Raw genomic sequence first — 132,290 nt, 5'->3', positions numbered from 1 at the left:
CATCCTAGCCCTGAGATTTTTAAAAAGTGCCATATTCAAGGCTCTTTCAAGGTTAGGAGAATGAGACCCATCATTGTTACTGGTATTGGCATATTGGGTACACCACGGGGAGTTTGCCAGACTCTGCCATATGGGCAGGTTACATTCGGTAGCCTGCCAGGTTGTCCAAAGCAAGAATGAGATAATAAGATGCTTCCGGGAGCTGGGTTTTATAGTCTCTGGCTCTTGGCCATTGATGGGATTACACGGCGCTGGGGGTCAGATGGTGGGTGTGACCCCTGGAAGATGGAGGAACTGGGTGGAGGATGCTCAGCCCCGATCCGAGCAGGCTTGGAGATCTCAACCCCAGAACCCGCATGCCTTTGTTCCTCTGCCGATACCTTCATGCGTGTGGAGAGTGGTCTCAGCATGGTGGTGGCTGGTTCTGGAGGTCTTCGGCTGCCGGAGCCCTGGTCGGGGCGGGGAGGGAAACTCAACCCACCCCCCTCCAAGGGGCCCCAGCGAGGACTGCCAGGCATGGGGGCAGGAGACTGCGCTGTTTTCTTCCAGGAGCTGGGTTTTATAGTCCCTGGGTCTTGGCTGTTGATAGAATTACACGGCACTGGTGGTCAGTTGGTGGGTGTAACCCCTTCCTACTGGAAGATGGAGGATCTGAGTGGAAGATGCTCAGCCCCGATCTGAGCAGGCTTGGAGGTCTCAGCCTCGGGACCCGCATGCCTTTGTTCCTCTGCCGGTACTTTCATGTGTGTGGAGAGTGGTCTCAGCATGGTGGTGGCTGGTTCTGGAGGTCTTCGCCTGCTGGAGCCCTAGTCAGGGCGGGGAGGGAAACTCAACCCGCCCCCCTCCAAGGGGCCCTGGCTAGGACAGCCAGGCACGGGGTCAGGAGACTCTGCATTTAAAATCACTCACACAAATTCACAGACACACATGCATACACTCATGAGCATTTTCTCACTGTCAAACTCATGTACACTCACACCTGCAGACATTCACATTGACTCTCACACGTACAGTCGCATGCACACACACAAAGATGCACGAGTTGCACTGTCACTCACAGGCAACTGTACCCTGTGGAGTCTGCTGCCCCCGTGTGGCCCAAGGCGGCATCGTAGGCGCAGCTGCAGGAGCCGCTTCCCCTGCTCAGGGGGTCCCAAGAGCTCCCTGGACTCAGAGTGGGCTGCAGAGCTGCTCTTGCCCAGCACCCGCGGGTGCCCATGCCAGCCTGAAACCCCTTGCAGTGCCCCAAGCACATCTCCAAAGAGTGCCGCCGAGCCTGTCAGGGAGGAAAATCTCCCCAGCACCAGTTGTCTGGAGACCCCCAGGGCCGGCATGTAACCCTGCCAGGCTCTGCTGGGCTGGTGGCCGCGGTCCACTGCTGCCCTCATGGCCGGGCCCAGGGAGGCATCCCCAGAGAATTTTGTGACTGAAATCTCCAGGCTTTCTCAGAGTCGGGATGAGCTACCTTCCCGCACCTCCGTGTACTTCTGGAAACCCCTCCAGTCATATCCACACCCCAAAGCGGTCACCCATTAAAAAACCTACTGCAAGGGCCAGAGCAATAGTACAGTGGATAGGGAGTTCGCCTTGCACACAGCCGACCTGAGTTCAATCCCCAGGATGGTCCCCTGAGCACTACAAGCAGTGATTCCTGAGTGCACACTCAGGAGTAACCCTGAGCATTGCCAGTGTGACACAACCAAAACCCAAAACCAAAGAAAAAAGCTACTCCAGCTGTACCTTCCCGATAAAAATACTAAACTCCCTGAATAAATGATGATGATATCGTGGTACCTGTATTGCAACCCATAATGCACAAAGGGAGAGAGAAAGAGAGAGAAGAAGAAGAAGAAGAAGAAGAAGAAGAAGAAGAAGAAGAAGAAGAAGAAGAAGAAGAAGGAGGAGGAGGAGGAGGAGGAGGAGGAGGAGGAGGAGGAGGAGGAGAAGGAGGAGGAAGAGGAGGAGGAGGAGGAGAAGAAGAAGAAGAAGAAGAAGAAGAAGAAGAAGAAGAAGAAGAAGAAGAAGAAGAAGAAGAAGGATAAGAAGAAGAAGAAGGAGGAGGAGGAGGAGGAGGAGGAGAAGAAGAAGAAGAAGAAGAAGAAGAAGAAGAAGAAGAAGAAGAAGAAGAAGAAGAAGAAGAAGAAGAAGAAGAAAAGTGCCTGCCATTGATGCACGCCGAGGGATAGGGGGGTTGAGGGAAGGTGGGAGGGAAACTGGGGGCGTTGGTAGTGGGAAATGGACACTGGTGGAGGGGTGGGTGTTGGATCGTTGTATGACTGAAACCTAATCATAAACAGCTTTGTAATGGTCTATCGCACGGTTATTCAATAAAAAATATTTAAAGAATTTTTTTAAATTGTACACACACACAAATGCATGTTCACGCACTATCACACACACACACACACACACACACACACACACACACACATATTCCATGGTCTCTGCTGCCCCTGTGTGGCCCAAGGCAGCATCACAGTTCCTGGGCTGCAGGCGCCTCTTGCCAGCCTGGGGTTGGGCTAAGAGGGTGCGGGAAGAAAGGGGGCGCAGGTGGGCAGCGGGCAGGTGGGTGATGCAGAGGGGAGAGGGGCTGGTGTGAGGGCGAATAGTGAGGGAAAAGCATGAGGCAGGCAAGGTTGCTCCTGTTTAATTCCGGCCTGTGCTGATGGCCCGAGACGACAGTCTGGGTGGTGACCGGGTGACTCATTCTGGGCCAGTTCCACATCCCAGACTCTGAGCAAGAACCTCAGCATTCACACTCACTATGACACACACGTACAGTCACACACATACACATTCTCTCTCTCTCTCTCTCTCTCTCTCTCTCTCTCTCTCTCTCTCTCTCTCTCTCTCTCTCTCTCTCTCTCTCTTACTGTGGGCTTGCTGCCCCCGTGTGGCCCAAGCCGGAATTACAGGCCCCTGAGCAAGAGCCTCTTCCCAGCCCTGGAGTCCTGCTTGGGTAGGGCAGGGCGGGGCAGGCCAGGGTGGACCAGGGGGACAGGCCAGGCCAGGCTCCTGCGATGGGCTTCACCTGTCTCAGGATGGACACCCACACGCAGGTCTGCTCTCACGCCCCACCCGGACGCAGGGGATCAGCCCCAGACTCCTCAGGAACGGGGCCCCCGGAGTGGCGGCACAGTGGGTCTCACCTGCGATCTGCAGGGCCTCCTCTCAGGACAGTCATCTGCCTGGGCAAGACCCCTTAGGCCACTGAGTAGGGTTCACCCTGACAGCCTGGAGTGGGCGTTCACTCGGCCACTCACCTGGGGATATTGTGTTACCCTCCACATGCCTCCAGGGGACAGTCCAGGAGTCCCGGTGGCCGGGAAGGAGGATGAGGCCTGGGTGCACCCCTGCAACAGGGGACCCCCACATTTCTGTCACCTTGGTGGCTGACCCGCTGCAGGCTGAGAGGACATGGCAGGCACCTCCCACCAGCCTCCATGCAGCTCTGGCCACACAGAGGCAAGAGATGGGGTTCTCCCCCTCGGCCCCCGCAGAGACACATCCGGGTCACGGGCACAGCCTGGGGCCACTGCCCGGGCCCCCACCTGCAGCCACACACAATTACACTGGGGCGGGATGTCCCTGATACCGAGCAGGCCCGGGCCTCCCTCCACCCCACTGGGGGCCGAAGACTTCCTGAGGGTCACCCCAGCCGCTCTCACGAGGAAGCAGCCTCTCGCCGCCTGCCTCACACGGGGAAAGACCTGGGGCACAGGGGTGCGCCCAACAAGGCCCTGCGGGTGAACCCACCCAGGCCCCACAGCGAAGCTCCAGACAGCAGTTCTCAGATGCCGCACAATGCAGGCAGGGGGCCCCGGGCTGAGACAGGCCAGGACCCCTGGTGAGTGGCCAGAGTCGACAGCCTGGTGACCCCGACGCGCCTGCATTCTAGTCCAGCTCCAAAACGCAGCCTCCCTGAGGAGAAAACTCAGCATTCACACACGCAAACACACACTCACACATATACTCATATACAGAGTCACACACTCACACACATACACTCTCACACTCACACACATACAGACACATGCACATACAGATTCACACATCTCACACACACAGACTCATATCCTCACCTGATACATCCTCACACAATCACACTCACACATACAAACACACATATTCACACTCTCACACCCACACACATAACATACAGATTCACACTCTCACAACACATACAGACTCATTCAGTCTCACATTCACACACATACTGAGTAACACACTCTCGTTCTCACAGACACAGGGACACATTCTCACACTCACGCGCAGACTCAAACAACACTCATTTATAATCACTCACACAAACTCACAGACACACATGCACATACTCATAAGCATCTGCTCACTGTAAAACTCACGTACACTCACACACATGCATTCACACTGACTTACACACGTACAGTCGCATGCACTCACAGAGAAAAAGGTGCAAGAGTAACATTGTCACGCACGGGCAACCTCACCCTGTGGAGTCTGCTGCCCCCGTGTGGCCCAAGGCGGCATCGCAGGTGCGACTGCACGAGCCGCTTCTCCTGTTCAGGAGGTCCCAAGGGCTCCTTGGGCTCAGAGTGGGCTGCAGAGCTGCTCTTGCCCTAGCACCCGGGGGCGCCCGCGCCAGCCCGAAACCCTTTGCAGTGCCCCAAGCACATCTCCAAAGAGTGCCGCCGAGCCTGTCAGGGAGGAAAATCTCCCTGGCACCAGCTGTCTGTAGATCCCCCAGGGCCAGCGTGTAGCCCCACCAGGCTCTGTTGGGCTGATGGCTGCAGCCCGCTGCTACCCTCACGATTGGGGCCAGGGGGCGTCCCCAGCGGTCAACCTGGTCCCAACGTGCAGGAGCGCCAGCTTCCTGACGGTGCCCTCAGATTTCCAGGCACCCCGAGGTATAGCTGTGCCTCTGGCCCAACTCCAATAACTTGGAACCAAGTTTTCCAAGAAATTAGCACTGTAGCGCTCTCCTCCCATTGTTCATTGATTTGCTCGAGCGGGCACCAGTAACTTCTCCATTGAGAGACTTGTTACTGTTTTTGGCATATTGAAAACGCCACAGGGAGCTTGCCAGACAAGATACTCTCTGTAGCTTGCTGGCTCTCTCAGAGGAGCGGAGGAATCGAACCCGGGTCGGCCGTGTACAAGGCAAAAACCCTACCCGCTGTGCTATCGCTCCAGCCCTTCCGAAAAATTAAACCACCAAATTTAGGTAAGCAGGAGCCACGCCCTCAAGCCACCTCTGGTTCTGCCATATAAGCTGCAGAGACTCAGAAATAAATCTTGTAAGAAATCAAAAAGATGCAGCACATCTCGGACCTGCACATGGCTGAATAATCTGGGCACAGCAGACAGGGTTAGCCCAGCGCCTGCCCAAACAGAGACCCAGCCACCGCTGGCTCCCACAACCCAAACTCATCATGTCCTGGCCAGACCCCACACTCCAGGTGGATCTCACGAAGGCTCAGGTAGGAGTCAGGATGGGCTACCTCCCTCTCTCCCCACTTCCCTATACTCCCAGAATCCCTGGCAATCACTACCACAAACCAACTCTGGCACCACCATTTAAGCTCTCCCACCAGCCTTTCTTCAGAGAACCATAAATAAATATTGAAAGAGATCAAGTAAAGTAAAAGTAAGTAAAGGCCCTCCCATTGATCATCGATTTGCTCGAGCGGGCCCAGTAACGTCTCCATTGGAGACTTTGTTGTTACTGTGTCTGGCATATCGAATACTCTCGGTAGCTTGCCGGGCTCTCCAAGAGGGGCGGAGGAATCGAACTCGGGTCGGCCATGTTGGCCGCTTGTAAGGCGAACGCTCTACCCGCTGTGCTATCGCTCCAGCCCATAGAAAGAGATCAAAAGCCACAGTAAATCTCAGACCCGCACATGGCTGAATAATTTGAGGCACATGGGAGGGGAACAGGTTAGTCCAGTGTCTGCCCAAACAGAGCCCTCAATAGCCACAGGCTCCCACAATCCAAAATCACCGCCATGTCCCCACCTGGACTCCACTATCTCAAGATGAACCACCAAGAAATTAACCTGCAGAAAACTCAGGTATACAGATTTTGTGGCTGAAATCTCCACTTTCTCAGAGTTGGGATGAGCTACCTTCCCCACCTTCGTGTACTTCTGGAAACCCCTCCAGTCATATCCACACCCCAAAGCGGCCACCCATTAAAAAACCTACTGCAGGGGCCAGAGCAATAGTACAGTGGATAGGGAATTAGCCTTGCACACAGCCGACCTGAGTTCAATCCCCAGGATGGTCCCCTGAGCACTGCAAGCAGTGATTCCTGAGTGCACACCCAGGAGTAACCCTGAGCATTGCCAGTGTGACCCAACCAAAACCCAAAACAAAGAAAAAAGCTACTCCAGCTGTACCTTCCCGATAAAAGTACTAAACTCCCTGAACAAACATGATGATATCGTGGTACCTGTATTGCAAAGCATAACGCACAAAAGGAGAGAGAGAGAGAGAGAGAGAGAGAGAGAGAGAGAGAGAGAAGAAAAGTGCCTGCCATAGATGCAGGCCGAGGGACGGGAGGTTGAGGGAAGGTGGGAGGGAAACTGGGGGCGTTGGTGGTGGGAAATGCACACTGGTGGAGGGGTGGGTGTTGTATTGTTGTATGACTGAAACCTAATCGTGAACAGCTTTGTAATGGTCTATCACACGGGTATTCAATTAAAAAAAAATTAAGAATTTTTTTACATTGTACACACAGGGCTGGAGCAATAGCACAGCAGGTAGGGCATTTGCCTTCACGTGGCTGAACTGGGTTCGATTCCCAGCATCCCATATGGTCCCCTGAGCTCCACCAGGAGTAACTCCTGAGTGCAGAGCCAGGAGTAACCCCTGAGCATTGCTAGGTGTGACCCCAAAATCAAAAAAAAGAAAAAAAATATACACACAAATGCATGTTCACGTTCTCTCTCTCTCTCTCTCTCTCTCTCTCTCTCTCTCTCTCTCTCTCTCTCTCACACACACACACACACACACACACAGATAAATTCCATGGTCCAGGCTGGAGCAATAGCACAGCAGGTAGGGCGTTTGCCTTGCACACGGCCGACCCGGGTTCGATTCCCAGCATCCCATAGGGTCCCCGGAGAACGGCCAGGAGTAATTCCCCAGTACAGAGCCAGGAGTAACTCCTGTGCCTCGCCACAGTGTGACCCAAAAAAAGGAAAAAAAAAACAACCATAAATTCCATGGTCTCTGCTGTCCCCGTGTGACCCAAGGTGGCATTGCAGTTCCTGGGCTGCAGGAGCCTCTTGCCAGGCGAGGGGTTGGGCTAAGAGGGGGCGGGATGCAGGGAGAAGGGGCGCAGCTGGGCAGCGGGCAGGCGCGTGGCACTCGGTGGGCTCTGCTACCCCCGTGTGGCCCGAGCCGTTATTACAGGCCCCTGAGGCTCCTTCCTTGAGCCCCGGGGACACCAGGGGCTTCGTCGGCTCAGTCACTCTCCCTGTGACCGCAGAGAAGAGACAGGGCAGCCCCTCAGCGTTGCCCACAGGGGAGCACCCAAAAGAGTCACCCCAGACCTGCAGGGACAGCGCCTAAGGAAGACACCCAGAGCCCAGCAAGCTCGGCAGTGAGAATGACCGCGCAAGGCTCTGCCCGTGCAGCAGCTCCACGTGTGCCGAGGGACTCCAGGGATACCACAGGGGAAGCTCAGGGGCGCCAGGCAGTGGCGGAGGACTCAGGGAGCAGGAGAAGGTGTGAGAGCAGCGGGGATGGGACAGAGGGCAGCCTCAGCCAAGCCCCCCAGCACCACCAGCAGTGATTCCTGGGTGCAGAGCCGCGGGGGAACCCTGAGCATCGCCCGGTGTGGCCCAAAAGCAAAGAGACAAGGAAGGACGGCAGGCAGGCAGGCAGGCAGGCGGCAGGCAGGCAGGAAGGAAGGAAGGAAGGAAGGAAGGAAGGAAGAAGGGAGGGAGGGAGAGAGAGAGGGAGGGAGAGAGGGAGGGAGGGAGGGAGAGAGGGAGGGAAGGGAGGGAGATAGGGAAGGAGGGAGGGAGGGAAGGAGGGAGAAGGAGGGAAGGAGGGAAGGAAGGGGAAAGGAGAGAGGGAAGGTGTGAGGGAAGGAGAAAAAGGAGGGAAAGAAGGAAGGAAGGAAGGAAGGAAGGAAGGAAGGAAGGAAGGAAGGAAGGAAGGAAGGGAGGGAGGGAGGAGAGGGAGGGAGGGAGAGGAGGGAGGGAGAGGAAGGGAGGGAGGGAGGGAGGGAGAGGAGGGGAGGGAGGGAGGGAAGGAAGGAAGAAAGGGAGAGGGAGGGAGGGAAGGAGTGAGGGAAGGAGAAAAGGAGGGAGAGAAAGAAGGAGGGAGGGAGGGAAGGAAGGAAGGAAGGGAGGAAGGGAGGGAAGCAGGGAGGGAAGGAGGAAGGGAAGGAGGGAAGAAAGAAAGGAAGAAAAGAAAAAAGAAAGATGAGAGAAGAAATGAGAAAAGTATATTCAGGAATTTTAGAAATGAAGAAAATGTTTTGTGATATAAAAACACAATAGAGGGGATTAGAGAGATAGTACAATGGGTAGGGCGTGTGCCTTGCACATGGCTGACCCAGGTTCAATTCCTGGTGCCCCATATGGTTCCCAGAGCACCACCAGAGGCGATTCCTGAGTGAAGAGCCAGGAGTGACCCCTGGGTGTGGCCTATAACAAAGAAACAAAAAGAAGGAACTTATATACAAAGAGAAACCCATCAGAGTCATAATTAGGGGCCCGAGCAACAGTACAGCGGGAAGAGCACTTGCTTTGCATGTGGCTGAACCAGGTTTGATTCCAGCAGCCCATATGATCCCCTGTGCCCACCAGGACTAATCCCTGAGCGCAGAGCCAGGAGTAACCCCTGAGCACTGCCAGGTGTGCCCCCCCCCAAAAAAGATTCATAATAAATCTAACAAATGAGACTCTAAGAACCAGAAAAAGATGGTGGAATACAGAAGGGAAAAAAAAAACTAAATAAGCACCTTCCCAAGAACACTCCGCCCCATCCAGCTGGATCATCGTTCAGATCCGGAAGAGAGGCCTGAGCTTCAGGGCCAGGAGACGCAGAGGAAATTTGTGGCCTCGCATAGTTTTGTGAGAAGCAGCTTTAAAGCAGCTCCCTGACAGGCAGGACAAGTTCTCAGCATCTGCCGGGTACTGAGCTCGGCACTCACTCCACGCACTGCGGCTGCCCTCGCAGGGACGAAGGGTCTGTATATCCCAGCTTGCTGGAAGTGTGTACTTTCTCAATACCCAGGTTCCAGACTGCACCCTTCCAGGAGTAAGCCCGGAGCCCCCCCAGTTATACTCCCCAAAAAATATTCCTCTTATACGTGAGCTCTAAACGAAACTAGGGGCTGGAGCGATAGCAAAGTGGGTAGGGCATTTACTTTGTACGCGGCCAATCCGGGTTCGATCCCTGCCATCCCGTATGGTCCCCTGAGCACCGCCAGGGGTAATTCCTGAGTGCAGAACCAGGAGTAACCCCTGTGCATCGTCAGGTGTGACCCCCTCCCAAAAAAAAAAAAAAAAAAGCTTAAACGAACCTAGTAGAGAACGAGCGGCCAAAGTCATGGGTACTGGAGGTCTGCCTGGGAACAGAGCCTCTGTGGCAGGGGCCCTTGGGCACGTTTGGAGGGGAGCGGGCCCCATGGTGTGGGTGTGGGAATGCATGACGCTTGAGAAGGTCATCGACAGAACCGGACGTCCCAGGGCTGCGATGACAAGACGAGAAACCTCTCCAAGTCCCTAGTACTGGGTCTTTTCGCCTTTGCTGCATTACTGCCAGGGGAGGGGTTGCAGCCAGCAGTGCTCGGGCCTCCTGGCGCTGCCAGTTGGCCCCAGGTGGGCAGCAGGCTGGCACGCACCTGAACCCCCTGGGCCCGTGGCGGGCCCTGGCCTGGCTCCTTTACCACGTGCTCTAGCACATGAATGGACCCGCTCTCAGGCTCAGGGCCCTGGGCAGCGGCCACCAGACAAGGTTTCTTTGCACCACTCAGGGAGGTCAGTGCTCTGCCGTTGGAGCATCCTGCTGGGAACTGGCGCGTCCCTGGCTCGAGCCCCCAACGGCCACCCCCTTGCCTCCCGAGAAGCCCGAACCCGCGCCAGATTCCCGCTTGCTCCTGTGTTCTCCCCCCTCCCTCCACCCCGCAGAAATGTCCGTCTCGCACCTGTCCATGGCCCCCTCCTCAGCCACCCTCTCCCTCACGGTCCCCGTCATCTGGACACGAGATGGCCAGGCAGGGGTTCCTGTCTGCGCCCACACGTCCACCCCCACTTCCCATCCGCCCAGGTCAAAGCCCAGAGCAGCCCGGCCCCCACCCCCTCGCACCACTGGAGGACGAAGACGAGCTTGACTGGGCGAGATGCGGTCCTGCCACTGCAGACGGCACAGCCGGGGCGCCTGCCTGCGGTCAGCTAGCTCGTTGCACGCCAGCTCCTAGGTGTCCCCCAAGCTCCTCTAGAGTCACCCCTGAGTGCAGAGCCAGGAGCCCCCGCCAGGTATGGCAAATGAAAAACCTTTATAAAACGGTCAGGGGGTGCCATGGCAGCGTGACCAGAAAGAGGTCACTTGAGAGAGCCGGGGGCAGTCGGGAGCAGAGTCTCAAGGAAACGTCCAGAATGAGTAGCCCAAGCGGGGGCAGGGACAAAGTCCACCACAGCGATCCCGCAGGTGAGGCCCAAAGCAAACTCGTCGAGAAAACAATGAGGGGCACGATTCAGGGATTGGGGGTTTGGGGGAGTTTGTCTGAGCTCCCCAAGAAACGGGAGGTCCCAGACAGTCCCCCAGGCCCTCCAGGACAGCCCGAGTGCAGATCTGCCAGGGTCTGTGCTGAGAACTGCTAGTTCGGTTCCAGAACAAACCAAAACACTGGGAGGCAGCCAGGAAATCTGGTGGGGAAAACACCTTTTCGTGTTGCTGTGTTTGGGGGGGGCCATAGGGGGCTTGGGGGACCATGGGGGGTTTCCAGGATCCAACCCCAGTGGTCTCACACAAGGCAAGGACCACACCGCGGTGTTCTCTCTCCAGCTCAGCCCACAGGCCCTGGGGACAGCTTTACCCATGCACGTGGCTCGCCAACGCGGCTGCCACAGCCGCAGCTCACGGGGAATGCGCTCTCGGCGGTCCAATGACGCGCCCGGCGAGCTCTGAGCTCATTCAGGCCGTCCTGGACGTGCTGCCAGGCAGAGCCCTTGCAGTCCGTCCCCTCGGCCGCTACCCAAGCCCTGTGCGCCTCCCAGCCCAGACCCGCACTCCTGCCGGGAAAGGGGGGTTGGGGAGGGTCACGTCCCGCCAAGCGCACGCACCTGGCTACTGGCAGAGGCCTGGACGGGAGGGACCATGGGGAGAAGCAAGACGCACCACTGTGCCCACCAGTCCTGCTGAGGCTGTAGCACAGTGCTGGCCTCTTCCTCTCAAAAGGCCCAGCTCTCTGCCCCATGAGCGCCCTCCGTTTGGGGGAAATCTTCAATTTTAACTGCACAGACACCTTCCACACCAGCAGGAGATGAGCAAGCCGCCCGTACAGCCCTTGATTTAAGACTCAGTTGACCAAGCCCACGGGGGTGTGTTCTGCCCGGGGAAGGGGCTCCCTGCCCTGCAGCTCTACCGTCTTGGCCCTCCCCAACATCCCCCCTCTCCACAGTGGCCGGGCTTACCGACATCTTCCATGCCCGCCATTAGTTATTCCTGCTCTCTGAGAGGCTCCAGCCGATGAGGTTTTTCCAATAGAAAGATGACCTAATGGGGCCCGGAGCAATAGCACAGCGGGGAGGGCGTTTGCCTTGCACACAGCTGACCCAGATTCGATCCCCGGCATCCCATAGGGTCCCCTGAGCACCGCTATGAGTAATTCCTGAGTGCAGAGCCAGGAGAAATCCCTGTGCATAGCCAGGTGTGACCCAAAAAGCAAAAAAAAAAAAAAAATTACCTAACTGGACCCAAGGAGAGTAGAAACAAGGGCCGGGAGGACTGGTCCACTGTTGGAAGCTGCCACAGAGGGGTGAGGGGGCGCAGTTGGGGCAGAGAAGGGACCACAGTGCCACTACGCCAACGGGAGTTGGAAATGATCACTCTGGACAAGAACTGAGTGCTGAGAAGAGGTAAGGACATACATGCCAATCTGTCAGCACCTGCACTGCAAACCATGATGCCCAGAGGGAAAGAGAGAGACAGACAGAGAGAAAGTGCCTGCCGCAGAGGCAGGCTGGCAGGGGCGCGTCGGGAGGGAAACTGGGGCATTGGCAGTGGGAAGTGTACAGAAGGGACATGTTGGAACATTGTATCGCTGGAACCCAAACCCAATCATTACATTGCAACTGTGTATCTCAGTGACTCCATTAAAATAAGGGCTGGAGAGATAGCACAGCGGGTAGGGCATTTGCCTTGCATGCGGCTGACCCGGTTCGATTCCCAGCATCCCATAGGGTTCTCTGAGTAACTCCTGAGTGCAGAGCCAGGAGGAACCCCTGTGCATCACAAGGTGTGACCCAAAAAAGCAAAATAAATAAATAAAATAATAAAATAAAATAAATAAAAGATCACCTAATTGCACTGTGTGTATAAATGAGATTGGGCTGGATGGCCAAGCCGATTGCGTGAGCCCTTATAAGGAGAGCTAGCACAGCGGGCACCTGGGCAACCTCGCCATCCACATGGCCCCGAGCACCTGAGTGCAGAGCCAGGAGTACCCCTGAGCACCGCCGGGTGTGCACCCCCCACAAGAACAATATGGGTTGCAGAGATAGTCCAGCCAGCAGGACACTTGCCTTGCTTGAACCCGGGTTCAATCCCTGGCACCACGAGGGCCTCCTGAGCCCTCTCAGGAGTGATTCCCAACCACAGAACCGGGAGCAAGCCCTGAGCACTGCATGTGTAGCCCCAAAGATGAAAGCTTTAAGAAAACAAGGACCTTTTCTACCCGTAGGACACAAAATTACTTATTCAGAAAAACATATGCAAGTATTATTATTTGCTGCAGCTCTTAGAACAATAGCTGGGATACGAAATCAACCTCAGTGTCCAACAAAAGAAAGTGGATCATGAAAATGTGGTCTATACGCACAATGGAATACTATGCAGCTATAAGGAAAGATAAAATCATGCAGTTTGCTGCAGCATGGATGGAGCTGGAAGACACCAGCTTAAGTGAGCTGAGCCAGAAGGACAAACACAGGCGACCTCACAGGATGGTCTCACTTACCTGCGGCATATAGGATAACTGGGCGGGGGGATGCAATGTCGGAAAGGGGGGTGCCTAGGTCACCATTGGCCCCAGAGTATAGGGCGGGCAGAGAAGGAAAGAAACTGGGGTGGGAAAGATTGACCGGAAGCAGCAGGAAGTAGGAGTGAGGGGTCGGAGTCCTGGGTGGAATAAAGGAGCCGGGTGGCCAAACATCCAGACAGCAGCCAATAGCACTGAGAACAAGAGATCCAAATTTCGTTTTGTTGTTCTTGTTTGTATTATGTTTGGGGGCCGCACCCAGCAATGCTCAGGAATCACTCCTGGCAGTGCTCAGGGGACCATAATGGGATGCTGGGGCTCAAACCCGGGTCAGTCGTATGCAAGGCAAATGCCCTACCCGCTGTATTACGGCCCTGGCACCGAGATCCAAATTTCAACAACCAAACTTAAGAGTGTGGCTCTCTGTCGGGTGGGAGGCTGAGGCTGGGGGCTGGGTGGCGGGAAGGATGCGATTGTGGGATTGGCTCCGGGAAGTTGCCCAAAACCCAACATGAATGACTTTGTGAATCACGGGATTCTGATACCAAGTAAAGAACAACCACAGAGAGGACTGCTACGCTGAGCATCGTTCCGAGGATGGCCTGAGCTTGCAGCCGCTTTTCTTTCTCTTTTGTCTTTTCTTTGGGGGCCACACCCAGCGGTGCTCAGGGATGCCGGGGATGGGACCGAGGTCAGACACCCACTCACTGTTCTATCTCTCCAGCCCCCAGCTGCTTTTCTGGGCCCCACACTCGGCCCCAACTCCTCTACTCTTGTCCCCTCTGAACTCACGTCCAGGAGGACACCCTCACTCTGTTCACAAGCCCCTACTGAGCCTCCGACCCTTGGCTCCTATTTGCCTGCCTTGCACTCACTTGAAGAATCCTCAAACCGCAAGGCACGAAAGCACAACGCAGAGAAGCCACCTGCACCCCTATGCTCGCTGCAGCACTACTCACAGCAGCTGGAATCTGGGAAAACCCAATCGCCCAAGGATGGATGCACGAAAAAAGAAGCTCTGTTCAAAACACAGTAGAATACTACTCCGCCATGAGGAGAGGAAGCCTGCTACCTGAATGGATCTAGAGTATGATGGTGAGTGAAGTGAGTCAGAGGGAGAGAGTCAGACAGACACAGAGTGAGCTCTCTCCTCTGTGGGGTATAAAACTTCCTAGGGCTGGAGATGGAGAGACAGCACAGTGGGAAGGGCGTTTGCATTGCACGCGGCTGGCCCAGGCAGCCCGAGTTTGATTCCCATATGGTCCCCTGAGCACTGCCAGGAGTAATTCCTGAGTGCAGAGCCAGGAGTGACCCCTGTGCATCACTGGGTGTGACCCAAAAAGAAAAAAAAGTTCCTAGGGGGATATCAAATTTCTGAAGGCAACAGAAACAGTTTTCCCTAAGAGCAGGGAGAACTGGTCTTTAGCAGGAGGCTGGCGCTGAGGGGAGCACAGGGCTCGCGTTAGGGAAGGGAACGTAGGAAATGTGCCCCAGAGGCGAGAGGGGGAGGGGGGAACCAGGGGCATCAGTAGGAAGGGTGGGCGCTTGGTGGAGGGGCTGCTGATAGAGCCTTGTATGCCCAAAACTTCAATGTGAGCAGCTTTGTGACTTATTCACAGTGATCGAATAAAGAAAATGATCCTGGACTATACTCAACTCATCTCTGACAAAGAGAACCTTTGAAGTCTCCCAAACATCCTTAGACCTGGGCACTGGGTCTTACTGAAAGGGAAGAACAGCAGGGAGGGTTTCTGCCTTGTATGCAGCCAGTGGGGTTTGAACCCTGCCAAGAGTGATCCCTGAGCACAGAGCCAGGAGTGATCCCTGAGCACTGCCGGGTATGGAAAGAGAAAGAGAGAAGAGACAGGCTGGAGGTATAGACAGGAGTTCAGAAGCTTTCCTTGCATCTTGCCGATTCCGGTTTGATCCCTGGCATGGCAAAGGGCCCCCCAGGCACCAACTGGAGTCATCCCTGAGCACAGAGCCAGCAGTAAGCTCTGAGCACTGCTGGGAGTAGTTCAAAAACAAACAAGAAAGAAAAGGAAATTAAAAAATTTTTTAAATATTTTTAGGGCTGGAGCAATAGCACAGCGGGTAGGGTGTTTGCCTTGCACGCGGCCAACACAGGTTCTATTCCCAGCATCCCATATGGTCCCCTGAGCACTACCAGGGGTAATTCCTGAGTACAGAGCCAGGAGTAACCCCTGTGCATAGCCAGATGTGGCCCAAAAAGCAAAAAAAAAAAAAAATTTAAATAAAATAAAGGGACTGGAGATATAGCACAGCGAGTAGGGCGTTTGCCTTGCACGCAGCCGACCCGGGTTCGGTTCCCAGCATCCCATATGGTCCCCCGAGCACCGCCAGCCATAATTCCTGAGTGCAAAGCCAGGAGTAACCCCTGTGCATCGCCAGGTATGACCCAAAAAGCAAAAATAAATAAATAATTTAAAATTTTTTTAAAAAAAGAAAAGGCAAGAGAAGCTCCTCGAGAGACAGCCCTGGAGTAAGACGCTGCCCCCACAGCACAGGCTGCATGGTCCACGCCTGGCTATCCTCACCTCTGTTCCTAGAAGCTTGGCCCCCCCAGGTCCCCCAGGCCAAGCTGGTCCATGCCCACGGCAAGTGGCCTGGCATGCAGCCGTCTTACCCCACCCCGAGCCTGAACAGACCCTGGAGGCTGTGGACACCTGCTCGCTCTAGGCGAGAGTCCGGCTCTCTCACCGTCAGTCCCCTGCCCAGGGCCGTGGCCCCGCACCTTGTCGAGTCAATCTGTTTTTCCTACTCAGGTCGCTCCTCTTTCCCCGGACCTAGCCCCTTCCACTCGCTCATCACAGGCCCTTTACCCCGTCCCCAAGCATCCGCAGCTCTGTCCCTGGGTTTGCTAAACCCGACGCAAATGGACCTGACACGGGTTTTCAGCAAGTCCCCGGGGGGTGGGGGGGGGCCGTCTCCCAAAGCTCGTTCGAACCGGAAGTGGCACGGCTGTCACGGCCACACTCTCACAGCACAGACGGCCAAGACTTGCTGGGGGCTTGTGCCAACCAGGAGATCAGTGCTGCTGCTTGGTTTTGTTTGGGGGGCTGTACCCGGCTGCGCTCAGGGATTAGTCTCCTGGTGGGCTCAGGGGACCATACGGGATGCAGGGGCTCGTGCTGATCCAGGTCAGCCACATGCAGGGCAAACACTCGACCCACTATACTTTTGTTCTGGCCCAGAACCTTTTTTTTTTTGCTTTGCTTTTTGGGTGACACTCAGCATTGCACAGGGGTTACTCCTGGCTCATGCACTCAGGATTTGCTCCTGATGGTGCTCGGGGGACCACATGGGATGCTGGGAATCGAACCCAGGTCAGCCGTGTGCAAGGCCCTCCCTGCTGTGCTATTGCTCCAGCCCCAGAACCCTCTTTTTTAATGTTGTTAAGTTGGGATCCCCCAGTCCTCAATCCGCTAGAGCAAATTCAAACTAGGATTGCCACTTCATGCCTCACGGCCACACTGGGCCATGCCGGAAGCCCAACAGGAAGCTACCGCCTGGTTCCGGGGCTGAGCTGCTATTTCCTGTGGGCAGTGCGCCCCGGCCTGCTGAAATGCCGTTTCCTTCATCTGCACAAGCCCCCACAGGTACACGGAGCAGCCCAGCAGCAGACGATGCTGAGGAGCCGTCCTGGACAGTCCCCTGGCTCTCCCTAACGCAGGGACAACTCCTTGGCTCTGACACCCATCAAGGTAGATAGAGGAATAGACCACCAGTCCCATTCGTGAGATTTGCAAAAATGAGCAGGATGGAATAAGGGGCACCGCCCAGGGCGATGCTTAGTGAGTGGACCCACCCCAGCGCTGTTCCAGGGCTTAGATCCATCCGGGATGGGACTTCGTGAGTCAATGCAGTAAGATTCTCTTCCAAGGACAAGGAACAAAGGGCTGAAAATCTATCATCAGGCCCCACTGCAGGCATCACACACAGGTGTCCGCAGCTCCCAGAGGCCTTGGAACCCAGCACCTTGCTCCTGCCGGCACAGCCTTGGCAGAAAAAAGGAAGTTTTTTTTTTTTCATGGGGGGGGGGGGGAGGTTGGGGTTGAGCCTTCCCTGCGGGTGTGCAGGACCCTGCCTGGCTCTGCGCTCAAAAGCGCCCCCTAGCGACCTCCAAGGGCCATCTAGGGTCAAGGGAATCTGAACCCTAGGATGCAGGACAGGCGCCCCAACCCCCCTACTTCTCCAGAGCAGAAACTGAGGGTGTTCCAACGTTCCTCAGTGTTTCTCTCAGTTCTGCATGTGCCAGTCTCCCACCTCACACGCGGGGCGGAGGTGGATCTCAAGGCCCTCGTGTTATTCTCCGCTCCTTGCCCTGCCTCCTCCCTCCTGTGCAGTAGGACAGCGTGGCTCTCTGGAGACCCCTCACACCCCTCCCGAACCTGCAGGAAGCTCCGCACCCTGCCCCAGCCTCGAGGACAGAGGTACCACACACATATCCCCTCCAGGGCTCTGGCGCAGGTGGTTGGGAGCCGGCAGAGAGGAGCTGGCAGGAGTGGCACGCGGCACCCCGTGTTCTAGCCTCCCAGCTCCCCTGGGACACGGGTGCGGCAGCTGCCTCCGGGGACTGATGGCAGAAGCACGAGTCCAGCCCAGAGGAACCAGAGGGGTGGGGCAGGTGGCACCCCACCATGGGGTCTGTCTGACCAGGGCCCAGCCCTGAGACCCAGAGGGGGGTGAGACAGGGCACAGGGGGTGGGACCCAAGAGCCCTAGGGGTCTCAGGGGTCTCAAGACCTGAGATCAAGTCCCCAGGGCTCTCAAAATGGGGGGCAGCCCTGGAAGAGGGACCCTGAGATGGGCGAGGGTAGCCCTGAGACCCAGGGTGTCCCGAGACCCCGGAGTGGATTGTTTTCTTCTCTGGCTAGGGGACATTTGTGCCTTCACCTGGCCTTCAGCTTGATCCGAGGGCTGCAGGTTTCAGGGTCCCCAAGGCAGGGCTCCCAGCCAAGCGTCTCAGCAAGCACCAGGACTCTGACGGCTGGGGCACCTGTCCCCGTCTGGGAGCTGTCTCCCCCACACTCATGGGGACCCTGTGACCCAGACGCGCTGCCCAGAAGGGTCCCCGTCTGCATACCGGTCAGGCCACTCCCCACTGGGGGTGCCCCTGAGCCTGCAGGGGCGAGGGAGGCTGGGTCCTGTCCTGCAGAGGGAGGCCCAGCACCCAGAGCTGGTGGCTGCAGGCACGAAGTCCTGTGCTGGTCGCAGTGACACTGGCTAACAGTCCCTGCGGTGGAAGTGGGAACCCCACTCCGGGGACGCCCCACATGCGGCCTGTCCCTACGGGGCCACCTCTCCTCCCAAAGGGACACAGCTTCAGGTCACTGCCTCAGCCCAGCCCTGAGCCCAACAGCTGCATTGCTGAGCACCAGGCGGCCCTACCCAGGGTCCCTAGAGTGGCCCCACGGCCTGCCCTGCTCCTGGTGTCTTCAATGACCCCGGTGTCCCCGGTGACCGAGCATGCCCCCTTCAGTGCTAGGCAGAGCACCACGGGACATGGCTTGGGGCCTCGCGCCCTTGGAGCCCCAACCTGGCCTGGTCCCCCAACTTCCCTGGCGTGCCCTGGCACACTCATGATGCCAGCTCCAAGCCCCCTGTGACCCCCACCTGGCCTCTTGCACACCCACAGCTGGGAGCCCGGGAGGACACACTGGGTACGGCCGCACACCTGAGGCCCTGATTCCAGCCCGGTCAGGGGTGGTGAATGTGGGGGTTGCCTCACGCTCCAGGGTCATAGGGACCAGTCCCCAATGGGTGCGGGGGTCAGATGGGGAGGGGTGCGGCAGGGAGCGCAGTCCGGACACGCCCTCTCTGCACCATGCACTGGAGGGCCCCTCACTGAACACGCACTGCCCAGTGCCACTGGCTACACAGGCGGCCGGGCAAGGTGGGCACAGGCGGGGCACCGAGCAGGGTGCAGCCACGGGGGCCAAGTCCTGGGGGGTGCAGGCGTGCTGGGGACGCCCAGGCGGAAGTGGAGAGGCCACTCCAGCCCCGGGGCGAGGAACCACCCACTCCGCATCCGGGCGTGGGGGGCTGGGCCGCAGGGCCGCGAGGGGGGATGGAAACACGGGTGGCGCCCACGGCCTCCCGGCACCTGGGGAGGCGGACAGAGCGGGACCACGTCGGATACAAAACTGTAAACACGAGTCTTTAAAACGCCAGAGGCCCCCACCAGGGGCCCCGGGCCCGGGCCTCCGCCCCCCATCCCCCCCTCCCAGGCCGCCCGCGGGGCCAAGGCTCTGCGGTCCGAGGGATTCCTGAGATGAAGAGGCGGCCGCGGGGGCCGGCGCCCCCGGCCGCGCCCTCGGGGCCGGCCCGTCACGTGTCCAGCGCGTCGCGCGAGGGCGAGGGCCCGCGGGGCCGGCCCGGGGGGCCGTGCAGGGGCGCGGGCGGCGGGCCCGGGTTGCGCTGCGGCGCGGGCGGCTGCAGCTCCAGGGCGAGCGCGGGCGGCGGGAAGTCGCGCACCTGGCGCCGGTACTCGAGGAAGGTGCAGGCCTTGGTGGCCAGCGCCACCACGTTCTTGCCCACGAAGATGGCCGAGACGCGGCTGTCGCGGAACAGGGCCATGTTGGCGGCGCGCGCCAGCACGGCCACCACGTTGACGGTGGCGAGGCTGAGCACGGGGTAGAGCATCATCTTCTGCGGCGCGATGTGCTCGCCCTGCATGCTGACCTCGCTGAGCGCCACGCACGGCAGCACGAGCAGCAGCATGTAGCAGTAGAAGAAGGTCAGGCCCTCGGCCCACAGCGGCAGCCCGGTGCGCGGCGGCTCCCACAGGTTGGCCTGCATGTCCAGCAGGTCCAGCAGGTCCAGCGCCACCCAGAAGAGGCGGCCGCGCAGGTCCTCGCGCTTGCGGAAGGTGCGCACGTACTCCATGCGGTCGAGCGCCACGAGCAGCAGGAAGAGGCCCGGCACGCACACCGACAGCAGCAGCGTCAGCGCCTTGCGCGCCACCGGGTCGGCGGCGCCGCGCCGGCTGGCCTTGTAGTTCTGGAAGATGAAGTAGAGCTTGATCTCCAGCACGAAGATGTACAGGAACCAGAGGATCATGGCGTAGCCGCGCTTGGCCGTGCGCACCTCGGCGCCCACCCACACGGCCACGTAGCGCAGCACCAGCAGGAAGCACACGTCGCCCACCAGCACGATGATGCACACGCCGATCTTGCGCGGGCCCTGGTTCTGCTCCACCAGGTACGCGTCCATCACGGCCATGCTGCCCATGATCACCAGCGTGGTCAGGCACACGTGGCGCCGGTCCGGGGGCGGCAGCACCATGGTCGGCCGCCGGGGCCCGGCCCGGGCGCGCGCGGCCCCCACGCCAGGCGGGACGCGGCCCTGCGGCGGCGGCGGCGGCGCTCAGCCCGCGGGCATGGCGCGGCGAGCCGGGAACCTGCGGACACCAGGGCACACGGTCAGGCGGGGCCTCCAGGCGGCGCTGCGGCCTCCCGCCGCCCAGCCACGGCGCGCGCGGCTCCTCCCCGCGCGCGTCCCCGCCGGGCCCGGCCGCTGCGGGCCGCTCCCCGCGCCCGCGCCCGCAGCCCCGCGGGCCCGGCACCTCCTGCCCGCGCCGCGCCCGCCCCCCAGAAGCTGGAGCACTGCGGCCCGCCCGGGCGCGCCTGGACCGGGACCGAGAATCCAATGTCGCCGTGATGGGGCCGGCCTGCCCGCACACACCCCCGCAGCCCAGGGGCCCCCGGCACACGCACGGAGCCCCGCTGCTGACGCGCCCGCAAAGGAGGGTGGGGGTCGCTCCCGGTCCTGCTCTCGCGCACCCTCTCTTCAGCCCGCGCGCACCTCGGCCAGGACGCCCGCCCCCCTCCTCGGGCTGCAGGGCTGCGGCGGGGCGGGGGGGCACCCTTCCTCGCAGCCTCCTCGCCCCGTCGCTCCGGCCACTCGTCACGGAGCAGTCCCGGCCCGAGCTCCAAGGGGGCCCCGCACCCGTCCCCGGCTCCGGACCGGCCTTCCCGGGATCCCGTCCCCACCCAGCGCCTCCCACCCGGGCCTCGGCATCCCGCTCCCCCCACTGCGCGCCCAGCCGCCCCCCGGCCACACCCCCGTGCCCACCGGAGCCCGGCGCCTAGGGCCGCCGCGCCCCCCGCTCGGCCTCCCCCTGCAGCCCGCCGCAGCCCGGGCCCGCGCCTACCCGCCGCCGCCGGCTGATGCTGCGCCGCGCCGGGCGGCCCCGCCGAGCACTGCGCTGGGCCGAGGCCGCGCTCCGCCGCGCGCGCGCCCGCCCCGCCCCGCGCCCCCCGCGCCGCGCCCGCCAGCCCGGAGGGGCCCGGCGCCCCGCCCCTCTGCAGCGCCGTTGCCTCGGCAACCGCTCCGCGCGGCGGCGGGTGTGGTCTCCCCGCACCCCCCGGGCCCCGGCGGCGCCCCCCAGGTGAGCCCGCAGCGCCCTGAGAGGCCGGTGCTATCCGAACCCGGAGGGCCGCGTGCGGCGGGCGGGGGGAGCGCGAGCCCGAGCCCACCCGAATCGGGGACGGGATGCAGGGGCTGTCTGAGGGGGGACTCCGGGCTGCGGGGGCGGGGAGCGGCGTGAAGCCGGGAGAGGAGGCGCTGGGAGATACCGAGGGGCGTCCTCGGGGTGGGTGGATGGGGCCTCCCCCACCCTTGCCTTCCCCTGAAAATCTGTAACTACTCTACCGTCCAGAACAGAGACGGGTCACCTCCCCCAGGGAGGCCTCCACACCTCTCCCAGGAACCCCGGAGCACGCCTCAGTCTGCAGGGCACGGCGCCCAGCTCCAGCTCGCCCAGATTCGCTTCTCTCCTGGTCGTGGGGGTCCCCCGCTTTCTGCTAATTGTACTGCACTGGCTTTTGTTGCTCTGCCTGGGCTCGGGGGCCTTACCCTGCAGTATTCGGAGGCTATTCGTCATTCTGCTCAGGGCCACTGCTGGCAGTGCTGGGCTGACCCAACCCGGCTGGCCATCCGCGGCGTCTTGGATTTTGAGAGCTGCGGGGACTTCTCAGCCAGGCCTGTCTGGCTTCTTCTCACACACTAGGACTTCCTGTGGCCTCTGTCCACCGTCTGGCCTGGTGCCTGGTCCAGGGGCACACTGGGCCCCGGTGGAGGGCATGGCACATCAAACCCAGCCATTAAGAGCACTGCAAACCATGGTGCCAAAACTAAAGGTGAAAAAGTCCATTTCATTGTATTTTTCAGTACAATAAAGACCGACTAGTCTTGGTCTTTATTGTACTGAGCAAGCCTCGGCTGGAGAAACTTGTCCAGTGGGCAGGGCGCTTGTTGCATGCGGCGGACCCCATTCCATCCCAGCACCACAAAAAGTCCCTGAGCCCCACCAGGAGCAGTCCCTGGGTGCAGGGTGCAAGACAGCTCTGGAGTGCCTGACTTATTTGTTTGGGGGCCACACCTGGTGATGCTCAGGGCTTACTCCTGGCTCTGCACTCGGGAACCACTCCTGGCAGTGCTTGGGGAACCATATGGGATGCCGGGGATGGAACCCGAGTCAGTGCAGGGAAGGCCAAGCCTCTCTCCTCTGGCCCCTCAGGGTGCCGGGTGTCAGATGCTGAGGCCCCTCCCCAAGACACAGAATAAAGTGCACGTGTGAGGAGCAGAAAGAGCTCAACAGCCAGGAATAGGATTTGCATGGACCCCCGAGCACAGCGAGTGCAAAGCTGATCGCAGTGCCAGGAGTAGCCCCTGAGCAGTGCCAGGAGCCAGATCGGTCAGTCAGTCAGTCAGGTGCACACTTGGACACACACTCTTGGAGGGTGACACGGACATGCAGGGCGGGGGAGGCGCTCAGCAAGGGTTGGTTGTTGCCAGGTCCCCACATCAGTGGACAGTATGATTCTTCACGCAAACCTAGCAGGCAGGAGAACAGAACAAAGCCCCGCCAAGCTGACTTTGGGGCTCTTCCAGAACCCCAACCTGGACCAGTCCTGCCCACGAGTCAGAAACGAACCCAGCCTGAGGCTGAGCTCTAGTAAGGGAGCACTGGTGTCCACAAATGCAGGGAGCACCCAGGGTGTGGCATGGGTCCCTCTGCATTCAGCCCAGCCCCTCAGCAAAATCTACCCACGTGAAATCAAAACACACAAAAATAAGCAAATACCCGCTCCCAGGAGGCTCCCAGGAATGCAAGGCCAGTGCAATGTGTGCAAGCCATGCTGGCACTCCCTAGTGGCCGAAGCAGCAAGGTCCCAGATGCAGGGCGGCATCGTCCACAGGAAGCGGTTCAGCACACTAGCAGCGGAGTCCTGCCCTAGAGGCCAAGAAAACAAGGCGGCCCCCTACTCGGACACACACGCTTTGTCCTGAGTGTGTCGGCGGGCGGCCATTCTGCCCGCTGCGGGCAGGCCTCGCTGCTGCGCTGCAATAGGAAAAGGGCATATACGGAAACTAAAACTCTGCGTGGGAAACGGTCTGGAGAAAATCCCAAAGGTTCTACAAGAAACGCCTGGACTAGGAGCTAGAGGCGAGTACAAGGGGGTAGGGCACTGCTGTGCAAAGTGTCACCCTGGGTTGGATCCACAGCACTGCCAGGAGTGACCCCTGAGCACAGAGCCACGAGTGATCCCTGAGCACAGAGCCAGGAGTGATCCCTGAGCACAGAGCCACGAGTGATCCCTGAGCACAGAGCCAGGAGTGATCCTTGAGCACTGGCAAGTATGCTAAAAACAACAAAAAGAAAGAAAAAAGAGGGAGGAAAAAAAATCTAGTCTTTCTTCATTAAGGACTTAAGGTTGTGGAAATGCAGCGCAAAACCCGAATTCCATGCTGTCCTGCACACAGTAGGGCCAAGCACACTGTACTGCAGTGTCCCGGGGACTGGACACTTCACTGTTCCATGGGGGGTGCACTCAGCACTTGGAGGGCAGCATCTCGGATCTGATTCACGGCCTCACTCCTGCAAGACGGGGGCATTCCTGCTATTTCCAGGACCCAAGAAACACTGAACGGCTGGGGCTGGGGAGATGGCGAAGTGGGTAGGGCACTTGCTGTGCATGCAGCCAAACCAGATTGGGTCCCAGAACCCCGTAAGGTCCTCTGAGCCCACCAGAAGTGAATCTGGAGTGCAGAGCCAAGAGTAAGCCCTGAGGGGCCAGAGCGATAATACAGTGGGTAGGGCTGGCCACGAGCAAGCCCCTGGTACCCCTAGGTGTGGACTGAAAACAAAAATTGAAATTAATAATAATGATTTAAAAAAGAGTAAACCCTGAGCACAGCAGGTATAGCACAAAAGCCAAAATAAGAGAAACAAACACTGAACTGAAAAGGGAAACACCCTCTTCTCCCTTCCTCTTGCTGCCATGGGCGTGAGGAGGGGGCCCAGGTTGGCTCTTGACCTGGTTGGGAGTCCCAGAGATCTCACCCTTTGTCACTGGGGATCCCCAAAGTGGCAACGCCCACCTATCCAGAGTCGGGGCTCCTCTGCTGTGTGCTTTTGTCATGTCAAAAAGCTCCTGCTGAGGAGCTGGGCAGAGCTCAATGGCTGAGCACAGGCTTTGCTGGGGGAGGGGCCTTGTCAGATCCCCAGACCACCTGTCCGTCGAGTATGACTGGGGGACCCCCAAGCACAGCTGGGGTAGCCCCTGGGCACTGCCTGTCTGCCCGTACGGCCCCAAAATAAAAATAAGATTAAAAAGCTTTGCCTAACCGCGTCTCAAATTCCCTCCACAACTTAGTTTTGTTCCACATTGAGATGGCTGATCCATTCGTGTGAATGTCCAGCATATGGAAGAAAGCGGTTCGCTGTGAAAACTGACCCAAAACAGATCTGCTGCTGGGGCGGGAGACGGGACGAGGGTTGAGGAGTCGCCACTGAGCAGAGCCAGTAGCTCCAGAGCACTGCCCGAAAACTGGCCCCAAAACAAAATGATGTACTGGGGGGTGGGGGAAGCAGCGCCCTCCTCCAGTACCCACGGCTACTGGCTTCTCAGAGACACCCTAACCCAAGGGCCGACAGACAGGGGATGCAGCTGCCTGCCCAAGACACCAAGGATGGGTGGACACCCCTAGAGCCACCTCTCGGACCCAAAACGGTGAGGGGGCACATCTCGGCACCATCAGCCCCAAGTCTCAGCCATGTCTACTGCAGGTCCCCAGGGTACCAGGCCAGCACCCTACTGGCCACATTTCCAGTCTCTGTTCTGTGGTCACTGCTGTGCCAGCCACACAGTAGTGTACGCTCTGCGGGAAGTTTCCTAACTGACCCCCGCAGATCTTCCAGCCAAGTTCTTTCTGAAACCACGGGTCATCCCGAGCTCCTTGCATCTCTCCAGGGATCTCAGATGATCGTTGATCTGGCAAAGCCCAGTGGGATTCTGGGAGGAACGGCAGCGCTGACTCGTCATGACCCGGGCTGGCCCTCCATGCACTCTCCCATCCAGCAGCGGGGCCTGCTCTTGAGTTTTTAGGGTTGGGGCTCTTTTCTCCCTCTGGCCTTTTGAGTCCCACCTGGCAGTGGCAGGAGCTACTTCCAGCTCAGTGCTCCAGGGTCACTCTGGGTGGCGCTGAGGACCAGGAGGTGCCATCAGTCAAACCCAGGATTGCTGTGTGTAAACTTGTGCTTAGCGCCTTGTTTCCTGCCCAGCCTCTCAGGTTCGACTTGATGGTGTTGTAAATACAGTCGCTCTCCTGGGCCCTTGGAGTTGCTCGTCACCATGAGCTAAAGCCCAGTGGCCTCCTGCAGACCACGCAGCGAGCAACCTCACTCACCTGTCCTAACAGCTTCTGTGGGTTCCTTGGGATTTCCTGCAGAGGCCACCCCACTGAGAATTCAGTTTTACTCCTTTCTTTCCAGGCTGGATGTCCTCAGTGTCTTCTGGCCCAACGATGGTGATGGTGACTTGGACACACCCTCACCACACTGCTGCTGCCACCACAGCAGCCTAACTACACAATTTGTCAAGAACCTCTGCAGTGGGACTGAAAAGACTGCACAGTGGGAGAGGCTTTTGCTCTGCACGTGGCCAACCTGGGCTCAATCTCCGGGATCCCTTATGGTCCTCTGAGCATTATCATGAGTGATTCCTGAGAACAGAGCCAGGAGTAACCCCTGAGCATTGCCAGTGTACCTCCCCTCCCCCCCCCAAAAGGAAAATCTCTGCCGCCTCGTCCCATATATACCCAGATCCTTAAGTTTCTGGATCACATGGCCGCAAATGTGGCTGTGCAATCCCTCCAAATTCCACAATACTGAAATTCAAGTAGCAGAGTGAAGGATAACATTGGTTTGCCCTTTCTTCCCGGCTGCTGTGTTTGTTGATTGCCCTCCAACCTGTCAATTACGTGTCTCCTGATCAGACTCTCACTTGTAAATATTATCTTTCTCTTCCCCGTAATGTCCTTTGCATGGTTATTCCAGAGCAATTGCTTTCTGATGGATACAGGAAGACAGTTAAAAAGACAAGCCTGTGGCTTGGGAGTTGATTGGCTCCAGAAATTACTACCTCCTGGACATCTGCCCTCTCGACTTAGGCCTCAGTTGCCCTTACTTCCCAGTTCCCCCAAAGCAGGGTCCCAATGAGGGACTGGATGAACCCAGGGCAAGCGGCGAGCTAGCTACCCTGGCATCAAAATGGGCCAGGCTAAAGTGCCATAATGCTTAACTATAAGTTAAAAGCTTTATCACGGACAAATTCTGTCATGATACAAAAAGTAACTAGATTTGGCCCCTGCTGGGGTTAGGAATTATTGATCCAGCGTAAGCACTGTAGTCTGAGTGTATGGTGAGATGTCCCCAGGAGAGTCACCCTAAAAGTCTGTAAGTGTGTCCATACAGACTGGCAAATATTAGGAAGTAGAATTAAAGATGTTAATTAAGTTGCTGGTTTGAGGAGAGGAGAAACACACCTTAAGGGCTGTTTTGCCCTCGTGGGCTGCAGGTGGTCAGGAAGACTGGAAAAACATTTTGGTTGTTTTTCGATGAATCCAAACGTGCGTGGGGAGAGAAGAAAAAAGAGTGGCTGCAGGGAGGAAAAGGAAGAAGAGTGAGGGAGGGAGAGACAGAGATAGAGATGAATACAGTGGGAAGAAAGAATTGCGGGGTTAGAGAGACAGAGACAGTTACGGAGAGAGGTGGAGAGACAGAGAGAGAGAGACACACAGGGAGACGGTGACAGAGGGACGAGTAGATTGAGTCTGAGGAAGACTGAGGGAGAGATAGAGACGGGGACAGAGAGAAGAGACAGAGGAGGAGGTCGCGAGTTAGAAGGCTGAGAGCTGAGAGTAAGAGTGGCTGGGGAGATGGAGAGGAGCCACGGAGAGTTGTAGAGCGAGTTAGAGAGACGGTTGGAGAGCTGGAGACAAGACACTGAACAAACAGCAACTAACCAGCATCCAGCTTGGCCCTCGTTCTTCCTTCGTCCAAGGCAAGAGCCGTCCCGAGTGGGGAAGGGCTCGAGAGCACCTAACGCGGGCGGGCGGGCGGCGAGAGAGCCACCCAGAGAGCCTGGAGCATCCTTTCATGTGTAATCCCCCGCAAAAGGAGAATATGCAGCTCCAGCCTGAGCGGGCCTGGGGGCAAAGGGGGATTGTCACAGGAGAGCAGGAGAGCACCAGATTAGATGAGACAGTGACAGAAGCCCACTGAGCCCACAGAAGGCTCAACAGGCAAGGAACAGATTAGTACATCCTCAGACTTAAGGTTGTGAGACAAAGCAACTTTCACAAATTTTCTTTTACTAAGTATCTTTTGATAATTCCTCTAACCATTTGGTTCTAACAAGTAATATGTAACAAATTATTGCGTGCCTGCTAAGAGGGCGGGCTTGGGGGCAGTTGGAAAAATGGAGACAACGGTAGAGAGGTCACTCAGGCACTCAGGTGTTGGGATTAGTGTTGGAACATCAAAACCTGCAGCAACTGTATTATGAACAACTTTGTAAACCATGGCGTTTAAATAAAGTCAAAAGAAAAAGCCTGCGGCTGGAACGCAAGCGCAGTGTTGGGCAGCCGTGGAGCGGCGGGAGGCTCTTGTTTGTTCCCAGTCTCAGGACAAGGAGGTGGTCTGGGCTCTTGAGGAGGCGCCTTAGATGAGCGTACCAAGCAGCACAGGTCTTCCGTTTTATGACTCTTACTTAGCTGCTCAATTTGGTCCAGGCAAGGTAGGCACATCAGAAAGCAGCAGAGTCACGGCATTACACGGGCTAGGGCTCCTGCCTTGCACGTGGCCAACCCAGGTTCCGTTCCCAGCACCCAATATATAGTCCCTAATCCCTGGGCACAGAGCCAGGAGTAAAACCTGAACACCGCAGGCTGCGGCTCCCAAACAAAAATAAAACCAAAAGCAAACAAAAAAAACCAACCTGGGGTCAGAACAATAGCACAGTGGGGTACGGTGCTTACCTTGCACATGGCTGCCCAGGGTTTGATCCCCGGCATCCCATAGGGTCCCCTGAGCACCGCTAGAAGTGGTCCCTGACATAGCGCCGCACAAACACAAATACAGGAAGGTAACAAGAAGCAGGTGGTGGAGGCCGTGGAAGAGTAAGGGCCCTTTCCCTACTGACCTGCTTTTTATATACTTTGTGTATCCTGCCCCTTAATTGTTTTAGCTATGTGATTGGCCACACCCTAAAGTCATCCGATTAGAACAACCAATCGAGTTGTGTATGCAAATGAGTGCCGAGTTGTGGAATGACCAATCAGAGCACACATACCCTAATATGGCCATACAGGGGGAAAGTAATCCACCCTTATGCAAATGAGGCCCGAAAGACAACCAATCAGACCACATATGCCCTAATATGGGCATGTTAAAAACCCAGCTCGCCACATTCATGCTTATAGGTCCTGTAGGATGACCAATTAGACCTCGCATGCAACTTAGCGTGTAGTATGATTCCCCGGAGGGTCCGACCCGTCCCCCCTCTTTCTGGTCCCTCCGTGGACTTAAGCGAGTGATGCCCTTGAGCCAGGTAAGCAAATCCCCTTCACTGGGCTGCGAATGTTGACTTCCACTGCTGTTTGCGGGGTGTGACCTCTTTAATCAGGTGCAAAAGTGACTCCACAGAGAGACAGGACCGTATTTGTCCCAAAGTGGACATACGTAGGCAAAGGGGAAAAAATCTCCATGCTAAATCTTACACCATGCACAAAATCTCAAAATGAGTCATAACTCAAAAATAAACATGAAACTATTTTTTTTTTTTTGGTTTTTGGACCACACCCAGTGATACTTCGGGATCACTCCTGGCTCTGCACTCAGGAATCACTCCTGATGAGCACTTGGGAGGCCGTAGGGGATGCCGAGGATAAAACCTGGGTCAGCCACATGCAAGGCCAGCCCCTTACCTGCTGCACGCCCTCCAGCCCCCTAAAACTCCAAATCTTTTACAAGAAAACCTGACTGAAAACCTTCATTAACAAGATGCTTTTAGATGTGACATTTTGGATTGACACCAAAAGCACAACCCATGAAAAATACATGTATCAACTGTGCCTCATCCAAGAACTTCAGGGACAGGGAGTTAGATGGGCAATGTGCATGCAGTGCCCGCCTCTGAAGCCCAGCACACCCTTGAGCACTGCCAGGGGGGATCCTGGTGGGTTGTGGGTGTTACAAGCTCAAGCTACAGGATCAGGTTGCATTCATCACAGGAATGCAAATACAGTCCAACACAGAAAAAGCACCAAGGTCATCAGTGTGACACCCAGTCTGTGGCAATAGAGGGGCGAGAGAGATGGTACAGTGGGTAGGGGGCTGGCCTGGGTTCGATCCCCGGCATCACGTATGATCCCACAAGCACTAACAACAGGAGTAATTCCTGCCTCCAGAACCAGGAATAATCCCTGAGCACTGCTGGGTATGGCCCTAAAACAAACAAAAAAAAGCAGAGGAGGAAGTCTTTGACAGACCAAAGCAAAGCCTTTGACCGCACACAAGCTCCAAAGAAAAGAAGGAAGAACATTTCCAAAACCATGGGCAGGGAGGGCGCAAAGGGCTGTGCACAGGTCAGCACGCAGGATGTCCGGTTCCACCCCTGCAGCTCCCAAACAAAACAAAACCCAAAGAGTCAGTCACGCCTCAAAAGCAGAGTCCTCGCCGTCTCCAGGCCTGGTCCTTACTGGAGACACAGAACTGCCCATTGTCTGGGGGAAGGCCACCTGCTGGCCGATGCCCAAAGGAAAGTGCAGTGGTCAAGTCTTGCCACACTGCAGGCCTGAGTCTCCTCCAGCGGGTGGGCCTCGGCAGCACAACTCTGTGGGACCTGGGACGAGGCTCAGACCAGAGCAGGGGCAGGAACTGAGAATGGGCGAGAGGAAGCTGGGCCCCTGGGATGGACAGACATGGTGGGTGGGACAGCCAGCCGAGGGAAGGAGAGGCAGGACAGTTGGCCTCCGTGGGGGAGAGGGAGTGGAGCGAGAACACGAGGGCAGCGCGTGTCTTGAACTTGGGCAACCCCAGTTCCATCGATGCCCAAGCACCACTAGGCGTGACCCCGCAACATAAGAACTAGGAACATGCCCCAACCTGCTCCGCTCAGAAAGAATTAGGGGATGCTCAGAGATGAGGAGACGCCCAGAGGGCGGAGCGAAGGCTCTCTTAGAGGAGGTCCCAGTTCTACCACGAGCACCACCGTCGGGAGCACTCAGGCAGGATCAGGACAAGCCCTGAACAGTGCTCGGTGTATTGGCCCCCAAAATAGGGGTGGGGTCCCTTGTTTCCTACTAGCCTGTCCAGCACTCTCTAAGCTGTATGGCACAAACAAACAAGTGTCGGGGTTCCTTTTCACATGGCAGACAACGAACACCGGAGGTGCCCCCGAGGGCTCTGGGCTGCCAGGCAATAACGGCTGGAACGCTAAACCCTGAGCAAAGGTCCCAGCATGGAGGGTGGTCCGGAAAGCGACAAGGAGGGACACTGGTGGAGTATAAAACAACATAACATGAGGCTGACACACAAGGACAGTAGATACAAGGGCCAGGAGGATTGCTCCATAGCTGGAAGCCTGTTTCATGGGAAAAGGGGAGAAGGCAGCTGGGATAGAGAAGGAATCACTAAGAAAAAGATGGCTGGAGGAATCGGTCGGGATGGAGATGTGTGCAGAAAGCAGATAAAAGACCAAACATGGCAACCTCTCAGGGTCTGTATTGTAAACCATAATGCCCAAAAGTAGAGATTGATTATGGGGAATCATGTCTGCTACGGAGGCAGAGGGAGGGCGGGAAAAGGGGGCATACCGGGGAGATTGGTGGTAGGGAATGTGCACTGGTGGAGGGATGGGTGTTTGATCATTGTGTGATTGTAACCCAAACACGAAAGCTTGTAACTATCTCACGGTGATTCAATAAAATAATAATAAAAAAAATAAAGGAGAAAAATCTCCATGGCAAAAAAAAAAAAAGGGGGGAGGGACACTGTCCGCATCCCTCACTACTCCCAGCAGCTATGCCAGGCCCATGGCAGGAGGGCTCAGGTGGCCTGTGCCTGGGGGCTGAGAGAAGTGGGTCCCTGCAGCAGCCCTGAGTGGGGGCCGGCCGCTCCTGCCTCCCGCGGGGCCCAGTGGCTCCCAGGAAGGCCAGCAGCAAGGCTGGTGGGCCCCAGCGTGCCCTGCACCACCCGGGCCACGAGGGCCCACTGCAAGGCGAGTGCATCCCGGGCCCTCTCCAGTCCCTCTCACGGGCGCGCCCCAGGGCTCTCTGGGAGCCTGCGCAGAAGCAGCCCCAGGCTCTGCACCCCGAGGGCCGGGCACATCCCCCGATCCCCACACAGGCGGCTCTTTGTCGGCCGAGCTGAGAGCAGCCTCGGGAACAAAGGCCACCCTGTCCACGCTGGCCTCCCCCTCGGCCCCAGCCCCCGCCAGGAAAGGCGCGAAGCCCCCTCCAGGTGCCCATCTGGCGACATCCCACCCCACAAGCGTGCAGCACACACACGCACACGCACACACGACACACAGGACACGGCACGGGGACAGCGGGGGGAGGGGGGCGCAGGCAGCCAGGCCTGGACACGCCTGTGACAGGCCCAGGGAGGGCAGCCTGGCCCGGCAGGAGCCACTGGGAGCTGCCACCAGAGCGTGCACGTGGACAGAGCCCGGCCCCGAGCCCTCCCCGAGCAGGACAGCACGTGCCTCAGCCTCAGCATCTGGACAGCAGGATCCAGAGGAGGCCGGGCTGGGCTCCCGCCAGCCGGGCCAGCTCTTGGCGACACTGTCCCTGCAGCTGGTGCAGCACCGCCTCCAGGCAGGCCTCCCGGCTCCTCAGTGCCTCGATCACCTGGGCTGCCCGCAGGCCTGGGCCCTTGGATCCTGCCGCCTCTCGCCTCACAAGCCGGTAGGGCCCGAGGGGTGGGATGGGGGCCCCGGCCTGCTCCCAGGCCTGATGCAGCACTGCCAGCTCCTGTCGCACAGCCTCCTGCGAGACGCGGTGCCAGACTGTCCACTCAGGGCCCAGGGTTCCAGCCTGCGCGGCACACACTGGCCTCAGGTGTGTGCCCCCCATGGAGGACCCCAGCGCCCCGGGCCCAACCACCCCGCCCCACCTCCGGGGCCGCACTGGGCACGGAGAGTCAGCTGCCGAGGGGGCGCCCCCACATCCTGCCCATCCGGCCCTGCCCAACCCCAGCAAGGTCCCTCACCCGAGCCTCCCAGGCTGCCCGCCGCGTCTCGGCCGCGACCCGAAGCTCTTCGTGCAGGGCCCGCAGCTCCTGCGACAACAGCTCCAGCTCACCGGGCGCCCCCGTGGGGATCCCGGGCCGCGGGGCGTCGGGGGGGCAAGTCCTCAGCACAGTGTCCTGCGGAGAGAAGCCCCCACCCAGGCTGTACCACAGGCTGCCAGGGCCAGGGCTGTGCGGGGGCCGGAAGGGCTCGGCCACACCCGGCAGCCTGAGGCACGGACACGGCCGTGTCGCATGAGGGAAGAGAAGGCGGGTGCCAGCAGGGCTGTGCCCACCGCCGGGGAGCCCCAGGAGCCCCCGTGCTCACCGCCCACTGCCAGAAGACCAGTTGGTGGCGCCTCCATGCCACGGCGGCCTCCAGGCGCATGTTCTCCTGCTCCAGGCTCTGCAGCAGCTGTGACCAAGGGAAGCTTCGCGCTGTGGGCAGCTCAGAGCCTGCCCGTAACTCAGGACCCCAAGGCAGCAGAGAGGCTGTCCTGCGGGCTGCTGGCCACACAGAGCTCTGGAGGGGCCATGCTCAGGGGAAGGGGGCGGGGAGCTGGGGCACCCCTGCAACAGGAGCCACCGCCAACCGGCACGGGGCCTGGCGCCCAAGATTGGGGAGGCCCTGTCCACAGGGCAGGTGGAGCCTGGAAGCTCGGGAGAAGCCCGGGAGGGCCATGAGACAGGGGGTGCAGCCCACCCTCCCCACAGTTAAGGGACCCCACCAACAGGCGCATGCAGAATGCGGAACAGTCCCTCGCCCGCTCACCCCAGGCTGCCACCCGCCTCTGGGGGTTCCCTCGGCAGCCCCTGCTTGCTTCCAGCTGAGGCACCCACAAAAGCAGGCAGAGCCGGGGCATGCGGGGATGTCTGGCAATGTGCAACAACCACGCAGGCTCATGTGGGCCCTGGCCAGGGAGTGGGTGCCCCTGAGGGACCCCGGGCTCTGAGCCGGATCTCCCGGGTGCGTGTGGGCCCTCGGCTCAGCCTGGTCTCCTGGTAGTGCATCCCTGCTGGGCAAGCAGACCCCGTCCGCCCTGGAGAGGCCAGTCCCAGGCAAGCCCTGGAAGGTCAGCAGTATGGGGTGACTCCCAGGGTCCCTGCAGCACAACAGCCGGAGTCTGCGGCCCTTACCTGCTGGCCGTGACGGGGGTCCCTGAGTAGCTCCGTCTCTGTCACAGACAGGTGGCCGAGGACCCGGTCCCCGTGGCAGCCCCGGGTGTAGCTGTGAATCTAAAACAGGCCACAGAGGTGGCACTTGACAGCGCTGCCCACCGAGGGCCCACTGAGAGCCCTGCAGAGGGAAACCCAGGGGGATCCCCAACCCCTTCTGGTCCCCAGTGAGGTGACAGGTGGGGACACGACAGTCCCGGGTCTATGGGGAGGGAGGTCTCCCCAGTGGGGCAGGCCAGATCAGTTCAATGCTCAGTGACAGCCCCAGCCAGAGACCTCTGGACACCGACGCCCCACTTCTGCGGGGGCACCGCCGTGCTCCTCCACCCAGGGCTGCCTGGAACTCGGCTCCAAAGCGCACACATGGCCAGCGGGGCAGCTACCTTGGCCAGCAGGGCGCACTGCTCCTGCTGCATGGAGAAGAGGCTGCGCCAGCGGAACCGCAGCTTTCCCATCAGCCACTGCAGCTGGCGGATGTCCACGGGGCCATCTGCGTCCACACTGGGCGCGGGAGGGCCGGGGCGGGCCGGCGCCTCACACTGCAGGGGGGGTCAGGGTCACCAGCGGTCCCCACACGCCTTCGGGAGAGACCAGCAGAGAGGAGACAGGGAGGCGTGCCCGTGCCCGAGGGGCGCCGGGACCGGGAGACCCCCGGGCAGCCCCAGGCCTGGCCCCAGAACCGGAGGCCAGCAGGTGGCACCCGAGTCCCGCCAGGGTCCGGGCCGGCTCGCTCACCCACCTGGCACACGCACAGCTCGTCGCCCAGCCGCAGGCGGGAGCGCTCCAGCAGCTGCTGCAGCAGAGGACCGCGGGCCAGCAGCCAGGCCAGGGCCAGCAGCAGCTCCCGGCTGCCCTGCGAGCCATCCTCGGGGAGCAGCGCCAGCGCCCGCCGCGGGTAGCCCCGAGAGCGCAGGGCGGCCTTCGCCAGGCGGGCCTGGGCCTCTGCACACGGGACGGGCAGCTCAGCGGGATCGCGCGGGGCAGCGCCGCCAGCCGCCAGCCGCCCGCCCTCCCCGCGCAGAGGCCCCGGCCCGGGGGGAGGGTCACTTGCAAGGGGACCGGGACGAAACCAAGATGAGGCCGGGGACTGACTACCGAGGGGGGCGGCTGGCGTGCCCAGCGCGGGGAAACCCGGGGCCACACTTTACAAGAATGGGCGGGGCCAGCAATACTCCCGGGGCGTGGCCTGTTGATGGGCAGGCCGGGTGGGCGGGGCCTCCGGGCCGAGCCAATCGCGGGGCGCGGGCGCGCGGCGGGGCGGGGCTTACCTAGAGGCGGCGAGGAGCCGGGCGCCGGGTGCGGCGACAGCACGTCCGCGAGCAGCCGCCAGAGCGCGGGGGCCTGCAGAGACCAAACTACGGGCGGTCAGCCGAGGGGTTCTCCTCGCGCCCGCCAGGGGCTCCCGCCGAGACCCAGGCCCCTGCGGCGCGGGCCTCACCGCCTCCGGACGGTCGAACTTGGCTCGGCGAAAGATTTCGGGGCTGGGCCCGGCGGGCAGCGCCCGGCTCAGCGCGGCGATAGTTTCGGGCAGGGCCCCGGCCCCGTTCGATCGGCCTTCGCGGCCCCGCGGCCGCCCCATGCAGCCGGCCCTGGCCCCCTCGGACTGCCCGCCGCCGCGAGCCGGACGCCCGCGCCCAATCGCGGCGCTGGTCCCGCCTCCGCCGGGCTCTCGCCCAATGCCTGCGCGCGCCAGGACGCGCCTCCGGCCCTGTCCAATCAATGGCCTGCGTCCCGGGCGGGCTCTTCCGGGAGGCGCGGACCAATCGGAAGACGGCGACCCCGCCCCGCCGCCTCGGGCCCCGCCCCCTGCGCCCGGCGTTTGCAGACCGCTGCACCTGGCGGCGGCTCCCCGCCCAGCCCGCCTGGCCCGCTGCTCCCGGAAACTCCCGCCGTGCGTCCCGGGCCGGCTCTGCACCCCCCTCCGTGCCCATGTCCCCGCGCCTTCGGCTTCTGGCGCTCCCTCCCCCTGCTGCACCCACCGGCCCCTTAGGAAAGTAGCTCGGGCCTGCTTGAGAGCTCAGCGCACCTGTACCCCTAAGAGACGGCACAGGGGCTGGAGCGATAGCACAGCGGGAAGGACGTTTGCCTGGCACGCGGCCAACCCAGTTCCGATTCCCAGCATCCCATAGGGTCCCCCGAGCACCACCAGAAGTAATTCCTGAGTGCAGAACCAGGAGTAACCCCTGAGCATCGCCGGGTGTGACCCAAAAAGCAAAAAAAAAAAAAAAAAAGAGGCGGCACAGATGCAGCACCGGGGGCCGGGGCGGCGGGGGGAACCCCAGGAGAGTCCCTGGGCGCGTGCCCCAAGCTAGGGCGTGCGGGCGGAAACCCCCCCCCCCACTCCCAGCGGCGCCGCCCTTTGCCGCTCGGGCTCCCATGTACGCCCAGTCCACCAGCCCTTCAGCTCAGACAACACCAGCAGACTCCTTTCCTCACGGAGCTGGGGACCTCCCCGGCCCCGCCCCTCCCAGCGTGGGACACTGAGGCACATCCCTCACCCCTGAGACCCTCAGGCCCGCCTTTAGAGCAGCCTCATGGCAATCCTGCCCCACTCACCACTGGCCTTTGGTTTCTGTTTTTTGTTTTTGTTTTTGTTTGGGGGGGGTCATGTACCTGACAATACTATTCCTGGCTATTCCTGGTTATTCCTGGCTCTCAGGAATTACTCCCAGGTGCTCAGGGGACCATATGGGGACCGAGCCTGGTACCGGGACGGCCTGTGCAAGCAAGCACCCTATTGCGCTGTAGTCCCTAAGCCCTGCCCTTTGGTTTGTGAGCCTGGGGTTCCACCCCTGACCTTTGCTCCGTTGAGGCTGGTACCTGGCACAGGTGCCCGCTCCATGACACTCACCCCACAGGGTCCTGGGGACGAGCCCAGGAGCCAAGACAGAGCTGGAGAGCCGGGTCCTGGGGAGGCCAGGACTGGGGGGTGCACTTGGGGGCAGGACCACTGGGAGCTGTGGGTGGGTAGGGGGTGGAGGGGAGCCATGGGGAGTCACCAAGAGGTCAGGGGGCAATGGGTTTGGTGGGAGCCACCTGGGACGCCACGGGCAGGCAGGATCCACAGGGTGGAGGCGGACACAGGGCGGTGGGGCCCACAGGTGGGCAGGAGGCTTCTGGGGCCGGGGCCATGAGCTAGTGGGGAAACCACAGAGGAGGGAGCCCCTGAGTCTCGGAACGCAAATGACAGGGGTAGCCTGTCCCAGTCCTTAGTGCCCCACTGGCCACTCTGCTGTGGGGTCACCATGCCCCTGAGCCTCACTGCCAGCCACACCACCCCACCCCACCCCTGAATCTGCTCCTGTCCCCAGCCCCTCCTGTTCCATCCAGAACTACCAAGCCCACACACAAGGTTCCCGAGTGCCCAGACCACCCACCAGGGCCTTCACAGCCTGGGGACCAGGCCCCACCTCCCCAAACAAGGCTGTCCTGAGCCCCCTGGTTCCTTCCACCAGCCCAGGCCAAGCCCATGCGGCCATTGTGGGCGTGAGTGTGGGGCTCCGCAGGCCCAGGGAGCCTCTGCACTCAGTACTCCTGGGCTGTCCAAATTCCCCTCAGGGTCAAGGGGAGCAGGGCGGGGCGGCAGGAAGTGGGGAGGCCAGGCAAGGACTCAGAAAGGGAACCACTAAAACCGAGCACGGCACCTCCGACCTGGCCCCCAACACTCTCACCGGGCTGGGAGGAGCCTGCTTGGGGGAGAAGGGGCGCCCGCTCTGCCCAGGGGTCTGCACTTGAGGACCCCCGGTACAGCACCTGTGCCCCACAGGAGGCAAGCTGCACACACATGAGCACAAACAGTTGTGCCCCTGCACACACGTGCAAACATGCATTTACATGCATCCCCTCACGTGTGCACAGGTGTATTTGCAGATAGGTACACACGTGGACGTGAGCACAGCACGAACACGTGTCAGTGCATCCACACGCGCACACAAGGACACACGCACATTCTGGCTTTCCCAGAGTTGGGGTTTATTGAGGGCAGGTGGGTCCACATGGGGCCTCAGATGCCTGGAGGAACGGCCTGGTGTCCGCGGGCAGCCAGGGACAGGATGCCTTCAACCTGCAAACGGAGCCAGAGCCAAGTCTCACCCCTGCAGGCCAGGGCAGCCCGACCCCAAGGAGGGCAGCGGGAAAGAGCTGGGGTACCTGGGATCATTTGAAGGTGTGACTCTCAGCGCCGCCGCGCCCAAAGCCTGCAGGGAAAACCAGGGGCAGTTGGGGCGTGGGAGGCCTGTGGGGAGTGGGTGGGGGCCGCGGGTGGGAGCCGAGGATGACGTACCTTTGGGCCCGAACAGGGCGGCGTAGCAGGGGTGGTTGCAGTAGGGTTTGCCTTCATGCTGCGGAGAAGGCGGGTGACGGGGGCGTCCTACACCCCCCCACACCCCGCGCCACCCCCACCCACCGCCAGCCCCCCACCTACCTCGGCATGGCCCCCTGAGGTCAGGGTCTTCCCGCATTTCTCACACTTCAAGCAGGGCCTGTGCCAGTCCTTCCCCAAGGAGGTGACCCGCTCGGCTGGGGACAGAGAGGAGGTGAGTGACACAGGGGGCAGGCACCAGGGGCTGGGTCCTGTCCGGTGGGTGGCGACAGCTCTGACCCAAGCCCGCCAAAACAGGGTGGGGGCGCTGGCCCTGGGGTTCCCCCCACACACCCCGCCCCTGTTCCCGTGGTTCCTGCAAACGGGTGGCGGGGGGGGGGGGGGGGGGGGGGGTTCGCGGCGGGCGGGGGCGTCCCACTTCCTGCCCCGGCTCTGGGGAGGGGGCGGGGCGGGGCGCTGAGGGCTGAGCACGGCCGGGAGGATGGCGGGAGCGGGACCGAGGGGGACCGAGGGGGACCGAGGGGGACCGAGGGGGACCGAGCAGGACTGAGCCGGGCAGCGCGGGAAGGAGCGGGCCGGGCGGGGCTCAGAGGGTCTGGATGGGGTACAGGGGAACTGGGCGGGGTACAGGGAGACCGCGCGGGGCTCAGAGGGTCCCGGGTGGGGCTCGGAGGGTCCGAATGGGGTACGGGGGACCGGCGGCCTCAGAGGGTTCGGGCGGGGCTCAGAGGGTCCGGGCGGGGTACAGGGGGACCGGGCGGGGCTCGAGGGGTCCGGGCGGGGCGCAGAGGGGCCGGGCGGGGTGCAGGGGGACCGGGCGGGGCTCGAGGGGTCCGGGCGGGGCTCAAGGGGTCCGGGCGGGGTGCAGGGGGTCCGGGCGGGGTGCAGGGGGGCCGGGCGGGGCTCAAGGGGTCCGGGCGGGGCGCAGAGGGGCCGGGCGGGGTGCAGGGGGGCCGGGCGAGGCTCAGGGAGCCCGGGCGGGGCGCAGAGAGGGTCCAGGCGGGGTCCAGCGGGGACGGACGGGCGGCACGGGACAGAGCAGGACGGAGAGAGGCAGAGCGGGACCGGGCGGGACCCGGCCCGACCAAGGCGGTGCAGAGCGGGGCTGAGCGGAACCGAGCGGACGCAGGCGGGGCCGAGCGCGCCCCGGCCGGTGCCGCGGGCGTCGGTTTCCGCGTCGGGTCCGCTCCTCGCCGGGCAGGGCGTCGCCGGGCGCCGCTTCCTCCTGCCCTCGAGGGTCCCCGCCCAGGAGCCCGGGAGCCCCCAGACAAGCCGCCCAGCGCCGGGATCGGGCGCGCAGCCCTCGCGGGCCGGTCCCCGCCGGGCGTCCCCTCGAGCGCGCTTCCGCGTCGGGCGCGCGTGTCCCGGGCACCCGGGGTGGCAGGGGCCGCTCACCGAAGTACACCTCCTTGTCGCACTTGGGGCACTTGGGCATGACGGCGCGGGTCCGAGCGGGAGAAGGCACGCGGCAGCAGGACGGCTCGGGACTGGGTGGGTCCCGCCGCACCCGCGCCTTTGAGGGACCCCGCGAGCCCGGCCCCCCGGAGGCCACGCCCCGCCCGCCGTCCCGCCCTGGCTCCGGACTTGGACCCGGGGGACCCGGGTTCCAGAGCAGGGCGCCAAGAAGAGTCACGGGCCCCACCCGCCCCTGGGACGGGGAGCGGGCGCGGACGGGTCGCGGGGGCTTTCCGGAAGGGGGCTCCTGCGGGGGGCTCCGGAGTCCGGCTGTCTGTCGGGGGGCGGCTGGGCAGGCCTGGGCCTCTCCGAAGCAAACAGGCGCGAGCTGGATGCTCCAAGGGCCGCAAGAGCCCCGGCTTGACCCCTGCCCGGTTGTAACCCCAAATATAAAAGGCAATCAGCATACTAGTGTCCCCACATTTCGCCCGTCCTCTCCCTGCGGACTCTCTTCCGTGCACCCTGCAGGAACACAAGTCGCAGGACCCTCACTCCGGAACCCGGGATGCAGAGCGCGGAGGCGGGGGAGGGGGGGCACACGCTGGAGCGAGCGGGAGGTGGTGCCCCCCCAGCGCCTGGCAAGGGTCCTTCTCTGGGTGGGTGGAGTCTGCCCCTGCCCCTCACCCCGCCCAGGTGCCCCAGGCAGAGACTGACTGACCCTGGCCCATCCCTGGAGCCACTGCCCACAGCCCTTACTCAGCCTGGGTGCGGTTCCCTAGAACCTGGGGAAGCACCTGTTCTTTGTGCCTGCCTGGCCTCTGGCGCCTCCATCTCATCTCCCATCTCATCAGCACTGGCACCCGGCCACACGCAGCCTCAGCCTCGGGTCCCCTCTGCAGCCCCTCCCTTCCAGCCCCCAGTGTCCTCATCTTATTTTCCTTTTTCTCGGGCTTTTTGCCGCACACAGGGCTTACTCCTGGCTCTGAGCTCAGGGCAGGGCTCAGGGCTGTATGGGGTGTGCGGGATCCAACCGGGGTCAGCTGCTTGCAAGGCACGCGCCTCCCTGTGCCCCGCATTCTCTCTCTGCGCCCCTCATCTCCCGACTCACCATCTCATGCAGTGAAGTGGCATCTCCAGCCTAGCTAGGCCTGGTCCTCGCCAGGGCCCCACAGAAGGCAAAGGAGGGGCAGAGACCCCCCCACCTGTCCCAGGGCACCCCCACCTGATCCTGCTCCTCCCCGTCCTGTCCCAAGCGGAGGGTCCACACACAAGCCTTCTAGGGGCCAGAGTGACCATTGGGCACTCCATATGGTCCCCCGAGCCCCGCCAGGAGTGATCCCTGAACACAGAGGCAGGAGTCAGCACTGCCAGGCGTGCCCCCAAACAAAAATAAAACACAAAACACAGCCAGATGTGCTCTCTGTCCCAGAAGCCTGCGGCAGGACAGGGGCAGGGATGAGGGGGAAGGGCTGGAGCGGAAGCACACGGCCCCGAGGCAGACACGGCAGCAGAGCAAAGGCCGAGCAGTGGCTGCCCACAGGGGTGTCGGGTGCTGGGCCTGCACCCCCAGGCAGGCCACCTTCCTGGGTACCTGGGGCATGGCTGCGAGGGTGCGCCCTGGGCATGCCTGGTGGGTGAGCCAGCGGTGCCAGGCGTGCACTGCCCTCCCAGGTTCCTGCCCTGCCCACGGGACACCCGTGGGGGCGGATGGGGGTGGACAGCCCGAGCCTGGCTCCTCTTCCCCCACCCCCACTCCACCCCAGCCCGCCCCATCGCCCGACGCAACCCCGCCCGCAGGGGTGGCCCCCCTTGAAAACCAGAGCGATGACTCCTCTCTGCCCGCTGTTATGCCCGTTGCCATGGCCATGATGGGGGAGGGGCCACGGAGAACCAAGGGCCGGAGGCGCACCCTGCGCCCAGCTACAGCACCGTGTTCCCAGATCCCACCCCCACCCTGCACACATCCGCGCGCACACACACTCGGGGCAGGCCCGCCGGGGAGCCGGGCTGCACGGTCCACCGACCCGCCGCGCCCTGTCTCAGCCCTGCTGCCCACTGCAGGGGCCCAGGCACAGAGCGGCCTGGACAGGGACACCGCACGACCAAGCCCGTGGCATGCCCCAGGCTACGGCAGTGCTCAGAATGTCCTGCCTCATCGGGCAAGGCAGCTGTGGGGAGGGAGGCCCCTCCATCCCGTCCTAGCGGCGCCTGCAAACTAGCTCCGCGGCGTCTGGGGGGACAGAACCCCCCATGCTGCAGGAGTCAGGGGAGGGGAGAGAAAGACAGACAGGGAGAGCCAGGAGATGCGGCAGGGCTGGGCTCCCGCCCCCGCAAGCCCCCCCAGTAAGGACCGGTCCAGTGACCGCTGAGGAATCCATCCCTAGGGCCGCTCGCCTCCTGGGGAATGTTCTCGGGGCCGTGTACCCCCCCCAGACGGCGGCACTTGGCCACTCCACCCCCAGAACCCGTTCTCTGGCAGCGCGCGGGGCCCAGCGTGGTCAGTGCCCCACCTCCGGCCTCCGGCCCCAGTCCCCAAGGCCGACCCTCCCCGCTTGGTCACAGGCCCCTGGGGTCACCGGCTCAGACATTCCCAGCATCTATTTTCAGCAGCGCCGTCTCGCGGGACCCCCGTGCCCGGCCGCGCCTGGCAGCAACGCGGGAGCAGCAGGGTCGCTGGGTCAAGGGGCGGGGACCAGCGCCGGGCACCTCTGCAGTGCGCACCCGGCGCGGCCCGAGGGGGCTGCCCGTACCCCCTGGGCGTTGAGCCTGGTTCCAGGAATCCCGGGGACCGGAGCCAGAGGCCGGGAGGAACCGCCTCGAATTCCAGCGCGGTCGGTCCAGCAGCCCGGCCTGCCCAGTGCGCAGCCCCCCCTTCCCGCGTGGCCGGGGCACCTGGGCGCGCCCTCCGGCCCGGACCAGCCCGCGAGTCCTGGGGGACTCAGAAGGCTGCCGTCGGCGCGGCCCCAGGGCATCTCCAGCAGGGGCTGGCCCAGGGCAGAGTGTGGGGTGCTGGCGGGGCCTGGCCGGGACGCGTGGGTGCAGGGGCCCTGCGGGGAAGTCCATGGGCCCGCCTGGCGGGTCACAGCGCCACGTGGGGGCTCGGACGTGGTCCCCGGGGTCTGGAGGGGGTCCCTAGGGGATGGGGGGGTCGGGTGTTTCGGGCGCCTAGTTCACTGGCTGCAGCGGGGTGGATGGCCAGGGGGCACTCGCGCTCCCCCTGCGGGCCCCCTGCCGCCCCCGCGGCGCGGCTGGACCAGCGCCGGCGGCGCCGCCCCGTCTCCATGACAACGTCCCGGCAACAAACAAGCGGCACGTCCGCCCCGCGCGCTCGCAGGAAGTGGACCCGTCGCCGGCCCTCCCGACCCCCGCCGCCCACCTCCTCGCCCTGGGGGCTTCGCGAGGTCCCCGGGGACCCCGCCCCCCGCGTCCCGGGAGCAGCGCCCGCGCGCCCCGGACCCCGGCAGCTCCCCCGCGCGAGCCCGACGCCGCTGCCCTCGCGGGCGGGGCGGGTTGTGCGCGGGCAGCGGGGGCGCAGCGCCCCCTGGCGGCCGCCGCGCCCCCTGCGCCGCGCCGCGCCCCGCCCCTCCCACACACGTGGCCGCGGAGGGCGGGGGCGCCGGCCCGGGGCGCGTCCCCGCAAGCACAGACAGACTCGGGCCGGTGATCGCAACCTTTATTGACAGCAGCTGGGCAGTGGCCGCTGGAGGCAGTGTGGGCCGGGGAGGCCGACAGGGGCCCTCCAGCGGGGCGCTGGGAGCGGCCTGGCGCGGCCACCGGGGGCGAGGACAGTATAAATAACACTGGCGGCAAGCACGGGGCGGGGTTCAGGAGACAGGGCCCCTCGGAGACCCCCCGGGCACCAGACGGGGACCTCCCGGGACGGGAGCAGGGAGGGCGACGGGAACAGGGGGCACATCTTGCAGCTACCTGCACCCCAGACGCAGGGGCGGCATCTGTGGGCGGGGCGGGGCAGGGCAGGGCAGGGCAGGCGGGCTCGCCCCCAGCCGAGCAGGTGGGGGTGGGGGCGGGCTACCGCCTAGGGCTGCACTTTGCCTTCGGGGTCCTTGTCGTAGATGTAGCTGCCCACGGCCCCAGTGTTCACGCCTGTGGGGAGAGGCAGGGTAGAAGGGGGCCGCGGGCGCGGGCTCCGCCCCACCCGCTCGCTGCACTCACCCTTGGGTCCCCCACCCACTCGCTGCACTCACCCTTGGGTCCGAAGAGAATTCCATAGCAGGGCTTGTGGCAGTAGGGCTGGCCGTCGTGCTGCGGGCGGGCAGGGACTCAGCGGGGGGCCAGGGCGGAGCCGCCACTGGCCACCAGGGGGCAGCCCCGGCCCTGGCACCGCCCCGCGCCCCGCCCGCCCACCGCGCCCCTACCTCGGCGTGGCCACCCGGAGTCAGCGTCTTCCCGCAGCGCTCACAGCGCAGGCAGGGTCGGTGCCAGTCCTTGCCCAGCGAAGTCACCTTCTCGGCTGGGGAGGAAGGGGTGAGGCGGGTGGGGGGCTGAGGGGCGCAGGCAGGGGCGCGGGGAGGGGGAGGGCGTCACTCACCAAAGTAGACCCTCTTGTTGCAGCGGGGGCACATGTTGGGTTCCCCGGTGAATGTGGTCACGCTGGAGGCTGCAGAAAGAGGCGGGTGGCTCAGCCCCAACTCCCTGTGGGCACCAGCTCTGCCCAGGCCGGTTCCCCACGCCAGCTAAGCCCACCTCTGCTGGGCCCCTTTGGGGGGCCGCTGGCCTTCCGCTCCTCGGCGGGGGCTCGAGCCACGGGCACCTCAATGGGACCCGTGACCTGAGTGGTCTCGGCCGCGGGCTTCTCATAGATGTAGGAGCCGGCACCTCCGATGTTGACACCTGCGGGACAGGACAGCAGGTGGCCACTGACCCGGGCGCCCCCCTAAGGATGAGCTGGGCAGGGTCCCCAGAACCTGAGCAAGTCCCTGCTGGCCGGACTCACCTTTGGGCCCGAACAGTGTAGCGTAGCAGGGCTTGTGGCAGAAGGGCTTCCCGTCGTGCTAGGTGGGGAGGGGTGCTGGTGAAGGCCAGCCCAGGAGGAGGGGCTCGCCGACCCCCAACCCTGGCCGGAGAGGGCTTACCTCGGCATGGCCCCCAGGCGTCAGAGTCTTGTTGCAGCGCTCACACTTGAGGCAGAACTTGTGCCAGTCTTTGCCCAGGGAGCTCACCTTCTCGGCTGCGGGGGGCACGTGTTGGGGGAACAGCCCGTCTCAGGCCGCCCCCCCCCAGCCAGCGACCAGCTGCTGGCTGTGTGCTGGTCCCACCTGTCTGGGGCTGCGGGCCACATCCAGTGACCGGAAGTGGGGGGGACTTCCCGGCGGAGGGAAGTTGGACTCCCCAGGGAGCTGGGCAGGAAAAGGGTGGAGCAGACCGGAATTCCGAAGGAGGGACCAGGCCTGAGGAGTGCTGGGGGGTCTGCAGGCTGAACCCCCCCAGACCCACCCCAAGGGCTACAGGTCTATTAGGGTCCCTGGGGCCAAACCCCAGGGGGCCCCTGCCCCCCACCCTCAACCCAGGGGATGGGCCTTGAGCTAGGCAGGCGGGAGTACGCGGGCTCCAGGCCCACGTCGGCCTGGCATTGTCCCCTGCTGGCCAGGGGCAGCTGTGGCAGCTGCAGCTCAGGGCAACCCAAACCACGTGGCACTGGCCAGCTCCTGCATGCGGCCTCTGGGGGCAGGGAATGACCCTGAGACCCAGTGGGCAGGTCGATGTCCACTCCTCGGGCCGGGCTGGGAACACCGCATCGATTGTGTGTGCTGGCTTGGCAGGGAACAGCCGCAGCCTTTTTGGGGACCCAGAGGCACGGTGTCCCGCGGTCACTGCACTGCGCCCTGGCCAGGTTCCACTGGGCGCACATGGGGAGATGGTGCAGGAACCGGGTGCTGGCCTGGGGCCCTGGCCCGGAGCCCGCCAGGGTGTGAGTCCCCTTTGTTCCCCGCCTCCGGTCAGGCCCAGCCGGGGGAGGTCCCCGGCCTCGAGAGCAGGTCAACAGGAGCCCCACAGCATCCCGCCCGAGGCGGCAGGGATGCGCCCCCGGGGATGTGGACCGGGTCCGCTGCGCCAGATCCGCCCTCCCCTCCCTGGAACTGCAAGCCAGGCCGGGGGGAGGCCCGCGGCGGGCGGCTGCTGCCTCGCCCTGAGCCGGGCGCCGTCCCGGGCCCTGACCACCCCCCCGGGTGCCCAGGGCAGGGCCCTCCCCAGCAGCTCGTCCGCGCGCCCGCGCGCGCGCTGGAGGTCGGGATGTTGCCCCGGCCGGGCTGGCCGGCGACTCCCTGTGGACACCAGCTCTGCCCAGGCCGGCTGACCTCGAAGGAGGGGGGTGGGAGCTTGGTCACTCGGACTTTCTGGTCGCTCCCGCTCCCGCGCTGTCACGCGCCCGGGCCGTGGGAAAGTTCCCGGACGGGCGCGTCGGGACACGCGCGAGGCCGCGGCCGAGGTCGCCCCCGCGCGGCCGGCGTCCAGGCGGGGCCGGGGCCGCCGGCGGGCGGGGCGGGGGCGGGGGTCGGGGGCCGGGCCGGGGGTCGCGCTCGGGGCCGCGGCGGCGCGACCACGTGTGCGCGGGCGGGAAGGCCGGGGCGCGCGGCCCGCCGCCCCCCGCCCCAACGGCCCCGCGGGCGGCCCCCTCGGGCGTGGCCGCGCAGCGCGCGAGGCTCCGAGCGCGCGGGCGGGGGGCGGCCGGGGACCCGCACTCACCGAAGTACACGGTCTTGTCGCACTTGGGGCACTTGGAGGCCATGGTCGCCGCGCCCGCTCGCCCGCGCCCGTCTGCCCGCGCCCGCCGCCCGCGCCCGCCGCGCGCCCGGCCGCGCCCGCCGCGCCCCGCCCGCTGCCCGCTGCCCGCGCGCCCATTGGCTCCGCGGCCGGGCGGGGCGGGCCGGGGGCGCACGGCGGGCGGGGGGCGCACCTGCCGGCCCCCCGCCCGCGCCCCGCCCCGCGCGCCGCGCGCCCGTCGCCTAGGCGACGCCGGGCCGCCCCCCGCCCCGGGCCCGGCCCGGCCGGACCCCGCGAGCGGCGCCCCGACGGGCAGCGCCGTCCGCACGCCGGGCCCCGCGCCCAGACGGCTCCCCCGACCCCCGCCCCACCCCGCGGCCCGGCGCCAGCCCCGCTTCCCTTTGTTGCTCGGTTTCCATGGCAACGGCGGCTCGGCGGCTAGGAGCCGGATTCCGGGCCGGGTCCGGCCGCCGCGCCCCGCCCCGCCTCGCCCCCGCCTCGCCACTGTCAGTGGTGCTGAAGGCGCCGAGGTGGAGGGCAGGGCTTGGAAGCCGAGGCGCCGGCGCTTCCAAAAACAGCACGGGAGAAAGTGCTGGAAGGGGTGGGGGAGGGGGCTGGCCGGGTCGGTGGGCAGGGCGCGGGCGGCCCCGGCCCTCGGGCTCCGGGCACCGCCCGCGCGCGCCCGTGCCAGCATCCTCTGCCCCCACCTGGCTCGCGCCGCCTCCGCCGGCTCGGCCCGCGCCTGGCGAGACCCCAGCCCGAGGCAGGCCAGCAAGCCGGGCGCCCCCCAGGACCCAGGCATTCCTGGGCCGCCTCAGTTCCTGCTGCCCGCCTCCCCCGCCACCCGACTGACCAGCCCGACCGGCCCCTCCCTGTGTATCCGGCTCTGGCGTCCGGCCAGAGCGAGGCTGCAGCAGGAGGGGCGGCCAGCCTGGGGCTCCCGCAGGTCAGTTCAGCCCTGCGGGGCGTCAGGTGTCTCTGAATAATTCATGGGTCACTGTCCCCCACTTGGCTCTGCACCATTCCCTCTCCAGCTGGGCACCCCCAGCCGCCGCAGGGCCTGGGCGGGTGGTGCCGGAGATCTCAGGCCCCGGCCCCAGGCCCCTGCACGCAGGCGGATGCAGAGGGGGGTGAAAGGCCGGTGCGTCCAGGGTCCCGTCCTCCCTCCAGCCACCTAGTCAAAGGCTGGGCTCGGTGAGCTGGGCAAGGGGTGCCAAAAGGGGTCCCTGGCCCAGGAGTGAGGGGTACCCGACCTGTTGCCAGTCCTGAGCTGTCCCTGCCCTGCAGGGCGCTGCATGACCTGCGCGGAGACCTCCACCAGCAAGGGGCTGCCAGGCGGTCACGCTCCGACCGGACAGGCCCGTCCGCTCAAGGTCACAGCCCCCAGCGGCCACAGCCAGGGCTGGCGAGGGGCGCCACTCAGCACTCAAGAGGCCGAGGGCCCTTATCTGCGTCCCAAGGGAGAAGTGGTTTCTATTTTCATCTCTGGCGGCGATTTCCACTTGAGGAGGGGACCTGGGGAACCGCCGGGGGGCACAACTGGCCAGCTGCACCTGTCCCAGGAGGGTCCCCGAGCTGGACCCGCAGTTCTCCACCATCAGAGCCCCCTGGCCATCCAGCCCAAGACAAAAGGCTCGGAGGACCAGTTGTTTTTTTCCTTTTTATGAGTTTTTTTCTTCTTTTTTTTTAATATGAAAATTACTTGAAAAGACAAGGGGCCAACCCCACTGGCCGGCCACGCCGATCCTAACATTCCAGGTGTAAGTTACAGAGCTTAAATTCATCTACAAAAAAAGTAATAAAAATAAAATTTAAAATGGCACCTTCAACAGAACACAACAGAACTGACGCCGCCGCGGAGCCCGCAGCAAGGCGCACGGCGGCTCCTCGGCTCCGCTCCGGCCAAAAGGAAACTCAAAGCTAACGGGACTCCTCGGAACAAATCTCGGAATAAGTTAGAGAGCGCCGGGGCGGCTCTCTGCGTGGGGCGGGGCACTACCAACGGGCGCGGGCGGGCGCGGGCGGGCGGGCGGGGGCGCGGCGGGCTAGTCCTCGATGACGATGGGCTCGTCGTTGACCGGCGCGGGCACGGGCGGCCGCAGCGGCAGCGCCTGGCTCTGGCGCAGGGCGATGGGCTTGTAGGGCCGGCGCGCGGCGCGCTTGGTCTCCGACGACGACAGCAGTTTGCGGATCTTCCTGCGGGCAGAGGGGGCGAGCCGGGCATCAGGGCCGCCGTCCGGGCGGGGCAGAGGGAGGAGACGTGCGGCCCCGCCCCGCCCCGCCCCACCTGGTTTCCTCCGTGGCCATGTAGAACACATCATCCGGGGCGTCGATCCAGTTCATCCGTCGCCGCTTGACGGGGGGCAGGGAGCCCCCCCGGATCAGGCGCACTTTGGTGGGGTACGACTTCCCGTTGAGCAGAAGGTTCCGGCTTGGTCCCTGCGGGGAGGAGGGATGAGGCGGCGTCCCGGAGCACAGCAGGCATCTGCACGCCCCCTGCGCGGGCCACACCCATGCTGCAGCCCACTTACCATGTGCCTGGCCTGTCCGTGGTTCGCCAAACCTGGCAAGAGCAAGGTGGCAGCGTGAGACCCCAGGACGCGGCCTGTGCCACCGCGGCCTCTGAGCTGCCGTCTAAGCAGACAGCCCCGTGGGCCAGCTGCCCCGGCCCCTTAGCCTGAGGGCCTGCAGGGACTCGGGGCTTTATGCCAGGCCAACCCACTGGCAGGACAAAGGCAGCATGGGGTGTACTTGGGTCATGGGTGAAGCTGCTGCGGCCTGCACCGGGGGCCTGACAGCAACGTCTGTGGCGGGCTCGGACACCTGCAGAGTCCCCTCCCCAGCCAGCCACTGAGGCCCTTTGGGAGGGACCCCAAGACTGGGGTCAGAGACGACAAAACAGCCAGGTTCTGCCCTGGACAGGGGTTCTGGGTACACACACACACACACACACACACACACACACACAGCAGCCAGGTTCTGCCCTGGACAGGGGTTCTGGGTGTACACACACACACACACACACACACCAGCCAGGTTCTGCCCTGGACAGGGGTTCTGGGTACACACACACACACACACACCAGCTTCCTGGCACCAAAGACTCAACTCCCATGCAGAGGGGAAGGCGAAGAGCTGCACGGCTATACCTGGAGCAGATACTGAGCGTGCAGGTGAGGGCGCGTGCAGGCGAGGGTGAAGATGTGTCTGCAGGTAAGTGTGCAGTTGTGTGCATGCACCAGTGAGCATGCAAGAGTGCACGTTAGTGTGCAGGAGAAAGCATGCAGGTGTGTGTATGCAGAAGTAAGTGTGGGAAGCGTGTGCGTGCAGGTGTGGCAGGTATGAATGTGGAAGTGTGTGCACACAGAAGTGAGCATGCAGTGCAGGTGTGTGCATACAGGTGAGTGTGCAGAAATGTGTGCAGGTGAGAGCACATACGGGTGTGTGCAGAAGTGAGCAGGCAGGAGTATGCAGGTGTGTACAGGTGTGTGCATGCAGGAGTATGCATGTGTGAGCGTGTGGGTGTGCATGCAGGAGTGTACATGTGAGTGTAGGAGTGAGCGTGCAGGTGTGTGCATGTAGGTGTGTGAGTGGGCAGGTGTGTGCAGGTTATGTGTAAGCATGCAGGAGTGAGTATGCACGTATGTACACGGAGGTGTGTGAGTGTGCACGTGTGCGCATGTAGGTGTGAGCAGGCAGGAGTGCGCATGCGGGAGCAAGTGTGCAGGTGAGCAGGAATGCATGTGCAGGAGTGTGGGGCCTGCATGTGTGGGGTCCTGGCACATGTGGTCCCGAGGGTCTGGTTGAGAGAACAGCACCCAGCACCTGGACGGATGAGGTCCAGGCTCCGCGTCCATGCCCCCCACTGGTCAGCTCTGTCTCCCGCCTGCCGTGCCCTGACATGGGCACCCTTGGGGGCATCTCGAGGAGAGTGTTGGGAGGGGCCTGGGCATCTGGTCTGCAGCCCGTGGCCAGTGCGAAGGCCAGCACCACCCACACCACTTACCCAGGTAAGTGCCTACCACGGCCAGCGGCAGAGGGAGGAAGCACAGGGGAGCGTTAGTGCGGGGAGCCCCAGGGCACAGACAGACAGCGAGGGCGCCCGGGCACGCCGCGTGCTGAGCGGGGCTTTGCAAGGCCAGAGCAGGGCTCGTGTGGGGGGTACCTGGCCCCACCACGCTGGGGGAAGGGGCCGCAATAGTAGGACACTGCCTGCTGCCCCCTGCCTGGGCAGGTCCACACGGACGCCCGTGCCCTTCTGCCTGGGCACACCCCCCCACCCCCTCTGTGGCCGCCTGGTCCCCGGATGGTCCTGTACGTGGCCCACCAAGGGGGCAGCGGCTACTGGAGGCCTCAGGGTGTCAGCAGTGCTGTGGGGGGGAGGGGACTGATGGCGGGGTCCCAGGTGCCCGCCGCCACCCCCAGCAGCGCGCACAGCCCCGCCCGTCCGCCCCCTCCCCCGAGAGGGGTCCCACAGCCCCCGCCAGGCACAAAGGGGGGGCGGCGAGCGGCCCGAGGAGCTAAGGCAGAGGCATGCGGCAGTCAGCACGACCGCGAGGCGGGCAGCGGGGGCCACACCCGCGAGGACAGTCCACGAGCCGGGGGACAGCGTCCGGGTGGGGGCCTCGGGGCTCGGTGCGAGGAGGGCGCGGCCCGGCCCTGTGGACTGCCCCGGGGCCGTGGCCGGGCCGCCGGCTGCCATGCACACGAGCACATCCAGGCACCCCACCAGCGGCCGCCCCAGGCCTTACCCCTACTGGGCATCAAGAGGCGCTTCTTCATGTTGCCTGGCCACGCCCGACGGCGGGAGAGAGAGGAGAGAAGACACGGTGAGCGGGCAGCGAGCGGGCCGGGCCCTGCGCCTCGGCGCGGCCCACACTCACCGTCCACGCCGTTGTGGTGCTCGTAGCCCCTCTTGCCCAGGATGGTGGGCGAGCCGCTGCTGATGACGGGGGCCGGCTTGGCGGGGCTCAGGCCGGCCAGCACGCCGGGCACGCTCTTCGCGGGCTCGGGCTTCGGGGGGCGCGGGTGGGCCTCTGCGGGAGCGCGGGGCGCGTCAGTGCGGGGAACGGACACCCCTGTGCCCGGGTGTGGGGCGGGGCAGGGCGGGGCGCGGCGGGCGGGGGCTCACCCAGGTACCGCAGCACGGCCTCCAGCGGCTTCCGCGCGGCCTGCTTCAGCACCAGCGGGCTCTGCGCGGCCTCAGGCAGCCGGGCCGTACCTGTGAGGCCCAAGGTCAGTGCTCGCGGGGCGGGGCCCGGCCCGGGTGGGCGCGGGGCAGGGCGGGCGGGCGGGCAGCACTCACACTCGGCCTTGATGGCCGCGCTGTTGATGGGCGTGTAGGGGTGCCTGGCCGCGTGCTGGGGCCGCAGGATCTCCCGGCACAGGCGCCGTGCGATGCGCGTGAGCTTGGTGGTGTGCAGGTAGAAGGCCTGCCGCGTCTTCATGGCGAACTTGGGGCTCCCGCTGCTCCGGGCTGGGAGGCCGTGGGGACTCTGCGGGAGGGGGCGCGCCGCCCCGACACAGCGCCATGACCGCGGGCAGGGGCCGCGGGGCCGGGCGGGGCGGCGGGGCGGGCGCGCCGCTTACCGAGTTGCTGCGGTTTGGTCCCGGCCTCTCCCCATCGAGCCGGGTTGGCATTTTCAAGCCACCATATTTCTTCCAATATGTCCAACAAGAGGCGCAGAGACGACACTGCATGTTAGGGGGACCCCAAGAATACCACTGGTAAGACTGGGTGGCTACGGACAACAAAGTTGGAGATAGGCGGGTTCTTAAGCAGAACCGGTGACGGCAGAGCCCTCAGCTGCCCCTGCCCGGCCGCCGGCCGCCCCAGGGCCCAACCCCCGGGGCCCCCAGATGAGGCTCCCCGGGCCGGGTGTGGGCCCCAGGCTGGCCCCCGACCGCGGGCGGCACCCGGGCCGGGCACTTACTGTAGCAGCTCTCGCAGGCCCGGCCGGCCCCGGGGCTCTGGCCCGGGGTGCCCGCGCCGTTCACCACGCCCGCCTTGACATTATTGCCGCTGATCTGGTTCGGGTTTGGCTTGTTGCTTGGGGCAGGGGAGAGAGAGGCGTCAGGGGCTGCCGGGGCGCGGCCCGTGGCCCGCCCGCCCGCCAGGCCACCAGCGCTCACTAGTTGGGGATGTAGACCTGCTTCAGCTTGCTCTCCGCCTCGGCTGCCTTCAAGCGTTTCTGAAACACAAGGGCCCGTGTGTGCAGCGCGCCCAGCTGGCCCAGCGCGGCCGTCCCTGCGCGCGGGGCGGTGCCTACCTGCTGCACGTATCTGTCCGTGGTCTTCCACATGTAGTAGTACTCGATGATGCTCGTCAGCGACTTCCAGGGCAGCTGGGCCGGGGAGGGGCGGGGAAGCCGGCCGTGAGCCCCACGCTGAGGCTGTCCGCACCGCCCCTCCCCACATCCCTGCCACTGGCCCACACTGTGAGCAGCCCCTCCCCCGCGGTGTCCACCAGCGCCATCGTCTGCGTCTGGAACTTTCTCGCGTGACTGCCAAGCAGCCCTGCGCTCTCGGCGTCGCCTACGCTTTGCCGACAGTTCTCGGCCTGCCTTGGCACAGGAGACCGAAGCCACTGCTCGCTGGCGGCAGCCTGCCGAGGCTGCTGGCGCAGGATGTGCCGGGCTGCCCCTGCCCTCCCACCCTCCACCTGTCCAGCTGGTCAGTCAGCGGGCCCAGGCGCCCCAAGGACAAGGAGCTAGAAGCACGGCGGCTGCCACGGTACTCACAAAGTCCTGCTGGATGTCAGTGAAGTCCTTGCCGTACTTCTCCAGGGCCTCCTCGAAGAGGCTGGCCTCCGAGGCCGACCACTCCTCCATCTCATCTCTGCACAGCACTGGCCCGCCCTGAGGCACCAGGGCGGAGATGGCCTTGGCCACGTCATATACGCTCTTGTGCAGCGTGTCCATGGCGTGGAACTGCGGCAGAAACAGGGCTGAGTGCGGGCACGCACCCCCACACACGCACACACGCACACACGGAAGGGCCAGGACACGGAGAGAGCAGCCAGCCATCAGGGCCCCGCGGTGGGGAGGAGCTTCCCTGGGACGGTCCGAGCAGTCCCTTACCAGCGTGATGTCCCGGGAGGCCGCGGCCGCGCTCATGTGCAGGCTGGGCTGCCGGACAGAGCTGCTACAGTCCAGGGCCCGCGCGAAGGTGCCCACAGAGCTGGAGGAGAGAGGCGCTGAGCAGGGCAGGCCACCCACCACATGGACGCGCGACACGCCCCCAGCCAGTTCTGGGCACCGGGGACAGAGACTGGGCATCCCAGGACAGACGAGGAACAGGCGCGGACAGACTCAGAGCATCTGGGATGGACATAGAGTATCCAAGAAGAGACGACGGCTATCATGGGGACAGACTGAGTATCCTGGTGCCAGACACTGAATATCCCAGGGGCAGACGCTGAGTATCCTGGGCCAGACACTGAGTGTCTCAGGGTCAGACAGAGTATCCTGAGGGCAGACACTGGACACCTGGGGCCAGACTCAGGGTACCCCTGGGACTGAGTTGGGCACCCTGGGGAGCAGCGGCATGAGGACACGTGGTGTTGGTGCAGCCCTGCTGACAGTCCCCTCAGAAGTACAGAGGCTGGGTCTATGGTGCCGCCAGCAGGTCAACCTGTACCTGCGGGGCGAGTGCATCAGCAGCCTGATGGCGCCTTCAGGCCTCCTGATACCCCAAAATTGCCTCTGTGCCTCTGGTCAGACCCCAACAACTTGGGACCAAGTTTACCAAGAAATTAAGTGGCTAAAAGCTATGTGGGAGCCATGCCCACGAACCTCTGGCTCAGCTGTACAAACTCATTTATTGGTCTTTTATCAGAGACTTGTAAATAAACCTCAAACAAGATCAAAAGTCAGTCTCAGACGCGCACATTGCTGAACGACTGGGAAATAGATAGGAGGGGAGGGGTCAGCCTAGAGCCCGCCCCAAGCAGAACCCCTGGCAGCTGCTTGCTTCTACAATCCAAAATCACGGCCATATCCCCGGCCTGACCCCACCACCTCAGGACAAACCTCACCAATATAACCTGCTGAAAAAAAAAATTTTTTTTTTTGCTTTTTGGGTCACACCCGGCGATGCACAGGGGTTACTCCTGGCTCTGCACTCAGGAGTTACTCCTGGCGGTGCTCAGGGGACCATATGGGATGCTGGGAATCGAACCCGGGTCGGCTGCGTGCAAGGCAAACACCCTACCCACTGTGCTATCTCTCCAGCCCCAACCTGCTGAAAATTTGGACATGCGGGCTTTCGAATGAAATCTCCAGGCTTTCTCGCAGTTGGGGTGGGCTGCTTCCCCCCACTTCCCAATACTCCTGGAAGCACCAGCAGTCATCCCCATGAACCAACTCCAGTGGCACCATGTAAACCTTCTATCAACCTTGCTTCAGAGACTCACAATTTTTTTTTTTTTTTGCTTTTTGGGCCACACCCGGTGATGCACAGGGGTTCCTCCTGGCTCTGCACTCAAGAGTTACTCCTGGCGGTGCTCAGGGGACCATAGGGGATGCTGAGAATCAAACCTGAATCGGCTGCGTGCAAGGCAAATGCCCTACCCGCTGTGCTCTCTCTCCAGCCCCTCACAAATTTTTAAGGAGATCAAAAGCCACAGTTAATCTTGGACCTATGCATGGTTGAATTGACCAGGGTAAGTCGGAGGAAGGCGGGTTGGCCTGGTGCCCACCCAAGCAGAGCCCCTGGCAGCTGCTTGCTTCCACAATCCAAAATTGCCACCATACTCCTGGCCTGACTCCACCATCACCAGGACGGACCTCACCAAGATACAACCTGCTGAAAATTCGGGTATGCTGGTTTTGTGACCGAAATCTCCAGGCCTTCTAGGGGTCAGGATGGACTACCACCCCCACCTCCCTGTACTTCTAGAAGCCTTGGCGGTCAGGTCCATAGCCCAAATTTGACAACCAACTGAAAAGCTACTCCAGCCCTACTGTCCTGATAGAAATACCGAATGCCCTCAACAAACACCATGGCCTCTTAGCACCCGTACTGCAAACCTAAATGCACGAAAGGAAAAGGAGAGAGAGAACAAGAAGCAAAATGCCTCCCACAGAGGGAGGCTGGGGCTAGGGGGTCGGGAGTTGGGGGATGGTGGGAGGAAAACGGGGACACTGGTGCAGGGACGGGTGCTGGATCATTGCATGGCTGGAACCCAACTACGAACAGCTTCGTAACGGTCTATCTCACAGATATCCAATTTAGAAAACTTAAAAAATGAGTAACGTGGCCTTCAGCCCAATTCAATAAGCTTAATCAATGGCTGAATAAACAGCAATGCTCCTACGTTAGGAAAAAAAAAGGAGCACCCCGAGGTTCAGGGCCTCAGGTGAGGCATCTTCTCCTGTGTCTGCCCCAGGGCCATGCCCAGGCTGAGGGGCGGGTGCAGTCCTCTGGGGTCAGCCCCCAAGTGCCACAGCTTACCGGGCCACCACCAGGAACTGATCTATCTGCTTGTCCACCAGCGGGTTGTGCGCCTCCCACACCTTCGTCTCCAGCTGGGCCTGGTCCCGCCCGTCCTCCTCACCTGCGGGGGACGGCACGGGAACGGGCTCAGCAGGCCCATGCGAGCACACACGCACCCTCCTCCCACACACATGCACCCCGCCTCCCACACGCATGCACACGCTCCCACACACACGCACACGCTCCCACACACTCCCAAACACGCACAGGCTCCCTTTCCCACACACACTGCAACTCCCTCCCACATGCTCCACCATATACGCACACTCCCACATACATGCTCACGTACATCCTGACATCCACACAAGCTTCCTCCGTCTCTCTCTCTCTCTCACACACACACACACACACACACACACACGCACACACACAGTCCCTCACACTGAAAACACTTCCACACACACACAGGAGCACAGGCACACTCCTCACACAAGCACCCACGAGCACGCATGTGCATGCTGGGAGTTGTCGGTTAAGCCCAGAGGCGGCCCCGGGAGTTGCGGCTACACCCCAGGGTGTGAGCAGCTGGGCACGGTGACCGGGATTACATCACATCCACCACAGCTGTGCCCAGCCAGCCCCTCCAAGTGGTGCTCCAAGTGGCTGTGGCTCAATCCAGGGCCCCCTTCAAGCAAGCACGCGCCTCCCCTCCAACACGGCACCCAGCAGTGGGGCTCAGCCAGGGCCGGGGCAAGGAGCAACCTCCAGCAGGGTGCCGGGGAGCCCCGAGAACCTGCCTCCCCCGCCCAGCTGACCGCCCACAGCTGCCCCTGAGCTCCTGTGGCATCAGAGCCAGTCTGGGCTGGGCACCCGTGCCGTGGGCACCAGGGGGTCTGCCAGGACCCCTCCCAGCACCCAAGCTCCAAGGGCCAGGTGGCCGAGCCCAGCGTGGACAGGAAGCTGTGGATGCACTCACCCCCGGGGGTGAGGTCAAGTGCCCAGTGCAACGGTGCGGGGACGGCCCACGGCAGCTCAGTCCCCACCACCCAGGCCGGCCGGCTCCACACCTGTCCAGCCCCATGGGCAGGAGTCCCAGGAAAAAGGAACGGACAGGAAGGAGGAACACGCTCTCACACACATGGGGGGGGGCAGGGACATACATTCACCAGGGAGCAATGGCCGCAGGCAAGGCGAGAGCCTGCCGTTCTGCCCCCAAGACCCCCCCCCCCCGCTTTCAGAAGCTCCACTTGGGGCCACGTTTACCTTTGCATGGAGCCCACCGGAAATCCACACCGTGCAAGATTTCTTGGACGGGGCATAAATACACCACGTATGTTTACGATCAGAAACAAACTGCCCGTAGAGCAAGAGAAAAGCCCCTGCCGGTGGGAGCGCGCAGGCCGCCCACCCACCTTCTTCCAGCAGGTCGGTGATGTCGGCCTGGTAGCGGCTCCCCACGCGGATCTCGCCTTTGTCGGCCAGCAGGGTCTTCTGCTGCGGGTCGTACACCAGGGAATAGAAGAAGAAATCCTGCAGGACAGAGGGGGCCAGCATTAGGCGGCCGGCAAGCACCCGCGAGCAGCCCCGACCGTGCCCAGTGGCAGCAAGAGCTTGAGGAGGCCAGACCAGTCCACTCCTGGCAGTGGACGTGGCCTCAGAGGTAGGCAATTGCTGGACCACACACACACACACACACACACACACAAACATGTGCGCGCACGCACCACACACACTGCACACACACACACTGCCCCCACAGTTGGCCATTTCCTTGGCACTGCTGGCCCCTCCCCCGCCTCAGAGCCCAACAGGGCACTTGCTGCCACATCTGTCCCCAGGTCACTCTTCCGGACCATGCTCTGCTGCCAGCATTTTCACCGAGCAGGGGGGAACCTGCCAACCGCAGGTGGCCGACACTGGAGGGGGCCAGAGCGGGGCTGGGGTCTCACCCCTGAATCTTGCCTGACTCCTATGGACACTGTGCCCAGCTGCTTCTGGGCCCGACTCTGCCTCTCCTGACAACACAGCGCCCTCTGCTGGGCCGGGGCCGGGCCGCAGGCGCTCAGGGATCTCCAGCCTCCTTCCCGCCCCGTCCCGCCCCGTCCCGCCCCATCCCGGGAAGCCCAGAGCGTGGGGGGGCTCCAAGGGCACACTGGCAGTGGTGACGGGGGCCAAAGGCAGATGGCTCTTGGAGGAACGTCAAGGAACAGGGCGTCACACGAGCCCAGGAAGGCCCTTGTCATGCGGCCACCCACCCAGCGGTCATCTCAGACACGGCGCTGCTCTGCAACTGGGGGCACCCTCTGGAGCCCCGATTCCTGTCCGGGGAGGGCCTGAGTGAGAAGCCGCCCCGCTGCTGCTCCACTCTGGAAGCTCAGCAGCCTCTGGGTGGACAGAAGCCCAGACAGACAGACAGACTAGCCGGCGCTCACCTCCCGCTCCAGGTAGGACTTGAGTGACTCGGTCTCATTGAGGAGGGTGACGCTGCACTTGCCCCTGAAAGAGAAAGAGCGTGAATGGGGCGGAGCGCAGCAGCCCTGACCAGCAGGCCAGACGCCCCATGTGCGGGTCCGGCGGGTACCTGGTGTGCGGGCCCATCCCGGGTACCTGAGGTGCAAGGACCGTCCCGGGTACCTGGTGTGCGGGGCCCGTCCGGGTACCTGATGTGCGTGGCCGGCAGAGACTCCAGCTGCCGTGACAGGAACAGCTCCCGGTGGCGCAGCTGGTGTTGCAGCTTCTCGGGCAGGCTCACCATCTCGGGGTTCTCCAGCTCCTCCTCCAGCTCCCCTGGGGACGGGAGCTGTCAGCCGGGGCGCAGCCGCGGAGGAGCGGGACAGGCCGCGGCGTCCCCGCCGGCGCTTACCTTCCTCGCCATTGTCGGCCCCGGCTCCCGTCTTGTAGCAGACAGACAGGGCTGGACAAGGAGACAGCGGCCCGGGGGTCAAAGGATGGGGGGACACCACTGGCACCCGCAAGGGGCGGACGGGTCGCGAGCAGCGCCGCGACCTCCGGGGGAAACACAGTCCCAGCAAGGCAGCTCCCCGAAGGCGGGGGCCCGGGAGGCGCTCCGCGGGCTGTGCCAGGCGGGCACGAGGGGCCCGTGCCGAGTGCCCAGCGCCGTGAGGGGACGGCAGGGCCAAAACGACGCACCATCCTGGGAGCCCACCATGCTCTCAGCCCCGAGACCCTGAAGGCCGTCGGGACGGCACCGGGCAGACCCCGGGCCCGTCTGCACGTGAGACAGGAAGTCGGGGTCACGGGAGAGGGGCAGGAGGTGACCACACCTCCGGGAGACCAGAGACCTCTGTCCACTGCACCAGGGCAGGCCCCGGGGCGCAGCCTGGCCCTGACCCGGCTCCTGAGCCCCCGCCCCCCGCCCGCCCGGCACTCACTGGCGTGCTTGTCGGCCAGGGCGATGAGCGTGCTGGAGATGTCGCGCCGGCGGTAGAAGCACACCACCTTGGCCTCCACGTTGCCGTTCGCCGTCTGCAACAGAAGCAGGCTGCAGCCGCGCCCAGGCCCGGGCCAGGCCGAGGGGAAGGGGGTCCAGAGCCCCCCAGCGTGCTCTCCCGAGGCTGGCCCCGGCAGAACGCACGCGGTCCCAGCCCACACCCTGGGTCCGCGACACCCGCATGGGGCCTGCGGATGCCCAAGGCCGAGCCCCCAGCCCCGGGCACGGCGGGTGCCCCCCGCACCTTGTTGAGTTCCTCGATCCTGCGGATGAGGTACGGGTTGCTGGAGGAGTTCTCGAAGTACACATAGTCTGCAGAGAGCAGCAGAGTCAGCCAGGCCCCGGGAGCCCCGCGCCCCCGCGCCCAACGCCTGGGGCCCACCCAGGTCTGCTGTGTGGGGGCAGACGGCTGGGGGCATCATCCCCTTCCCGCAGCCACCCGCACCCATGAGGCACAGCTGCGGAGGCACGGCTGCAGGACACACCTGCGGGGACACAGCTGGAGGCACCTACGGGGTATAGGGACACACCTACAGGACTCGCCACAGAGCTCGTGTAGGTGGCACAAGGCTGAACCCTGGGACACGACAGGACAGAGGTGTCCAGGGAGGGGCTTCTGTGGGCACCAGAAGGTTCTGGAAGGAGGCTGCTCAGCACAGGACATCCTGTGCCCTGCTCCCGCCCACGGGAGCCACCGTGAGGTCAGGGTAGGCAGCTCAGCAACGGGCACCTGCCACCTCCAGGGCTCAGAAAGGAAGGACGGGGCCGGGACGCCAGCGCAGCCCCCCAAGACCCCTAGGTGCAAACAAGCCAACACCCCAACATTCCCCAGGTGGGGCGGGCGCCGGCCCAGCCCGTGGCAGTCACGGGAACAGGGAGGAGTCACGGGCACTCGGTCCACTGAGAGCCCCCCCAGGCAGCGCCCCTGCACCCACACGCCAGAGCCCGACCCCTTGGTCAAGCCGCCTGCGGGCAGAGCAGGGCAGGGCAGGGCACCCACCTGTGCCCGGGCACACCGCAGCTCACAGAAGTCCAGGGGCAGAGCCCACAACCACGGAGACCCCGGAGAATGGAGCGGGGTACCCCAAGCACTGCTGGGTGTGGCCCCAAACACAAAACAGCAACGAGAAGGGGGGAGGGCGGGCCAGGACGGCACCCACGCAGCCACTGCTCCCCCACGGGGTCTGAGCCCAGTGTCCCGTCCACCCTGGGCTCCTCCTCGACCCAGGGGACACTCAAGGGCCACAACTGAGCAGTAGCAAGTGCTGATCGTTGCCGGGGCCTGCGGGGGTCTGGGCTGCCTCAGACACCAAACTGGGGGTGACACACAAGCTGTCCCCGGCATCGGCCCGGCCACCTGCAGCCACCAGAGCAGGCCCTGGTCAGCGCTCCCTGTCAGTCCGCACCCCTGCCCTCGGGGCACACGGCGGGGGGGCCGGCCGAGCCCTCCAGCCCACGGCATCACCCTCGGGCCGTCCCAGCACCACAGTCTGGACAGAACCCGAGCAGGTGCCGTGCAGGCAGCCGGGCCCCTCGCCGTCCCCGGGGCCAGCGAACCAGGGTTTGAACGGTGTCGGGGCGAACCCCAGGCCGAGAGCCAGCACGGCAGGGGTGTCCCGGGTCCGATCCCCAGCTCGGGGAGGGCGCCCCCCAGCCCTGCCCCTCGCACACAGAGGAAGCTCCAGAAAACGCGATGGTGACATCTGAGGTACCCAGGCTCCATCGGCAAGACACGAAATGGTGTGCAGACCAGGAGTGACCAGCAGGCCAGGGGGGCGAGACGGCCGCAGGTGCCCCCCGCAGGACCCCTGGGAGGCAGCAGAGGAGCGCAGGGCTTCTCTGTTCTGCCCGGCAGGGGACACCCTCCTGTCACAGCCCACAGCCTAGTGGGAGCCCAATTGCCCTCCCCACCCCCGCACCCCACTCAGGGCCCGCCTTCCCGGCCAGAGCACCCGCTACAGCTCGGACTCGGAACAAGGGCCTGAGAGCCACACGGGGCTCCTGGGGTGGGTCTGGAGGGTTGCAAGGGGGACCCTAGGGTGAGTCTGGAGAACTGTGTGGGGGTCCCGGGGTGGGTCTGGAAGGTCACAAGGGGGGTCCCGGGGTGGGTCTCGAGGGTCGTGTGGGGGCTCCAGGGTAGATGCAGAGGGAGGCAGGGGGGTCCCGGGTTGAGTCTGGAGGGCTGCCAAGAGGGGTCCCAGGGTAGGTCTCGAGGGTCCCGGGGTAGGTCTGGAGGGTCTCAAGAAGGGTCCCGGGAGGGTCTGGAGGGCCGTGTGGGGGTCCAGAGGGAGGCAGAGGAGTCCTGAGTAGGTCTGGAGGGCTGTGTGGGGGTCCCGGGGTGGTTCTGGAAGGTCGCAAGGGGGGTCCCAGGATGGTTCTCGAGGGTCCCAGGGTGGGTCTGGAGGGCCGCAAGGGGGGTCCCGGGTGGGTCCAGAGGACATCGGGGGGGTCCCGGGGTGAGTCTTGAGGGCCCTGTGGGGGTCCCGGGGTGGGTCAGGAGGGTCTCAAGGGGGTCCCGGGGTGGGTCCGGAGCGTTGCCTGGGGGTCTCGAGGTGGGCTCGGAGGGTCGCGTAGGGGCCCGGAGGGCTGCCCGGGGATCCTGGGGCGAGTGCCAAGGGCCGCCGGCGGACCGGGTCCGAGAGACCGCGACCACGCCAACTTGTGGGCTGTTTGGGGTCTCCGCGCCTGGGTCAGCAAGGAACCAGAGACCACCCCCCACCGCCCTGCCCGCCCCCGAGGCCCCGCGGGGCGCCAGGTGCCAGGAGGGACCCCCCTCGCGGACGCCCCCTGCAGACGCGGCCGCCAGCCCCGGAGCGGGCGTCAAGACCCCCGACGGCGACCGACAGGGCCGGGGCGGGGGACCCCGCAGGCGGCCGGCCGGGAGCTGCGGCCGCGGCCCAGGGAGGGGGCGCAGCGGGCGGGACCGGGGGTCGGCACGGCGGGCCGGGGCCGGGGCCGGGGCCAGGTGAGGGTGGGCGGCCCCTCCCCCCCGGGACGGGCAGGGGGCGGAGGGAGCGCGGGGGGCCGCGGGGGAGGCGGCGCGGGCGCGGCGGCGGGCGGGCGGGTGGGGGAGGGGCGGTGGGGGAGGGGCGGCGGCGGCGGCGGGGGGCGCGCGGCGCGGGGGCGGCGGGGGCGGCCAACAGGTGGGCGCGGGCGGGCGGCGGCGCTTACCTCCGACCCGGTACATGTTGGCGGCCATGTCCGGGCGGCGGGCGCCGGGAAGATGGAGGCGGCGGGCGCGGGCCGGGCGCCGGGCGGGCGGTTTAAAGGGGCCGCGCTCCCGCCGCCGCCGCCGAGCCCGCGAGGCCGCGCACACCGAGGCCGCGCCGGAGCGGAAGGGGCGGGGCCTGGCGGGGCGGGGCCTGCGCGGCCCGGCGCGACTTCCGGCCCCCCGCCCGCCCGGGACCCCGGCCGAGATGCGGGCGGGGGAGGGGCGCCGGGCTCGGGGGCGGGGTGGGACGTCCGGCGGGACGACCCCCTGGCCGTCCGGGCAGGCCGCGGCTGGGGGCGGCCGAGGACAGGGTCCAGCCGCCCCAGAGCTGGCCCCCCACCCCAGTGGGGTCACTGAGCTACAAAGGCCGGGGCAGCACCAGGCAACGGTTTATTCTTCCCCTCCCCCCAGGGCAGAGGGTGACCCAGGGGCACAGCCCCCCCCCACACACACACCCTATCACCCGGCATGTGACCCGCATGGCTGCAGCACCCAGTCACCAGGCCCAGGCCCGTGCACCGAGGCACGGGGTCATGGGGCCTGGGGACAGCCATGGGCAGCACACACAGCCCCAGTGACAGGAGGCTCTGCTGGCCAGGTCGCGGCCAGGCCCCGTCTCTCCTGGCACCGCTGAAGAGTGGGGTCCTGGGGCGTGGGGGCGACACCCAGCCGCGGGGACAGCCCAGGAGAAATGGTCCAGCTGCACAGATGTACTCCATCCCGGATGTGTCATCAATCTGGCCCTTCCCGCCAGCCCGCCCCCATGCTCTATGATGTCCCCAAGTTTCTGTCCACCCCCCCAGGGACCCTGGGGTCACACACATTCAGGGGCGCCCAGAGAGTGGCACGCTGATGGCCTGGAGTGAGGGACTGCCCTTCCTGGCCACCCCGGCTCCCAGACACTGCCCACTTCTCCTCTGGAGGACTGGGGGCCCAGTGCAGGGTCCAGGAAGTCTCCTCATACAAGGCACTGTGGCCTCAACTTCCCCTGGTCCGGTGTACCCACGTGGGCATCCCCGAAGTCGAGCCGCAGAGCCACGGCTGGGCAGGCAGCAGGCGCTGACCTCGACGCTCCCCCCAACGCCCAGCCCCGGCCGGGGCAGCTGAGCACAAGAAAGCACGCGGACACGACACAAGCTGAGACAACTCTTAGACTCGGGGGGAGCCCGAGGGCCCCTCGCGCCTCCAGGGGGACAAGCCGGGGCCCACGTCGGAGCGAGACCCCTCAGCAGGCAGGGCCAGCCACGGGGGCCGGGGAAGTAGCACGTCCTTGTCCACGCCCTCCGACAGCAGCGAGGCCACCGTCTGCAGGATCCTCTGAGGAAGGCAGTGCCAGTCACGCGGGCCGGAGAGGGGCCACAGGCGCCCCCCACCCTCCTGCTGGGCTCCCCACGCACCCTGTCGGGGGAGGGGGACCCGAGGACCAGCTGGCGGCGCTCCTCCAGGTCCATGCTCCACTGACACCTCCGCTGCCCACTCTGGGGGGGCTCACACACCTGCAGGGACACAGACGCCGGCCGCGCCTGCTCACAGATGCCCACAGCACTGCCCCGGGCAGCGGTCAGTACAGTGGCCTGGGCAACGGCCCCGACAGCAGTCAGTGCAGTGACCCGGGCATTATCATTGCAGGGGTCAGAACGCTGGCCTGGGCTAGTCAAGGATGGGGTTCAATGCAGTGACCAGTGTGGTGGTCCAGGCAGTGGTTAGTGCAGTGACCAGTGCAGTGGCCTGGGCAGGGATCGGTGCAGTGACCCGGGCAGCTGTCGAGGACGGGTCAGTGCAGTGGCCAGTGCGGTGGCCCGGCAACAGTCAAGGGCAGCGGCCAGCGCAGTGATTGAGTGCAGTGGTCATATAGTGGCGGGTGGGTGCAGTGGCCAGTGCAGTGATGGGTGTGGTGTCCTGGGCAGGACCGTACTGGAGCCGCCTCGCCCAGCAGCTGCGCGGTGGGGGTCTTTCTTGGGCCCCAGGCGGACGAGGTGCGCCCCCAAGGCAGACAGATGGGAGCGGCCTGTGATGGCACTGCGGGGTTCTGCTGCCTTCCGGGAGCCTCCTGAGGGTACAGGGGCCCCGAGGCAGGACAGCGGGCAGGGCACTCACCTCCACGCCAATCGGAGTCTATCCCACACCCAGAAGGCCCCCTAATCCGCATCAAGAGTGCTCCCTGAGCACAGAGCCATGAGTCAGCCCTGAGCAAAGCCCAGTGGTGTGGCCCAGAAAAAGTACAGAAGAAAATCCAAAGCAAACCCTCATGCTAAGTCCTCCAAGGGTGCAAACTCGAACCACAGCACGCAGGCTATGGTTACTCCGGGCCCCATGCTGCCCTCAGGACACGGGACCAAGCCCAGAAGGCGGGCTGGGGCGTGGAGGGACAGAGACCCAGAAATGGTAGGGTGGGCCCCCGCCTGCGAGCAGCCCCCAGCAGGCAGGGCTCTCTGCCAGGAGTGGGGTGCAGGCAGGGGCTGGACCCATCCCCGGCACCCCAGGATGGCACGTCGTAGTGGATACGCTGCAGAGAGGCCGCAGGGAACAAGCCTGTGAGGGACAGGGCTGGGAACACGCGCCCACACTTCCCAGCCTGGTCAGACAGGGCAGGGCACAGCGCTGCCCCGCGGCTCTCACACAGGACCGGGGCAGCCCCAGTGGGAAACTGCAGAGGGGCACGGAAGTGAGGACACCAAGACCCAGTCCTAATGGAGCTGCCTATGCCAGGCACACACACACACACACACACACACACACAGTGGCAAGAACTTGCTCTCACTCCCGGTACACACACACACACACACACACACACACACACACACACACACAGTGGCTAACACTTGCTCCCACTTTCAGAACAGCCACAACCCAGCCCCACATACACACCCTCAAGCTCACACCACACAGCTGCACTAACATGCACACCTCACCACACATCCACACCACCACATTCATGGGAGTCACACGGACACTCATCACACAACAGTCCTACATATCAAAACTTACAATCCCAGGCAGTCCTGTGCACTCAGATGCACATGCTCATACAAGTCACAGCCACTCACAATGGCAATCACACGCATTCACATGCTAGCCAGACACACAGTTGCATGCTCTCACACGAATGCATTCACATACCCGAACTCACACCCAAATACAGCCATGCTCGTTTACTCACACTTGCTTAAGCCTCAAATCGCGTTTCATTCCAGACACACTCATTCATCTTTGCACTCACGTGTCCAACACACACACACACACACACACACACGCAAACTCAAATGTGAAGGGACACACGCTCCACCCCGCACACACATAATCTGCCTGGGGAAGGTGCTAGAACAGCTCCAGAATCCTGCGGAAGTACCCTCAGGGCAGGCGCCCTGGAGGCGAGGAGACAGGCAGAGGATGCGCTGCTGGGAGACCTTCCCGGGCATCAACGGGAGACTCCGGACGACGCATGAGGCCAGGAGGAAGGTCGGCCTGGGAGGCTCTGAGCCGCTTGTCCCTGGCCAGCTTCGGTGTCCGAGGGGGTGCTGCCGTGCTGCCCTTGGCCCTGTGGGTCCCATATGGAGGTCTTCGGTGGGAGAGTAGGTGGGGTGAGGGTCTGTATGTAGAATGCGATGTCGCGTGAGTGGGCGCCACGAGTGCAAGTGGGGTGCACCAACGGGAGACAGCTGATGGGAGCACACGCCATGCCCCCCCCACAGAGGGTCTCGGACCCAAGCCCAGGGTGCCAGGAGGGTCAGACTAGAACCCAGGGTCCCGGAGGTCGGGTCTCAGACCCGAGCCCAGGTGCTGCTGGGGTTCGGGGGGACAAGCCCAGGGCTGGCGTGGCCTCTGCTTCTGGCTTCCAGACCTGGCAGGTTCTGGGCCTGGCCTTGGGGTCCTCAGCGAATTTGGGGTCCCTGCTGTGTGCTGGTCCTCTCCCCTGTACCGGAATAGAGATACGGGCTTAGCATGCATCAACAGGCTTCGCTCTTTTTTTTTTGCTTTTTGGGTCACACCTGGCGCTTCACAGGGGTTACTCCTGGCGGTGCTCAGGGGACCCTATGGGATGCTGGGAGTCGAACCCAGGTTGGCCACGTGCAAGGCAAACGCCCTACCCGCTGTGCTATCTCTCAAGTCCCCAGCTTCGCTTCTGAAGGAGTTCCTGGAACCTGTGAACTGTGTCAAGGCGCGGTGACACGCGACGGTCCCCATCGCCCTAGAGCCCTGCATCCCGTGCACATTCGAGGCTTCTGCTTTGGCTCACACCCTACAACCAAGGCCGTTCTTCGGGTTTACTCCCGCCGTGCTCAGGGATCACTCCTGCAGGGCCCGGGGGCCATCCGGGGCGCTGAGGGTCTCTGCAGACGGGTGGGCTGCGTGCCGGTACTCTCCGGCCAAACACTCATCATTTTCGTGGGCACTTTTTCGGACACACCCGGCAGTGCTCAGGGCTTCCTCCTGGCTCTGTGCTCTGAAGTCACTGCTGGGGGGGGGGGGGCTCGGAAGACCCTACGGGTGCCAGGGACCACGCCCAGGCTGCCCAGGGCCCAGGGCAGGGCGCGCCCTCCCCGCCGCTCCTGAGCCGCGCTCAGGTGTCCCCGTGCGCGTGGGCAGCACCTGGACCCCGGCCCCGGGGTCACTCTGCTTCGTGGACCCCAAGGGCACGCTGCCCCTGGCCTGACAGGGCCCACGTGCGTGCGTGGCGCGGAGGTCTTGGCTCGCCGGGCGGGGGTCCCCGCCTGGCTGCCCCCGGGAGCCCGGCCCGGCCCGGGGGTCCCCGTCTTACCCAGTCCTGGGTCTGCAGGCCCCGCGGGCAGCCCCCGCCGCGCGCGCCCACCTCGCCGGCCGCCCGGCCGCGGGCCCCCCCGCCCCCCGGGACCCTCGACGGTGGGCGCATGTCCGATGCCCCCGCGCTAGGCCGGCGGCCGCACTGCCCCTCGCCCCCCCGGGCCGGCCCCGCCCGCCCCTGTGACATCACGCCGCCACCGGGCCACGCCCAGAGCAGGACGGGGCCGCGCGCTGGACACCCGGGCGGGCACTTCCGGGCGCGGCCCCGCCCACTTCCGGCCCGCCCGCGCCCGCGCCCCGCGGCCCCCCTCGCCCCCCCAACCCGCGGAGACCCCCGCAGGCCCCGCGCCCAGGAACCACGCGGCGGGCCTGGGGTGCGTCTCCAGGTTTATTCTGTCGCATCAGCACCTTAAAATAGTCCACAGTCACGTCTGTGACAGATTAGAATCTGTTCCCCCAAAAGGTTATTTACATTAATCCTGTTTTGCGTTAAAAAAATCCTAGCAACACACACCCTAGAAACCAGCGATGCACGGTCTGCAGGGGTGCACGGCCCGCCCCCCCCCCCCCCCACGCCCGGGCAGGAGCCCTCGGCAGCAGGCGGCCTGGGACAAAGGCCTGACCGAGGGCAGCTGGGCCTCACCCCGAGCCAGGCCGGTGCAGCAAGGCCGGGAGCCCCAGGCCCCTGCGCGACCCCGGGGAGATGGGAACACAGCGGCATTGGGGCAGGGCTGGACCCGGGCAGGGCGAGTCTCGCTACTCCCACTGCTGCATTGCCACTGCCCGGCCCACTGGCCCAACCCGAGGCCTCGATGCAGACCCACGGGCCGTCCCGACCGGGCGCCCCCACAGACCACTCTGGCCTCTGCAGCTTCTGCCTCTGAGGAACCAAGTGCTGGCCAAAGCCCTCAGAACAGCTCCATGAGGTAGGCAGGCGAACGTGGCTGCCCCCGTGAACAAACGGGGAAACTGAGGCACGGGGGTGAGTGCAGCCCAGGTCTCCACGTCGGGCGTGTGCTGGGGCCACTGGCAGGGCCTCCCGCGAGGGACAGGATCCACGGGGCCCTTCCTCGAAACCAGTCGAGTGGCGCGGGAGGGTGGGTCCCTGCATCCCTCCTCACCTCCAGGCGCCCGCTTCCACTTCTGCCCCGCGACCCGCCTGGGGTCACAGCGCCTACCACAGAGTGGGGCCTGGGGTCCCCGGTCCAGATGAGCCTGTCTACAGAGCAGCCCCTGGGGGGGGGGGGGGCTGCTCCCAAGAGCAGGGGTGGTCAGGATGGCCCGAGACCCGAGGATTCTGAAGGGGCAGGTGCCCAGCCCTGCAGGGTCCCCCTGGCCGTCCTGGATGAGCAGGCCCCCAGGCAGGTAGCCGCAGAGGCCACCTGAGTGCTGGGTGGGCGTCGGGGGGGGGGGGCAGCTCGGGAGGGGCTTTGGGTGGGCTGCGAGGGTGTTTGAGAGCTACACTGTAACCTGCTGGGAAAAGCGTTAGAAAACGGCCGGAGGGCACGGGGGCTGGGCCAGCGGCGCTTTCCTGCCCCAAGCCGGACCCTCCCCGGCCACTCCACTTGGTTAAGGGCAGCGCGGGGGGCGGGCCGTGAGCGCGTCCGTTAGTGTCCAGGCTGCGAGCACATCATACTGGAGACTTGCTGAGTTTACGCGTCTGTCATGAACCAAAGGGGACCAGGAAGCAGCTGGGCCTGGCCGTGCCCCGAGCAGGGCCGCGGGGGCTAGAAGGAGGACTTGGAGTGGCCGAAGATGCAGATGGGGAAGTGCTTGACATGGGAAGACCACTGCGCCGCCAGCTGGAAGAACTTGACGTCGTTCCACTCCACCCCGTCGATGAGGACTGTGGGGACAAGAGCGCCTGACGGCGAGCTCCTCCCGGCGTGCAGAACCTCCTCCGCTTGGACCAGGAATGAGGCAGCGCGCGGAGCACAGTGCCGGACGGAGCCAGGGGGGCCCCCGAGTCGCGCCGCACTGGGCCGAGATGCTCAGGGGAGCCCGGTGGGGACAGCGGGGGACGGGCCGGCCCACGGGCGGGGGCTCACCTCGCAGCATGTTCTGCTGGTGCTTGGCCGTGCAGATCAGCCGGCTGATGCCCTCCACACACTGACTCTTGGGCTCCGCGTCCCTGTCCTTGGTCTTCTTGGGCAGGAACATGACTAGGAGAAGGACCCGCCGTGAGGCCGCGCCCCCCCACCAGCCTCCTGCGGGTCGGGGGCATCCCTCCGCCCCCGCCTCACCCTTCTTGTTCTTCTCCTTGGTGACCACGGTCATGGACATGGTGGGCGTGGGCGCAGCCTCGCCGCCGCTGGGCAGCCTGCTGACCTGGAGGGACCGGAAGGTGCTCTTGAGCGTGGTCTTGGCCGCGGGCAGCTCCCGCTTCTCAGCGTCCCTCTTCCTGTCGGCCGGCAGGGCTGACGTCCAGTAGTCCACCTGCAGCCCCATGAGCTCGGCGCCGACACCCTGGCTGGAAGAGCGGGCCCTCAGCCTCCGGCGGGCCACAGAGTGGGGGCCACAGAGGGGCGCTCCGGGCGGGGGGCGGGGGGGGCGCTACCTGGGGGAGGACAGGCCGCTGCTCACAGACGGGGAGGACGGCGGGGTGGGCGAGGCCTCCTTGGCGGCGGGCGACGTGGACGGCGGGGTGGACGAGAGCACGCAGGAGCCAGAGGGGGCCGCGTCGTCAGAGTCGCCTGGGGAGGGGCCCAGGGCTGTGAGTCCTGCGCCCGCGTGCCCACCCCGGGCCCACCCGGCTAGGACTCACCTGACGTGGCTGAGGACGGCTCCACGATGCCCACCTTCACCACCTGCAACACAGCGGGCACCGGCTGCAGCGGTGCTGCCCTCCCACCCGCCCGCCCGCGACACCAAGCCCCACACCATGGCAGGAAAGCAGCCGGGCACCACATCCACCAGGGCTCGGCCGCTCCCCACCCCCGTGCCTCCGCCCCACACCCACCCAGGGTCCTGTCTGCTGCCACGTGGCGCGTGGGCGACGGCCGGGCACTCACCCCGACGAAGGGGATGAACTTCTGGGCAGACTCCTCGTCAGGGCTAGAGCGAGAGAGACCCCGGTCACCCCCTGGCCGGCCGCGGGGCAGGACCCATCGGGCTGGGCTCCGGGGGCTATCGCTGTCCCAGGGGCCGCATCAGCTACAGCCAGCGCCCCGACGTCGGGCACACCGTTTCCTCCCGTGGAGTCTGCACAGTCAGCACCAGGCGGGGGGCACTCCGCCTTGAGGGCGCCTAGCACACGAAGACCCCCCCGAGGCCTGGCGGGTCCTGGCAGTGACTCCAGGACGCTCCGACCCCGGGCCTGAGTTCGAGCCCCCAAGGCCACTGCCCCCACGTCAGGGCCTGCTCAGCAGGGGTGGGGAGGGGCGGCACAGAGCCGTGGCGCCCGCCTACCTTCTGTGGGGCCATGCCGGCTGCCCCCGGGCCCCCCAGACTCTCCCCTTCTCGGCAGAGCAGAGGCCCCTTGCGACCTCCTGAGAAATGACCCGGCTGCATGCGAGGGTCAGGGACAGGGCCCCGGGGTCCAGACACAGGCTCCCAGCGCAGCCCGGGGGCCAGGACGGGCGCACGACAGACGGGAAGCCAAGCTCGCGGCTGCATGCGGGCATCCTCCAGCTGGCACGGCCATGCCCCGGGAGCGCCCCAGGGGCGGGGCTGAGGCCATGCAGGCCGCTGGGCTCTCTCCTCCGCTCAGGACAGCGCGGGACTGGCTGGGCCCCCCGGGGACCCACAGCGCGGGAGGGCTGCCGCCTGGGCTCAGGTCCTGAGCGGAGCAGGGATTCTCTCGGGAGGGCGCCTGCTGCCCACGCGGGCGGGCGCTCCCGAGATGCCCGGCAGGGGACCACCAGCCCCGGGGCAGCACCCTCGGGGCGCGCCCACCTGCAAACTCTGCTAAACAGCCCCAAAGACCAGCCTGGGACAGGGCAGAGGCCGAGACAGCAGTACCTGAGGGTAAAGTCAAAATGAAAGTTCTTTCTCCTTTTCAGAAAGCGCGGGGAGAGAACGAGACACAGGTTACCGCGCCGCCGGCGGGGCGGGAACACGGGCGCTCGCTCAGCGGCCGCCCCGACGCCCCCAAGGCCCTCGGCCCCGGCCCCAGGACAGAGCCGCCCTTTCGGGAGAGATTTCCCGGCGCCTGTCGCCCCAGACCCTCCCGGGAAGCAAACCAAGTTCCTACTCGGGAGAGTGCCCGGGTGGACGCAGGGGCGACGCGGGGCGGGTACCTCTTCTGCTTGTAGGTCAGCATGGCCTCCGCGATGGGCAGCGGGTGGGCGCAGTTGGCCCCCGAGATGTACTGGGTGATCCGAGACACGATGTCGGGCGTGTCCTGCACTGCACGAGGAGGCGAGGCCGACTGGGTGGGTGCAGCCGCTGCGGCCCGCCCGCCCGCCCAGCGGCCCAGGCCAGGGCTGGCCCCGCGGCCCCCAGGGCAGCCGCCCGCCGCCCGCCCTCACCGGTGCTCTGCGCCTCCAGCTTGTTGAACAGGTCGCGCCACGCCAGGTCCTGGAAGAAGTTGTTGTAGCGATAGTCCACGGAGCCCAGGTAGCGGGCCACGGGGTGCGAGCCTGCAGGCCACGGGCTGGGGGTCAGGCCGGGCCCCTGCGCGGGCCGGGCGGGCCGGGGTCCCCGCGGCCGCCCCCGCCGCGGCTCACCCAGCGGGATGACGAGGAAGCGCATGTAGCCCAGCCAGTCGGGCGTGCGGTGGGACAGCTGCTCCACGAAGAGCCGCAGCACGGCGCTGAGGTAGTGCTGGGCGCCCGCCACCGCGATCTTCACGGGCCGCGGCGGCTGCGAGTTGCAGTTGCAGCTGCTCGGGGAAGGGCGGGCACAGGCACAGGGACAGAGACAGACGCCTCAGGGAGCGCCGCGCCCCCGGCCCACCCCCACGGCGGGAGCCGCCCCACTCACTATCTCTGGATGCGCGAGACGATGGTGCAGAAGGCGGCCTGCACGTCGGCGGCCGAGCAGGTGCAGACCACGGGCAGCGTGTGCCGCTGCAGGACGCCCGACAGGAACTGCGGGAGCTCGGCGTGAGGCGCGCCCGCGGCGCTGCCCCCCTGTCCCGTCCGCCCCCGATCCCCGCCCCCACCCGCACCTGGCCCTGCCAGTCGGACGTGTTGACCAGGATGATGCTGTCGGGGAGCTGGTCGTCGGAGACCAGGATGTGGTTCAGCTGGTCGTACACGGTCTTCCGCGGGATCTGGGGACACGGGCCGGTCACCGGAGGGCCGGGTCCCACCCCCGGCGCCCGCCACGCGGGGCCGGCGGCCGCGCCCACCTGCAGCTGGCTGCGCGCGTCGGGGCAGCGCTCGTTGTCCAGGCTGTTGGCCCGCTCGTTCTGCGGCCGCGCCGGCTGCCGCTCCTTCAGCGACGTGCTACGGCCCCGGCGGCCGGCCTGCTTGCCCTCACTCCTGCGGGGCGGGCACGGGAAAGGCTCAGGCCGGGGTCGGAGGCGGCGGGACCCCAGGCCCGGGGCCGCCCCTGCCCGGCCTCCCGCCCACCTGGTGGAGGGGATGACCAGGGACTCGGTCTTGGTGATGCGCCCGCTGGGCGGCCGCTTCTCGGTGAAGACGTCGGGGCTGTTGGTCTCCGACTCGGGGCTGTCCTGGGGCGCTGCCGGCGGCTCCCCGGGGCCCGGGCCGCTGTGCTGGAGGCGAGAGGAGCGGCGGCGTGGCGGCAGTGAGGCCAGGTGGCTGGCAGGGGGCAGGTGTGGCAGGATGTGGCCCACCTGGGGCCACCCCTCGCCTCCAGCCGGGAGCCCGCACCGAGACCCCAGCCCAGCCCCGCCACACAGCCGGCCCGGTTCCCGGGGCGCCTGCCGCCATCCCTCTGCCCGCTGTCCTGGGTCCCAGGCCCCAACTGCCCCAGGGGGCCTCTGCCGCAGGGGCAGCTCCCAGCCCCGACTGTGGCTGTGCCGGGTTTGCGGGTGCCGGTGAGGAGAGGTGCCCGTGGCCCCGCCGCTTACGTGTGCCACCAGGTCGGAGGCGCTGTCGCTGGGCAGCTTCACCCCCAGGGCCCGGGTCTTCTCGGGCACATCGGTCTGTGGGACAGATGCCATCAGTCTGCGGGAACGCGGAGGCTGGCGGGGCCCCGGCGGGCGGTGGGGTGGGCACTCACCGGGCTGGCGGCCTCCTTCTGGCTGCGGCCGCTGTGGACGCTGCCCACCTCCGTCTGCGAGCTGGAGTGCGACAGGCCTTCGAAGTAGGGCCTGCGGGCGGGCGCGGGGCTCAGCGGTGCCTCTGCTCGGGCTCTCGGCCAGCCGGGCAGGATCAGCACCCGGGGGCACAGCTGAGAGGTGCGGGAACCCCCGTGGCCACACGGGCACAGAGCTGGGTACTGAAGGCGTGGGCAGGGGGTCGACCCCCCCCCCAGCAGAACGACAGTGGGGGGATGGACGGGCGCATGTCCCCTGCACTTCTCTGTCCATCTCCCTGTACACGGGGATAGGGCGGGAGGCCTCGCTCACCGCACCCCAGGCCTGCCCAGCCTCCCACTGCCACTCAGCCCCAGAACATTCTAGAAGCAACTGAGGGTCCTCCCGGGTGCTCCTGGCATGGCCCACCTGAGCTTCGGCTTCGGGGTGCTAAGGACGCTGTCGTCATCGTCCATGTCGGGGCCGCTGTCGCTGGGCTCCAGCGCGTCGTACAGGAGGTCCAGGTCTTCCTCCACCTCGGGGACATGTTCCGTCGGGTCCTGCTCCGAGTCCAGGACCTGCCAGAGGGCGCCCGTCAGAGGATGCCGCGGCCAAGCCCGCTCTGCCCCCTGTGCTGTCCCTGTGCCTCTGGCCTGTCTTCAGGCCCCGCTGTGGCCCCGGCCACCCCCGCGTTTGGGGGAACACGGGCAGAGAAGACACCGTGACCCGCCTTCAAATGTGAGCCCAGGTCCCCGTGGGGGTCTTTCTTGGATTGGGGGCCACACCCCCCGGGTGATGCTCAGGGGTTAAGCCGGCGCTGCACTCAGGAATTACTTTGGCGGTGCTCGGGGAACCATATGGGTGCCCCCCACGGGGCCAGTGCATGCACCCCCCCCCCGCTGTTTGGTCTCCTCGAGCCCCACGTGTGTCTTTCTGAGCCATTTCTGGACCCTCCAGAGCATCTTCCTCTTCTGCGTTCACAAGTTCCCACTGTGGTGCTGGGGAGATGGTTCGAGGGCTAAGGCGCTCGCCTAGCGTGCAGCTGTGCCCGGGGTTCGAATCCCGGCACCCCCTACGGTCCCCGAGCACAGAGCTAGGAGTGGAGCCCCAAGTAAAAGAGTCTCACGTGGAAACCAAGCCTGGCGGCCAAGCACCCGGGTCTAGAAGCTGACTGAGGCAGCGGGAAGACCCCTCCCGATCCCGGCCCAGGAGGGACTTGGGGGGCTGCGACCTGATGCCCGCCCTGCTCCCTGACCACATGGGCAGCAGGCGGCCCCTCTCACAGGCCAGGAACCTGCACCTGACTCTCCTTGGCTACAGGAGAGTCCAGGGGGAAGGGCCTTGCCCTGCATGCGGCCACCCTGAGTTCAATCCTCGGCATCCCCAAGCACCACCAGGAGTAATTCCCGGGTGCAGAGCCAGGAGCGACTCTGAACCTTGCTGGGTGGGGCCCAAAATAAAAACAAAAAGGCCAGAACAGGGGGCCGAGGAGACAGGCCTCGGCATGTGGGCCAGGCAGAGGACGTTGAGACTGGAGCAGCTCTGCAGAGCGGGTGCCGCGTGAAGACTGCGTCTGGAGGGTGCCGCGTGGAGACCGCGTCTGGAAGGGGGCAGGGCCCCGCCGCTCCTGACCACGGGGCCACAGACGGCGGGTCGGGCGCCGGCCTTGCGTGTGGCGGCCCAGTTTGCTCCCTGGCACTAGAGTCCTCTGCGCCCTGCCAGGAGCGATCCCGAGCACAGAGCCAGGAGTCAATGTGAGGCACTGTTGGGTGTGGCCCCAAGTCACAGAATAGGACAATATCACCTACTTATAAGGAACCCCAAGCCGGGGGTCACGGGCAGTAAGTGCCCAGGGTGCAGACCGGGGCCTGTCCTAGTACTGCCCTGCCCGGCAGTCCAGGGACCTCCAAGCACATGGCCCAGGACTCCGCGGCATGGACTGCTGGTCAGGCAGGCTGAGAATGGCCAGCAGGGCCTGTGCACCCAGGGGGCAGGCACTGGCCTTGCGGGTGCCACCCCGGCTCCAGCCACCTGCCCAGCCCCCAGGACTGACCCGAGCCCGCCACGCCAGCCCACAGCCCCTCACCTCATCCGACACTTTGAACCTCCGCAGCAGAGCCACCACTTTCTGCTTGAAATTCTGCTGCTGCAAGACACGGGAGGTCAGGGGCTGTGTCACTGCCAGGACCAGGGACACCTCCACGGAGAGCTCCCTCGACAACGGGAGCTCCTAGAAGCTTCCACGGCCAATGAAGCCAACCTGCCAGCTCCCCGAGACCCCGCAAGGGCACAGCTCAGCTCTCTCCAGGGCCCATGCTACAGAAGGAGCCTCCCAACCACTTCTGGAACACGTGGCGCCCACGGGGGCTGCAGGGCCCAGGGTCGGGTGCGGGGTCCCAGGCGCCCCAGCAGCGAGGGCCGTGGCACAGATCGGGCCCTGAGCTTCGCGGGTACCCCCCCCCCCGGGAGCCCCTGGACAGCCCCCAGCTCCCCTCTGGGAGCGAGCAGGTGAGGAGCGACCCAGTTTTCTCTGCCCTGAGCAGGTGGCAGGAGCCCAGCAGGGCACAAGGGGCCCCTCCCGAGCGGGTCACCGGGGAAGCCCCGAGCAGACTCCCCCTCCCCAGGACCAGGACCCAGCACAGCGCCCAGCAGCCCCACCGACCCTGGTCATGGAGGTGGCTCTGACTACGGAGCGCCGCTGCTTCTCCGCCTTCCCCACGTCGAAGTCATCCTCGTCCAGGTCCTGCGGAAACAGGTGTCCGAGCCCGGCCAGTGCAGAGCAGAGGATACCACTCGGCACGGCCAGCACAGACACACAGACAACAGCCCCAAAACACGCAGACACGCAGACGCACACGCACCGACTCAAAGACACACCAACAGACCCCGAGACACATAGACACAGGCAAAGACACACAGACACAGACCCACAGACACGCACAGACCCACAGACGCCCTGACAGACCCCGAGACACACAAACACGCACAGACCCACAGACATACAACGGGCCCAAGACACAAAGACACACAGACTCACAGACACACGATAGCCCCGAGACATACAGACACACGCACAGAATCACAGAAACACAGACCCACAGATGCACACACAGACCCACAGACACACTGATAGACGCACGACAGGCCCAAGACACACAGACACAGACAGACTCACAGACGCATGATGGCCCTAAGACACATAAACACACACACGCACAGACACGCTGACAGACGCCGAGACACACAGACTCATAGACACACTGACAGGCCCCAAGACACAGACACATACAGGTGCTCACATGACACACGTGCAGAGACACACAGGCACAGTGACTCACAGACGCACACGCAGACTCACAGATGCACCGACAGAGCCTGAGACACACAGACACACGTGCAGAGACACACACATAGACCCACAAACACACATGCACAGCCCCACAGACGCACAGCCGCCTGAGACACACAGACACACACAAACTCACAGACGCACTGAAAGAGACCAGAACACACAGACACACACACACACACACACACACAGATCCACAGATGCACAACAGGACTCAACACAAAAAGACACAGACACACTGGCAGACCCCGAGACACAGACACACACACGCACAGATGCTCACACAGACACACGTGCAGGGACACACAGACACGCAGGCACGCTGACCTGGCCCTGCACGGCGTCGTCGCTGGCCTCCTGCTCCGAGGAGAAGCTCTCGTCCTCCTCCTCCGAGTAGTTGTCTGCGGAATGAGGGACGGAAGGGCGGTGCCGTGAGGTTCCGGCGCGTCCCGGCGATGACCCGCCCCCGGCCCCCCCCCCACTCACCCGCGGACTTGGCCTTGGGCCCGGGCTGCAGGGCGCTGTCCTCGTGGTCCACGGGCTGGCTGCACAGCGAGAAGACCCAGACCTCGGCCACCCTCACGGCCGCCTCCTTGGTGCCGCTGCAGAGCCCCAGCACCTGGCCACCCTCCGACGGCTGCTGCATGACCTGCGGGGGCAGCGGCTGAGGGCGCGGCCCGGCCCCGACCGGCCCCCCGCACCGGGACGGAGGGCGCCGCGTGGCCCCGCTGGCTCACCTGGGCCATGTTGATGGCGCCGGCCGCCAGCGTCTTGTAGCCCAGGATGGTCCGGTTCTTGTAGCGCTTCCGCCGCTGCAGCAGCACCTGCAGCTTGTTCCCCTCCCGCTTCAGGAAGTGGGGGTACTGCAAGGGGCCCCCCGTGAGCGCACAGCCCGGCAGGAACCACGCGAGGGGGGGACGAGGGGGAGACAGCAGGAGGCGGGGGTGCACCCCGGTCCCAACCGGGCCCCTGCCGCCAGCCAGCCCGGCTCACCTGCAAGGAGAATGTCAGCGCCAGGTCCGTCTCCACTTGTCCACTGGGGGGCAGCACGATCTCGTGGGACCGCAGGATCCGCTTGGAGCCCTGGGGACAGGCCGCAGTTACGGGTGGGTCAGCCGCCCGAGGTGACTGCGGGTTGGGAAAGGGGCCGCGGGCCAGAGGCAGAGGCGGCCCAGACCCTGGAAGCGCAGGGGTGGGTCTGGCCTCTCCCTCCTCCACGCCTTCCCCTGCACCTCAGGGTGCTCCCTGAGCACCCAGCGGCTCGGCCCCCTCAGTCCCTGGGGGGCAGCAGAGGGCAGGGGGCAGGGAGGGAGGGCTGGCCCGGTGGCTGCGAGGCCGCTTGTCCGCCTGACCCCACCCCCGAGCAGAGGGAGCTGTGGGAGGGGGCGCTCCCGGACCCCCGCAGCCAACACGAAAGGCTGAGCCAGGGTGTGGGTGTTCCTGAGCACCACAAGTAAAGGGTCTCCACCAGGACCTGAGGGCGCCCCGCGCTGGATGGCCGGGGGTCTGCCGCCTCTGCTCTGGGGGTGCCAGCACTGGCCCCGGCAACACCCCCACCACCCACCCACCCCCCTCCAACGCCGCCCACCTGCATCTTGACGGCGATGACCACGGAGATGAGCTCCTTCTCCAGCTCCCGAAAGACCACCAGCTTCTTGACCGTCAGGCTGCACAACCTGCGGGGGCGGCAGCTCAGGGCCTGGGCACCCCCACGGCGGCCTGACCCCTCACCCTCACCCCCGGGCCAGCCTCCCCTGCCCTCCTCCCCCATCTCAGCGCCCCCCCCAACCCGCCTCACCATCGGGAGGTGTGACCCTGAGAGGCAGGACTAACCCCCTGGGGGGACCAGGGCGACACCCCTGGGCCCAGGGGAGCCAGGAGCCAGGCGCGGGGGACACGGCGCCCCCTGCCGGACGCCCCCTGCCAGCCGGGGAGGAGTCAGGGAGGGGCCAGCACCTGGGCCCAGCCCTGCTCTGGAGCCAGGCTGGGAAATGCCGGACCGGCAAGAGCACTGAAGAGCAGCAGGAAGAGTATCGGGATAAGCGCAGGGGCAGCAGCGGGGGAGGGCAGCGGAGGCCTCAGGCACAGGCAGCTGCCCACGGCCCTGGCAAGGCAGCCCAAGGACAAGAGCACACTCCGGCAGGAACGGAGGGCCGGCAATTCCCCGCACCAGGCACCCTGGCCGCGGCAGGGCGAGCTGATGCACAGCGCAGACTTCTGCCACCCTGCTGGGCTGTGCCCAGCAGTGAGCGGGGACAGAGGGGCCGTGGGCGTGGCCAGCTGCGGGCAGTCTGTGTGCCCACGCGACCACCAGGCTCCTGCCCCATCACCACAGCGCCCCGAAGAAAAGCAGGGACCCCCGACCTGAGGCAGGTTGGGGGCTCGGGGACTCTGAGGGCCAGGTGCCACCACTCCCGCCGCCACCGCCGTGTCCAGGGGCCCAGGGACCCGAGCGGCAGGACACAGGGCCCGTCTGCACAATCCCCAGCACCACGGGTTCTTCTGAGCGGCTGGGATCTGCCCCGGACATTGCCGGGTGCTGTCAAGACAACAGAAGGGAGGCAGCGAGGCCCGGGACGAGGGGGAGAGAGGCCGGAGAGAAACGGCGCCAAGACAGCGGCACCCGCCCCATCTCCAGCGGGAGGGGGCAAGACCCCCAGACACAGGTCGTGGGGTGGGCGCTGGGCCTTGGGAGAGGCCCCCGTGCGCCCCACCTGGGCAGATTCACCGAATGCGTCTTGGGTGCTGGGTGCTCCTGAGCAGGGGGGCGGCCCACAGCAGCTCCTGGAAGGCCACTCAGCAGAGCCAGGCCACAGGCAGGGGTCCGAGCAGCTGCCACGAATCAGGGCTTTCTACCTCTTTCTACCTGGGAAATTTCTCTCCGCTGTTCCCAGGCCTGCAAGTGGTCAGGCCAAGAAGCAGCGGCCGGAGGGTTTGCGGGCTAACGCGGCGGGTTCCGCCCTGGCATCGGCACGGAGCAGAGGACATGACCACCCAGACGCCTGCCCCCCGTCCCACAGAAGGCGGCAGTGAGTTCTGAGCCCGGGCCGACTGCTGGGGCCTGCTTGTCCCTGGAGAAGAGACCGGAGGCGTCCAGGGCAGGACAGGGCCCCAGGCCCCCTGGCACGCGGGAAGAAATGAGACGGCAGCACGCGGCGAGAGCACGGCAGGCACTCCCCGGTGGCAGCCTCGAAGACGCTCGGGCTCCACAGCGGGCACCTGCCCTGGCCAGGCGGCTGCTGGCCGGCAACAGGCACTGTGGCTCCCTCTGCGTGTGTGTGTGTGCACACGCGCGTGGGGCGGGGGGGGGGGCTTAAGCCAAGGGAAGCAGGACCCCAGCAGCCGGAGTCACCTACACACCCGCCTCAGCCACGTTTCCGGGCCTGGGCACGGGGTCACCTGGGAACAGGGCAAGGACACCCGAAGAGCCACTAGGGTGGAGGCCTGCAGGGGGGGCCAGCGATGTGGCGCCCTTCCTGGGACCCCACCATCTCTCACGCGCACACACACACAGAGCACCTGGCCGGGCGTGCCTTCTACCCGGCCTGCTGCTGCTCCCCGCCAAGGTGTGGCAACTGGCCGGGCTGTATCACATGCACCCTGAGATCCAGACACCACCCCCACTCGTACCCCGAGGCCATCCATCTGCAGGGCCCGGGCTGGGTGCTGGGGCCAGGTGGGCGCTTCCCCCAGAGGCAGCTCCTCACCCCCGAGGCCACATTTCTGCCTCATGGAAACGTGAGGAATGACGCTCTACTTCGGTTTCCAGGTGGACTAGACGGCCAGCTGTGTCCCGGCACTGTGACCCGTCAGGAGCCCGTGCCCCAATGGCCACTGCCGCCACCTGGGAATCTTCTGTTATTGCTTTTGGGTTTTAGCTTTTTGGGTCCCACCCGGCAATGCTCAGGGGTTCCTCCTGGCTCTGCACTCAGGGATCACCCTTGGCAGTGCTGGGGGACCCTAGGGGACGTGGGGGATCGAACCCGGGTCAGCTGCGTGCCAGGCAAAGCCCGACCCACTATACTGCAGCTCCGGCTCCTGCCTGTGAATCTTGAGCCCCCGCTGCCCAGCACTGCCCAGGACAGCTGCCGGCCACCGTCTCTCCCCAGCTGAGCACCCAGACGCTCAGCCCACTGCTATGGGGCCCGACCCAGCAAATTAGACGAGTCACTCGGGGCTGTTTCAGGAGCACGACGCTCCAACAATGGTCCCTGCACCAGTGTCCCCGGTTTCCCTCCTGCCTCTGGAGTCACTCTAGAATGTTCCGCCTGACACAGCTTGCAGAGTGCCTGTCGCTGGTCTGCTCCCTTTTGCCCAACCGTCCTAACGTGCCGGATCAACCAGCGCCTGGGAAACGCTAGCTCACAACTCCTGGCGTTAGGTGGAACATTTCAAAGGCAGAAGAACACACGTGCGAGGGCCGGGACGAGCCCAGCGGGAGAGTGGACACTGAGTGCTGGCAGCCCCTGGGTTCGAGCCTGGCCAAGGACCAGTGTGTGCAAGCACTCACTCATCTGCCTGGCACTGCGCCGAGCACGGCCCACCGTCCCCCCTGCCAGGATGGCCACTGTGCGCTGACACGGCAGCTGCAGCCTAAGCCACAGACCTCGGGCTTGAGAAACAGGCCACGGTGAGCGCAGGCGGCTGCCCGGGGCCAGGACATGCCGGGGGTGGGGGGGGGGCCGTGGATGTGATCACCAGCACAGCGCGTCCTCTGGGTCTGTCCGCAGACTGTGGTACCCAGAGGCGTCCCCAAGGCCCGCCCACCCACCCTCAGCCCATCACTGCGTCCCCACAGGTGAGGTGCCGTGAGGACGGGCGACAGCGGCGAGCCTGGCGAGGGGCGGAAGCGACGCCCGTGTTCCGGCAACGCCGAGAAGGTGCCAAGCACTCAGTCTCAACTTTTCGTTTTTGAGTTTTTTTTTCTTTTCGGGTCACACCCCGCGATGCACAGGGGCTACTCCTGGCTCATGCACTCAGGAATTACTCCTGGCGGTGCTCAGGAGACCATATGGGAATCGAACCTGGGTTGGCTGTGTGCAAGGCAAACGCCCTACCTGCTGTGCTATCGCTCCAGGCCCCCATTTTTGAGTTTTGGGCCACACTGGCGGTGCCTGGGGCTCCTGGCCCTGCACTCAGGGCTCACCCCTGCAGGTGCTCCAGGAACCGCATGCCGTGCTGGGGGATCGAGCTCGGGGCGGCCGCGCCAGGCCAGCGCCTCCCCCGCCGCACTGCCGCCCAGCCCGGGGCTTGACTGAGGCCAGGAACTCTGGGGAGGCAGGGCCTGACCCCTCCTCGGGGGCTGCTCCGCCCGGGGTGGGCAGGACAACCCCCAGGCCTGCCGGGCACGCGGGCACCAGCCCCCAGGTCTGCAGGGCCTCGGTGCCAGCCAGAAGGCAGCAGCGCCCGCCCCACCCACCCCCCAGCTGCCACGCACTGCCACCGCCATCTCCGAAGGGACAATGGCCCTGGGAAGGCCGCGCTGGCCCCACAAAGCACTGGTGTCCTGGACAAAGGCTCCCTCAGAAGCCCACAGCCAGGCCAGGCGCATGGGGGAGGCACGGACGCCGCCCGCGCCACCGCCGTTTCCAGAAGCTTCCAGGGCCAGGGCGGTGGCTGGTGTCCCGCAGTGCAGGAGTTCGGGGAGGTGGATCTGAGCCCGCACTGGGGGGCCGCAGGAGATGCTGAGGGTGAGGGCCCTGTCCTTCCTGCCCCGCCCGCCCAGACGCCAGCACCCAGGGAGCCCCAGGGGGAGCCGAGGTTGAGGGCCGGGCTGGGGGTCCCCGAGGGAGCGGGATGCCATGGAAGGAGGCTGGGACAGACTGACGGCATGGGGGGGTGATGAGATTCGGGGTGGGCGGAGGGTAGGGTCGGGGCGGGGGCGCCCTGCGGCTCATCCCCAGCTGGGGCCAGAGGAGGGGCGCGAGGCCCCTGAGGGGTGCAGGGGGCGGAGTTCGCAGGCCTGGACCCCCGAGGGTGACCAATCCCCCTCCCAGCCACAGGAGGGAGTAAGTATGGGGGCACAGGAGGCGTCCGTGTGGATCTCCAAGGGGGAGGGGTGCCGTTATGCCCTCAGGGCACGTTTCGGGGGTGGCAGGAGGAGAAAGCGCTGACTCGGTCTGGTCCGTTTCCAAGGGAGAAACAACCCGAGTTGCAAGGAAACGCGCGACAGACGTGGCAGGAGCAGGAGCTAACCTTTGCTTGCCATGGGCCGGGCCGTCACAGCAGGCGGGCCACACCCTGCAGGCTCAGGACCGCGAGACAGCGGGGGCTCAGGGACCCAGAGGCACAGGGCAGCGTCCAGGCCGACCACCGCGGGCCCAGGGAGAGAGGCCACGGGGGACAGGAGGCAGCACTGGTCACTCAGGAGGAGGTCGTGGGCATCTGGAAGCCAGGGACCGGGCTGGGAGAGGCAGGGCTGTGGCGGGAGCGGGGTCCCGAGTCCCCGCAGCCCCTGAGAGGAGAAGCCTGCCCGCCCCTCCAGTGGGCACCGAGCAGGGGTTCACGGCGACAGCTGGCCCGGGGCTCGGCGACACCTGACTCCAACCAGACCCGCGACTGCACCCCAGCCCGGACAGCTCAGTGGGCTACGCACCCCCGCCAAGGGGCTCAACCCACCCACTCCCTGCCTCGCCCTGCCCCCAGGCCTCCCAGCGCTGGGCTGACCTGAGCCCGTGGCACCGGGCTATCCAAACACTGAAGCAACCATGTCAGAGCGACCCCAGCCCGAGGGGCTGCTGGGCAGCAGTGGACGTGCCCTGCCCTGAGGGCGAGGGGCCCCTCTCCCGCCTGCCAGCACAGCACCTGGCCTGGCCGCCAGGCAGGGCCCCTGCCCACAGCGCTAACTCCAGACACCCCGGGTCGCCGTTGGCGGCCGCACCCCCAGGGCTCATTGCCAGCCCCAAGTGAGGCCTGAGCGACACCCAGCAGGGCTGGCCACAAGCACTCGCCTGGGACCCACCCCCACGATTGGCTCTCACTCACAAGGCTCAGATCACCCACCGTGTGCTCAGCACCACCTGGGAGAGCCCACCTGATGCCCGCCAGCCTCAGTGGCCCAGGCCGGAGATGTGGCATTGCCCACCAGTGAGCCCCCCCAGGCATCGCCGGCAGCCAGGCGGGCCCACCAAGACCAGAGTGTGGCTCTCCCTGTGCCGGGTCCTCAGACTCACCCCGAGATGCCACCTTGGCACCACCCCTTCCCACTGTCACTGTCCTCCTGTTGTTCGTCGATTAGCTCGAGCGGGCCCAGTAACGTCTCCATTGGAGACTTTGTTGTTACTGTGTCTGGCATATCGAATACGTCACGGGGAGCTTGCCAGGCTCTGCCGTGCGGGCGAGATACTCTCGGTAGCCTGCCGGGCTCTCCGAGAGGGGTGGAGGAATCGAACCCGGCTCGGCCGGGCTGGCTGCGTGCAAGGCAAACGCCCTACCCGCTGTGCGATCGCTCCAGCCCACCCCTTCCCAATATACTTTTTTTTCTTTTCTTTTCTTCTTTTTTGTTTAAACATGGAATGCTTCACCCATTTGCGCGTCATCCTCATGCGGGGGCCATGCTAACCTTCTCTCTATCGTTCCAATTTCAGGTCTGTGCTGCCCGGACGAGCACCGCAATATACCTGCAGGGGCCTGGAGGCTGCACCACAGCCGCTCCCAGGCAGACGGGCCCCTGTGCCACCCGGTGCCAGCTGGGGGAGCCACCCTGCGAGCTGAGACACCGGCGCCGGTTGCCAGGAGCCCCGGCAGGACAGCAGGGAACGGTCCCAGGGGAGCACTGGGGCAGACACAGGCCAGGCTGGAAACGCTCCTCCCGCTCCTTGCACGGGGACACAGGGAGAAGCACCCGCCGGGGGCCACGGGGCAGGGGCCCTGAGCCCCAGCACACGGGGGTCACCAGGGGACACCCCCGCGAGCCTCCCATCCATGAGCCTGAACCCAGGCACCTAAGCGGAGGGAGGTGCAGGCTGGCCAGCGGAGGCCCCACTCACGCCCCACCTGGGCGTGGGACGGGGGTACTGGACAGCACCGCGGGGACGTGGAAACCAGAGCCCGGGACACAGCGGGCCCAGGCTGCGGCTGCGGGGCCAGGCCAGCCTCCCCGGAGACGCCCGCGGCTCTCCTCACGCCCAGCTCGCCACGTCGGCAGGCTGGAGGGTCTCTTCCCCGGGGTGCAGGGGCTCCGGCTCTGGCCCGTGCCGTCCTTGGGGTGAGCGTGTTAATCGGACGGTCTCCCGGCGGAAGGCAGCGGCCTCTAACGCGCCGTGCCGCTGGCAGCCAGCCCGTGGCACGAACAGCCGCACAGGGTGTCCCCACCGGGTCACTCCAGCCATGCCAGTCTCCCTGCGCTCCTGCAGGGACCCGAAGGTCATCGGCGCTGCCCACAGCGCCCATCACAGGGTGGCCAGGAGCCCGGCCACGAGCCTTCTCGGCCCCCTCCTTGGAGGCAGCCCCGGTTCAGCCCCAGGCAGCAGGTACCCTGGTGGGAGTCGCCCGGGCAGGCTGCGTGCCGGGCACAGGGTCCCTGCAGGCTGGAGCCCCGCCCGCGGCCCACAGACTCCGACTCCTCAGCCCTGGCCAACAGCTGCGTGCCGGGGGACGCCCCAGTGGCACAGGGACAGGAGCAGCCAAGGGGGCCGAGAGGTGCCAGGGCTCCGGGTGCTCAAGGCCACTGCGGCCAGGCCCTGCCGGGGTGGCGGCACAGTCCCGCGCTCCAGACGAAGGGACGGGGTGGCAGAATCACCTCAAGTCCCCGGAGGAACACGCGTCACCACCACGAAGGTGGAAAGTTCGCTTGGCCTCCTGGGGAGATGCGGCCAGGGGCAGGTGGGCCGGGAAAGGCCAGCCGCGAGGGACAGCAGCGCAAGACGACAAAGCTGGAGACGCATGGGCTGCCCCCCTCCCCCGCCTGGACACAAGCTGGACACTAGCCACAGGCCCCGCTGCAGTCTAGCTACAGGAGCAGAAAGAGCGAGTTAAACCCACAGACAAGTCACCAAATACGAAGAAAGACCAAGGTGGGCCAGAGACAAGATGTGGGTACGGCGTGGCGCCCCGAAAGATCAAGGCACTATCAGCTCCAACAAACCAGCAAGCAAGAAAGAGAAGAGGGGCAGGAGCGATAGCACAGCGGGTGGGGCGTTTGCCTTGCACGCGGCCGACCTGGGTTCGATTCCCAGCATCCCATATGGTCCCCTGAGCACCGCCAGGAGTGACTCCTGAGTGCAGAGCCAGGAGTAACCCCTGTGCATCGCGGGGTATAACCAGAAAAACAAAACAAACAAACAAAAAAAGAGCAGAGTAAGAGGCCAGAGAGACAGTGTAGCCTGCAGGGTGCTGCCTCGTGCATCAATCACAGACCAAACCTCTGTTGGATCCCCGCCATCCTAAATGGTCCCCAGAGGGGCCAGAGAGCTAGGACTGTGGGCAGGGCACTTGCCTTGCCGGCAACTGACCTGGGCTTAATCTCCAGCATCCCATATGGTCCCTGAACACTGCCAGAAGTAATTCCTGAGTGCAGAGCCAAGAGTAACCCCTGAGCAGCCCTGGGTGTGTTTCTCCGCCTCCCCCAGCAAATAAATAAACAAATAAGCACACGTGCAGAAAGCTAGCCAGAGGCCCACACGCTGGAAGGCAAGGCCCCAGGCTGGAGCAGACTAGTCGAGCCAGGGAGGCACCAAGTTTAACAGGTGCTGAGGAACCCACGTCGGGCACTCAGAGAAACAGCAGAGGCATCCAGTTTGAACCCCCTTCTCCACGGGACAGGAAAGAAAGGCATCGGAGACGGGGACGAGTGACACAAGAAAGCAGCCTGGACGTGAGGAGGACGCTGCGGCACCAAGGCGGGGCAGGGGAGACACAGCGGGAACGGCGCCCGCGAAAGGCGACCGGCCAGGGCCCCGTGCCCCGCTAGGAGAGGCTCCAGAGTGCAGAGTCAGGAGGAATCTCTGAGCACTGCTGGGTGTGAAGCCCACCCCCTCCCCCCAAATAAAACAGAAAGGAGACCAAGATAACCGCGCTAGAGACGCGAGGACAGGCTGGCAGGCTGGCGGGCGACAGGTTCCATCCCAGCACCACACTGGGCCCAGCCCTGCCAGGAGTAATCCCGCGCCTGAGGCCAGCCCAGGAATTAGCCCCGAGCACCGCCCGGGGCGGCTCAAAACCAAACAAAACAAAATAGACAAAGGAATCAGAAGAACATCGAGAGACGCAGGGCAGGGAAACGGGAGCCGAGGGAGAACGGGGCAAGGTGTCCTGGTGCCCGGGTGCCAGCGGCTCCCGTCCTGCAGACGCTGCAGAACTAAACACTGTGCAGAACAGCTTACGCCAGTGCACTGGGAATCCAACTGAGCGGGCAGAGGAGACAAACCCGGAACACAGGCAAGGGACGTGTCCCAGGACACCGATCCCCCGAGTCGGGGGACGCAGCCCCCTGAGCACGGCCTTCGGCTGCCCTCCAGAAACAAACACAGTTGCCAGGCCAGGGGCAGCTGGGAAGGGCAGGGATGTGCCCTTCTAGAACGTAGCTGCCTCACACAGCAGGCCGGCACGGGGTCCCGGGGGCAGCTTTTGCAGAGGACACCCCGAAGCGGCCCCAGCACCTATTCCAAACGCTCACACAGACCAAGCAGAGACCCCCACACCTCCTGGGCAGGCTGCCAGAGGGCTGCTGGCACGGAAGAACGGGTGGCAGACGCACCCAGTGGCCAGGCTACCCAGGACCACCCCAAGCCTGGGGCCGGCATGGCTGCCAACTCCCACCTCTCAGAGACAAGGCTGGGCTGGGGGCCTCCACGGAGGGGAGCGGGTGGGCTCCCCAGGCCTGGCCCTGGCGCCCAGCAGTAGCTGCCGCCAGCCGCGCTCAGGGCACCAACGGGCCCGGGAATCTCCCCGGCCAGGGAGCCCGCCTCCCCTCCCACCCCCAAGAAACTGCGAGTCTCAAGTGGGAGAAAAAAAAGAAAACAAAAGAAAAGCTGGCAGAAGGACTGCAGGAATTTTGCTGACGAGGAAGTACCGGGCCTACGCTAGTAATCAGAGAAATCCAGATTCCAACCCGGTGCCGGGGAGCACTGCAGCCGGCCGATGGGCCGGCCAGCCAGGCAGGCGCGGGCAGGACACACCCTCCGCTCACACCTGCAGCCCCCTTCCCGGCAGGAAGTCCCGGGCAGGTGGCTGAGAACTTTCTGGCGTGTGTCAGAGGGCTGTCCCCCCCTCGGACGGGCGGGGGGACATGGGAACCCCCGGGGCTCTGATGAGGGACTCCGGGGTGGCAGGCCCAGTGGGGCTGGCAATGCCCCTGCAGAGCCCCTGGCCGGCTGGAAACGCTGGAGGGTCCCGGCCAAGGCAGACCCCCAGGGCCCACGGGGGCCATCCGGGAGCGCACAGCGCCCCTGGTCCGCGCCCTCGCTCTGCTCTGCAGTGGCCTGTGCCCCCGCGCCCTGCTCTGGGCTGTCCCGCGCCCCACCCAAGGGCGAGGGCGAGCTGCAGGGGTGCCCTGGGGCGCTGCTCCCGTGCTCCCGGCCGCGGGGGGCCCGCGGGCCACGAACCTCCCTCCCGGCCCCGCCGCCGAGGGGCCGAGCACATCCCGGCTGCAGAGGCCGGGCCAGCTGTCACCGGGCAGGGCCGGGCCGGGCCGGGCCGGGCCGCTCCGCGGGGCTGCGGCGGGCAGCGTCGGGCCGGGGGCGCGGGGCCCGGGCCGGGCGGCGCCAGAGGGCTGGGCCCGGCCCGCAGGACCCGCGGGCAGGGGCGCGGCGCGGCGGGGCGGGGCGGGCAGGTGAGGATGCGCCGCCCGCGGGCGATCGGCGGGCAGGGGTGGGCTGGGGCGCGCGCCGACCGAGCCGCGGGCGGGGCGGGGCCGAGCGGGGCGGGGCGGGACCCCCGGCGCGGGCGGAGCGGCTCGAGGGGTCCCGGGGTCGCCGGGGGGGGGTCCCGGCGGGCGCGAACAAAGCGGCGGCGCTCGGTACCTGGGCACGCAGCTGGGGCTGGAGCCGTCCACCTCCCAGGTGGCGAACAGGTTCATGGGCACGGGCGTGCCGAGCGCGCCGGGCGCGCCGCCGGGCCCCGGGCGGCCCCGCTCGGCCATGGCGCCCCCCGCCGCTCCTCGGGCCTGGGGCGGCGGCGGCCGGTCACATGGCCGGCGGGCGGCGGCGGCGGCAGCGGCGGCGGCGGGGACGGCCGGGCCGCGTCCGGCGGGCCCGCGGGCGGCGACCAGGCGGCGGCGGCCGCACGCCCCGCCCCGCCGCCGCCCATTGGCCCGGAGGGCTGCGCGCTCGCCGCCGCCCAGCCAATCGCCGCCCGCGCCGCGCCCGCCGGAAGTGAGGGGACGCGCGCGCCTCCCGCGGCGCCCGCAGCGCGCCCCGCCCCGCCCCGCCCCGCCCCGCGCCGCGCCGCGCCGCCCCGCGCGCACGGGACCGACCCCAGCCGTGCCCGGGACCCCCGCCGCCCCGGCCGGCTGCGCCGCGCGCCCTGCACGTCCCACCCCCTCCCCCGCCCTCCCGACCCCCACCTGCCGCCCCGCCGCGGCCCCGCCCCCTCCTCCTGGCACCCCAGCCTGCCGGCCGCTTTCTGGTGTCCCCGGCCCAGTGGCCGCTCCCGGCCGCACCGTCCCCTGCAGTCTCCGAATCTGCCATTGTCACCTAAGTCCACCGCCACCACCGCCCTCCCCCCCGCTAATCTGGGGGGGACCCTGCACCAATGCCACCTCACACACGGACCTCTGCGTCCACTGCCCCCTGCTTCCAACCCCTTGCCCAAGTTCCTGGTACCCTGTGCCTGTCCGGGGCCTCAGCAACCAGCGGTGCTGGCCTGCGTGGGACAGAGGACCTGTGGTTGGCTCCTCCCGGGGACAGACCCGGGACACCCGCCTAAGAGGCCTCCTCCCGGGGACAGACCCGGGACACCCGCCTAAGAGGCCTCGGGGCACCAGGCAGGTGACACCAGGAAGACCCCCTGGGCTGTGGCTGCAGCACTGGAGAAGGCCCAGAGGAAGGACATCTAGGTTTCAGGGTGTTGTTTGGCGGTCCCCAGGCCCCGTGAGGTTGGGGGAAGCGTTTCCAGCTGCTTCTGATGCCCAGCGGGCAGCACGTGTCCGGCCAGGCTGACGGCCCCTGCAAGGCTGCAACCTCTGGTGGGTCCAGTCCCTGCTGGAAGCCAGGGGCCAAGGGAGCCCACGTTACCTCTCCCCACCAGCCACCATAATGCGCAGTGTCCCTGGGCCCCCCGGGAGGGGAAGCGCAGGCCAGAGTCCCCACCCCACAGCAGGACAGCTGGCCCGGGGGGCACTGGGCATGCTGTGTGGCCTGTGGCAGCCTGGGGCCCGCATAGACAGGCGCAGGGCGTGGAGAGGAGTGACACAGGGCCCACCCAGCAAACAGTGCTGTCCACGGGCTCCCCAGTGGCATGTGGCACTGTCCCCTCTCGGGGAACTAGGTAGGCGTCCCGCTGCTCACAATACCCTGTACTAAGCCTGGCATGGCGACACCTTGTACACAGACACACACTCCACACTGCACACGCACCTCCCACACCACACACACATGTGCCACATTCCACGCAGACCCTTGCCGCACACTCCCACCACTGTGAGTTTCCAAAGAAAAGGCGTGTGGGTGCACGCAGGACTCAAGTGTTCGGTGGCTGAGAGCCGTTCCCCTGGCTGGCCCGTGGTGACAGACAAAGGAAGGACCGGGGAACTGAGAAACGGCCCCAGGCTGGTCGGTGGTCAGTTTATTTCTCCTCCCCAGTGTAGTCAGATCTCTCCCCTTACAGAACAATCATAGTTTTGGTCGTAGTCCCAGTCATCACAGTTCCCTCATCCTGGTCTCCTCGTAGACCTCAAAGTCCTCCACCTCCTTAACTCCTTCCTAGTCTCCTCATAGTCTCCTAGTCCCCTCTTTCCCTTACAGCATAGTTATATAGAATCATGAAGGGTGGGGTACACATAGGTGGGGTTGAACACTGTCATAACAGCAAACAGAGGTAAAGCCCCTCCTCCAGGGGAAGTTCTAGGGGATTAACTCAAGGACAGAATCTCATCTGAGGGTTCGCACTCCAGATTGCTAGGAGATCCGCTCAAGGGCGGGATCCCATCCAGGGTGTATTGCTTTTGCCTTTCCTCAGCTAGTAATCCACTTAAACAATCATCGTAAATTTACTTCTTATAATATTTCTAGCCATTTTGCATGAACACAGTAAGATATATTAAGTTTAAAGGATGGCACTTTTGGGGGACATCTCGCTATATAACCCAGACCACAGTCCTCAGGCCACGTGAGTCTTTCCTAACCCCAATAGGGTCCTTAATTCTTTTTGGGTCATGACAGAGTTTGTTCCATGACCGTGCTCTTAACTTATTATACTTATGGCACTTAGCTTGTCTCCTTTCGATGCCAGGGTAATTTACAGCTTTCCCTGGGTCCATCCAGTCCCTTCCTCGGGACCCTCCTTTTTTGGGTGTTAGGAAATACCTCCGCCCCTCTCAGAAAGCCCGGCAAACTACCGAGAGTATCTCGCCCACACAGCAGAGCCTAGCAAGCTACCCATGACGTATTTGACATGCCAAACACAGTAACAACAAGTCTCACAACGGAGACGTTACTGGGCCCACTCAAGCAAATCGATGAACAACGGGAGGACAGTGACAGGAGATAAGGGCAACTGAGGTTTAAGTTAGGTAAATATGATGGATGCCCAGGAGTAAAAATTATTTGGGAGTCAATTAACTCCCACGTTACAAAGCATAGCATGAACTGTCTTCCTGTGTCTGTACAAAAAGGACGTTGCTAAATAACATAAAGGAAAAGAAAAGCAATAAAGGACTATGGAATTGGGTGTGCCTCAGGGGCACTGTTGTGGGAGTAACTCAATGAACTGAAGTGCCCTGCGGGAGGTCAACCCAATGTGATTCAACACACCACCTCCCACTCACCACACACACCGCACACAACACATTCGTTACACAACCACACTCACCTTATATCACGCTCGCCACACATACACACCACAAGCATCACAACAAACACCACATACACACTTTGCTCACCTCACCACATGCTTTATAGAGCCCATCACATGCTTCTCAAATGCATTGGGAACACATGTGCTCCTTTCTTTTTTCTTTTTCAGTCACACCCAGTGATGCTCAGGGGTTCCTCCTGGCTCTGCACTCAGGAGTTACTCCCGGCGATGCTCAGGGGACCATATGGGATGCTGGGCATCGAACCTGGGTCGGCTGCGTGCAAGGCAAATGCCCTCCCCGCTGTATTATCGCTCCAGTTCCACATGTGCTCTTTCTGTGACTTTTCCTTCAAGTGCTCCTTACTCAAGAGATCACATCCACAGAACTGGGGTGTCCCAGCTTGGTTGGGGAGACCCTTCATTCTGGATGACACCTCAATTCCTTTTTTGTTTTTCTTTTTGTGTTGAGGTTGTATCCAGCGATGCTCAGGGGTTACTCCGGGCTCTGCACTCAAGAATTACTTCGTCGCCCTCTCCTCTCTGGAAAGAAAGATGGCGGCCGCACGGGAGCCTTGTGGACAGCCGGTTTGAGCCGGGGGTCGGGGGCAGCAAAAAACTCATGGGAAGGGGGGCGTTCCGGCCCGTCCTTCACGCCCTACCAAGGTCACCAGTTGCCCCCCACAAGCGGCTCTCCGGCACGGCCACGACTCCAGAGCACAGAAACCTATCTCTTAACTATCTAACTTTTAATAGAAATACTTCCAGGGTTAATAAGTAAAATAGCAGAAATTCAAAACCGCGCGGCCGCAATAGCGGCCGCACGACATCATTTAATTCTTAAACCCAGCTGTAGAAAGCAAATCATTTCACAATGCTTTTTCAGTATGTCTGATTGGGGGGGGTCATAAACTCTAAATAATAATGGTGCATCTTTTATCAAAACAATGAATCTAGTCAAAGTAGATAGAGTGTTAACTAGAACTCACCTGCCTCACAGGAATTGGGAGGGGTGGGAGGTGGGGTTCTATTGGGGTTCGCGGTTAAAAATAAGTATTGGTAAAGGGAAATGTGTTTGATATTTACATGACTGAGACCTAAACCTGAAAGCTCTGTAACTTTTCCCACAGTGATTCAATAAAGAAATAAATTATTTAAAAAATTTAAAAATTAAAAAAAAAAGAATTACTTCGTGGCAGGGCTCAGGGGATCACGTGGGGTGCAAGGATGGAACCCGGGTCAGCCATGTGCAAGGCAAAGGCCGTCCCCGCTGCATCCTGGCTTCCGCCCTTGAGTGATGTCCGTGAGTGTACTGCGTCACACGGGTGGCCGGATGAGGCGTGTGGCTCCTGTCCTAAAGCCGCCCTCCTTGGACACTGCAGTGCAGCCCATCTCTTGGTTCGGGCTGATGTGGCCCCAGGCAGCGGTGCTGTTGTGCAGAGGCCCTGGATGCTGTCCACACAGCGGGAGTGGGGGACGGGAAGAGAGGGGCATTGTGGGGTGGCCTTGCTCTGGGCCCAACTCGGGTTTTGTGCGGTGGGCGGGCTCCATAACTCAGACATGGACATTCGGGAGGCCCGAGCCCCAGCCGCCCAGCTCACCCCTCTGAGGGCCCCCGAGGCCGGAGGGCCCAGATGGTGACAGTGTGGCGCCCGAGGGAACATCCTACAGGATGCCAACCTGCTTATTCGCACCCTGGTAAGCTCCGGACCACGGAGACGCCTGACAGAAGAGTGCCTGAGTATGTCTGGCCGCAGCCCAGCACCCCCAGGTGCAGGGCCGAGCAGTGCCGGGGTGCCCCCAAACAACAGGAACACGTTCTGGGGGCAGGCACAGGCCGCCGGGGAGAGGGCCAGGGAGCACTGTTTGTGGAGGCCAAAGGTGCCGTGGGGGCGCCGAGGCAGACACTGGCACTGCTGGGCTCCAGAGGAAAGGGGGCACCCGGCAGGCAGGTGAGTGTTCCAAGGACTTCCAGAAAGGGGGTAGCACACCTGTCAGCCTGGACAAGCGGGTCCAGCCCCACAGGCCACAGGAAAGGGCAAGTGAGGCAGTGCCTATCACCTTCACGGCCAGCAGCGAAGGCAACATGGAGGGGTAAGTCCCGCAGAGACCTAGCATGGCTCAAGGTCAGGCAAGGTCAGGGCGAGTCAAGGTCAGAATGAGTCAGGCAGGTTAGTCGGGCGGGGGTAGGAAGGGGCAGGCCTGCACAGGGTCAAGGTCAGGCAGGTCGGACAGGGTCCAGGTCAAGCAGTCAGGTCCGGCAGGGTCAAAGTCAGGCAGGTCAGGTCGGGCAGGGTCAAGGTCAGGCGGGTCAGGTCAGGCAGGGTTAAGGTCAGGCGGGTCAGGTCAGGCAGGGTCAAGGTCAGGCGGGTCAGGTCAGGCAGGGTCAAGGTCAGGAGGGGCGGGTGAGCAAGGGCAGCTCCTTAGTCAGTGCTGACGGTGACAGGAAGCCCGTGGGAGACGAGGCTGCGGATGGTGGCTCTCCAGGGACCCGGGCGGCCAGGGGCAGCTCCGGGTTGCTGGGACACAGCTTGGTCCCCAGGGCCACCTGTCTCCACAGCGGGTGTGGCAGTGGCTGCCATTATCTTCAGAAGGCGGGACTCCACTGGTCTTTTTATTTATTTGCTAATTTGCTTTTTTAGTGAAGCAAGGTAGTTCTTTCTTAAAAATTGAAACCTACTGAGAAAAATGTGAGGAGAGATAAAGGGGAGCGTGTTCACCAGAGAACACAGCAGTGAACAGCAGTGAAGACAGGGAGAGCCGAGAGCTGGCAGGTCCTGTGTTCGGGAGCGTGGCCTGATAGCAGCCTCGCTGGTGGTTCCAGGGCATGGGGTTGGGCCATAGGACAGCGGGAGGGTGCGACCCGTCCCCAGCCCCATCAGGACTAAGCCCTGAACACAGAGCCAGGAGTGAGCCCTGAGCACCGAGAGTGTGCCCCCCCCCAAAAAAAAACATTTGGGGAGGGGATTGGAGCACACTCCATGTGTTTGGAGACTGCTCCTGCCTTTGTGCTCCAAGGCCAATCCTCGCCATGCTAGGATCAAACCGGGGTGGGCAGGTGCAAGGCAGGTGCCCAGGTACTATCTCTACGCCCTCAGCTGCTGCCTGCATTTTTTTTTAAATTTTGGGCCATGCCCAGAAGTGCTCAGGGGTCATTCTTGGCTCTGAGCTCAGAGGTGACTCTGGGGCGCTCAGAGAACCACCTGCAGTGTGGGGATTCGAACCGCGGCCGGCCACACGCAAGGCAAGTGCCTTAACCCCTGCACTGTCTCTCCATGCCCGGGTCTTCTTTACTTACACTTCCCCTAACCTTGAATACTAGACCATGGTGCTCAGGGCTTGCTTCTGACTCTGTGTTCAGGGATCACTCCTGGCACAGCCAAAGGAACCCTGTTATGGTGCTGGGCATTGAACCGACGTCAGCCGAGAGTCAGGCAAGTGCCCTGTCCACTGTCCCATCTCTGGAAGTGCCTTCCCCATTCTACTGTCTCTCAGGCCTGACTCTATGTTCCTAATAAAAGTCTAAGGAGGTGGGTCTGGGCAATAGTACAGTGGGCAGGGCACTTCCCTTGCATGCGGCCAAGCCAGGATTGGTCCCCTGAGCCCTGCTAGGAGTGATCCCTGAGCAAAGGGACAGGAGTAAGCCCTGATCACCACTGGGGGTGGCCCCCCCGGAAAATAAAGTCTAAAAGAGCACAAATTGCAAAATAAATAGGTAAAGGCCCTCCCGTTGATCGTCGATTTGCTCGAGCGGGCCCAGTAACGTCTCCATTGGAGACTTTGTTGTTACTGTGTCTGGCATATCGAATACTCTCGGTAGCTTGCCGGGCTCTCCGAGAGGGGCGGAGGAATCGAACTCGGGTCGGCCATGTTGGCCGCTTGTAAGGCGAACGCCCTACCCGCTGTGCTATCGCTCGAGCAAAATAAATGTGACAAGTATATCCAAGATGCCTTTTTTAAATTTTTTTTGTGGGGGGGTCACACCCGGCGATGCACAGGAGTTACTCCTGGTTCACGCACTCAGGAATTACTCCTGGCAGTGCTCAGGGGACCATATGGGATGCTGGGAATCGAACCTAGGTCAGCTGTGTGCAAGGCAAACGCCCTACCTGCTGTGCTATTGCTCCAGCCCTTTCTGATATGACACACCAAGGCTCCTGCCAAGACAGAGGAAAGTAAGAGCTTCACGAGAAAACCCACACAAGGAGTAGCCCTACCCGGCCTCTTTTACCACAAGGCAAGCACAGGGAGCACTTGCCGACCGCTAGCCCCAGCCCCAAGCGGGGACGCCCCGTGGCCAGGTCATGTCAAGGGCACTGTGCCCACTGCAGAGCGCCGCAGCTGCTTCCGCTGGCCACTGCCTGCGCTGGCCACTGCCCCCCAACTCGCCCCGACAGAGGCAGGGAAAGGCATGGAGCAGCTGCATTCTGGGGTAACCCACAGGAAAAATGCTCATTTCAGCCTGCTCCCCACTCCCCATCTCCTCCCCGTGAGCCCTCCCACAGCCAGGGGGCCAGTACCCAGAGACAACCGCTCCTGCCATCCACAGATGAAAAGGACTCGGCTTTCAGGCTGGCCCGGAATGAGGGCACCCCTGGGCGCAATTAGGAAGGCTGGGCAGACTGAAGGCCCCTGCCCGCCCCCTGGGGGGGGGAATGCGCAGGGTGGGCAGGGGTGGGCAGAGGTGGGGGTGCCGAGACTGCACCGGGTCATGCTCCCTCTGTGCACCTCTGAGCGAAGAAGCCGCTGGGGCCCAGCAGGCGGACACCGCGTGGGCACAGGAATGAGAGGTCAGTGACTGGGGACCTGGAGCTCTGGGGTCTCAGGGCAGGGCACAGTGGCACTGGGAGGGAGCGTTTCCGCTTGGCAAGAGTGTGGGGATGGGGCAGAGTTCCCTGGGCTGCAGGAAGGAAGGGCAGGAAATGGGCATCTGTCCCCGGGAGCTTGGCAGGACAGCGGCAGCAGGAGATGCCCAGGGGTCGCCCGCATTGGGAGAAGTGCTCCCTGGGCCCATGGGAGCCCGGCACAGCCAGAGTGGACAGCCCCACCCGCTCTCTGGTGATGGAGGCCCCATACCGCACCTGCACCTCTAGCCTCGAATGTAACACTTGGAAGAGTTTTGAGAAGAGAATTATTTTTGCAGAGGTCACAGGCAGGACTGTGACCCGACGGGATTTGGGTCTTCCTCCCCCCCCCCCAAGGTGCGTCCACGGAAGTGCTCCTAGCATGCACACAGAACGCCGCACCAGAACCAGGTGCGCGCACCTGGCTGTCTCTGAGCCCTAGCACCGGGCGAGAGGTGTGAGCGTGGCGTGAGCCTGTTCCACACACGCCCCTACCGGACCCCTCCCCCCCCCCCCCCCCCCGTGCCCTCCGGGCCCCGCCCCTCCGCCCCCCCACCCCTCTGCGGCCCGCCTGCCCCGACACGCCCCACTAGCCCCGCCCCGGACACGCCCCACCCTGCCGGCCCGCCCCCGCGGTCGGCACGTCCACGACACGCTCCCTGCCCCCCCCCCCCGCCTGGACACGCCCACCACTAAATGCGCCCCTGCAGGGCCCCGCCCGGGACACGCCCCACTAGCCCCGCCCCTCCTGGGCCTCGCCCCTCCTGTTCCTACACGCCACGCCCAGGACACTAGTCCTTCCCCCAAGGGCCCCGCCCACGTTCCACACGCCCCGCCCAGGACTGTAGCCCTTCTCCCGCAGGGCCCCGCCCCATTCCACACGCCCCGCCCCCTTCTACGCACCCCGCCAGGACTCGCACCACTAGCCCCGCCCCTCCGGGCCCCACCCCGCCTGAGCCCTACATGCCCCGCCCCAGACACTAGCCCCTCCCCCAAGGGGCCCCGCCCCTCTCTACAGCCCCGCCCAGGACACTAGCCCCTCCCCGCGGCCCCGCCCCTCTCTATAGCCCCGCCCAGGACATTAGCTCCTCCCCACAGGGTCCCGCCCCACTCTACACTCCCCGCCAGGACACGCCCCACCATCCCCGCCCCTACCGGGACTCGCCCCGCCCTACTCGCCCTCTACACGCCCCGCCCCGGACACTAGCCCCGCCCCCCGCAGGGCCCCGCCCCACCCTACACGCCCCGCCCTGACACGCCCCTCCAGGGCCCACCCCCCGCAGGTCCCGGCTGGGGTACGGCTCGCGCCACCCGGTCCTCCAGGCCCCGGCCCCACCACCTCGGCCCCCCACCACACAGCCCCGCCCAGAGCCCTCTGCGCGGAGTCGGGTGGTCTGCTCCCAGGCTTCCCCTCGACAGCCCCCGCGCGCCGCGAAACCCACCTACGCCGACCGACCGTGGTTTCTGCAGCACGGGCGCGGCGCGTTCAGCTGCCAGATGCTCCAGGCGCCCTCGCTACTCTGCTCTCTGCAGGTGGCCTGCCCGGGGTCTGGCGTGGGGCCCCTCTCGTGCGTGCTCTGCAGCGCCGGTTCTGGGGGCCGCCGATGGCACGGGAACATCCGGTCCAGGGCTACAGAGTCGCGCTGCAGTGACATCCTCGCGTGACTCTCAGGGCCCAGGGAAGGGGTTCTAGGAGCTGGGTTGCAGGATCGCGGACAGGCCTTAAGCGGCGCCCTCTCCAAGATGCCGGGAGGCCCCTGGGAACTCCAGGGACACTTGGATTCTTTTCGAGGAGGCGCTGCAACCCCGTGGTCTCTCGCACCTTTGGCAGAGTCGGGATGCCAGGGGTCACGCACTTTATTTCGGCACCTGGGAGCTTGCATCGCACTAGGCACACACACACCCATGTTGGGACCCAGCCCTGGGCTCTGGCCTGCGAGCTGGAGACTGCTGCGTCTCCCCTAGCAAAGCTGCCTGTGTCCTCCCTGAGCTCTGCACAGGGCCAGAGAGGACAGTGCAGGGGCCGCCTCCCAGGGGGCTTCCCTGGTTGCAACCCAGCCCCAAACAGGATCTCCCGAGCCCTGCCAGTGATCTGGAGCATTCCAACAGAATCAAGAAAGCGAAGCCAGGACCTGCCTGCCCTGTGGGATGGGTCCAGGGCAGGGCAAGGCAGTTGGAGGGTGCACTGAGGGGTCCCGGAAGATGGGTAGGCAGGGCCCAGCTGACCCTTCTTGGAGGTGTTCGGGGGGATGCAACAGTTGGATGAAGGGAAGGTCTGTTGGTAGGAAGACCAAGGCCCCTGCACCCCCAGTTCTCAGAGAGGCACTGGGAAGCAGCAGGAGTGTGTAAGGCGATTGCTCCCCAGAAAGGAGAGGGAAGGGGAGGCGAAGCAAGCGCCCAGCCCCCAGGCGCCCCTCCAGGCAGCAGCCACTTTGGGTGTCCATCAGAGCTCTCCCCACTCCCTCACCCACCTCCCTGTGCTCCCATCCCAGGTACAGGGTGTACCCCGAGATGGGGGGATGCCTCCTGCTTAAAGAACTACAGGGGACACCAAGGCTGTCTCCCCACTCCCCCAACTCTCTGGCCGCACGCAGTGCTCTGTGGGGGAGCCAGGCCCCCCGCTCTAGAGTGTGGGGATGCTGGAGCCCCTGTGCTAGCTCTGGGCAGCTTTGTGCTCCATACCCGGTGTATGGCAAGTAGCAGCTGCTCTTGTTTTCTGACAGTCGCCAGGGGCTACTCCTGGCTCTCTGCTCAGGGATGACTCCTGCCATCCAGAGGAGCGGGTAGCCGCGACCTGCAAGGCAGGCACCATGCCGTGCTGTCTCTGGCACTTCATGTTTTTATTGTGGCTTAGGTGACACGGTCATGAGAGTATTAAGGCGTATTGCTTTGGTGTACGATGCTACTGTTACTGCACCCCCATCACCTCTTAAGTGCCCGAGACCCTCCATCTCTGTCCTCAAGCCACTTCTAGGTCACCTCTTCCTGAGCCCGTTCCTTGGCAATCTCAGGTTGTTTTTGTTTTGGCACACCCTTGGCAGCACGCAGACCTGATTCTTGGCTCTGTGCTCAGGTGTCGCTCCTGGCGGGCTCTGGGGACCATATGGAGTGCTGGGGTTTGAGGCAGGTTGGCCGTGTGCAAGGCAGGGAGGCCCTCCCGGCCACACATCGCTCCAGCCCCGAGCAATCTGTTCTGTAGCCAGAGACCAAGGGTTATCACTTGGCACCATCTAGTCCCCGCTTGTGTTTCTCTGCATGCCACAGATGAGTGAGATCATCTGGTATTTATCCTTCTCTCTGACTTCTCTTAACATAACACCTTCCAGTTCTATCTGCACGGCAGGGAATGGCAAGATTGCAGTTTTTCTCACAGTGGCGTCATTAGTCATTATCATTCGTAGCCTGGCTATTGTACTTAGCTGCAGAGAACACTTTTGCTTCTTTTTTTTTTTTCTTGCTTTTTTTTGGGGGGGTCACACCCGGCGATGCACAGGAGTTCCTCCTGACTCTGCACTCAGGAATTACCCCTGGCGGTGCTCAGGGGACCATATGGGATGCTGGAAATCGAACCCGGATCGGCCGCGTGCAAGGCAAACGCCCTACCCCCTGTGCTATCGTTCCAGCCCCTTTGCTTCTTATTTTTGAGTTAATGTTTTGTGTTCTTGGAGTAGGTGCTGAAAGGTAAAATGCAGAGACAGATTTTCTTAGCACCAGATCGAGCAAACTTATGCCACCCTAAGACTAGATAGCAGCATTCAGGAATGCAGCCACGTTGGGACGTTTCAAACAGGTGGGGGAGAAAGCAGATGGCAGCAGGAAGGCATATGGAACCTGTGGATAGCGCAGACACGCAGACGACAGGTAGAATGACCTGTTGGGGTGATGGTGGCCTGGAACTCATCTTTGGGCAGGGAGGGAGAAAGAAGGAATTCTGGGTCGACTTGGCGGTTGTACTGTTTACAACACAAGACTTCGAACAAGATGAATGTGGGGCCAGAAAGATGATGCAGGGTGTGAGGCACCTATCTTGCACACAGCCAAGCCTCCTTTGATCCCTGTCACCACCAGGCGCCCCCAAGTACTGTTGCAAGTGACTCCCAGATACAGAGCCAGGAGTATCACCCACCCACACCCAAGTACTGAGGCATGGCCCCAAAACCCAAAAAGACAAACATGCGTGATGGCCTCAGTAGGAAAAACAGGAGGGTGCTGATCTAGGTGTAATTGGAGGATGATCCATCCCTTAAGTCCCCTGACATTCTACATTTGGGGATGCCTGAAATTTTATTTTTTTATATTTATTTTAGGTTTTTGAGCCACAGCCAGTGATGCTCAGGGGTTATTTCTGGTTTTGCACTCAGGAATTATTCCTGGCAGTTACTGGAGACCATGTGGGATGCTGGGGATTGAACCCAGGTTGGCCATATGAAAGATAAGAACCCTACCTGCAGTCACTGTTCCAGCCCCTGGAATATCTGTTTTATTTAACAGGAAAGAAATTCATTTTATTTATTTATTTTTTGCTTTTTGGGCTACATCCGGCGATGCTCAGGGGTTGCTCCCGGCTGATGCACTCAGGAATTACTCCTGGCAGTGCTCAGGGGACCATATGGGATGCTGGGAATCGAACCTGGGTCGGCTGCATGCAAGGCAAATGCCCTACCCACTGTCCTATTGCTCCAGCCCCAGAAATTCATTTTATTGTATTTATTTTTTAATGAATCACCGTGAGGTACAGTTACAGACTTACAAACTTTCGTGCTCACGTTTCAGTCATACAATGATCAAGAACCCATCCCTCCACCTGTGCCCATTCTCCACCACCAATGTTCCCAGTATCCCTCCTGCCACCCCCACCCCATCAAACCCCCCCAGGAATATTTGTATTAAATCTAGAGAAGGGTCCAAGAAGAAAACTAATACAAGGGTTAAGTCACTTGCTTTGCATGTGGTCGGCTTCTGTTCTCTCCCCAGCACCACATAAAGGGTCCCTGATCCCGCCAGGTGTGCCCCCCAAACCAAAACCAAACCCATAGCGATGGAAGAGGAGTTAGCTTGAGTGGCAGAGTGCAAGCCAGCAGGTGGAGGGTCACAGCCCCAGGCAGGCAGGGCTAAGAGGGCTTCCCCAGGAAGTTGCTTTAAAGAGAAAAAGCAATATTTCAGCTTTTCTTTTTCTTTTTGCTTTTGGGCCAGACCCGGGGTTATTCCTGGCTCTGCACTCCTGCCAGGTTCAGGGGACCATATGGGTTGCCAGGGATCGAACTCGGGTCTGCTGCCTGCAAGGCAAGCGCCTTATCCACCGTACTATCGCTGGGGCCCCTGGTCTGGCTTTTCAAAACTGGTAAGTTCTTTTGGCTTTGGTCTCAGCGTGGCTATAGCTATGATCGCGGTACAATCTGCATCAGTTTCTGGAATCACTGGCCTGCCCTGGGCAGCCAGCGTGGCGAGGCAGCATCCCTGCCACCCACGGGTCCCAAGGAGGACAAGACTGCACCGCGGAAAGGCACCCTCCTCCTTAGGGACAGACCTGGGGAAGCACACCTCCCGGGGCTCTGAGTCCAGCAGCCCCTCAATTTTATTCCTCTTTGACTCCTGCCTCTCAGCAGATGAGGACAGCAGGAGGCTGGGGGTCCTCAGCCTTTCCTCTCCCACGGGAAACGCCAGCGCTCGCGAGCAGTCTGTACTGTCAGCAACCCGAGGCCCTCCAGGCGGCCCTTAACTAGACCCCTGGTTTTGTCCACGTCGCCCGTTTGTTGTCCTTGAATAAACACCGCCTGGTTGGTTTGGTTCTCGGACCACACCAGCTATACTCGACACCTTCCCTGGCCTGTAGATGGTGCTGGAAGCAAGGTGGTTCTGCAGGTGCTGGAAACAAGGTGGTTCTCTCTGCAGACTCAGCGCCGTGATCCCCCCCACCGTCCCCCGGACTCCAACAGGCGGTTTTAATGGCTTTATTCTGATGGGACAGTTTTTTGCTTCTGTTTTCTGGACCGCAAAAGGCGGTGCTCAGGGCTCAAGGTCCAGGACCACAGGAGGCGCCGGGAGGCGGGACTGACGCAGACCACAGGCGTGGGGGCACAAGGGCGGGGTCTGGAGAGGCGCAGCTGGGTGGCCGCCCCCTCTAGGCAAAGCCTCGCGGACCCGCCGCCCCTGGGCCCATCTCGAGACCCCGCCCGCAGGGGGGGTCCTCACTGGCCGCGACGATCCTGCAAGTGCAGTTCAGCTTCTCCCGCAGCACCACGCACCGCCACAGGCCACGGGGACACGCCCCGCTTTCGGACCCCGGCCCGGCCCCCCGCTCAGGCCACTCGCGCCCGAAATCCCGCCCCGACTTGAGGCCTCGCCCCGAGCGGCTGGTCCAGACGCCGGCCGCGCTCGGCGCCGAGGGCCCGCCCCCATCGGGCCCCGCCCCCAACCCCGGGCCTATGTGCCGGCCGCGCGCAGTGCCGAGATCCCGCCCCCCACAGCTCCGGGTCCAGTCACCGACTGCGCTCCGTGACGAGTCCCGCCCCCCTCAGGCCCCGCCCTCAACCCCAGGCCCAGTCATCGGTCGCAAGGAGCGCCGAGATCCCGCCCCCCTCAGCTCCGGGTCCAGTCACCGGCTGCGCTCGGAGCCGAGGGCCCGCCCCTACGTCCAGGAGGCCTCGCCCCCGCTCAGGCCCCTCCCCCAGCTCCGACCAGTCGACGGCCGCGCTCCGTGACGAGGCTCCGCCTCCTTCAGGCCCCGCCCCCAACCCCGGGCCCAGTCCCCGGCCGCGCTCCGTGACGAGGTCCCGCCCCCGCCAGGCCCCGCCCCCAGCTCGGGCCCAGTCGCAGGCCGCGCGGCGCCGAGGTCCCGCCCCCCGCCCGCCCCGCCTTCAGGCTCGGCGCGCGGTCCGTGAGGCGGCGGCTTCGCGGTCCGAGGCCGGTGGCCGGTGACCGCCCCGGGCCGCAGGCCGCGGGTTCGAGTCCTCGCGTGCGCTCCGGGCCCCGAGCCGGGCGCCGGCCCCGTCCCGCGAGCGCGGCGGTTGCGGGTGGGGCGGGCCCGGCGCGCGGCGAATCTGCCGCTGCGAATCGGCGGGCGCGGCGGCGCGGCCTCGCGAGAGCGCGGGCGGCGCGGAAGCGGCGGCGGCGGCGGCGGCGGCGGCGGCGGCGGGCGGGCGGCCGGGGCGGCGGAGCCCGGGAGCCCGCACCCACCGGCGGCATGACGGGCCGCGTGTGCCGCGGCTGCGGCGGCACCGACATCGAGCTCGACTCGGCGCGCGGCGACGCCGTGTGCACCGGCTGCGGCTCGGTGCTCGAGGACAACATCATCGTCTCGGAGGTGCAGTTCGTGGAGAACAGCGGCGGCGGCTCCTCGGCCGTGGGGCAGTTCGTGTCGCTGGACGGTGAGGCGGGCCGGGCCGGGCCGGGGGCTCGGGGGTCGCGGGGGGCGGGGCCGAGCGGGGCCGGGGAAACTGAGGCTGGCGCGGGGCGGGGGAGCCAGCGGGAGCGGGTGCCCGCCCCCCGCCCCCCAGCGGCGCGGGTGGGCTCAGTGTGCCCTGCTCCCTGGGCAGCTGTCCCCGCGGGCCGGGGCGAGTCCCAGCGCGGTCACCCTGGGACCATTTGCAGGAGGCTGGAGCGGACACAAGTTTTCTCTCCTGGTGCCCCGGGCGGCTCCGCGCAGCTTTGCAGGAAGCCGTCCTGGTGGCCGTCCTGGTCCTGGTGGCCGTCCTGGTCCTGGTGGCCGTCCTGGTCCTGGTGGCCGTCCCGCCCTGGGGCCCCTGCCCGGGTGCAGATCGGGCGCTGTCCCTGTGCTGAAGGGCCCCGAGAGTGCTGGCTGGGCATTGTCTCCCCTCCCCGATGCTTTCTGTGGGACTCCCAAGTGGTCCCAGCCCGCCGCTGGACAGCCAGCAGGACACAGGCGCGCTGCCCAGGCCTCCCGATGCACCGGCACTCCTGCCGGGTCCCCATCCCCGTCGTCATCCCGGCTCTGTGACAGACTGGCCCTGGCTCCCTGCAGGAGATGCAGGCACTGCCGAGGCCATCCGGCCTGGGACAGTGCAGGATGGTCTTGTGCGTGTTTATCAGAAAGGCCTCCAGGTGTTGGTCAGCGGCAGACCCAGCCTCCTGATGGGCATCGAAAGAGTCGGCGTCCCCACGTGGGGTCTTGCAGCCCACGAGCACCGTTGGCTGGGGCTTCTCTCCGCTCTGGGGGTCCCTTTGATGCCGTTCGCTGGCCTTGGTGATTTCCCCAGCCCCTCTGTGTCCGTGGACACCAGCCTGAGATCTCCTCGGGGTCCTTTGGGTTTTGGTATTTCCCATTCCCGTCTGTTCGAAGGTGGCCCGATGGCTAATCTCCCCCGCGCACAGCCTTTTCCCACGACCTTGCTGAACTTAACGATGAGTTCTGGGACCCTGGCGTTTTCTGTGTCGCATGTCGACGGGCGCTGCTGGATTCCTTCTCTTTCTCTGACTTTCCTGTTCCCGCTGAGGGGAGTGTCCGCTCGCTTGCCCGGGGGCTCCGGGCTCGTCCTTGGCAAGATGTGGGGGAGTGGGTCGTGGGCACGCTGCAGCTGACCTGGACTGACCTTGCCCTCCTGGCTCCCCTAGTCCCACTGGGGGCTCAGCCTTCGTGGTGTGGCAGCGCTGGCCTCCACAGCGCCCCGTTTAGAGGCTCCTGTGTCCGCTGCCGAGGAAGTGGCCAGTGGCTCTCCTGGAGGGAACAGGTTCCAGTGCTCTCAGGGACAAGCGGGGGTGTGGGGGTCCCTTTTCTGTCTGTGCCAGAGTCGCTCCTGTCTCTGTGTGGCCTGGGGCTGTGCTGGGGCTGTTCCTGGTATTTGCAGAAGTTCTGGTGTGTTCCTATGTCTTATTGGTGGCCTGGGGCTGGCCCGGGTCCTTGGTGCCACCTGCAGGCCTGTCGTGATCCTTCTGTCACCACGGCTGTCCCTCGTGCTCAGGGCTCACTGTGCTCTGCTCTTGTCTCTCCCGACCTGGCGTGGCCCACTTCTGTGTTCTTCCGGGGATGCTGGGGGGTCCATCAGAGGGGAGGACAGACCAGAGCCCCTGGCCAGAGGGGAGGACGGGGCTGGGAGCAGTGGGACGGGCTGTGAAGAAGGACACAGTTGAGAGAGGAGGGACGAGGTCTGGACCGGAAAGAGGGAGCTGTGAGAGGGAGGATGGAGCTAGGAGTGGGAGGACGGTGTGAGCGGGAGGATGGGGACAGGAGCGGGAGGACGGTGTGAGCGGGAGTGTGAGCCGTGTGCGTCCTTCCCAAGCTGAGGCGCTGTGGCCCTGGCTGCCTTGTCCCTGCTCTTCCCTGGGGTTTGGGAATCGCGGCTTGGCTCCCAGTGGCCAGGCCTCTCTGCAGGCTCCCCGTATCCTTGCTGTCCCTCCGCTGGCCACTGGGAGATGGACCTGGCTGGGCATGCTGTCCTGCCCCTTCACTTCAGCAGGTCTAGTGTGAGTCTTGAGAATGCCGTGTTAAAACTTTTGTTTCATGTTATTTGAGCGGGGGCACACCCGGCGGTGCTCAGGGGTCACTCCTGCTTGTGTTCAGGGGACCATGTGGGGTGTCGGGGAGTGGACCCGGGTCAGCCAGACCCGAGGCAAGCACCCTACCTGCCCCTCGATCACAACTGTTAGAAGGGGGGTGGCCGCCAGGAGTAATTCCTGAGTGCAGAGCCAGGAGTAACCCGGGGGTGGAGTGCTCCCCGCCCCACCTGCGCGGAGGCCTGCGCGCCCCTGGCCTCTTCCTTCTGGTTTGTTTTTCCTGGGGGTGCAGAGTATTGGTCCCTACTTCCAAGCTGCATCCCCGTCCCCTTCGGCTCTTAAAACAATTGTTCTGTCTTTTTTTTTTTTTTTTTTGCTTTTTGGGTCACACCCGGCGATGCACAGGGGTTCCTCCTGGCTCTGCACTCAGGAATTGCTCCTGGTGGTGCTCGGGGGACCACATGGGATGCTGAGAATCGAACCCGGGTCGGCTGCATGCAAGGCAAACACCCTACCCGCTGTGCTATCGCTCCAGCCCCAGTTCTGTTCTTTTATCACTTTCCTCCTTAAGTAAGAATCTGGCTGACCAGCCAACACGGTCTCTCTCCCTCTGACTCACAAATTCTGTTGTAAACTCCTTCTGGACTTGTTTTCCCCACACCTGGCTGCGGTCAGGGCTCCCTCCTTGCTCTGCACTCACCGATTCTTCCTGCAGGGCTTGGGGGACCCTTTTGGGTGCTGGGGCTTGAACCCAGGTCAGCGTGTGCAAGGGAAGCACCCTACTTGCTCTCCTATCTCTTCATCCCGGGAATTTTTTTTTTAACTTTTGTGTTTGGGCCACTCCTGGAGGTGCTCAGAGTTTACACCTGGCTTCACGCTCTGGCATCTCTCCTAGAGAAATTTGGGGGACAAAATGGGATCTCGGGGATTGAACCTGGGTTTGGCCATGTGCACAGCAAGTCTCTAAACCCCTGATGTCTAGCCCTGGCCCTCCTTCCTGCGAAGGGCAAACGGCATCTTTTTCAGGGCTGAGTAGTGCTCTGTTTGCCCCTGCCTGGCACTGTGCTGGTCTTGGTCCCAGCACAGGCCTCAGTCGTGGTGACCTTTCTCCTCCGCCTGCCCTTGCACCCTCCATGCGCCGCCACCCTGCATCCACCCCGGCCACCTCCCCACTGGACACTGCCCAACAGGTGAGCCCTGTCCACCTGCTTTCCCGGCAGTGCCCAGGGCTGAGAACTCGAGTGTATGTAGTTGGGTGTGAGTGTGTGTGCTTGTGAGCATGTGAGTGCATGTGAGTGCTGTGTGTGAGCACATATGCATGCCTGTATTGACATAGGTGATTGCATGTTCCTGTGTGTGCTTGTACGTGCACGTGCATGTCGGTGCCTCCGTATTTCTGGTGGGAATGTGTGTGTGTGTGTGTGTGTGTGTGTGTGTGTGAACGTGTGAGTGTGGCCATGTGCACGGGAAGTGGGGGTCCCGGGGTGCAGGAAGGGCCGGGAGGAGTTGGGTGTTGGGGGGGGCTCTGCTTGCCAGCGTGCTCGGCTGCGACTTTCTCCCTGTGACCAGGGGAGGGAGGACCCCCGCGGGCCCACCCTGACGGGCTGACGGGCTCTGGATGCCGCACCGAGAGGCTGCCGTGGTGGGTTGCTACCCATCCTGCCCCCATGTTTTAGCTTCTGCCCCTGAGAGCCCAGGGGCTGGTTTGGGGGCCACATCCTGCTGGCCCGGGACCTGGGGTCTCCATGTGGGCAGGGCAGCCCCGCGGTCCTCGCCGGGCACTTCCTGATGGTCTGCTTCCTCCTGGCCTGGCCCTTGCCGGGAGGGGGCACCCCGGGGCTGCCGCTTTGTGTTGGGGGGCCTCTCCATGCAGCTGTGTCAGGGGCCCCTGCAGCAGAGATCACAGCTGTGCCATCGCACCTGTGGAGGCCCAGCCGGGGGGCGTCTGCCGCGGGGGGAGCCGGGACGGCTGATGGGGCCCTTGCGTTCCAGGTGCCGGCAAGACCCCTACCCTGGGTGGCGGCTTTCACGTGAACTTGGGCAAGGAGTCGAGAGCGCAGACGCTGCAGAACGGTAAGGCCCGGGGTGCGGCCGCAGCCTCTGCCCTGACACCCCGTTTTCCGAGCACCAACACTCCAGTGGCCTCAGCTTGCCAGTAGTGACATCACCTTGGACTCAGTGGCCCTGGGGGAGGGGGGTTGTGCCAGTGTCACCCCCAGGGCCCTGGCCCTCCCGGTCCCACTCCAAGCGTGCCGTGCCATGGCCTGTGCTGGCCCAGGCTGTGCTCTGCCCAGGCCCTGCCCCCTACTAGGCTCTAGGTGTGGCCGTGTGCTGCGGCCTCCTGGCTGCTCCCTGGACTGTCCCGCCCAGCATGGACTCGGCAGCCGTGGCTGGGCAGCCTGCGTTGGGCTCTTGCTCTCCGCTTCTCTTGAGATGCTCCCTACCTCATCTCAGCCCCGCGCTTCCGGGCCGGTCCCGCTTCAGGAGGGACACAGTGCCCTGGACCCCGGGGCCGGCCCAGTCTGTCCTGTCCGGGGGTGGTCGCTGGGCGTCACCCGCTCCCTTGTGTCCCAGGGCGGCGGCAGATCCATCACCTGGGGAACCAGCTGCAGCTGAACCAGCACTGCCTGGACACCGCCTTCAACTTCTTCAAGATGGCCGTGAGCAAGCACCTGACGCGCGGGCGCAAGCTGGCCCACGTCATCGCCGCCTGCCTCTACCTGGTCTGCCGGACCGAGGGCACACCCCGTATCCTTCCTGCCGGCCGGCCCTTGGTGGCGGCGCGGGGGCAGGGGCCCCTCTGCTCGCCAGTTCCAGGGCCCAACTTCACTCCGGCTGCAGGGTACCCATGGGGCCCGGCGCAGCCCCTCAACGTCACAGGCTCGCCCCAAAGACCTCACGCATCTTGAGCCGCCTCGGCATGGATGTGAAGATCACCAGGGCTTTTGGGAGCTCCCCAGCCTCACCCCACAGCTGGGGGGCCTCCTAAACCCTCTGTGCCGTCTGTGCCATGCCAGCAGCGTGCCCCTGCAGCTCGGAGGGACAGGGTGGCCTGGTGTCACTGCTTCCAGGGTTCCAGGTGCTGTGGCGGCTCTGGGATCTGGCCCAGCTTCTGTGTCCCCCAGAGCATGGGGACGCTCACAGTGGAAGGATGGCCAGAGGCCACAGAGTGAGGGGGGCTGGTGCTGTCGCTCCCACGGGCGGGGATGGGTGGGGGTGTGCTCCCACAGACGGGGTGTGATTGTGTGTTCTCCTGCAGATCGGTGAGACTGGTGTGTGCTTCCACAGATGGGGGTGTGTGTGTGTGTGTGCCCGCGCACACGCACGCGCTGCCACAGATGAAGGTGGATATGTGTGGGCTCCCACAGACCGGGGAGATGGGTGTGTGCGCCCACAGATCAGAGAGGTGCGTGTGTGCTTCCACAGACGTGTGTGTGTGTGTTCCCAGAGACCGGGGTGACTGTGTGTGTGCTGCCGGTGTGGACCTGGGGCGGGGGTGCGGGGCCTGCCTGGATGCCGGGCCTCCTCGCCTGCGTGCTAGCCTGGGCGCTAGCCAGGCCTGCCCTTGTCGCCTGGTGGACACGCAATATCGGGGCCTCTTCCGTATCCCCCTGCCCTTCTCCCTTGGCGCCGCCACCAAAAACCCAGGCCTGGGAACTGCGATATTGCCACCTCCTTTGCTGTGGCCCTCCGTGCGCCGGGCCTGGCCGCATGCCCCCTGCCCACCCCAGCACGTCCTCGAGGTCACCTCTGCCCTTTGTGGGAGCGGCTATTAGATCGCTGGTGCCTGGCTGAGGTCGGTGAGCGTGTGTCCAGGAGACGGTGCCCTCCTGCCCGAGCTCAGCCGCAGGGGGGCACCAGACCGGGGGTGCTGTCAGAACCGGCCCTGGGCCCCCGACGCTGAGCGCGTCCCTCCCTCCTGTGTTCGGCAGTGACCTCTTTGGGGCTGTGTGCCTGGCAGGCACCGGACCCCGCGCTGTCTACCCTCGTGGGTGACCCGGCTGAGGTCCCTTGGGAGACTCTGTTCGGAGGGATTGGAGTGTCCAGGTCACCTCGGACTAGGCTGGCTGGGGCGCTTCCTTCACCCCGGACGCTTAGGGAAGTAGGTGTGGCAGCGTCCCATGGGCTGATGGATGTGGCCTCCCAGGGCGAGCTGCACTCCTCTGCTTGTGTGTGACTGTGTGACAGTGAGTGTGTGTCTGTCTGTGTGTGCAGGGAGCGCTGTGTGACAGTGAGTGGGGTCTGTATATGTGGTGTGTGTGCAGGGAGCACTGTGTGTAACTGAGCAGGGAGTGGTGCGTAACTATGTGAGCAGTGAGTGGGGTCCTGTGTGCACGCAGGGGGCATCGTGTGTCACTGTCTCAACAGTGAGTGGGATTCATGTTTGTGTGTGTGTGCAGGGGGTGCTGTGACTGTGACAGTGAGTGGGGTCTGTGTGTGTGAGTGCAGGGGGCGTTGTTTGTAACTATGTGAGCAGTGAGTGGGGTCCGTGTGTGCGTGTGCAGGGGGCACTGTGACTGTGACCGTGAGTGGGGTCCGTGTGTGTGTATGCGCACGGGGGGGGGGGGCGCTGTAACTGTGAACAGTGTGTGTGTGTGTGACTGCAGGAATTGTCTCGGAACACCCATGGTGGCGCCGGCAGCTGTGCCCTGCCCTTGCTGCACGTGCTGAACTCTTGCATATCCGAGGTCGTCAGTGACCTGCATCGCCAAGGGTCCCCAGGTCCCTGTGCCAGGATTGCTGCATGCAGGTGGTGTGACGTGCTCAGAAGGGGCACTGCCTTGCCAGGCCTCCAGCCGCGGCGTCAAGGCTGCCCCAGCATGGCCCACGTCCAGCGGCACATCGGTGTCAAGCTCTCAGCGGGTGCCCTTCCCACAGAGCTGCTCCAGCCCCTCGTTGCCTGCACCCAGCCATGCCCACGCCGGGGGCTGCCCTCTGCTCTCCCTCTGTCCCGCTGGCTCTCGTGGCTTACCCTGGCCACGCTGTGGGCCGGGTGGCACTGCTGGCGCTGGCATCTCAAGTGCTCTGCATGTCACCGGCCACTGCACATTCGAGCAGGGTCACAGCTGGGTGACCCGCCCACGTGATGTGTCCTCAGAACTGAGTGCAGGGACAGTCACTTGGGCCTGTGGTGGGGAGGGCAGGCACGTCCATCTGCTCCTTGACCCCACCTCAGACATGCTTCTGGACCTCAGTGACCTGCTGCAGGTAGGCCCCCCCTGCGTGGGCGAGTGCGGTGGGGACTGGGTCCTCCTGCCACCCTGCGAGCCCCAAGGTGGACAGCAGACCTCAGGCGTGACTTGGCCTCTTGCTGGGCCACATGGTGGTGCTCGGGGATCACTCGGCTGGGGTGCCCGGGCTGGAACCCGGTTGCCCGTGTGCAGAGAGCGCCTCACCCGCCTTCCCTCTAGCCCTTTGCTTCCCTCTCGGACCTCTGGGTGCAACCCTGGCCCCGGGGTGCCCCTGCCGAGCTGGCCTGCGTGTCCTCACAGGTGAATGTGTACGTCCTGGGGAAGACCTTCCTGCTGCTGGCCCGAGAGCTGTGCATCAACGCGCCGGCCATCGGTGAGTGCGACCTTCCCAGTCGGGTCAGAGGGCGACGCTGCCTGGGGGCCAGGGGCTGGGGGCCAAGGCGTGCGGTTCACGCCTGCTACAGGCTAACTGCGTGTGGCTCTTCGTTCCAACTTTATTATGAAAACCCACTTTAAATAGACAAACTATTCTGAGTGACTCTTCCCTGCCCGGTGGGAAGGGAAGCCTTACGTTCCACTTGGGACAGGAGTAAGGGAGAGAGGACGGCAGGCAGGCGGCACAGGGCCACTGGCAGGGCCGCCACCGAGGCCCGCCACAGTGCCGGGCGCCCCTCGCACAGGGGCTTCCCTGCCCCTCGAGCCGTGAGTGCGATTCAGGCGTAGAAGATGAGCTCGGGGATCTGCCCGCCCTGCACGCCGGTGCCGTTGGTGCTGTCCGAGGAGCACTGGAACTGGAAGGTGACCTTCCCGCACTGCACCTCGGTCATGCCCTCCTGCCCGAAGTAGCTGAGCTCGCTGCCGTCCAGCACGGCGCTGGCCGTGTAGAAGGCGTCCTGCTCCACCTGCACCGGGTGCTCAAACCACACGGGGAAGGTGTGGCTGGAGCCGTCGGACACAAACGTGGTCAGGTTCTGCGCCAGGACCACCCCCAGCCGCTTGAGTTCGATCCTCACGCTGTACTCGGCCCTGCCCGAGCTGGAGCCGTACAGGCCCAGGCCCGCGATGAACACCCGACGGTCCACAGCGAACTGGATGCTGTCGCAGCGGCCGCGGTAGCGCCACTGGTTGCTGCGGTAGGCGGAGGACTGGAAGCGGTGGCACCGCTGCGGTGCCAGGCCGCGGCGCTTGGCCAGCGGGAAATCCAGCGGGGGCTTGTTGGCCGCCGTGTACCACAGGAAGATGTTGTGGGTCTCCTCCAGGGTGAGGACGTCCGACTGCGCGGCGCCGTTGGCAAACTCCTCCAGCGTCATGGTGGGGATGCGCACGCGGTACAGGGCCGGCCCCAGCACGTGCCGCTTGTTCTGCGGGGTGGCGGGTAGGCCCTGCCGCTTGCACTCGGCCTCGGCCCAGCTCAGCACCGCCTCGAACACCACCGCCTCGTTGGTGTTGAGTGCCTCCCGGGCCACGATCACCTCCAGCGTCTGCCAGTCGATCTCGCAGAAGCCCTCGGACCGCAGCGCCATCTCGGCCTGTGCGTCGATCACCTCCCAGCAGCGCTGGGTCAGCTCCGGCTCCTCGAAGAGCCGGCTCTGGGACAGCAGCACGCAGGCGTTCCGGGCCTCCAGGCTGGTCTCCAGGAAGCTGACGCAGGCCTTGGCCAGCGCGGGGACGATGTACTTCTTGGCAGCATAGAGCGTGGCCAGCACCGTGTCTGCCTCTAGGTCGATCTCATCACTGTACAGGTACCTGGTGGGGCAGGGCGTGTCACAGGCCCCCCGCCTGAGCGCCGGGCCGGCGGGGCTCCCCCCGCTCCGGGCTGCTGCCCAGGGGCCCACTCACTTCAACAAGATGAGAAACGCGGCCGGCTCCACGTCGGGGATGTGGATCTCCGACTTGATCTCGGCCAGGTCCCCGTAGAACATGGCATAGAAGACGGAGCTCCCGACAGCCAGGACGTACTGCGGGCGGCGGGCGGGCGAAAGCGCCCTGAGCGCAGGGCCCACCCGTGCGCCGCGCCCCCCACCCCGGGAGAGGGCCGGCCGCACCGACCTTGTGAGCAGGCACTCGGCGGGCAGTGCCCGGGGGTCCCACGACGAAGTGGACGTCGGCCATGAGCTCGTTGTTGAACATCAGAGCATTCCTGCAAGGGCACGGGCCGGGCCTGGGGGACTGGGCGCGGGCGGGGGGGGGCGCGGGGGGGGGGGGGGAGGGAGGCGCGGGGCGGGGCGGGGCGGGGAGGGCGGGGCCGGCTCACCTCTCGCGCAGGGTGGGGTGGACCGACTGCCAGCTGGGGCTCTCGGGGTTGTTGTTGTCGGGCGCGGGCGGCGCGGGGGGCGGCGGCGGGGCGGGCGGCGGGGCGCTGGGCGGGCCCTTCCTGCCCGCGGCGGCGGCGGCGGCGGCGCCCGCGTTGCTGTTGGCGATGTCGGTGGCGGCGGCGGCGCCGGGCGCGGGGTACAGCTCCGCGGCCATCTTCGCGGGCAGGGCGGCCGCCGCGCGCGGGCAGGGCGGCGCTCCGTGCGCCCTGGCCCCGTGCGCCCTGGCGGTGCGCCGGGGCCGCGGCAGCGGCGGCGCCAGCACCAGGAGCGCGGCCAGGCACTGCGCCACCCGCCCGTGCAGGCAGGCCAGGGGCAGCAGCATGGGGCGCGGCGGCCGCTCGCCCGGCGCAGGGCTCGCCCAGCGGCCGCCGCCCGCCCCCGGTCACGGCGCGTCGCGGCGCGTCGCGGCGCGCCCGGAGGCCCCGCCCCGAGCGTGACCTGCCCGCCAGGCCCCGCCCCGGCCGTGACGTGCGGGCGAGGCCCCGCCCCGAGCGTGACGCAAGGCGAGGCCCCGCCCCGAGCGTGACGCGAGGCCCCGCCCAGGCCGTGACGTACGGGCGAGGCCCCGCCCCGAGCGTGACGCAAGGCGAGGCCCCGCCCCGGCCTGACGTGTCGCGAGGCCCCGCCCCGCCGCTCGCTTCAGGCGCCCGCCGGCCCGTTGGCACGGGCACCCTTGGTGTGAGTGCTGGCCTCTGTGCAGGGGGAGCCTGCAGGGGCCCGGGCGTTAGGGCCGGGGCCTGTGGTTCGGCCGGCGTTTCTGCCCTGCTCGATGCACCCTTGGGCCTCGGAGGGTCGGCGCGGCTGCTCTGCCCCCCCAGCGCCTTTAGCTTTTCCGCGCGTGCCTTATGCGCCGCGTGCGTTGGCCGGCGCGCTGGGTACTCTCCCCCGCAGGCAGCTCGCGGCGAGTCCCGTGTCTGGTTCGACCCTTGCTCCGTGGCCGAGGACGTGCCGCGTTCCCTGCGTCTGTGCCCTTCCAGTGCCTATTCTGTGTCCTGTGGCCACGTCCCATGTCTGTGGCCCACGCCCCGTGTCCTTTGTGTCCGTGTCCCATTTGTGCTGTGTTCTGGGTCCCGTACCTGTGGCTTGGTGGTTCATGCCTTTCCCACGTCTGTGTCTCCTTCACGTGTCCTGTATCCCATGTCCGTGTCCCTGTCCACATCTGTATCTCGGGTCTGTGTCAGGAGTGCTGTGTCTGTGTTCGTGTTTCTAGTCCCTGTCCGTGGCTTCTGTCTCGCGGCCCGTGCCCCGTGTCTGCGCTGTGTCCATGTCCCTTGCCTCTGCCCTGGACGTGTGTTCTCTGGCACTCCTGTGTCATGCGTGGCGCCTGCGGAAAGACACGCCTCTGGGCCACCGGCTTCAAAACAAGGGTGTCACGGGAGGGTCCTCGTGTCACTGCCCTTTTACCCTCACTTGGCGTGTTCGTTGCCGCTTTCGTTTTCTGGCCCACCGGCCTCTGGGTCCGCCTGGCCTGCAGTTCCTCCCCGAGACACTGCTTGGGCGCCCGCTTGCCACGCGCGCCTTCTCTCGTGCTGGGGGCCGTCACCCGCGGGTCCTCCTGTCCTTCCCGTCGGGGCTTGTCTGCCCGCTGGCCGCTGACCGACTGGGGCTCGTGGGGGGCGGAGCGTGTGGGCGGGCCGGACTCAGCGCCGCGCGTCCCCCGCAGACCCCTGCCTGTACATCCCGCGCTTCGCCCACCTGCTGGAGTTCGGCGAGAAGAACCACGAGGTGTCCATGACGGCGCTGCGGCTCCTGCAGCGGATGAAGCGGGACTGGATGCACACGGGCCGGCGGCCCTCGGGGCTCTGCGGGGCAGGTGGGCGCACGGCTCCTCCCTCCTGCCCCGTGCCTCCCTGCCCGTCCCCTCTGTGTCCTCCTTTCTCTGTCCCTCCCGCATTCCTTCTCCCTCCTCCTGGCCCCCCACCCCCCTCCGTCTCTCCGGCCCTGGGACTGTCCCGCACAGCCCCTCACCGGCCTTGACGCCGGAGGACGTGGCTCTGCAGAGGCCCCTGTCCCCGGGCCCACCCTGCCCGCCTGTTCCGCAGCGCTGCTGGTGGCTGCCAGGATGCACGACTTCCGGAGGACCGTGAAGGAGGTGATCAGCGTGGTCAAGGTGTGCGAGTCGACGCTGCGCAAGAGGTGGGCACAGAGGGGTCTGTGGAGCGCGGCCGCCCGCTGGGGGGCAATGGGCGGGTGTGCAGGGGGCAGCCGGGGCAGCTGTGGGCCTCACGCCCCCCGGCTCTGCGCAGGCTCACGGAATTCGAGGACACCCCTACCAGCCAGCTGACCGTGGACGAGTTCATGAAGGTGGACCTGGAGGAGGAGTGCGACCCCCCCTCGTACACGGCGGGGCAGCGCCGCCTGCGTATGAAGCAGGTACCCGCGGGTCTGCGGCCCCGGGGCGGGCGCGTTGGGGGGGCGGGGCAGACGCCTGACTCACTGTCCGTCCGTTCCCCCCGCAGCTGGAGCAGGTCCTGTCCAAGAAGCTGGAGGAGGTGGAAGGTGAGTGAGGAGCCCCCGGGTGCTGCACCCGGTGCGGCAGCGCGTGACCCGGCTCTGTGCGCAGGTGAGATCTCCAGCTACCAGGACGCCATCGAGCTCGAGCTGGAGAGCAGCCGGCCCCGGGCCAAGGGCGCCCTCGGCGGCCTGAGCAGAGACGGTGCGTCCCCCACGGCCCCCACGTCTCCCATCCCCAGGTCCCTGCGGGCGGGCTCGGGCGGGGTCTCTGAATGGTTGGGCTCACCCCACGGGGGCTCGGTCATGTCCCAGGGTCACGTCCCCTCTGCCGCACCTCAGCTCTCGGCCTCTGTTGACACACGGTGCTCTGCGCTGCCCCTGCGTGGGGCGGCCCTGGCGCTGCTGACGGCCGCCCCTCCTAGGCTGCCTCGAGGACTCCGCCTGCAGCTTGTTCGGGGAGGAGGACGCCGAGGATGAGGAGCTGGAGGTGGCCGCCACCCACCTGAACCAGGAGTTCTGCCGGGAGCTCTGCGGCCTGCCCGGCACCTCCGACGGGGACGGGTGCCCGGACGGGGACGGCAGGCTCCCCGCCCTCGAGTCCCTGCTGGGGCCCCTGCCCACGGCGGCCAGCCTGGGCATCTCGGACTCCATCCGCGAGTGCATCTCCTCCCAGAGCCGCGCCCCGAGTGCGTGCCCGCGGGGACCGTCGGCACTGGGAGGAGGGTGGTGCTGCCTGGGGCCCCGACGCCTCCTGCGTGCTGGGCCGGGAGGGTCAGGCCGGGCCGGGAGGGTCCTGCCCAGGCCACGCTGAGCCCCGCTCTCCACAGAGGACGTGTCTGGAGACGGCGAGCTGGACCTCAGTGGCATCGACGACCTGGAGATCGACAGGGTAGGCGCGTGGCTCCGCCCCGAGCCCCGTGGGTCCCCAGGGGGCCGTCTTGAGGGCAGGGAAGGGCAGTGGTGCTGACTCGCGCTGGGCGTCTCTGCTTTATCGCAGTACATCCTCAACGAGGCCGAGGCCCGCGTGAAGGCCGAGCTGTGGATGCGGGAGAACGCCGAGTACCTGCGCGAGCAGAGGGGTGAGCCGGCCCCGCCCCTCCGGGTTCCCGCCTGCTGCGCCATTCCTGCCTCGCTTTCCATCCCCAGCTCTGCCCTGCCGCCCTGTCCGCATTTTGCTTGTCCTTGTCCTGCCCTGGTCCCCACCCTCGCCCTGCCGCCCCCGACGTCCCCGATGTCATCTCGCTGTCCCCGCTCCCCGCTGTCCGCGTCCCGCTCTGTGCCCCGCCCGCCTCTGGCTCTGATGCAGGCTGTCGGTCTTGCAGAGAAGGAGGCCAGGATCGCCAGGGAGAAGGAGCTGGGCATCTACAAGGAGCACAAGGTGGGCCGGCCACGCCAGCCTCCCCCGCACCTGGGCCACCGCGGGGGCGCTGCTGAGCTCGGGCGGGAGCTGTCCCTGTCCCATGAGCCTCTTCCCCGGAGCCCCTCGGAGTGGCTGTGGGAACCGCCTGTCCCCGAGGGGGCAGGGCCGCCCTGCTCCAGGCCCCACCCACTGTGTGTGTCCCCCCCCAGCCCAAGAAGTCGTGCAAGCGCCGTGAGCCCATTCAAGCCAGCACGGCCGGCGAGGCCATCGAGAAGATGCTGGAGCAGAAGCGGATCTCCAGCAAGATCAACTACAGCGTGCTGCGCGGCCTGGACACCAAGGGGGCGCCGGCGGCGGGGGACGCGGCGGCTGAGCAGCGGCCCAGCACCAGGAGGCCACCCCGCAAACCCCCGGCCAGCAGGAGCCGGGCCCGGCCCGAAGCCGCCGGGCCGGGCGTGGGGAAGAGGTTTGTGTCGGGCGGCTCCCGTGGGCCGGGCTAGGGAGGGACCCCCGGGGAGGAGCAGGGCCCGTGCCCGCTGTGAGGCCCGAGGGCTCTGCTGGTGTGGCTGGGCCCAGGGCACCCCTGGGACCTGCTGGAGGCCGGGGCGCCCCACGCCAGGAGGATCCCGAGGCAGTCAGCATTCCTGCCAGGGCGGGGGCAGTGTCCAGAGCCCGTGCTACGCCCCTCATGCCGCCCCTCAGGCCCCCTCCTGGCTGTGGGTACCCCGGGTCTCCCAGCATCCTGGAACCTCGAGCTAGGCTATGCCCTGGGACAGTGCGGGGACACCCTGGCGCCTCACGCAGACTGAGGGTGTGCGGGGCGTGTCTCTGAGCCCCGTCCTGCTCTCTTCCAGGCTGCGGCCCCTGGTGTCCACTCAGCCAGCCAAGAAGGCTCTGGGAGAGGTGCGTTGTGAGCCGTGGCAGCTGGCACCATGCCCGCAGTCAGGCGTGTGCGGGCAGCTGGCCTGCGGCCCTCAGGGTGGGAGACCTTGGCCTCGCAGGCAGTAGAGGGCCACCGCCCTGGGGACGGCAGGTGCCACTGCGCCCCTCAAGGCCGTGCCCCTCTCCGGCAGGCCCTGCGCCCCCCAAGCTCCCCGGCCTTCGGAGCCGAGCCGGCCCCGCCCGCAGTGGCCGTGGTGGTGGAGAGCGGGCCTGTGTCTTACCACCCTGCCGAGGACGCGGAGGAGGAGGAGCCCGAGGAGGAGGATGGGGAGCACTGTGTGAGCGCCCTGCAGATGCTGGGCGGCAACGGTGAGGCCGCAGGCGCCGGACCTCGAGCCCCAGGGTCCCCAGAGACCAGGCGTCGCCCTGCTCCCAGGCTCCCCAGTTCCAGAGGTTCCTCCTCTGGCTCCCCTGGTTCCCGAGTTCCTGAGGCTCCCCAGTTCCCGTTTTCCCGAATTTCCCCAGTTTCCGAGTTCCCCAGGCTCCCCTGGTTCCCCCAATTCCCGAGTTCCCCCATTTCCTGAGGTTCCCAGTTCCCCGGTTCCTGTGACTCCCGAGGTTCCCATGCTGGGCTGGTGGCCTTACAGGTTCTGATGCTCTGCAGATTACGGCTGTGACGGTGACGAGGACGACGGCTACTGACCTTTGCCACACGTCCCATCCTGGTGGTGCCTGCACCGAGACTCTGGGAGACCAGGGGCCGCTACCTTGCACCCTGTCTCGGCCTCCGTGGCTGTGCCCTGGGGACCATATTCCGAGCAGTGCGAGGGCAGTCTCCGTCCAGCAGAGGGCACTGGACTTGGCTCTGGCCTGGTCCCTCCTGGGGTGCCGTGGGCAGCAGGCAGGTGGGTCTGAGTCCGGGACCAGCCCGTACCGTCTGGGGCCCCGGCCCCCTCTCGCTGGCCCAGGGGTGCTGGGCTGCAGCCCCCGGCCAGCGACATGCGGCAGTCCTGCCGAGCCCGTGCAGAGCCCACGTGCGGTGGTCGCTCCTGGGGCCAGACTTGGCTCTCCGAGAGGAGCCCAAGGGCCCCCAAACCTGCTGCCCAGCCGCGGTGACCTCACGAGCGGGCGTTGTCGCCCCTCCCTGCCCAGTGCTCCGGGCCTGAGGTCTTGGAGTGGGCACCAGCTCTGCCCCGTGAGGCCCAGGAGAGGACGGGGTGGCTGGCCTCCGCAGGGCCCCTGGCCTGGCCGGGGCTTCTGGAAGCTGCGGAGGGGCCGGTGGTGGAACAAAGACCAGTTACTTGAGCGGAGCCCTGAGCTGTGGCGTGATTCCTGCAGGGCGGGGGCCTGTGTGCTGAGGAGGGGCAGGTGTCTGCTGGGCACTCCTGGTGGGTTCAGTGGGATGTGGGGGAGCGTGGAGGCAGGGTCTGTCGTGTGTGGAGGGGAGGAGCCCCCAGGAGCCCGGCCAGACAGCGGGGGTCAGCCAGCTGTGCCCGGGAGCCGGGGCAGAGGGCGAGGAAAGCCCAGCTCAGGAGAGCAGCGTGTGTGGGCAGGGCAGGGCGGGGCTCCCGAGAGACCAAGGGGAGGACGTGCAGCCTGGGGGCATGAAGTCTGTGCCCTGCGCTTGCCTTGCTGCATCTGCACCCCCGGGCCAGCGGCACAGTGACACTTCAGGCTGGTGACCGCCTGTCCAGGGTGTCTGCACAGTGTGGGGGGGTTGCCAGCCTTAGTGAGGCGGGAGCGCAGTGGCAGAGTTCCCGTCCACCTGCATCCTGGGCTCGAGCACAGGCCACGCCCCCTTCTCCTTGGGGCACCTGGCCCCCCCAAACCCCCAAGTGTCCCTGGAGTTTGGCTCCCTCTGGCTGTGGGTGCCCGCAAGTGAGGCTGCTCCCAGGACAGGGTGCCCCGTGACCCCAAGGGCTGGGGGGTGGGCCCAGGAGCCCCAGGGTTTTCAGCAGTGCCCGTGTCACCCACGCCCTTCCGGCCACCTGTGCCTGGACACTGCGGTCCCCTCTCCGTGACGCTGCAGGAGGACCAGGGGAAACTGCCTGGCACCAGAGCTAGGACTGTGCCCGCTGCCATGTCAGTCGGCAGCAGGGGGCGCCCTAGGACCAGCTGGGGGGGGTCCCTCTGCTTACACCTCCTCCCTGAGGACCACAGGGCAGGCAGGGGCGAGGCTCCGTGGCCCTGGGCTGGGTAGCCTAGCACGAGGCTCCCAGTGGGCAGCTGCGGCCCAGCTGGCTGGTGCCTACGTGTGCAGAGAGCCAGTGGCCCCAGCCAGACTGGCAAGGGGCAGAACTGCCCAAAACGCCTTCAAAGAGCCGTGGGTGCGGCGAAGTGGACGCTCGTTAGGGCCTTCCTGCCGGGAGGACCCACTCAGGAAACCATTGTCCCCACACAATGGGCCCCACACGGCAGGACCCGGCCCCCCCAACCCCGGCTCTGACCTCAACCCCGCTGGGACTTGCTGCTCCCCCAGACTCCAGCCTGGGAGCCGGGCCGAGACCCTGAGGACCGTCAGAGAGAGGCAGGCAGGCTGCATGGGGCGCGGGTGGCGAGGGCCAGCTGCCTGCCCTGGGGGCCCGGGGAAGTGGCCCAGCGATCCTCAGTGACACAGGAGCCAAGTGGGCGGCTGCGGGACCTCGGGGAGGACATGGCGAGCAAACGGTCCAGGCGGGGAGAGTGGGCACCAGATGGCAGCCGCACGGGTCTAGACTCACTTCACACAGGCACTCGCGCACGGGAATGCACATGTGCACCCGGGCCTCGCACACGGGTTATACATGTGCACGCAGGTGCACAAGGCTATACGCGTGCCCCCAGGTACTCATGGGTCATACACACGTGCACGCAGGAGCTCTTACACGGGCTATACACGCGTGCACTTGGGTGCATAAGGCTATACATGTGCCTCCAGGAGCACAAACACGTGCATCTGGCACATTAAGTCTATACACACCCCAGGTATTCACGAGTTAAGACACGTGCCTTCGGGCACATAAGGCTATACACGTGCCCGCCAGGAGCTCACACACGGGTCATACACGTGTGCTCTCAGGCGCATAAGCCTATACAAATGACCTCCAGCTAGTCACAGGTTGTACACACGTGCACTCGGGCACATAAGGCCATACACAGGCCCCCAGGTGCTCGCAGGTTATGCACACATACACTCATGCACGTAAAGTTATGTGCTCATGCCCCCAGGTGCTTGCACATGGGCTGTACACACATGAACCTGGGTGCTCCCGGGTCTTCACATGCGCACTTGAGCACACACATAGCGCACGCGTACTCAGCACCCACGCAGATGCGTAGAAGGAAGGTGGGTGCAGTGAACTCTCCTGGCTGCCTCTGCCCCTCAGGGCCCAGTCATGCCACGTGGGCACAGGGTGGGTCTGAGCCAGCAACTGCCAGGAGACGGCCAGAGGACACGTGACTTGTGTGTCCCCCACACCCCACTGTGGCACTAGCTAATGTGGGGTGGCCCTACCTGGCTCCAGACAGGCCACTGCTGAGTCACACGTGGCCCGGGCACACGTGCCCGGGTCATGCCACTGGGAGCCTTGACATCAGGTGGGGTCACCGGTGCAGCCCGAGGGACGGCCACAGGCTGCGCTGAGTGGGCAGCAGACAGGTGCCACAGTGACCCAAGAAGGCGTCCGGAGGGGGTCGTGTGGGGCACACGGCAAAGCAGCCGTCAGTGGCCTGCGCAAGGGTCCCTGAAAAGAGACGCTGGCTGCCATCAGGAGGGCGCGAGAGGGGGCCTTGGTGGGGGCTGGGGCCTCAGGGCCAGGGCCCGGGTGGCTGCGGCCGAGTCTGAGTCACGGCAGTGGGGCCGCCGGCGCCAGGGGGCCCAGGCTGCGGGGCCGCAGGAAATGTCTCGGCTGATAAAGGCCCCAAGGCAGAGGCCGCCGCCTCCCACTTCCTGCAGTGGCCGTGCAGGGAGGGGCCCGGTGGCATCTGCTGATGCCCACGGACAAGCCCATGGGACCGTGGCTGCGCCTGCAGAGGGTGAAGGAAATCTGGGTGACCGCAGACAGGAAGGACCAGACACCGCCGGAGGCTGCAGAGCCTGAGGGCCAGGCTGTGTCCTCGGACAGCAAGTCCATGTCCACTGTGGGCCAGGTCGTGTCCCCCGAGGGTCAGGCCATGTTCCCTTAGGACCAGGCCGTGTCCCCTCCCATAGGCAGAGGGTCAGTCTCACAGGAGCCCAGGACTTAGGATCCCCTCTCCCCAGAACCCCGTCAGAGTCGCCACCTCCAAAAAGCCCCTCCCCGGTGGAGCCCTCTCCTCACAGCTCCGGGGGGCCTGGGCAGATCCGAGACTCCAGCCCATCACACGGGCCCAGGAGCTGCAGCCGGGACAGCCGCGCTGCCAGGATGCCCAAGGGGCCTGCCCGGGCCGGGGGAGCCTTATCGGCGCGGGCAGCTGGTGGGCTGTCCCGGCACGAGCGCCCCAGCCCAATTCAATGGCCATTGTCCGCCAGCCCCTTTGTTCGGGAGGCGGCCACTTCCTGTGGGGCTGAGCTGGGCGGCGGGCAGGAAAGACTCCGCGGAGGCCGCCCAGCCTGGGTCATAGGCGACGCCACCTGCCTGGGTCAGCCTCTGCCACTGAGAGACCAGGCAGGCCCAGGGCACGTCCAGGGGGGCTGCCCACCCCTCTCCTCAGGCCTGACTTCTGAGAGGCGGGGCCTCAGGAGCAGAGAGCGGCACTTGTGCTGGGGTCAGGCTGTACGGGGGAGAGGCGTGGGGTGGGTGGTGGCCCAGAGATGAGCACCAGGGGTGTCCTTGGGCAGGAGCACACTTGCCCAGGACCCTCAGGGCACCCAGGCCAGTGGTGAGGTGCGGCGACCCCTGGGTTGGAGCCATAGCACACTGGGGAGGGCGTTTGCCTTTCACGCGGCCGACGCAGGTTCAATCCCCGGCATCCTGTGTGGTCCCCGTGCAGTCAGGAGTCAGCCCTGAGCGTGGCACGGTGTGTCCCCCCAAAAAAGGAATGTCACCCACCCCTGCCCCGTCAGCAAAGGGGGTCCAGGGCTCTGCTCCCCACCCCAGAGCCCCGTGTGTGGTAGCAGGGTCGAGTTGCCCCCCCCCAGCCCAGAAATCCCCCAATGCTCCACCCTCACCACTGCCGCCCCTCCTGCCCCCTCACCAGTCTGTACCAGGTCAGAGCATCTCGTCCCTGACCCCCCCCACCCCCGCGACCGGCCTCAACCCTGACCCCCAGCGGCTGATCTCAGCCCTGACCCGGAAGCTGCCCACCCTTGGCCTGGTCTGGGGTATAGCAGCTGCTGGGCCTGGACGGGAGGATGAGGGCAAAGGGGAGGAGAGAGGAGAGCAGTGCTGGCAGGATGAGGAGGAGGGTGCAGGGAAGAGAGTGAGGAGAGCAGAGAGGATGCATGGAAGGAGGGCGGGGAGACGGGAGACGGGAGGAGGGTCTGGGAGTCGGCAAAGGCTGCACTGCGGCTCCACGGAGCACCAAGTGGCTCCTAAGAGCTATTTTCTGTCTTGAGGGAGGGTCAGGCGCGCGGCCACTGTCCCAGGAGCGCCCGGGGCTCAGCACTGGGCGCCAACCCAGGGGTCTGGAGGCTGCAGGCTCAGGGGGTCACACAGCGGACTGGGTGGGGCGCAGGTGTCACCTGTGGGGGGAATACTGTGTTCAGGGCTACGGGGGGGCGGGGCAGGAAGGAGCCCCCTCTCACCAGGGGCCATCGCTGGGTCTGTCCTCAGGCTGGGCTCTACCAGGGGTGCAGCCCACTGTCTGTCCATCTGTCTGTCCGTCTGTCGTCTGCCCATCTGGCTCACCATCTGTCTGTCCGTCCACTGGGAGAGGCTGGGGAGTGCCGTGCCAGCTGCTGGGATGGCAGGAGGGTCCAGATGGCTCAGAGGAGGCTGGCTCCTGGGGCGTGCACACAGCCCTGGGCAGCGCCCTCAGCCGCACCTGGCCACCAGCTTCCCCCACCTGCCCCGCTGCTGCCCCTGCCCGCTAGGACAGGCTGTCCAGGGGGCGGGGAGGGGCACGGTTTGTGTTCACCCCCACAACCACGGGCCCCTTATCTTGGTGCTTATCCGGGGCCTGCTGATACCTGAGCCTCAGGCCGCCCCACCAACGTTTGTGACAGCCGGAAGTCCCCCAAATACATGATGTTGAGGGCTCATCGGGCCGGTCGAGAATCCTGGGGGCCCCATCTCCACCTGTGGCGGGAAGAGCCCAGAGGGCGCAGGGCAGGGGGTCCTGAGGGGACTGCTCGGGCACACCGGGGGCTGGGCTGCAGCAGATGAGGGTCCTTGGGCTCAGAGGGTCCGGGAGGCTCGGGCCAGGGCAGACGAGGTCCGGGCAGCTGCACCTGTGCTGAAGCTCGGCCGGGGGGCCTCTGCCGGCACGCCGGGCAGTTCCGGGAAGCGGCGGTCACTCCCCAGGACGTCATCAGGAGGGGGCGTCGCCACGGTGGGCTCCAGGGGTGCGGGACGCCGGAGGCGAGAAACCCGCAGAGGCCCCGCGGCCCGTCCCCGGGGCGATCCCTCCCACGTGACCCCGCGTCGCCGCCCGGGCCAGCCGCGCCGGAGCGCCCCGCCCCCCGCGAGGGAGGGGCGGAGCCGCACCGCCCCCCGCGCACTGGGCATGCCCGGAACCGCCGTGCCCGCGGCCGCCGGCCTGCGCGGACTCTGCCCGCCATGGAGCGCATTGAGGGGGCGGCCGTGGGCCCCTGCACTGCCTCGCCCTACCTGCGGCCTCTCACGCTGCACTACCGCCAGGTGAGCCCGCGCCCCCGCCCCAGGCCCCGCTTCTCCGGGACAAGCGTCCCCACCTGTGCCCCCGGGGCCACGCCCCTCAGCAGCGCCCCTCCCGGCCACGCCCATCGGAGCCCCGCCCCTCCGGCGGGCACGCCCACAGGGAAGCGCCGCCGGTGTGGCCACGCCCACCAAGGAAGCCCCGCCCAGTTAGGCCGCGCCCACCTCGAAAGCGCCGTCCCGCCCGGCCACGCCCATGCCGGCGAGGCCCCGCCTCCGCCCCAGCCCTGGTCCGGGTCTGTGCCTGCTGCAGCCACTGGCTGTGGAGGGAGACGCCACCTTCCCCGCTGGCCCTTTGTGTCCCCGGAGTGAGGACAGCGTGCTGGAGGTGGTGGCCCTGGGTCTGGAAAGGGAAGAAGGGGAATGAGCCGACGGCTGCAGGACACTGGGCTTAGCCCGGGCGGGACCTCCGAGGTTGGCTGGGCCTCCTGCTGCAGGGGTCTCTGCGCTTCGGGCCAGCGCAGTGCCTTGCTGTCCCCGCCGTCCGTGCTGTCTGTCCTTCTGGGCCGCTGCACCCCTCACTTGCAGGGTGTCACCTGACCCTGATGACAGGGTAGAAATGGGGAGAAATGCAGAAAGAGAGTGGGCACAGGGTTGCCCCCTCCCTCCTGGTGCTGGTGGGGGCTGGGCCCTGGGGCATGGGGTCTGAGTCACAGCACCCCGTGCCCCTCCTGTGTGAGTGTGGCGGGTACCGGCCCATGGCGGTCTGTTCCCCAGATCCTACCCCTGGTGAGCAGCTGCCACAGGGAGGCCAGCGTCCAGAGGCTGAGGGGACCGTGTCCCCGAACATGAGGAAGGAGGCATCGGCCTGGGCCTGACATCCTACAAGAGGGCCATGCCTTGAGGGCACCCCTGCTGCAGGAGGCCGGGCAGGCTTTCCCGGGTGTGTGGGTGCCCCAGGGCCAAGTCTCCAGCAGGCCTGGGCGTGCTCTCGAGGCCGCGCCTGGCAACGGCCCTGGAGGCCTGTGTGCACCCCAGACACGGCCACTAGCCCTTGGAAATCCAGGCCCGCGCTCGCAGCCTTCCTTCCCTGCGCCAGCCACGGGCCGGGCCTGTGGACACCACTGGGAAATGCCCCTTCAGTGGCCGCTGACGACCTCACCTCGCCCAGGCCTCTCTGTCCACGCAGCCTGTGCGACTGGCCTGGTGCTTGGCTCCGTTTGCAGCTCATCAGGGACCCAGGTGGGGCACTGGACTGACACAGCATTATTCTCAGAGGCCCCTGGGTGGGTGCAGGGCTAGTGTCACCCAGGGTGACCTGCTCTGCCCCCTGCCTCCCCTGAGCCCTGCCTCGGGCACAGGGAGGATGTCCTGCCCACATGGCTCTGGGGTCAGCCCAGTTCCTTCCGCCAGCGCTGGAGGGAGCCACTGGTGAGGCTCGGGGCCCTCCTGGGACAGTGCATCTCCCTGTCCCCCACCCGCAGCTGCACCCCTGGGTTGCTGTGTGGCGGGTCTGGCCCCCTGCCCCCTCGGGCACCTTCTTTACTGGAGGGAGACTCCCCAGGCCCTGACCGTTGGCCCTGACCCCCCCTGCCCCTTTCAGAACGGCATCCAGAAGTCCTGGGATTTCATGAAGACTCATGACAGGTGAGTGTGGCGGGCGCCGGCCTGTGGTGGTCTGTGGGCTTGCCTGGCCACAGGGGCCCCCCACCCAAGTCTCTGGCTCCTTCCTCCCAACCCCGTGTCTGGGCTGAGTGGGTGCCCGTGCCCTGGAGACTGGCTGGACCAGGATGTGGCTCCAGGCTGGGCTGGAGGTGGCCCTCTAGGGGCCACATGCCCGACCTTTGTCTCTGCAGGACGGGGCCCACCCGGCCTTGGCGACCCAGTCTGAGCCAGGGCCTGACTGCCCAGCGCCCCCGGTCAGTCCCCGGGGCCACAGTTGGTGCCTCAGCCGAGTCTTTTGCAGTGTGGCCGTGCTCCTGTTCAACGCCACGCAGCGGAGCCTGGTGCTGGTCCGGCAGTTCCGGCCAGGTGAGAGACGGGGGTCCCGCTGGGGTGACTTGGCCCGGCAGGAGGCGGCTCTGACGGAGGCTGTCCCCCCTGCAGCCGTGTACGCAGGCGAGGTGGAGAGACACTTCCCAGGCTCCTTGGTGCCCGGGGACCAAGACAAGCCCCGGACGCTGCCGACAGCGCTGCCCGGCACGGCAGGTGTCACCTACGAGCTGTGTGCGGGCCTCGTGGACCAGCCAGGGCTGTCCCTAGAAGAGGTGGCCTGCAAGGAAGCCTGGGAGGAGTGCGGCTATCGGCTGGCCCCCTCCGACCTGCGCCGCGTCACCACCTACAAGTAAGTGGGGGCCAGAGCCAGCGAGGTTGGGCGCAGTGAGCCCTGGGCTGGCATCTGTGCCCCAGCAGCCCAGGTGGGGTAGGGCATTCCCACAGAAGCCCCCGGCCTGCTGCTGGGCGTGTGACCAGCCAGAGGCACCTCCAGTGGAGCCCAGCCTGCCTCCAGTGCTGCTGTGGGGCGGGATAGGTCCCCTGCTATGTCCCCCACACATAGAGACCATCCGCCCATGCCCTCCGTTGGCAGTCTGCCCTAGGACAAGGAGTCGCGCCTGATTCCTCTGCCAGTGCCTGGAACTCAGGACCCATATGCAGGTTCCCCAGGGTGCTGAGGGTGGGTGATGGGCAAGGATGAATAGAGTGGGGGTGCCCAGGAAGGATCAGGCCACGCTTGGAGAGGCGAGCATGGGGTCCTGGCAGAGAGCTGTGTTCCAAGGCTTGGGCTCTGGGCACTGGGCAGCCAGCGGCTGGCCTGGGCTTGCGTTTGGAGCGTGGGGTGAGGCTATGGGGCCCGGGTGAGGGAGCCCATAGGGACATGTGCGACTCTCCCGCTGGCCCTGGGTGGGCCGTGACTTCCTGTCCAGGGCCATGCGCCTGCCGCTCCCGAGGGTACCCTGTTAAGGACATGATTTAGGGGAGGCCTTGAAGGCCGGGCGCCTTTCTCGATGCCATCAGTGGGCAGGGATGGAACGCCTCCAGCCACTGCTTTTGTCCAATCAGGACACAGGATGCGTGAATGGGGGACTCTGCCCAATGAGACCACAGGTTGCGTTCAGGGGCGGGGCCACTGTCCTATCAGGACGTAGGCTGCGTTCAGGGGCGGGGCCGCTGTCCAATCCGGACGCAGGCTGCTTTCAGAGGCGGGGCCGCTGCCCTATCAGGACACAGGCTGCGTTCAGGGGCGGGACCGCTATCCAATCCGGACTCAGGCTGCGTTCAGGGGCGGGGCCTCTGGCCTATCAGGACGCAGGCTGCAGGGGGAGGCTGCAGGGGGAGAGCTCCCTGCTGGGTTTCTCGCCCTGTGACGGGGGCAGCTTCTGACCTACGGGCCTAGGTCCCAGGTCTCTGCCCCTGCTGCTTTCCCTGCCCAGAGTGCACTGCGCCCCGCCCCCCTCTCGCCCTGATCATACAGAGAGCCCCCCCCCATCCCAGCACGGTGGGACCTTGGGGCGGAGGCTCTGCAGCTGCGCTTGCAGCCTTGCGGGGCTATGGCTGTGCTTTGGGTCCAGTCCGGGTTTCCGCACCTCTGCGCACTTCTCAGGACAGCTCCCTGACCATCAGAGGACGAGCCCAGCGGCGTCCAGGGAGGAGGGGGGAGGGGTCCAGCCTGTCTCTCTCCTGCAGGGCCGGCGTGGGTCTGACCTGCTCCAACCAAGCCATGTTCTATGCCGAAGTGACGGATGCTCAGAGGACCGGCCTGGGCGGGGGCCTGGCGGAGGAGGGAGAGCTGATCGAGGTGTTCCACCTGCCTCTTGATGGCGCCCAGGCCTTCGCGGATGACCCTGCTGTCCCCAAGACCCTTGGTGTCATCTTCGGGATCTCGTGGTTCCTCAGCCACGTGGCCCCGGACTTGCGTCCCCAGAGAGAGTAGATTCTGGGGGCAGGGGACGGCCTGGCTGTCTGCCCACGGGACCAATAAACCAAGTGCAGCTCTGGCCTGTGTCCACTGGCTCTGAAGGTCTCGGGCATAGGTGGAGTGGCAGGAACGACACGGGAAGGTTGAGAAGGGGACGGGGTTGGCAGGGGGCGCGGGAAGGCTGTGATGGCTTGGGAGGGTGGGGCCGCACTGGGCCTTGTGCATAGGACGGGAGGAGCAGAGGCAGCAAATGAGGGTCCTGCTGGCGGACCGGCTGCCTGTGGGGACGGAGCTGGAGCCCAGTGGGTGCGTAGGGCACCTGGGGGTGCCTCTCCAGAGTTGAGGCCCTCCGGATGCCCTGGCAGGACTGCCCCCAGCTCCCCAGCCAGGAGTCTGCCGGCCCCTCGGGCCTCCCCAGCTGACCCTGAGCTGACCCCAGGCGCGGCTTCCCAGGGCGCTGGGCTCCTCCCTTCCACGGCCTTTGCCACTGCCCTGGGCCGCTGCAGCACCTGTATGCAAATGCCGGGTGGGGCCGCCCAGGTGGCGCCCGGGACCTGCTGCGGGGCGCACGGGTCTGGAGCAGCCCCGCCCGGGCACTGCCAGCCTGGAACTGTCGGGCCACTTTCCTGCATGCAGCCCTTCAGGGGCCCGGCCCGCGCTCCCAGGGGCTGCCCATGGTGGCCATCAGGTAGGGCTGGCAGCTCTCCGGGGTGGGGTGTGGACAGGTCCCCGCGGCCCCTCCCCACCCCGTCTGCTCGTGCCGGTCAGCAGCAGGCACCGCTGCTGGCCTAATGGAGCTGGCATCGATTTCCCGGCACTGGGGGTGTAACCGGAAACTCCCCTCCCAGGCTGCTATATTTAGCCCCGCAGATCACCCCAGCGGAAGCTCAGCGCCGCTGGCCATCCACAGCCCGCACCCGTCTGGCCCCCACCTGGCCGCCCGGCCTGACCCGCACGTTGAGGACCCCCCAGAGCACAGTGCAGAGAGGACAGCAGTGGGGCGTGGGCCCTCGGTGGGGCGCCCCTGGCTGCCCCTCCCCGGCCTTCAGGTCCGTGTCCTGGTTCCCAGCGGAGCAGGGGTCAGGGCCTGCCTGCGGCCCCCCAGCTCTGCTGCCATGTCGCCCTGCAGGGCCTGGAGGAGGTGTGGGGGGCTGTTTGCCGGGCCATTGCCCCCCCCTTTGCTGGGGACACCGTTTCCTCCAGGAGGCCGAGGTGGGAGGTGGCACCCCAAGGCACTGGAATTCCCCGCCTCAGCCCCCGCGTCTGCCCGCCCGCCCGGGCGCTCCCTGCCGTCCCTGGGTCCCGCCGGGAGGCTTGCTGTCCACTGACCCCTTCCCTCCCCTGGCAGTATCCTGCTCTGGGCTCACGTACACTAACCTGGCTGGCCGAGGGACCCCTATTCCGGTCCTCCCTGCCACAGGAGGCCCCCCTCCCAGGCAGCCAAGGGCTGAGCTGGGTGCAGGTGGGTGCTGGGGGCCTCTGCGTTATGGGGACGGTGGGCAGTCTGTCTGGCCAGGCCTCCTTGGCCGTCCGCAGTTGCCCACAGCGGAGGGGCCCCACCACTGGGTGGGGGTCCGGTGTGGGTGGTGCCATTCCAAGCCCTGCAGAGCGCAGGGCAGCTGTCCTTCCTCCAGGGAAGCTGCTCCCCTCCGTCGGGGTGGGGCCAGGGGAGAGGAGCCCCCTGGGCTGGGGGTCGGGTCCTGCAGGCCGCCCGCGGGAGCTACGGGCCCAGGGCAGCGCCATCGCCCGGGTGGGGTGTGGGCCGGACACGCGGCCCCGGCGCCTGGGCCAGGAGTGGGGGCGCGGCGCCTCCCCGGGGCCACCCCGCGCAGGGGCGCGCGGAGCCCAGGGCGCCGCCGGGCCCGGGGCCGGGGCCGGGCGCGCCGGGCAGGGGCAGGCGGCGCCCGCGGCCGCCTTTAAAGCCCCGGCGCCCCCGGCCCCCGCCCCTCCCCGCGGCGCGGCGCCGCCCCCTCATGCATATGCAGGTGCGCGGGTGACGAATGGGCGAGCGAGCTGTCAGTCTCGTCCCGAACTTGCGGGCTGCGGGCGCCGGGAGCGCGGGCGCGCAGAGCCGAGGCCGGAGCCGCCGCCGCCTGCGCCGCCGCCGCCTGCGCCGCCGCCGCCGCCGGGGGGGAGCCGGGCCGGGCCCCGGAGCGCGGCCGCCGCTCGAGCCCGCCCGCGCGGGCGCCGCGGGAGCCGCCGCCGCTGCGGGCGTCGGAGGCGGGCGGCGGCCCCGGGAGGCCGGGCCGGGCCGGGCCGGGCGCGCGGCGGCGGCGGCGGCGGCGGCGGCGGCGGCGGCGGGCGCGCGGGGCGATGCGGGCGCGGGGCCGGGGGCGCCTGCCCCGGCGGCTGCTGCTGCTGCTGGCGCTCTGCGTGCAGGTGAGGGGCGGCCCGGGCGCGGGGCGCGCGGGCGCGGGCGCCGACCCCGGCCCACCTCGGCGCTCCCGGCCTTATTTTTAGGCGGCGCGGCCCCTGGGCTATTTCGAGCTGCAGCTGAGCGCGCTGCGGAACGCCAACGGGGAGCTGCTGAGCGGCGCCTGCTGCGACGGCGACGGCCGCACGACGCGCGCGGGGGGCTGCGGCCGCGACGAGTGCGACACGTACGTGCGCGTGTGCCTGAAGGAGTACCAGACCAAGGTGACGCCCACGGGGCCCTGCAGCTACGGCCACGGCGCCACGCCCGTGCTGGGCGGCAACACCATCTACCTGCGGCCGGACGGCGCGGCGGGCGAGCGGGCGCGCGCGCGGGCCCGGCCGGGCGGCGCCCCGGACCCGGGCCTCGTCGTCATCCCCTTCCAGTTCGCCTGGCCGGTACGTGCCCCTCCCCCGCGCCGCGCACCTGCGGCCCCGCGCGCGCCCGAGGGGCGGGGCCGCGCGGGGCGCGTGCTCCGTGGGGCCCCGCGCGGGGTCGCGGCGGGGGCGGGCGGCCGCGGCGTGTGCCTGCGTCGCCTCGCGCGTGGCTGTCTGGGCGCGGGGGCGCGGCGCGGCGCGGCGCCCGGGGCGCGCCGGCCGCCGAGGCATGTGCGCCGCGCGTGCTGGGGCCGGTCCGGGGCAGGCCCCGGCGGAGCCGCCGGGCCCGCGGCCAGCCCGTGCCCGCCCCGCCGCTTCCTGGACGCCCGGGGCTGCCCGTGCGGGCGCTGGCGGGGCGGGGCGGGGGCGGCGGCGGCGGCGGCGGCGGCTCGGGGGTCTGCCCCGCTCCGGGCAGTGCCCTCGCGCGCGCGAGGAAGGCCGAGGCCGTCCTGTGCCCGGCCGGGGGGGCTGGACGGTCCTGGCTGGCGTGGAGCTGCTCGCACCTCGCGAGGGCACCTCGGGGTGCGGGGAGGGCCCGAGTCCACCTGGCGAGGGAGGCTGGGGGTCAGCCCGGTGCGTGTCCCCGGCACCCCGGCCGGGCTGGCTTCTGGGCCGGCCCCCGACCCCCGACCCCTGG

General features: G+C 65.3%; 11 protein-coding genes and 1 non-coding gene across 20 annotated transcripts in view; 3 read left to right on the top strand and 9 right to left on the bottom strand.

Moving 5' to 3' along the window:
* Window positions 1–19,445: 19,445 nt before the first annotated feature.
* On the bottom strand, window positions 19,446–32,915 carry TMEM121 (transmembrane protein 121). Its single transcript, XM_056113684.1, has 2 exons — window positions 32,780–32,915; window positions 19,446–20,620 (listed from the first exon to the last, which is right to left on the bottom strand). Exon 2 carries the CDS (start codon window positions 20,503–20,505, stop codon window positions 19,549–19,551), a length of 957 nt encoding a protein of 318 aa, XP_055969659.1. The 5' UTR covers window positions 20,506–20,620; window positions 32,780–32,915; the 3' UTR covers window positions 19,446–19,548.
* Window positions 32,242–35,563, bottom strand: TEDC1 (tubulin epsilon and delta complex 1). Its single transcript, XM_056113682.1, has 8 exons — window positions 35,412–35,563; window positions 35,242–35,314; window positions 34,713–34,915; window positions 34,357–34,512; window positions 33,935–34,033; window positions 33,126–33,212; window positions 32,780–32,935; window positions 32,242–32,604 (listed from the first exon to the last, which is right to left on the bottom strand). The coding sequence occupies exons 1-8, from the start codon at window positions 35,550–35,552 to the stop codon at window positions 32,281–32,283; spliced, it is 1,239 nt and encodes a 412-aa protein (XP_055969657.1). The 5' UTR covers window positions 35,553–35,563; the 3' UTR covers window positions 32,242–32,280.
* A 2,358-nt stretch (window positions 35,564–37,921) lies between these two features.
* On the bottom strand, window positions 37,922–39,823 carry LOC130023227 (cysteine-rich protein 1). Its single transcript, XM_056113731.1, has 5 exons — window positions 39,690–39,823; window positions 38,397–38,491; window positions 38,256–38,313; window positions 38,123–38,169; window positions 37,922–38,036 (listed from the first exon to the last, which is right to left on the bottom strand). The coding sequence occupies exons 1-4, from the start codon at window positions 39,727–39,729 to the stop codon at window positions 38,129–38,131; spliced, it is 234 nt and encodes a 77-aa protein (XP_055969706.1). The 5' UTR covers window positions 39,730–39,823; the 3' UTR covers window positions 37,922–38,036; window positions 38,123–38,128.
* Window positions 39,824–43,667: 3,844 nt separating this feature from the next.
* Window positions 43,668–46,521, bottom strand: CRIP2 (cysteine rich protein 2). Of its 2 annotated transcripts, XM_056113703.1 has the most exons (9): window positions 46,395–46,521; window positions 44,783–44,877; window positions 44,644–44,701; window positions 44,394–44,540; window positions 44,239–44,307; window positions 44,066–44,160; window positions 43,895–43,952; window positions 43,725–43,793; window positions 43,668–43,692 (listed from the first exon to the last, which is right to left on the bottom strand). In XM_056113703.1, exons 1-8 carry the CDS (start codon window positions 46,435–46,437, stop codon window positions 43,726–43,728), a joined length of 633 nt encoding a protein of 210 aa, XP_055969678.1. In that variant the 5' UTR covers window positions 46,438–46,521; the 3' UTR covers window positions 43,668–43,692; window position 43,725. The 2 variants fall into 2 exon arrangements, with proteins under 2 accessions (XP_055969678.1, XP_055969677.1); XM_056113702.1 differs by having other exon boundaries at window positions 43,679–43,793.
* A 1,537-nt stretch (window positions 46,522–48,058) lies between these two features.
* MTA1 (metastasis associated 1) lies at window positions 48,059–62,621 on the bottom strand. 4 transcript variants are annotated; one of them, XM_056113669.1, is made up of 21 exons: window positions 62,470–62,621; window positions 59,543–59,610; window positions 59,240–59,333; window positions 58,711–58,761; window positions 58,508–58,634; window positions 58,280–58,343; window positions 57,260–57,377; window positions 55,866–55,968; window positions 53,492–53,591; window positions 53,153–53,341; window positions 52,682–52,756; window positions 52,545–52,603; window positions 52,346–52,461; window positions 52,002–52,153; window positions 51,718–51,907; window positions 51,544–51,633; window positions 51,296–51,448; window positions 51,164–51,199; window positions 48,944–48,975; window positions 48,700–48,851; window positions 48,059–48,608 (listed from the first exon to the last, which is right to left on the bottom strand). In XM_056113669.1, exons 1-21 carry the CDS (start codon window positions 62,495–62,497, stop codon window positions 48,458–48,460), a joined length of 2,148 nt encoding a protein of 715 aa, XP_055969644.1. In that variant the 5' UTR covers window positions 62,498–62,621; the 3' UTR covers window positions 48,059–48,457. The 4 variants fall into 4 exon arrangements, 3 of the variants coding, with proteins under 3 accessions (XP_055969644.1, XP_055969643.1, XP_055969645.1); XM_056113668.1 differs by having other exon boundaries at window positions 51,164–51,448; XM_056113670.1 differs by lacking the exon at window positions 58,711–58,761.
* A 1,037-nt stretch (window positions 62,622–63,658) lies between these two features.
* TEX22 (testis expressed 22) lies at window positions 63,659–67,379 on the bottom strand. The gene is made up of 3 exons (XM_056113701.1): window positions 67,269–67,379; window positions 63,907–64,005; window positions 63,659–63,826 (listed from the first exon to the last, which is right to left on the bottom strand). The coding sequence occupies exons 1-3, from the start codon at window positions 67,377–67,379 to the stop codon at window positions 63,659–63,661; spliced, it is 378 nt and encodes a 125-aa protein (XP_055969676.1).
* A 266-nt stretch (window positions 67,380–67,645) lies between these two features.
* Window positions 67,646–88,901, bottom strand: PACS2 (phosphofurin acidic cluster sorting protein 2). Of its 4 annotated transcripts, none has more exons than XM_056113664.1 (25): window positions 88,728–88,898; window positions 78,356–78,443; window positions 77,761–77,850; window positions 77,505–77,630; window positions 77,254–77,416; window positions 77,095–77,168; window positions 76,081–76,161; window positions 75,505–75,564; window positions 73,848–73,996; window positions 73,403–73,493; window positions 73,251–73,325; window positions 72,787–72,932; window positions 72,564–72,696; window positions 72,381–72,485; window positions 72,194–72,300; window positions 71,938–72,092; window positions 71,740–71,850; window positions 71,509–71,617; window positions 71,231–71,263; window positions 70,282–70,324; window positions 70,035–70,077; window positions 69,828–69,963; window positions 69,514–69,740; window positions 69,319–69,432; window positions 67,646–69,116 (listed from the first exon to the last, which is right to left on the bottom strand). In XM_056113664.1, the coding sequence occupies exons 1-25, from the start codon at window positions 88,844–88,846 to the stop codon at window positions 68,998–69,000; spliced, it is 2,697 nt and encodes an 898-aa protein (XP_055969639.1). In that variant the 5' UTR covers window positions 88,847–88,898; the 3' UTR covers window positions 67,646–68,997. The 4 variants fall into 4 exon arrangements, with proteins under 4 accessions (XP_055969639.1, XP_055969640.1, XP_055969641.1 ...); XM_056113665.1 differs by having other exon boundaries at window positions 75,505–75,561; XM_056113666.1 differs by lacking the exon at window positions 71,231–71,263.
* Window positions 84,271–84,376, bottom strand: LOC130023299 (U6 spliceosomal RNA). Its single transcript, XR_008792447.1, has one exon. It is a non-coding gene; the product is annotated as a U6 spliceosomal RNA (small nuclear RNA).
* Window positions 88,902–103,693: 14,792 nt separating the features above from the next.
* On the top strand, window positions 103,694–119,251 carry BRF1 (BRF1 RNA polymerase III transcription initiation factor subunit). Its single transcript, XM_056113690.1, has 18 exons — window positions 103,694–103,927; window positions 108,003–108,083; window positions 108,585–108,758; window positions 111,187–111,218; window positions 111,503–111,575; window positions 115,181–115,330; window positions 115,560–115,653; window positions 115,764–115,890; window positions 115,977–116,016; window positions 116,081–116,173; window positions 116,394–116,657; window positions 116,799–116,860; window positions 116,969–117,050; window positions 117,294–117,349; window positions 117,541–117,797; window positions 118,186–118,234; window positions 118,405–118,582; window positions 118,878–119,251. Exons 1-18 carry the CDS (start codon window positions 103,744–103,746, stop codon window positions 118,913–118,915), a joined length of 2,034 nt encoding a protein of 677 aa, XP_055969665.1. The 5' UTR covers window positions 103,694–103,743; the 3' UTR covers window positions 118,916–119,251.
* Window positions 111,737–113,896, bottom strand: BTBD6 (BTB domain containing 6). Its single transcript, XM_056113691.1, has 4 exons — window positions 113,457–113,896; window positions 113,252–113,342; window positions 113,042–113,160; window positions 111,737–112,948 (listed from the first exon to the last, which is right to left on the bottom strand). Exons 1-4 carry the CDS (start codon window positions 113,837–113,839, stop codon window positions 111,916–111,918), a joined length of 1,626 nt encoding a protein of 541 aa, XP_055969666.1. The 5' UTR covers window positions 113,840–113,896; the 3' UTR covers window positions 111,737–111,915.
* A 5,537-nt stretch (window positions 119,252–124,788) lies between the features above and the next one.
* NUDT14 (nudix hydrolase 14) lies at window positions 124,789–128,942 on the top strand. Its single transcript, XM_056113721.1, has 5 exons — window positions 124,789–124,971; window positions 126,551–126,594; window positions 126,914–126,978; window positions 127,054–127,291; window positions 128,632–128,942. Exons 1-5 carry the CDS (start codon window positions 124,891–124,893, stop codon window positions 128,876–128,878), a joined length of 675 nt encoding a protein of 224 aa, XP_055969696.1. The 5' UTR covers window positions 124,789–124,890; the 3' UTR covers window positions 128,879–128,942.
* A 2,210-nt stretch (window positions 128,943–131,152) lies between these two features.
* JAG2 (jagged canonical Notch ligand 2) overlaps window positions 131,153–132,290 on the top strand; it is a 12,956-nt gene continuing 11,818 nt past the window's right edge. For both annotated transcript variants that reach the window (XM_056113657.1, XM_056113656.1), the window contains exons 1-2: window positions 131,153–131,242; window positions 131,324–131,674. In XM_056113657.1, the coding sequence (XP_055969632.1) occupies window positions 131,177–131,242; window positions 131,324–131,674 (417 nt within the window). In that variant the 5' untranslated portion in view covers window positions 131,153–131,176. The remainder of the gene's footprint in view (window positions 131,243–131,323; window positions 131,675–132,290) is intronic.

Source organism: Sorex fumeus, unplaced genomic scaffold (genome assembly GCF_029834395.1).
Source record: "Sorex fumeus unplaced genomic scaffold, SorFum_2.1 ptg000022l, whole genome shotgun sequence".
NCBI lineage: Eukaryota > Metazoa > Chordata > Mammalia > Eulipotyphla > Soricidae > Sorex > Sorex fumeus.
The sequence above is the reverse complement of the archived record's forward strand: the minus strand, read 5'-3'. Positions and strand labels throughout refer to the sequence as shown.

What these genes read in the sequence shown, in the direction of transcription:
- TMEM121 (XM_056113684.1), bottom strand. Translation starts at nt 20,505, where the DNA reads ATGGTGCTGCCGCCCCCGGACCGGCGCCACGTGTGCCTGACCACGCTG.
- CRIP2 (XM_056113703.1), bottom strand. Translation starts at nt 46,437, where the DNA reads ATGGCCTCCAAGTGCCCCAAGTGCGACAAGACCGTGTACTTCG. An exon ending in CGACAAGACCGTGTACTTCG is followed by an intron (nt 44,878 to 46,394) that starts GTGAGTGCGGGT and finishes TGCCCCCCGCAG; the next exon opens with CCGAGAAGGTGAGCTCCCTG. An exon ending in CTCCGGGTGGCCACGCCGAG is followed by an intron (nt 43,953 to 44,065) that starts GTAGGGGCGCGG and finishes GCCCGCCCGCAG; the next exon opens with CACGACGGCCAGCCCTACTG.
- PACS2 (XM_056113664.1), bottom strand. Translation starts at nt 88,846, where the DNA reads ATGGCCGAGCGGGGCCGCCCGGGGCCCGGCGGCGCGCCCGGCGCGCTC. An exon ending in AGTTCATCCCCTTCGTCGGG is followed by an intron (nt 70,078 to 70,281) that starts GTGAGTGCCCGG and finishes GCTGTGTTGCAG; the next exon opens with GTGGTGAAGGTGGGCATCGT. An exon ending in CAAGGAGAAGAACAAGAAGG is followed by an intron (nt 69,433 to 69,513) that starts GTGAGGCGGGGG and finishes TCCTTCTCCTAG; the next exon opens with TCATGTTCCTGCCCAAGAAG.
- TEDC1 (XM_056113682.1), bottom strand. Translation starts at nt 35,552, where the DNA reads ATGGGGCGGCCGCGGGGCCGCGAAGGCCGATCGAACGGGGCCGGGGCC. An exon ending in AGTTCGACCGTCCGGAGGCG is followed by an intron (nt 35,315 to 35,411) that starts GTGAGGCCCGCG and finishes TGGTCTCTGCAG; the next exon opens with GCCCCCGCGCTCTGGCGGCT. An exon ending in AGTGCGCCCTGCTGGCCAAG is followed by an intron (nt 34,034 to 34,356) that starts GTAGCTGCCCCG and finishes GGCCTGTTTTAG; the next exon opens with ATTCACAGCTACACCCGGGG.
- MTA1 (XM_056113668.1), bottom strand. Translation starts at nt 62,497, where the DNA reads ATGGCCGCCAACATGTACCGGGTCGGAG. An exon ending in CAACATGTACCGGGTCGGAG is followed by an intron (nt 59,611 to 62,469) that starts GTAAGCGCCGCC and finishes TGCTCTCTGCAG; the next exon opens with ACTATGTGTACTTCGAGAAC. An exon ending in CTGCCGGCCACGCACATCAG is followed by an intron (nt 58,344 to 58,507) that starts GTACCCGGACGG and finishes TTTCTCTTTCAG; the next exon opens with GGGCAAGTGCAGCGTCACCC.
- TEX22 (XM_056113701.1), bottom strand. Translation starts at nt 67,379, where the DNA reads ATGCGCCCACCGTCGAGGGTCCCGGGGGGCGGGGGGGCCCGCGGCCGG. An exon ending in GCCTGCAGACCCAGGACTGG is followed by an intron (nt 64,006 to 67,268) that starts GTAAGACGGGGA and finishes GTGTCCCTGCAG; the next exon opens with GTGTGTGAGCCCCCCCAGAG. An exon ending in GGTCCCCCTCCCCCGACAGG is followed by an intron (nt 63,827 to 63,906) that starts GTGCGTGGGGAG and finishes TGCCTTCCTCAG; the next exon opens with AGGATCCTGCAGACGGTGGC.
- BRF1 (XM_056113690.1), top strand. Translation starts at nt 103,744, where the DNA reads ATGACGGGCCGCGTGTGCCGCGGCTGCGGCGGCACCGACATCGAGCTC. An exon ending in GAGTCGACGCTGCGCAAGAG is followed by an intron (nt 115,654 to 115,763) that starts GTGGGCACAGAG and finishes GGCTCTGCGCAG; the next exon opens with GCTCACGGAATTCGAGGACA. An exon ending in ACGACCTGGAGATCGACAGG is followed by an intron (nt 116,861 to 116,968) that starts GTAGGCGCGTGG and finishes GCTTTATCGCAG; the next exon opens with TACATCCTCAACGAGGCCGA.
- BTBD6 (XM_056113691.1), bottom strand. Translation starts at nt 113,839, where the DNA reads ATGCTGCTGCCCCTGGCCTGCCTGCACGGGCGGGTGGCGCAGTGCCTG. An exon ending in CACCCCACCCTGCGCGAGAG is followed by an intron (nt 113,343 to 113,456) that starts GTGAGCCGGCCC and finishes GTGCCCTTGCAG; the next exon opens with GAATGCTCTGATGTTCAACA. An exon ending in GCCGAGTGCCTGCTCACAAG is followed by an intron (nt 113,161 to 113,251) that starts GTCGGTGCGGCC and finishes CGCCGCCCGCAG; the next exon opens with TACGTCCTGGCTGTCGGGAG.
- LOC130023227 (XM_056113731.1), bottom strand. Translation starts at nt 39,729, where the DNA reads ATGCCCAAGTGCCCCAAGTGCGACAAGGAGGTGTACTTCG. An exon ending in CGACAAGGAGGTGTACTTCG is followed by an intron (nt 38,492 to 39,689) that starts GTGAGCGGCCCC and finishes CTCTGTCCCCAG; the next exon opens with CCGAGCGGGTCACCTCCTTG. An exon ending in CGCCCTGTTCGGGCCCAAAG is followed by an intron (nt 38,170 to 38,255) that starts GTACGTCATCCT and finishes TTTTCCCTGCAG; the next exon opens with GCTTTGGGCGCGGCGGCGCT.
- NUDT14 (XM_056113721.1), top strand. Translation starts at nt 124,891, where the DNA reads ATGGAGCGCATTGAGGGGGCGGCCGTGGGCCCCTGCACTGCCTCGCCC. An exon ending in TCACGCTGCACTACCGCCAG is followed by an intron (nt 124,972 to 126,550) that starts GTGAGCCCGCGC and finishes TGCCCCTTTCAG; the next exon opens with AACGGCATCCAGAAGTCCTG. An exon ending in CGCCGCGTCACCACCTACAA is followed by an intron (nt 127,292 to 128,631) that starts GTAAGTGGGGGC and finishes TCTCTCCTGCAG; the next exon opens with GGCCGGCGTGGGTCTGACCT.